General features: G+C 47.6%; 5 protein-coding genes and 1 long non-coding RNA gene across 8 annotated transcripts; 2 read left to right on the plus strand and 4 right to left on the minus strand.

Annotated features, from left to right (window-relative positions):
• Nucleotides 1-1,746: 1,746 nt before the first annotated feature.
• Nucleotides 1,747-4,801, minus strand: DNAJB1 (DnaJ heat shock protein family (Hsp40) member B1). The gene is made up of 3 exons (XM_036415848.2): nucleotides 4,516-4,801; nucleotides 2,451-3,031; nucleotides 1,747-2,140 (listed from the first exon to the last, which is right to left on the minus strand). Exons 1-3 carry the CDS (start codon nucleotides 4,724-4,726, stop codon nucleotides 1,910-1,912), a joined length of 1,023 nt encoding a protein of 340 aa, XP_036271741.1. The 5' UTR covers nucleotides 4,727-4,801; the 3' UTR covers nucleotides 1,747-1,909.
• A 5,914-nt stretch (nucleotides 4,802-10,715) lies between these two features.
• Nucleotides 10,716-31,509, minus strand: LOC118706498. The gene is made up of 3 exons (XR_006740139.1): nucleotides 31,463-31,509; nucleotides 25,870-25,997; nucleotides 10,716-11,684 (listed from the first exon to the last, which is right to left on the minus strand). It is a non-coding gene; the product is annotated as an uncharacterized LOC118706498 (long non-coding RNA).
• Nucleotides 13,010-36,557, plus strand: TECR (trans-2,3-enoyl-CoA reductase). Of its 2 annotated transcripts, XM_036415849.2 has the most exons (13): nucleotides 13,010-13,169; nucleotides 33,570-33,620; nucleotides 34,248-34,299; nucleotides 34,633-34,677; nucleotides 34,777-34,880; nucleotides 34,955-35,070; nucleotides 35,149-35,254; nucleotides 35,396-35,468; nucleotides 35,551-35,594; nucleotides 35,665-35,722; nucleotides 35,797-35,885; nucleotides 36,173-36,218; nucleotides 36,299-36,557. In XM_036415849.2, the coding sequence occupies exons 1-13, from the start codon at nucleotides 13,155-13,157 to the stop codon at nucleotides 36,424-36,426; spliced, it is 927 nt and encodes a 308-aa protein (XP_036271742.1). In that variant the 5' UTR covers nucleotides 13,010-13,154; the 3' UTR covers nucleotides 36,427-36,557. The 2 variants fall into 2 exon arrangements, with proteins under 2 accessions (XP_036271742.1, XP_045429512.1); XM_045573556.1 differs by lacking the exons at nucleotides 13,010-13,169; nucleotides 34,248-34,299 and adding an exon at nucleotides 13,318-13,345.
• A 60-nt stretch (nucleotides 36,558-36,617) lies between these two features.
• Nucleotides 36,618-41,748, minus strand: NDUFB7 (NADH:ubiquinone oxidoreductase subunit B7). Its single transcript, XM_036415852.2, has 3 exons — nucleotides 41,558-41,748; nucleotides 37,201-37,369; nucleotides 36,618-36,784 (listed from the first exon to the last, which is right to left on the minus strand). The coding sequence occupies exons 1-3, from the start codon at nucleotides 41,667-41,669 to the stop codon at nucleotides 36,676-36,678; spliced, it is 390 nt and encodes a 129-aa protein (XP_036271745.1). The 5' UTR covers nucleotides 41,670-41,748; the 3' UTR covers nucleotides 36,618-36,675.
• Nucleotides 41,749-54,978: 13,230 nt separating this feature from the next.
• On the plus strand, nucleotides 54,979-66,587 carry CLEC17A (C-type lectin domain containing 17A). The gene is made up of 12 exons (XM_036416044.2): nucleotides 54,979-55,088; nucleotides 55,231-55,317; nucleotides 57,221-57,253; nucleotides 57,336-57,386; nucleotides 57,469-57,507; nucleotides 57,677-57,718; nucleotides 58,357-58,497; nucleotides 58,584-58,646; nucleotides 60,601-60,696; nucleotides 60,792-60,943; nucleotides 63,379-63,488; nucleotides 65,289-66,587. Exons 1-12 carry the CDS (start codon nucleotides 55,046-55,048, stop codon nucleotides 65,419-65,421), a joined length of 990 nt encoding a protein of 329 aa, XP_036271937.1. The 5' UTR covers nucleotides 54,979-55,045; the 3' UTR covers nucleotides 65,422-66,587.
• A 7,196-nt stretch (nucleotides 66,588-73,783) lies between these two features.
• On the minus strand, nucleotides 73,784-113,255 carry ADGRE3 (adhesion G protein-coupled receptor E3). Of its 2 annotated transcripts, XM_036415896.2 has the most exons (16): nucleotides 113,114-113,253; nucleotides 109,931-109,981; nucleotides 107,496-107,618; nucleotides 106,018-106,173; nucleotides 105,205-105,242; nucleotides 99,016-99,199; nucleotides 95,812-95,931; nucleotides 89,452-89,636; nucleotides 87,304-87,471; nucleotides 82,115-82,312; nucleotides 81,617-81,852; nucleotides 81,069-81,139; nucleotides 80,764-80,851; nucleotides 78,981-79,149; nucleotides 75,272-75,367; nucleotides 73,784-74,564 (listed from the first exon to the last, which is right to left on the minus strand). In XM_036415896.2, the coding sequence occupies exons 1-16, from the start codon at nucleotides 113,136-113,138 to the stop codon at nucleotides 74,556-74,558; spliced, it is 1,917 nt and encodes a 638-aa protein (XP_036271789.1). In that variant the 5' UTR covers nucleotides 113,139-113,253; the 3' UTR covers nucleotides 73,784-74,555. The 2 variants fall into 2 exon arrangements, with proteins under 2 accessions (XP_036271789.1, XP_036271792.1); XM_036415899.2 differs by lacking the exon at nucleotides 109,931-109,981 and having other exon boundaries at nucleotides 113,114-113,255.
• Nucleotides 113,256-114,105: the final 850 nt, after the last annotated feature.

A 114,105-nucleotide genomic window follows, 5' to 3' on the forward strand; every position in this document is an offset into this window, starting at 1 on the left:
CTGCTATCGGGGTTCACTTCCCAACTAGGGTGGCTGAATGTGGCTGCTCTTCTAAGAGACCTCTCCTAGATTTGGGCGAAAAGCTCTCAATTCTAGTTCTGTGCTTTCCAATTGCCACTAACCACATGTGGCTGCGGAGGACTTAACATGTGGCTGGAGAGACTGAGAAATTGAATTTAATTTCCATTTAAACAGAGAACATTCCCTTCATTACCAAATTCTCTTGGACAGTGCTGCTCCCAGACTGTTCTCTGGTTAAATTGCTGTAGTGGAAAGGGAAAGCCACTCCTAGGTTGACTTTAATATGGTGTTACTTTCACTGACTTTTTGTAGCTAAGTGGCAATACATTGTTTCCAGCCTGTGTAATGACTTACCTTGTAGTAAAACCAGTCCCTTAAAAAAAGCTACAGAGTAAAAGCAGCCTCAGTGGTGTGTCCCCTCCGGGACAGGCAGCCAGCCCCGGCCTGGGGTCCTAGTCAGGCTTGGCCAGGACCTGCCAGCCTTTTCCAGCAGGAAAGGAGTGGAAGAGGATTAAGAGGACAGAACGTGCACTGCCACCCCAGGTCCCAAAAGACAGAAAGGGGGGAGATGCCTACCTTTGGCCCCAACCTTCACAAAAAACAAACTCTAAATCCAGTGGGGTCTTGGATACCTAGATGCGAAGTCCGGGTGGGTTGACACTAAGGAGGGAACAGTTCTCTCTCGCAGAGGACTCCGGCCTCTCCAGCTCCTCCCTCCTGCCCTGGCTGCAGGATACCCAGCTCCCGTCCCACTCAGCAGAGCCCTCAAACAGAGTCGCAGGACTGCTCTCCTGAGGTTTTGCATCAGACTTTAATGCCGTCTTTAACGTTGCACATTGACAAGTCACACACTTTGGTCTTGTATTGGCAGTGGCAACTTACAATGAGTCTAAAGGTCTGAGCACCAGACTGGCTTATAGGAACAGACACTCACCCCTCCCCATTCCTTCCCATGATGGGCCTGTACAGAGAGCAGCAGCTGCCGTGGACTGGTTTCATTTGAAAGTACACCAACTTTACATGGAATTATAAAAACATATTTACAGACATCCCACAGTGCTCCTAGAATCAGGAGCAAAGACCCTTTTATCAAAAGAGATTATAGCTAGGGCTGTGCAAAATTCAAAAGGATCAGATCCCTTTGAAAGAGTCCAGAGTCCGTTAAACAAAACATGTCCTGGGCCACTGGGAAGGCCCGGTGTGCAGAGATTGCCTTAAAGGAAGAGACTTGAGTGAGCACACTTGGCCTCGGAGCCTGAGGCTGACAGAGCTCCTGACCCTCAAGGGAGAGGTGGCTGTGCACGTCTCTGAGGCTGGCTCCCTTGGTCCTGCTGGAATGAAAGGTATTGCTTGTGGGTGCAGGCCAGGCCTTTCTGCAAAAATTATCTAGGTTCTCAATTTGAGATGCAAAACATGGGATTCCTCAGAGGAGGAGCAAGACATGGGAGACAAATAGGGAATGAGACAAATTGGTCACACAACAAATTGGAGAGCATACAGGGAAGGTGTGGTGACCGGGACGGCAGGTTGCCATCCCCTCATGGCCGCAAGCAAAGGGATGACGGAGGGCTCAAGTCCAGCTGCAGGGCTGCCTCTCGGCCCTGGGCAGGGCCTGAGGAGGGGTGGGCCCATCCCAGGAGGGCTGCAGAACCCAGTGCGGCAAACTGGAATGCCTTCTCCTGCTGTCACCGCCCTATCGGCTCAAAAAACCACCGAAGTCTAGTGCACGACTTTGAAAGATTGTAATATATTCTCTGGAAAACATTCAGCAGTATGAAAGCCCTCCCTGGGCCCTCCCGCCCTCTCACGGGTCCACAAACGGTGGAACGGTCCAGAAATCCTTGAGCTCTGGAAAGGTCCCTGGTCAGTCCTTGGGGAGTACAGGTAGCTATTTTGGAAGAACCTGCTCAAGTACGGTTCTTGACGTCTGGGGAATCCTTTCGGGGAAGATCACTTCAAACTCGATAATGAGGTCCCCGCGTTTCTCGGGAGTCTTGGGGAGAGGGAGGCCTTCTCCGGGGACTTTTCGCCGCATGCCAGGCCTGATGACGTCTTTGAACACGATGGGTATGGTCCTGCCGTCCAGAGTGGGGGCATTCACAGTGCAGCCACAGAGAGCCTTAGAGAAGCAAAGTGACAGCATTAGGTAAAGGGTGTAACTCAGGAAGTTCCACTCCAGCCAGAGGCTGTTTGGGGTAGGGTAAGAGCCATCAGGCCTCTGCAGCTAAGACTCTGCCCCACGGCTACCCAGATCAGCATCATGGAAGCTCCAGAGAAATGGAGTTTTGAGAAGCTGTGTACCTGCTTCTCCCCCAACCCTCATCTTCTCCAAACCTAGCAGGCACCGAGAGCTCAGAACTGTCAAACAAAGACATGTATCTGTCAAAAAGCAGCCCTCTCTCCAGACACCACTCTGCCTAGCGCCTTACCTCCCGAAGGGAGATCCTGGCTGGGTAGATGACATCTGAGCCATCTCTTTTAAAGATGTTGTGTGGCTTGTCCTTTAAAACAAAGACGATGTCAGCTGGAATGTTGTTCGAGGTCTGGTCTCCCTCCTTGGGGAAGGTGATTTTGGTCCCTTCTTTCCACCCCCGTTTCACTTCAATGGTCAAGATTTTGTCTTCGTTGCGAATGCTCTTCCCATCGGGGTTCAGCCTTTTGTGGGAGATCTTCATCTTCTTGGTACAGCCGCTGTAGATCTCTTCAAGGGAGACCCGAAGGTCGTGGGTGACAGGGGGATCTTGCTTCTTCCGGGTGGGCTCTTGGGCAGGGCGGGAGCGGACAAAGTTCATGTTGGTGAAGCCACCCATGCCCATGGGGAAGCCAGAGAACGGGTCGTCGATGTCCATGCCTTCCTCCCCGTTCCGCTGTCCAAAAAAGGTGTCAAAGGGGTTTCGGCCACCGAAGAACTCAGCAAACATAGCATGAGGGTCTCCATGGAATGTGTAGCTAAAGGAGGTCCCGTTAGCACCGCCGCTGCTTCCACCGCTGGGGCCGCCGCCCTTTAGGCCTGAAAGGCAGAACGAAAGAAGTCAGATGGTTGGCCAGGGGCTTTCCTTAAGGGAAAAAACCTTGGGAGCCACCAGAAGAGGAATTTTATATAGCCTGTCAGAGAAGAACAAGGAAGAACTTGAATTTGTTGTTGTTGTTAATTCTCACCCTAGAATATTTTTCCTATTGATTTTTTTTTTCTTTCTTAGAGAGAGTGTAAGGGAAAGGAGGGGAGAGAGGAAAAGACAGATCAATGTGACAGACACATGGATTGGTTGACTCTGGCACAAAGCCCGAACAACCAGGGAGGGGAATTGAAATGGCAACCCTTGAGTTCAGGGGCCTATAATCTAACCACTGAGCCACCAGCCAGGGCAAGAACCTGAGCTTTTACATCCCATCAGGGACCTTCAGTGTGGCATAACAGGGGCAAGGCAGCTCAAGGTCTGAAATGGTCCTCTCTAGGGGCTACCCAGTTCCTGTCATTTCTTCCCTAACCTATCCTCCCAAAATGATATAAGGACTTAAAAGAGTTCACTAAGAGATGAGATAAATGCCCTAAGGACTTGGCTCAGAGGCTGAGCCTGGGCCTATGAACCAGGAGGTCATGGTTCAACTTCTGGTCAGGGCACACATCCGGGATCCATGATTCTCTCGCATCATTGAGGTTTCTCTCTCTTCCCCTCTTCCTTCCTCTATAAAATCAATTAAAAAAGGAGAAAGAGATCAGATGAAAAAAACCTGACCCAGGATCAGCTTTCAGGAAGTGCTTACTCTCAAATGCTTTAGGGCTGGAACCATGTGTGTGGAGGATAAAAAAATGGGTAAAACAATACTCGGTAAGGTTTTCAAATTCTCACACCCTGGCACTAACTGCCACCATGCAAAAAGCCAGTTAATTTCCTAACACCAAATTCAGAAGCCAGGGTGAGTCAACGATTAGCAACTGGACAAACAAGAAAGCTGCTTTCTCCTTCCCTGAGGAGGGCTCCCAGGGAGGCTGGGCAGGGGCGGGCCGCCGCGGTGGCGCAAGCTGCCATCTCTGTGCCGGCTCCGGGCTGGCCAAGCACTTTCCGGAGATCGGCCCGCTCCGCCCTCCCCGGGCCCGGGGTGAGGGGTGAGAGCGGCGCTCCCCTTGGCGGGCTCACACGGCACTCAGGGGGTGCGCTCGGCCAGAGCCCTGCCCCGCTCCCCGGGCAGCACGGCCCCCTCCGCCCCCCTCTCCGCCCGCACCCGCACCCGCACCCGGGGCCGCGGGCGGAGGCGCCCGGGGAGGGGCAGCCCCAGATGTGTTAGAAGCTTCTGGGCGAGCGAGGCGGCCGGCGTTCCTCCTCCCTTCCGGCGGCTGCCAATCCGAGGGCGGAGGCCCGCGAGGCCCGAGGGCGGAGGCTGCTGGCCGCCGCCCCGGCAGCCGCCCCCCGCCCGGTGCCGCAGCCCCGCCGCGGTGCCTCGGTTTCCTGGGCTGTCAAACGGCGGGGCGCGCCCGGCCGCGCGCGCACGCACCTTCCTCCCCGTAGCGGTCGAAGATCTCGCGCTTGCGCGGGTCGCTGAGCACGTCGTAGGCCTCGGCAATCTCCTTGAACTTCTCCTCGGCGCCGGGCTCCTTGTTCTTGTCCGGGTGGTAGCGCAGCGCCTGGCGGCGGTAGGCCCGCTTGATCTCCTCGTCCGACGCGCCGCGGGCCAGGCCCAGCGTCTGGTAATAGTCTTTCCCCATGGCCCCGCCTGCGGCCCGCCGCCCAGCTGCCGGAGTCCCCCCGCTCCGCCGCCCCGTCCCGGACTCTATATACCCGTCCGGCGGAAGCTTCCAGATCCCGCCAGCCCCCTCCAGAACCTTCCGTCCCGCCCCCCGCGCCGCGCCGGCCAATCCCCGCCGCCCCGCCCGAGACGCGCGACATCCGGGGCGGGGCCGCGCCGCCAACGGCCGGCTGCGCGTGGCCACGCCCCTTCCCTCCGCCTTCGGCAACGCCTCTCCGAGCCGCGCGCTCCCGGCCGCGGGGGCCTCGCGCCCTTGTTTCCCTTTGCCGGGCGCCTGGGCCGTCCGCACGCCCGCACTGCCCGGTGCTAGGGTCCCACCGAGAGCGGTGGGGCGGGGCAGGGCGGGGCGGGCCTGGGGAAGGCCCCGCCCCTTCCAAGAAGAAGGTAAACGTGCCGGCCCGCCACTCCGGATCCGGTCCAGGCTGGAGGAGAGTGCAGCTCCGGGCAAGTTGCTAAAACTCTTTCTGTCTCATCCTTCCTCCTTTCCCTGCAGGCAGCGAGGAGAGTGCAGCTCGGAGCTCCAGGCCGGCCCCTGTCCTCTCAGACAAGGCCCTCTAAAGTGAGATGCGGACCAGGAGAGCTCACCTCCCAAGAGGTCTTCCCAGTCCCGCTGCGCCCAGGCCTCTCACTTTGCCGTTTCCCCAAGAACGCTGCCGATGAAATCTGAAATTACCTTGTTTGTTTTCACGACCAATGTCACCTGCGTCTCAGCCTGCCACCCCCACCAGGGCAGGCCCTGGGCCCTGTCAGTGTCGGGTCTCCGGTACCTTGAACAGTGCCTGGCACTCAGCCTCAGTGGATGCTTCATGAATAGTTTTGGCTCTTTTGAATGCACCTCCTCTTTCTCTCTCTCCACTACCTTTTGATTTGGGGAACACAGTGTGTCCGACACCTCTCGGGGCCCGTTTCCTTTTTTGCAGGTGACATGATTCCTTTGGCTCTGGGAGTCAGGGATGCCTGTGGTCCAGGACAGGGCTGATGGGAAAAGAAGGCTCAGAAAGGCATGTAGCCTGGGAAAGGCATAGGGAAGAGGGGGCAGGCAGTGGGGCCATCGAGGGGGCGGGTTCCCGGAAGTACTGCTTGGGAGGTCAGGGAGGTGAGACATTGGCTCTAAAGCCGGACAGCTGGGTTTCATTTCCGGTTCCAGCACTTCCTGGTTGCATGACCTTGGGCTACTCACCCAGCGAACTATTCTTGGCCTCAGTTTCCTAATCTGTACAGCGGGGATGGTGGTTGTCCCTGCCTCATAGAGCTCTGAAGTTGACATGGGTCAACGTTTGTCAGGTGCCTGGGACAGGCCTGGCAAACAGGCAGTGCTCCCAGAACGGTAACAAACCCTCTTGTTGAGTGAGGGGCTGCTGACTCACCAGCTGCCTGGTAACACAACAAAAAGTTCAACGATTGCTATCCTGTGCAACCTGGGACTCCTGAAACGATGACCATGGCCTTCCCTGTGGTCTAGTAGGGGGATTCCGACCCACCATGGCCACTCACAGACCCCGGGGGCTAGGACACACACTGTCAGCCTGGAGGCTGTGTATGGGTTGGTGTCCATTGGCATAGCATAGCAGGGCCATGAAACAATCATGGGAGAAAGAGAGTTTGATTTTTAAAAAGTTACATAAATAGCGGAAGAGTCATATTATGGGAAAAACCCAGAGTTTCGGGACTTGCTTATACTTACAAGCTAGTATTTATTTTATAGGATAAATTTAGTTTAGAGTTACAAATGTGACAGCTTCCAAAGTTCCTACCCAGTTGTTCAATTAAACACTAATCAAGTTGTTGCTATGAAGGGATTTTGTAGATGTGGTTAATATCACCAATCAGCTAACTTTAAGTGCAGGGGATGACTCTGGATTTGGGTAGGCCTCATTCAATCAGTTGCAAGGCTTTAAAAGCAAACACTGAAAGGCCTTAAAAACAAAGACTGATGCACCCCTATGGTCCATTGTGGCATTATTTACAATAGCCAAGCAGTGGAAGTAACCCAAGTGCCCATCAATAGATGAGTGGATATGTCCTAGCCAGTGTTCTCAGTGGTTAGAGTGTCAGTCTGCACACTGAAAGTCTCAGGTTCAATTTCTGGTCAAGGGCACCTACCTGGGTTGCAGGTTCAATCCCCAGCCCTGGTTAGGGCACGTTCAGGAGGCAACCAATCCTCCTTCCCTTTTTCCCTTCCACTCTTCTCTAAAAATCAATGGAAAAAATATCCTTGGGCCAAAACCAGTTTGGCTCAGTGGATAGAGCGTCAGCCTGTGGACTGAAGGGTCCCAGGTTCGATTCCAGTCAAGGGCATGTACCTTGGTTGCGGGTACATCCCCGGTGGGGGGTGTGCAAGAGGCAGCTGATCGATGATTCTCTCTCATTGATGTTTCTAACTCTATATATCTCTCTCTTCCTCTCTGTAAAAAATCAATAAAATATATTTAAAAAAAGAAAAAATATCCTTGGGTGAGGATTAACAAAACTAAATTAAAAATAGATGACTGGATTAAAAAACCTGTGCTACATATATACAATGGAATATTAGTTGTGAAGAAAGAATGAATCTTATTATTTGCAACAGTGTGGATGGACCTAAAGGGTATTGTGCTAAGTGAAATAAGTCAATTAAAGAAAGACAAATACCATATGACTCCACTTATATATGGAATCTAAAGAACAATATAAACAAAATAGGAAAGGACTCAGATACAGAGAACAGACTGATGGTTTTCAGAGGGGAAGGGTGTTTGGGGACTAGGTGAAAAAGGCAGAGGGATTGAGAAGTACAGCTTTGTAGTTCCTGAATAATTATGAGGGTGTAAAGTATGGCATAGGAAATATAGTCAACAATCCTAACTAATAAAGAGGGAATATGCTTATTGACCCTCACACCATTGCAAAGATGGTGGTGTCCACAGCCAATAAGGAGGGAATATGCTAATTGACTGTCCCACCATAAAAGATGGCGATGCTCACAGCCACAAGATGGCGGTGCCCAGTTCCCTCAGCCCCACTGGGGAGGCAGGCATGTGGCAAGGCTGGGTCTGCCCTCTGAGTTTCCAGTCCCTTCAGCCCCCCAGCTGCCCAGGGCCGCCCGAGGCTCAGGTAACCAAGGCCAGCTGAAGCTTGCACTGTCGGCAGTGCTAGCAGCAGAGATGTGATGGGGTATCGCCTTCTCCTGATCGCCTGGTCCCCTCCCACCCCTGAGTGCTCCCAGACTGTGACACGGGGCAGGCTGGGCTAGGGACCCCCCAATCCCTCTAGTATTGTAATAAGTATGGTGACAGTTTGGTGCTGGCAATATCAGGGGGAACATTTCTAAAGTATATGATTGTCTATCCACTATGCTGTACATCTCAAACTAATACAAAATAATATCAAATGTAAATTGTAATTGAAAATAATTAAAAAACAAAACAAAAATGAACTATAAATGAAAAGACCAAAGTTTCCCTGCAGAAGAAGTATCAACTTTTGGCCAAGAGTTTCCAGCCTTCTGGTCTTACCCTACAAATTTCAGACTTGCCTTGCCAGTCCCCATAATCATATAAGCCAAGGTCTTAAAATAAATCTCCTAATACACTCACACACTCACAAACACATATAGCCTTCTGGTTCTGGTTCTTTGGTAGACTCCTGACGGATACAGGAACTAAGCAGGAGAGTCCGGGGTTAGACAGCCTCAGCGGAAATCCCAGACCCACAATTTACTCATTTACTACCCGTGGGATCTTATACAACTTGCTTGATCTTTCAGAGTGTTAGGTGTGTCCTCTATAAAATGAGGATAAGAGTAGCTCTTCCCACACAGGGTAACTATGTGGAAGGAATTCAGAAGAGCCAGGAAATGATCATTATAATAACAGTTAACTATGTGCCAAGCCGTTTTCAAGTGCTCAGTGTGTATTAACTCATTGAATCCTCACAATAATCCCAGGAAGTTGGCCCAGTGTTAACCATCATTTTACAGTTGAGGCTGTCAGAGGTCATGTGACTTGCCTGAGGTCACCCAGAGAATAAGATGCTGAAATGTAGCGTGTTTAGCACACTGTGTGCCTTCTGATAAGCACTCAATTTGTGTAAGATATGATTCAGATGATGATAAAGCCTTAATTATAAAAAAAGAACATCACCACTCTTCAATTCTCTTCATCAAAAAGGCCTTTAAAAGGACAACTGCTGCCGAAACTGGTTTGGCTCAGTGGATAGAGCGTCGGCCTGTGGACTGAAAGGTCCCAGGTTCGATTCCGGTCAAGGGCATGTACCTTGGTTGCGGGCACATCCCCAGTAGGGGGTGTGCAAGAGGCAGCTGATTGATGTTTCTCTCTCATCGATGTTTCTAACTCTATACTATCCCTCTCTCTTTGTCTCTGTAAAAAATCAATAAAAACATTAAAAAAAAAAAAAAAAAAAGCACAACTGCTGCTGAAACCGGTTTGGCTCAGTAGATAGAGCATGGACCTGCTGACTGAAAGGTCCCGGGTTCGATTCCGGTCAAGGGCATGTACCTTGGTTGCGGGCACGTCCCCAGTGGGGAGTGTGCAGGAGATAGCTGATAGATGATCCTTTCTCATCCATGTTTCTAACTCTATATCCCTCTCTCTTCCTCTCTGTAAAAAATCAATAAAATATATTAAAAGAAAGAAAAAAAAGCACACCTGCCATATGAGCCAGCAATCCCACCCTTGGTAGAACACCAGTGTGAAATAAAAATCTATGTTCACATAAAAACCCATGAACCAGTAATTATCAAGGTTTTACTCATAATTACTGACAGCCATTAAAACCTAAATGTCCTTCAGTGGGTGAATGGATAAACAAACTGACCTAGCAACACGATGGAATATTATTCAGCCATTAAAAAGAAACAAGCTGCTGACACAGGAACTAAGGCAGATGCACTTGAAATACATGGTTAGTGAAAGAAGGCAGGCTCAACAGGCTTGTTTACTGTGTAATGCCACTTGATAGCACTTTCTGGAAAAGGCAAGTGTATCAGGACAGAAAGTGGTTGTTGGAGGTTGGGGTCGGCTGCAGAGAGGTACAGGAGAGATTTTTGGGATGCTGAAAATATTCTATAGCTTGACTGTGGTGGTGGTTATACCACTGTCTGTATTCAGAACTATAAACTGGAAAAGGTGAACTTTATGTATATTATACCTCGATAAAAAAAAAGAAAAAAGAAAAAAGAAAGAAAAGAAATGAAAAAGAAAAAGAAAAAATCCCATGGGCTTCACAATAAAAAATGCAAATCAGGGCAGGGCTTGGGAAACCTCACTCTGGGGCTCCTGACACAGCAGAAGTTGCTAACCAGCCCTAGCTTGTCTGTTCTCTGCTTTACCTTCCCTCACATTCTCTGAACCAGCTCTATCATGCACTATCAAACCAGCCAAGCCAGGTTCTGGACAATCAAGATCCTACCTAACTCACGTGTGGGATGCAAACAGAACCTGTGAGCTGGATACAACTGAACACACCAGATCTTTGGTGTCCAAATTATTATGGGTTCCCCCAGATCCCTGATCCCAGGAGGCCCCACTTATCTTTCATCGCTGCTAACTGCAACATCTGTCTGGAATTTCCTCTTTGGAAATTGCTCCCAGGGGCTTGTTACAGTCAGCTCAGCAAACACCAAATGTGTCTACTTGTCACTGTTATTAGCCACTGAGGCTAATAACACAAGCCTGGTTTAGCTGTCCCTAATGACGGGCACAGTCTGAGCCACAGTACAGTGCCATGAATGGCTGTACAAAGTGGCCAATGCGCCGAAACCAGTTTGGCTCAGTGGATAGAGCATCAGCCTGCGGAATGAAGGGTCTCGGGTTCGATTCTGGTCAAGGGCATGTACCTTGGTTGCGGGCACATCCCCAGTAGGGGGTGTGCAAGAGGCAGCTGATCGATGATTCTCTATCATCGATGTTTCTAACTCTATATCCTTCTCTCTTCCTCTCTGTAAAAAATCAATAAAATATATATTTTAAAAAAATGTGGCCAATGCTCATTCCAAGGGTGGATTTGATTTTTGCTGACAGCCTGTTTTCTGGAAGCCAGATGAAGCCAACAAGAGGTCCTTACTCCTGCAATACTTGTCAAAAATAGAGAGGAAGTCTCCCCTTGAGGCTTGTTCCTGCCTTTCTATGAACTGCTTGTGGGTGAGCAGGGTGGAAATTATTTGTATGTCTCCTATGGCACAGGGCATAGTAGGTTCACAAAATGAGTTGGTTACTGTTGAGTGAGTTCAGGCTCAGGAAAGCAATCTCCAAGGGGAACTCTACAATATTCCAACCCCCTAGGAATGTGTTACAGAATTCCCTCAAGAATGCCATCTATTTGGTCAGGACACCACAAGCCTTACCCAGTGATATGGAAGAGGCACCAACTCAGACTGCACTGGAGAAGCTAGAATTTGATGGAACTAGCGACGTAGCAAAACATGGCTAGATTTTAGGGTTTCAACTCATCCCCTTAGTACCTCACAATTAGACATCTCAAGTAATTCAACTTGGTAGGATTTTAAGCTGTGGTCTCAGAGAGAGTACTCCTATTGTTCCCCTCAACGAGGGCAGCAAATGAGGCCGGTTGGGACACAATGGTTTCAAGATACTTTGAGCCCCCCCAACTACCAACAGAATAAGTTGAAAGTGTAGATATAATACACCTTTGTATTTCATCTGTTTTGTCCAGATAGGCCAAGTGAAAAATATAGTTTCTGAAGACCACAGCTTTTGCTGTTACTTAAAAATCCCCCACAGTTGTAGCTTCAGAGTGTTTAGAACCAACCTGGATGGTTTAGGGCTCAGCAATGCCTCACCCTTGCCCCACCCTGTGACTCAGAGGTCTACCTTTGAGGACTTCTCACCATGTCCCTGATATCACATCTCTGGGTTTCCCATGATGTAAGTTGGTGGCGGCTCCGGGCAGGCCTGGAACTGGGAGAAAGAAGAGAAGGTGAGGCAGTGTGCCAGGTGCTGCCCACTCAGCCTGTCCAGAAATCTTGTGTGCATGATTCTGTATGTGTGTGGTGTGCACACACGTGTTAGCATTCAACCTCCCCAACTGGTTCATGACAAAAGATAGCATGACCTTAGACCAGATAGTGTGAGAGTCACAACTGCCAGCCATAAATGGGTGCTGTGTCTGTGATTTTTCAATGTTCCAATAGGTATGTTAGGGTAAAACGAGCCTGGCCAAACGTAAAAGGAGTGGCTCAGTGGCTGAGCATGTACCTATGAACCAGGATGTCATGGTTGGATTCTGGGTCAGGGCACATCCTGGGGTTGTCGGCTCTATCCCCAGTTGGGGGCGTGTAGGAAGCAGCCAATCAATGATTTTTTTCCTATCATTGATGTTTCTATTCCTCTCTCCCTCTACTTTCCTCTTGGAAATTAATACAAATATATCACACAAAAAGGTACTTTGTTAAAAAAAAAAAGTAAAATTAAACAGGGGAACTTAATTTTAGAAAGATATCTTAATCCAATATAGCCAAAATATTATCATTTTAAGGTGTAATAAACATAAAAGGTTATGATGAGATTAAAAACAATTTCCTTTTCATACTGTCATTGAAATTTGATGTGTCTGTCATTTATACAACACATCTCAAATTGGAACAGCCGTATTTCGAGGGCTCACCAGCTTCAAGTGGTGACAATACCGGACAGCGCAGGCGGAAACAAATGTGGGTCCCCTGCCATAGGGAGACGGGGGCTTGTGAAGACAACCCCTGGTTACAGATTGGGAGGGTCTCAGGGTGCTTTCCTCCACCCATTTCCCCTTTCCTTCCCTCCCGATCATGACAGAGAAGGGTCTCCTCGCCACAGGCCACTCCACACAAGCGCTTCAGCCCACGCCCCAACCCCTAGCCCTCTTCCGTTGCTCCCCAGTACCCCAGGGGCCGACCACCTCGGAATTCACCTAGCTTAGCCGCCCGCCTGGTGGATGCTGCCCTCCCTGTCACTCAACTTCTTGATCCCGCCCCCGCCTCGCAGTAACCGTCGCTTCCTTTCGTTTCCACAGCGACGCCATCCCGAGGCGGGGAAAGGGGCGCGCGGCCTCCAGACCCATTTTGATTGGTGGAGGGCCACGCCCCTTCTTTCTCGCCCACTTCGTGCCCGCGTTCCGCCCCCTCGATGGATTCCGCAAGCTGATTGGCCAGCTTTGTGGTGAGAGCGGCTAGCCTACGCTCAGACCAGCCCCGTGGGGAGGGGACGAAGGTGGGCGCCCTGCACGCTGATTGGCTGGGAGGGCACGCGCTGCGGGGAGGGGCGGGGCGGGCGCGGAGCCGTGGTTAGTCTCGCGCAGCAGTGGTGAGCGCGTGAGGGACCTGTGCTGCGTTGCTTGCTGGGAGGCAGCAGCAGCAGTAGCAGCAGGAGCGGTAGCCGCCGTGTGAGGAAACCATGAAGCATTACGAGGTAAGAAACGAGGATACGGGGACCGAGCGGCCACCGCAGACCCACTCTTCTTTTCCTGGGACCACGAGATCCCCCTTTCCTGTCCAGTGTCCGAAGGACTGCTAGACGGCGCAGGCGCAGTGGGCGCGGTTGTGCCCCGGGACGCTCGCAAATTTTAGTGCGCATGTGCAGAGGAGGTATTTATAATTCTGCAACACAGGCTGTTTTGGGGATGCCGTTTCTTGGGGGGTCCCTGTTGCACCTGAGGAGTTTGCAGTTCCCTGCAGCTCTCCCAGCGGGCAGAGTTGTAGGCTTTGGCAGGAGAGGAACGAGGCTGCGGGATCCTTGCTCCCAATGCGTAGGTGTCTTGCACAACCTTGCACCATGTCGCCACCTCGGGCTTAGGAAGGGGTTTTGCTATCAGCCCTCTCTGGCACAACCTTTGGACCCCTTCCCTCGCCCGGGACGTTCCCGAGAAGCTTAGGAGGTGAGGAAAATGCTGCCAGGGCTGGCTCCCGCCAAGCAACAAAGCTGAACTGGCTTCCTGGTAATCTACAAGATCATCTTTGTCACCCCTTGTGTGTTACAGAAGTCTCACGCCCACAGCCACTCCTGAAGCTCATCTTTTGACTTCCAAGCTGGGCTTCTTTTTTTCCCGTAAGACGAAGGTTTTAAAGGCTCTTAGAGATCTCTCTGGTACTATTAGTAATTTTATCATTTAATTATTGCTTACTTTTTAGTAACTCACTTTGGCAAGTGCTCACTCTTGTGCTAATAAAATTCAGTTACCTCTTCTCTTATCCTCATAGCCTATGAGGTAGGAGACTTTTGTTATTATTTCCATTTTTATAAACCAAAAAATAGCCTCAGAGATGTCATGTGACTTGTTCAAAAGTTCCCAGCTGGTAAATGCAGAACACAGAGAGAAACTCAGAGTTCCTAGTTATCAGCCATTATGTCACGCTGGTCCCCAAATGAAAATTAGCAGGTTGATAGAATTCTCTCCCTCTCCCCCAATTAAAGTTTCTTTTTGGTAAAATATGGATGAAATTTACCATCTTTATTCTTTTTAAGTGTATAGGTCAGTGGCATTAAGTATGTTCACATTGTTATGCAACCATCACCACTATCCATTTTCAGAACTCTTCTTTTCATCTTGCAAAACCGAAATTCTGTACTGATAAAATACCAACTTCCTATTCCCTTCCTCTGCTTAGCCCCTAGCAACTGCCATTCTACATCCGTCTCTGTGAGTTGGTACCTCATATAAATAGAAGGAAGGATTAATTGTTTTTATTCATAAGTTGAATACCACTCTCTCTGCTCGCCCCCTTTATTATTGTTATTGTTATTGGTAAATTCACCCAGAATCTTTTGAAACTTTTATCCCATAAATCCTCAGTCATTTCTGACATGGTTTTAAGAATAAGGAGGTAGGGTTCAGTAATCTCTCATGCCCCATTCAACTTTGTGATCACAAAATAAAGTCCTTCTAATATAATTTTCCCTTTCAAGCCCTCTGTGTAACTCTGGAGAAAAAGCCACATTCAGTTTGAAAGATGTGAATGGAAGGTCTGTGTGGCATTTTTAAAGTGAAGTTTTAATCCCCCCCCCCCCATTAAATTTATCAGGGGTGACATTGATTAATAAGATTACATAGGTTGCAAGTGTACAGTCCTATACTGCATCATCTGTATATTGCATTGTGTGTTTACCACTCAAAGTAAAATCTCTTAATTTTACTAGTCAGATCAAGTAGGCCTCTGAGAACCCACAGGGTGGGCACTTTTGTTCTGGGAAGCTGGGCCCAGACTGGAACCCATGGTTGGACTGGAGAAACATGCTTTACCTTACTCAAACCTTTTCCCTCCCAAAAGGAAGGGGGAGCGTCAAACCCACTGTTCAAAATGGAAAAATAAAGAAACAAAATGAAAAAAATAGTCATTTTGCTGTGTTCTCTGTTATCATTCTCTGCTAACCTTTGCCAAGTATTCTCTGCGGTGCCAGCTACAGAGTTTCTGTGTGGGAGGAGCAGTCACCTCCCTGCCGGGCTTGCACAGCAACAGACTAGTTTTACTCCAGGGGGGGGTGTTGTTACAGATCAGTACAAATGGCAAGGGTGCTTTCACTCACATTTAGCAAAGACTGAGAAAAGGATTCAATTACTGTCCACATGGAAGAATGTATTTCTGTTTGGGACAAGTGACCCCCTGTCTACAGAGAGATTGGCTTCCCTCAGAAGGCCTTTGTGGTCCCAGAGGTTTCCCCTAGTCCAGTGGTCGGCAAACTGTGGCTCATGAGCCACATGCGGCTCTTTGGCCCCTTGAGTGTGGCTCTTCCACAAAATACCACGTGCGGGTGCGCACGTACAGTGTGATTGAAACTTTGTGGCCCATCGCAGAAGTCGGTTTTTGGCTCTCAAAAGAAATTTCAGTCGTACTGTTGATATTTGGCTCTGTTGACTAATGAGTTTGCCCACCACTGCCCTCGATAAAGTGCAGTATACAAGTGATCGAAGTATTATTCAGAAAGGTGCAGGACTCATGCAGTGTCCTGTGGCATTAAGTAAGCTAACCAGGATTGACATCGGATGTGATGGCAGAATTTCAGCTGAAGGGGGAGGTTTGCTTTCACTGCCTATTTCCCTCTGTGATCTGAAATGAAAAGGAATCCCTTCAGTGGCCTGAGACAAGCCTGTAGAGCAGGTCTCCCCCTGGCTTTGGCTGCAGCTGGCTTTTGGAAGTTCAGAGCTGGCCTTGGGATTGTCTTGGGATCAGAGCTAGTTAAGATAAGAGACCTACTTATCTCAAGCTATAGGTTGTTTTTTTCTTAAATTGCAGTTTTTGCCTTTGCGGATCAGAGGTCAAAACAATGATCCCAGTAGCAACTGGAAAAACAGCTTATTGCATCTTGTAGATGAGGAGAATGTACCTTCTGCCTCCCTGAGCCCAAGTCCCTGCTCATTTCCTGCAGCTAGGTACCCCCAGGTGAGGAAGCGGAAGCTTCACCATCTTGGGGTCCCCACTGCCCTCATTTAGGATCTTCCATCACCTCACCTCAAAGGGCAGCTCTGCTGGTGCCCATTTTGCAGGTAATTCTAGGCCAATATTGTGCCTTGCCTCGGGCAAATTCTTGCTTCAGCTGCCTCTCCAGGTGTAAGTATGTGAAAGTTCTGTACCCAGAGTACAGGTCATGGGACAGTTTAGAGCCAGAGAAGTGAGTAGAAAGGTGAAAATTAAGGAGAAAGTACAAGTCACATTTAATGGTGTCATAGGGCTTTGACTAGGCCTGGGCTGATCCTGGCTCTGCCACTCTAAATAATGGGCAGCTTACTTCACCTTGTCTCTGGCTGCTCCTTGGAGTGAAGGAAAGTTTTAAAGTTTTAGAGAACATTATGAAGTTGCTGGAAATATATCAGCAAGGGGTATACATAAAAGGGGTAGTGCTACATGCAGATCTGGGTCATTCTTTTTAAATGTTTTGCGCAATTTAATTATATGAAAAGAAATCAGAAAAATCTCCAAATATCCTGCTGAGTGGAATAAAGCAAGTTGCAAAAGATTCTGTAAATTGAAAAAAAGAAGTACCAAGTGAGACTTACATGGATTGTTTATGGGTATATACTTAATCTAAGGATAAATTGTAACACAAGGTGAGAAATGTGTGGGAATTACACAGTAGTTAGAAGAACCATTGCTTTGGGAGCAAAAGATGGGGAAGGAAAGTTATGGGGAGGCTTTAGCTATGTCTGTTTTATTAAGAAAAGAAAAAGGGAATGTGATATATCTAGAGTAAAATGAAAATTTTACTTCAGAGGTGGATTCTAGGTGTTCCCTGTAATTTTTCCTTCTGAATATTTGTGTCCTTTTGAAATAGAAGACGAGGAATAAGTAGGTGTTTGGCTGTCAAGCACTGTTTTAACATGTGGCTCTCTGATCCTTGCAGGCTAAATTTGGTGCCTGTTTGCAGGAAGGTGATATGTTCTAAGATGGGGACTGCTTGATCTCTTTATTCTCGCACTTTTTTTTTTTTAAATGTTTTTTAAAAAAAATTTAATTTAATTTTAAATATATTTTATTGATTTTTTACAGAGAGGAAGGGAGAGGAATAGAGAGTTAGAAACATCAATGAGAGAGAATCATCGATCAGCTGCCTCTTGCACACCCCCTACTGGGGATGTGCCCGCAACCAAGGTTCATGCCCTTGACCGGAATCGAACTCAGGACCTTTCAGTCCGCAGGCCGACACTCTATCCATTGAGCCAAACCGGTTTTGGCTTTAATTTGATTTTAGAGAGAAGAAGGGAGAGGGTAGAGAAATATAAACATAGATGAGAGAGAGACATCGATCAGCCGCCTCCTGTACACCCCCTACTGGGGACCTAACTTGCAACCAGGGCATGTGCCCTGACCAGGAATCAAATTGGAGACCTCTTAGTTCATGCGTCGACACTGAAACCCTGAGCCGGGTTCTCACACCCTTCTACATTGCATTTCAGAAAATGCTTTTGTGGTTGATTTTGCATTTGCAGACAGGATGGACCCTAGCTGTGACCCCTCATCCTGAGCTATCTTTTTGTGGCTAGATCATGATAAAAGCAGGGACATTTGACATTTACGGTGTCCTTCCGAAAACCCTGAGAGGTGGGTACCTTTTGTCCCTTATTTTGTAGATTAGGACAGTCAGTCTCATCATTGATGGAGACAGGATCCAGACCCAGGTCTGTCTGATTCCTCATTGACAGAACAGTGTGAGGGTGGTGCTGTGGGTAGGCGCCATGGTTTATTGAGTCCTATGAGCATCTGATCAGGCGGGCCAGAGTGTTATTTCTACTTTATTTCTACTTTACAGGCTCAGAGAAGTAATCAAGTTGCTCAGGGTCATAGACCTAGGAAGCAGTGTGCCTGTCTCCTGTTTCCGTCCCTGAGGTTGATCCTCTGCTGATGCAGCTCCAGGCAGCTGATGGCTGTGCCTGTTTCTGAGGACACATCCATGGCTAGAGGATGGCAGAGGCGCTGTGGGCCAGTGTGGACTGCTGGCAGAGGGTCTACCGGGGCCTAAAATCGGGCAGACTGTGGAGTTCTCAGCCATGAAAGCGTGGGGAGCTTTAAGGCCTTTCTTGTGTTGGCGTGCCTCAGGCTAAGAGCCTGTGCCTGCGTCTTAGGCTTTTGACACCCTGCAGGTAGTGATTCACTGTCTCAGACTCTCCTGGTGCGTCCCCTCTTCTGGCCCACTCCCTTACTGCAGGCCCGAATCTGAGAACCCCGAGCCTGAATGAGCTCTAGGACTCTCTGGTTTGTCTTCTGTACTCTATAGGGAAGGGATCTGAGGCCCAGAGAGACGGGCCTTTCCCAGGGCCACACGGCCAGTCCCTCTGGGTATGGCAGTGTCCCTCCTGGGTAGACAGCAAAGCCTGAAGGCTTTGGATCAGAGTTGGATTCAGATCCTTAACTGCCCCCATGGACAGGTTCTGCAACCTCACAAGCCAGTTTTCTCGTTCATACAGTGGGAGTGAAGGGTGTGCCCTAACCTGCCCCTCCCCCCTCAGAGCTCCTTGTTGCACACTGACCATTACGCTGCTGGGCATAATGGTCCCTAACCTCACTGGGTTATGGCTTCAAGGGGTTATTGCTCTGGTGAACATTAGATGAGCAGATGCGTGGAAGGCACTCAGGTTAGGGCCAGGCGAAGCACAGCACAGCAGCTAACATTTAGCAAGTTCTGTCGATCTCCTTGCCTTCAGAGGCCTTGGTGCTGAGCTGGAGGAGGCAGGTAGGAGGTGGGTGGGGGTGGGCTCCAGGTGGGGCAACTGGCTGGGACTGGAGCGGTCCTGTGCTTAGCAGAGCCCCTTGAATAATTGGCCCCTGAGGACCGAGGAGTTGGAGGATTGACAACTGATGAGGAATGTGCTTGGCAAGGACTTGCACCTGTTTTGCAGGTGTTTGGTTGGGAATCTGCACGCTCACTGGCAGGCGTGGCTGGGTGAGAAGGGCCAGAGACCTCCCCCTGGAGGGTCAGGTCCGGGCGAGGTGTCAGTACCCTCTGCAGACATTGACAAGGACGGCTGAGAATGTCTGAATACAGAACAGCGGGAGAGCATCATCATCACCACCAGCAAGCTACTGCCAATGTAGTGCTCCCTCTAAGTGCTTTTTATCTAGTAACTTGTTTAACCCTTATAATTAGTCTATGAAGGAGATACTGTTCTTACCCCTGTTTGACAGATGGGGAGACTGAGGCACAGAAAAGCCAAGTGACGGGCACACGGTCACACAGTGCGTGGCAGAGCTCAGTTCTACGAGACCCAGAGTGGGCTGTGCCGGGTGTGGGCCCAGGTGGTCATGCCCTGGGGAAGGGAGGCGGGGAGGGGGGGCCATGGGGGCCCCTGGGTGGGTCTGCCTTGGGACATTACCCTCCCCAGGGGTCGCGGTGTTCTCGGTGAAGTCAGGATGAGGACACCTGTCTTAGAGGGCCCTGGCCTTCAGTCACTGTACACAGCAGTAGGTGGATCAGAACCGATCGCTGGCAGATAAAGGCGGATCTGCATTAGTCAGGCACCTGCAGTGCTGTCTGCCTGTGGTCTCTTGAACGCCTGGGGCTCCTGGAGGGGGCTTCCTGCTAACATCCCCGGAAGGGGAAGGAGCAGCCCAGAGTGACATGATGTCAGTTACATTTTGGGATGATCCCCTCTTTCCTGCTTTGGGGGAGGATCCTCAGTGAGGGCAAATGCGCGCAGAACCCGCTTTTTAACTTTGGTGACGAAGAGCCACCCCCGCCAGCGGTGCTGTCACAGCCGGCTCACCCAGAAGCAGGTCACTGGGAGGGTCTCAGCGCTCTGGCTGGCTCACACCCTCTGAGGCTCCCCGTCGTTCCCTTCCCCTGCTTTCCTCACCCAGCGCTGCACGCTGTCGTCTCTTCAGACCCCCACAGCCAGGCCCCTGCTCTGGAGCACAAGCTGGTCCCTCAGTCAGGAATGCGCTTCCCTCTCTTCTTCCCTGGGAGCTCAGCTTCGGCGTGTGCCGAGAGTCCTTTCTGGGCCATCCTGTCTGGAGCACGGCCCTCTCCCCCACTCCCCCGCCCCCTGTAGTCCCTTTCAGGCTGTTTCTGGCTGTGGTGCTCTCATTGGGTTACTTAATGATCTTTCTACCCTGGTCAGGCTGAGCTCTGTGAGGCAGGGACTCTGTCTTGTTCCTGCAGTCTCCTCAGCATTCGGGCAGTGCTGCTTTGTTGAATGAATGAGTGGATGAATGAATGCATCTTCTTCTTGCAGCCAGGCTCACAGGGAGCAGAAGGGTGAAAGGGGCATCTTGCAGGGACCTGGGTGAGCCTGGTTTCTCGCACGAGGGGCAGAGGGGCCTCGTTAGGGGTCCTGATGTGGGGCAGGCAGTTTCTTACGGCTTCTGACCACTTGCTCTGGGTTTACCCAACCCCAGCAGGACTGTTCCCCACCGCCCACCCCTCCCATGAGAGCTGCCACCGGCGCCTGCGCCGCCCCTCCCCACGCAGGTGCTGGCAGGATCTGCTGCTCTGGGTGTTCCGTGGGCTTCATTAGGTACCTGTTTCCAGTCTGTCACTCATTAGTCCGCTAGTCCAACATTTCTTTCTCTCTTTACCCTCACATGCCAGGAATACTGGAATGAATGAATCTCAGCCTCTTCCTCAAGATCGTGCACCTAAGTGAGGCCTGAAGGAGGGTGGGGGGACAGCCTGTGCTGAGGCCTGGAGGCCAGACTTCCTGGGGTGTCCCACGTCAAGAAAGTGGCCGGCCAGGCAGGGCTCCGTGGCCAGCCGGATGCCTGGGGACTCGAACCCGAGGGCGATGGAAGTCCCTCTTGCCTGTTGATTGTATCTGAAAGGTTAGCTTCCAGGGGGTGGTTAAGTCCTTGGGGGGCTCTCTTGTTATGGTGCTGGTTACATAAACGCTCAGGGTAGTTCCCTATTGACAGAAGGTTCGTTAGAGATGGGCCACAGCGTTCCCAGGCCCGGGAGGAATAAAGGGCCTCTCATTAGCTTGCAGTGAGTGACTGGCAGGCTGGCACAGCCCTGTCCCCGGCCCTCTTTGAACCAGGCTCTTATGTAAGGAGAGTCCCCAGGCCCTTCTGAGTTATTATTTTTCCCCGCTTAAAGGGAGCATACCAGTGGTGTGGTGGGCCCAGGGGAGCAGTGCCTGTCTTCAGGGTGGTGTGGGCTGGTCACGTGTGGGGGAGGGTGGTTTCACACTGGCACTGGGGCTCCAGGAAGCATTAGGACGCAGGTTGAAATGTGAGGGGGTCACGAATGGAGCCTCCAGCCTTATGGGGAGAAGCTGTCTCCCAGGCACCTTAGGAGTCTAACTCAGGGGTTGCTGCATCAAGGCTTCTCAAGAGCAGGGTTGGGAAAGCATATCTCCTGAGGGTGGGCGAGGGTGATATCAGAATTCTTGGGGAGATCTATAGTCTGAAGCAGTATATTACTGAATACGATTTGCTCCAGAGCAGTGGTGGGCAAACTCATTAGTCAACAGTGCCAAATATCAACAGTACTCTAAGTTAATAACAATGTACCTACCTATATAGTTTTAAAAATTTGGATGAATGAATTGAGATTGAGATTTCTTTTGAATTTTTAAAACTATATAGGTAGGTACATTGTTATTAACTTAGAGTACTCCTAAGCTGGCCTTTGCTAAAAATTCAAGGGATCAAAGAGCCGCATGTGGCTCGCGAGCCGCAGTTTGCCCACCACAGCTCCAGGGACTCAAGTCGAACAAAATCTCCAGGCTGGGGTGCGGGTCTGCAGAGGACAGGGCTGAGTTCAGATGGGTGACTCCCGCGCTGGGGCGTTTTGGGGAGAGGCTGCTTTCTCATCTGGTCTGGAAATGCTGTCATTCAGGTTTCAGCTCGAATGTCACCCCTCCGAGAGGCTCCCCCTGACCCAGCCAGGCCACCTGCCGCTCCGCCACCTCCCCTGCTTTAGTTCTTCCCTCAGACGTAGCGCCTCCTGGGAGCCTGCTAGCGTGATCCCTCCCCCTCCTCTTTCACCCCGGCTCCGGTGGGCCCGGGAGACACGTGGAGCCAGTGACCGTGTGTGTCTGCTAGAGACACTGTGCAGGGTAGGCCAGGCAGTCGGCCATGTCTCTTCCCCCCAGACCCCCCCGAAGGCACTGCCACTCCAGGGCCAGCTTGCAGGGTGCTTGTCTGTTTCCAGGCCTGGAGTCTCTGGCTGGCAGCGTGTGTGGCTTCCCTGTGTTAGCATTCTGTCGTGAATCTTTCTCTGCACATCTTTAGCTACTTTGGAGCTTGACGATTCTCTTTTCCCCTTTTGACCCAAAGATACCTGAACTCCTGAGTTGTCCTGTAAGGGTAAGGTAGGGATCCTGTGGGAGGTGCTAACGCCATGACCAGCCCTCAGAAATATTTCCTGAGACTTCAGGCCAGCTCAGGACCTGCACTGCCCACCACTCCAGCTTGCCTGGGCCTCAGCGGACAGACACCGTTCCGGTCTCCGGCTGTGGCTGGGGACATGCACCGTCCAGGGAGAAAGGATGTCCAAGGGAAGGATGTCCATGTCTGGGCTCTTAGATTCCTTTCCTCTTGCTTCGTTTTGCTTTTACCAGAGGGCCGAGCGGAGCCGGCAGGCACCTGTGAGCTTGCAGGTGGGGAGACAGGTGGACGTCTTCCTGAACCTCTCTCAGCAGGTGGGGCTGGCATTTCAGTTTACCTTCCCCTTGGCAGATGTGGCTGGGCCTGTTACACATTCCAGAAACCCAGCACCCATCTTTGAGCCCTATTGTACTTGTTACTCCTCTGTCTTCATCCCAAGATGTACATTTTTCCCTCAGCATTTTCAGAAGTTCCTTATGTTATGACTGATATATATACATACACATATATATGTATATGTACATATATGTATGTGTGTGTGTGTATCTTGACATAGGAGGTTTATTTTTTCTCTTAAAAGTCAGTGGCTTGCTGAAACTGATTTGGCTCAGTGGATAGAGCATCAGCCTGCGGACTCTGAAAGGTCCCAGGTTCGATTCCGATCAAGGGCATGTACCTTGGTTGGGAGCACACCCCAGTAGGGGGCGTGCAGGAGGCAGCTGATTAATGTTTCTCTCTCATTGATGTTTCTAACTATCTCTCTCCCTCTCTGTAATAAAATATATATATATATTAAAAAAAAAAAAAGTCAGCAGCTTGTTTTGAATCAGTGACAACTCAGAATCCAGGAACTAGGGTGTCTTTCACCACTTGCCGCCTCTATGCCCCAGTCTAAGCCACAGAGTCTCTGGCTCGGGTTGTGTCTGAGACTGTCACTGCTGTCTCTGCCTGCTTGCTGCTCTTCAGCTGCCACCGCCTCCCCCTTCATCCCCTCTCTCCCAGGAGGCAGAGGGATCCTTCTAAAAACCAGACCAGCTGTGGCACTCCAGCAACTTTCCAAAGTGCTTATCTTGACTGCTCCCCAGCCTCCTCCTTTGTTGTTTGCTCACAAGTCCACTCTGCTCCAGCCTTTTGATGTTCTTGAGCCCTGCAAAGCTCTGTGCTGCCCCAGGGCCTTTGCACCTCCCTCAGGGAAGCCTCAGGGTTTGGTTCAAATCACACTTCCTTAGAACGGCCTTCTCTGGCCACTCCTGTGGCACTCTGGTCTCCTTTGTTTTCTCTCTGGTGCCTGGTACAGCCTGACCTTGTGTCACATGATAGATGCTTTGCCTGTGTTCCCCTTGAGCATAAGGAGGTCCCGTGGGGGGCATGGCCTCCCTTGGCTGTGCTCACTGTTGTATCCCATCACCTGGAGCACTGCCCAGCACCCTGCTGTCACAAATAGGTCTTTCTGTTCATTCTGGAGCCCAGCACCTGGCACGGGTTGGCACAGGGATGGGCTCAGCAAGTGTTTGCTGAGGGAGTGAAGAACAGGACCTTCTCTGCCAGCAGAAAAGGCTTGTTAGCGGTTCCAGATGCCCTGTGCACGCTGTTGAGCCCTTTGCAGGTTCTGTGCAGCGAGCATATTCTTGCTCTGTGTGGGCGTGGGCCATGGCTTCCCTGGCCTGGGCCACTGCTCCTGAGGAGCACAGGGAACAGGATTGCTACATAGAAGGCAGCCACAAGCACCCAGCCTCCTCGGGCAGAGCCCGTGGCTCGCTCTTACAGACTGAGATTTCGTGGTCTAGGTTGGAGCTCCTCTGGGCCAGGTCGGTCCCAGGAGATGGGCAGCCAGTGGAGCTGGGGCCTGGATCTCCCACCCGAACCTGGTAACGCCTACCAAACCACTTGACTCTTGGGGACCTACATGTGGGGAGAAAGTGATGCCAGTCCCTGGGAACCAGGTCCTGTTGCCAGTCCTAGGACAGGGTCCCAGGTCTTTACTTTCAGAAAAATAGGGGAGGGTGCCTGTCTAATGGGTTAGTCGTAACAAAAGCAGCCCTACATGATACATCAACCAGTGAGCATGGCCAGTACAACTTGGTGGATACTGACATCTGGATTTCTTGAAATAGGTTTCTTTTGGTTTTTCCAACCATTCTTAGCTTGAACACCAAGAGGCAGATAGTGGACCGGAATTGGCTTGTGGGCTGTGGTTTGCTGACTCCTTGGTCTAAGCCAGTGGTTGGCAAACTCATTAGTCAACAGAGCCAAATATCAACAGTACAATGATTGAAATTTCTTTCGAGAGCCAAAGTTTTTAAACTTAAACTTCCTCTATTGCCTCTTCTCCAAAATAGACTCGCCCAGGCCGTGGTATTTTTGTGGAAGAGCCACACACGAGGGGCCAGGGAGCCGCATGTGGTTCCGAGCCGCAGTTTGCCGCCCACGGGTCTAAGCCATCTTCTTTGGTGACAGAGTTATTCCTGCAGCCTACTGCCCCCTTGTTTCTTCACCGTTCAGAGAGCTCCTTTAAGAACCCAAGCCGGGTGGTGTTTCTGCTCTGCCCAGAACTCTACGGCCCCACCTCACTCGGAGTAGGAGCCAAAGTCCTCACCCAGCCTGTGAGAGCCTGCACCATGGTCAGCACCCTGCGCTCACCTCTTCTAGTCCCACCCTTGCTCCCTCCCTCCAGCTGAGGGGTCTCTGCTCTGTTGCTTGAATGCACCAAGCATGCCACCCAGGCCATTCCTCTGCCTCCATGCAGATCTCTGACCTGCTCTTTCCTCAGGGAACCTTTCTTAACTATGTGTAGAACTGAACCCCCTTCACTGCCACTCCTGTCCCCTTTTCCTATGGCTCGTGTCATCATATATATATATATATATAGCCTAATATACAAAGGGTTCCTTTGGGATTTCGATCTACTGGGAGTTCGATCACTCGCTATGACCACCAGGGGTCAGCGCAGAACGAAGAAGGCCCCAGCTGGTAGCCAGCAGTGGCAAGGGTCTCTACTGTGTACGAATTTTGTTCACTGGGCCTCTAGTTCACTAATATGTTATGTGTAACTGTCTCTGTCCCCAGACTAAAATGTCAGCTCTGCATGGGCAAGGTTTTCTGTCTCCTTCCACCCCTGAATCCCTAGAGCCCTTAAGAGTGCCTGACTTGGAGTAGGTATTTATACAGGAAATGAATAATATTGTCTCCTCATCTGCCAAAGGGGATTAATAGTGAAGGAGGTAATTCACGTGGAGGACGTGTCTCCGTGTCTGGCACACTTAAGTGTGCAGGGAGCACCAGCTGCTGCCTGTGTAAGGCTGGCAGTGTGGACCCCAGACCGGCTGTTCTGCAAGCTGAGCTCCCCAGGGTGGACTAACCTGCTTGCTGCTCTGGGTGCACAGGTCGGGGGCTGGCCTGGATGAGATCCTCCTGCCTCTGGTCAGCCTGTGTCCACAGGAGTCAGCATCTCTGGTCTCTTCCAGCCTTCTGATCCAACAGCGCCTTCCTGCCCAGAGATACGGAGAGACAGGTCAGCAGGGGTCACAGGCCCGGTGAGGTTAGGTGAGTTATGCAGATGAAGGCCATAGCAGAATCCTAGGAACGAGGTCAGCATCTGATACATGTTACTCGTGGTGGCGTTTCCAAATGGAGCAGGTACAGCCCGTAATCACCCAGAGAGTGCATGGGTTGTGGGTGCTGGTGAGGTGCTGGTCAGATTCAGGCCTGAGACCCAGCGTCTCGGCTGTTAGTCCAGGGTCCCTTTCAGCTTGGGCCTTCTGTGGTCTCAGTGACCAAGCTGGGGGGCACTCGAGCACCTGAAAATCATCCTCTGAGCCTAGTTGCTACCAGATACACTGCCAGCTTCTCCTGGCCCTGGGTCCCATAGCCTAGGGACATTGGCATCCTGACTTGGTGACCCCTCATCTGGCCAGCGGGCGCAGGGTCTGGGAGCTGGCTGGCTGGGGGCCTGGGAGTGAGTCCTTCCCAGTCTGGGATGATGACATTCCGCCCCACCTCGGCTGCCCTGAGCTCCTTGGAGAAATGGGGTCACGAGGCGAGGCCACTGGGGAAGGAGGTATTTCTGGCTGAGCAGGTGTGGCCTGTGCTGGCATCCTGGCAGCTGAGCCCAAGGTCTTTTCAGCTGCCCTGGCAGGAGCAGTGTGACTTCGATATTTTGGAAAGTGTAAGGGAAAGCAAGCCTAGAGTGCTGAGCTGCTGAGTGTGGCAAGTGCGCTCAAGCCTCTGCGTTTGTGAAGTTGGTTAGCTAGCTGAGATGGGCCAGGCCTCTGTCCCGCTGTGCCCTGTGTGCCCTGTGGGGACTGGCTGAAGGACCTGCTGGGCCATTTTCATTTTTACCTGGAGTCCTAGGTTGCTCTGAGCAGGGTTTGCACCGCAGCAGGCCTCTTGTGCCCCAGCTTTGGGAGAAGATGTTGCCCACCAGAGCACACAGTCCTTTGCAGGCACTGGCTAGGTGCTGCTCCGCTGCCCGGCATGCCACAGCCCAGTTCAAGGGCCTTTTCCTGGCAGGCAGTCCCCTGTGGCATCCCAGAATCCCTGCTGGAGGCAGAGTGTGCTGCCCTGTGCCACCTCTGTGAGTGGGCCCCTGTAGAGCATGACTTTGGTGCACTCTGCACCCTTTGGAACTTGGCTTCCTCATGGCTCCTGCTCCCTTGGCCACTGTAGGGATGAGGGAGGATGAGGGGAGGGGGCTGGGAAACTTGCTTCCCGGCCGATTGTCCTCATCCATGGCCACCGGACAGGTCCCTTCTTAGGACACAGCAGTTCCTGGTATAAAAGTGGGAGGTGTTGCATCCATGCTGACTTTCTGGCCTCGTCCAAGGCCCTTGAGGCCACTGAGTCTGGTTTACTGGTGGGAGGAGCGGGAGAAGCACCAGGCTGGCTGTGTGTGTAAAGATGGCGAAACACAGGCTCCTGGCTCCGGTGGCCTGGGCCCTGGTGGCTTATGCAGAGTGGAGCAGCGGTTACAAACTCAGCTCTTCAACTTGGGCTCGAGTGCTACTTGCCCCTTCCCCCGGCCTCCTACTTGCTCTTCCTGCCTTATGGGGCTCAGATAGGAACCTCAGACTTCTCTCTCCTCATCTCCACATGCCAACAAACGGTCAAGCCTCCACCTTCATAGCCTGTCCCTCATCTTCACCTCCATCTGGTCTCCCAGTTCCCAGGTGGTACCTGTGAACACCTGAGTCAGGGTATGCTCCTCTTCTACTCACGAACCCTCCATGGTGCCTGCCTCTCAGAGTAAAAGCCAGCGTGCTCTCTGGCTCACAGGCTCTGTATGAGCTGCCCTTTTCACTCCGTCTTCATGTCCTCCCACTCTCCCCTCACTCTGCTCAGGCCACATAGCTTCTTCCTGCTCCACAAACACGCTCGGCACCGCTCAGCATCAGGGCCATTGCACTGCCGTCCCCTCTGCCTGGAGTACTTTCGCCCAGATGTGTGCACGGTTTGTCCCTCGCTTCCTCCTGGCCTTTGCTCAGATGCCCACCCTGAGGGCGGCCTTCCCTGACCATTCTGCCTAAAATGGCCACCCTCCCCCTCCTGATGCCCCACCCTTCCCATTCTCTGTTTTACTTCCCAGCCCTTGGTGACACAAATCATATCAATATTGTCTTGCCACCCCCAGCACACAGGACTGCAGTGCAGGTCCCTAGAGGCAGGGGCTTGGTTTTGTTCACGGCAGTGCCCGGTCATGGGAAGAGGGTGCAGGAATGAATGAATGAAGCCTCTGCTGGTAAGAGGCAGAGCTGGGGTTAGGGCTCACTCTCCTGGTCCCAATCTGGTCCCCTCCTGTACTGGAATTGGGACGTGGAGTTGGGACCGGGGACTGGAGCCAAGCTGCTGCGAGCACCCTTCCAGGATTTAGGAGTGTGGGGTGGAGCTGCTGCCACAAGGGGGCAGCAGAGATTGGCAGCCTCCATCGCTGTGAACTGTAGTAAAGCTACAGAAGGGCTGTGCAGAGGCCCCATCTCTCATGCCCACATGTGTCTTACTATTGTGAGGGTTCTGCTCACTGTCAGCAGCTGGATGAAGCTTCATGGCACCAATCCTTGATGTCCTGTGAATGGGCCCCTGGATGCCCATAGTCAGGATTTGGGACAAGAGGCCTGGCTCCCTGGGCACCTGGCAGTGCTATTTCACTAGCATTGGTCTGCATTGTGCTTATTCTTTATAAGACTTATTCTAGGCTGGATGCATTCATGTACTTTTTTTGGTTATTATCTCTGTAAATTTTTTTTTAACGAAAAGAGTTGACAATTTTATTTTCACGTTTCACTATACAAATGAAAATTGCTATTTTTTTTTTTTGTCCCACTCCTCCCCTGAAACACTGTTCTCTCTGAGATAGGAAGAGGGAGTGAGTCTTCCTTGTCTGCTGTTAGAAAACACCAGAGTCACAGCTCCTCGACCTCCTGCGAAGGAACAGGATAGAAAGGGGCTCCCCTTTCTCCCTATCTGTCTGGATGAGTCATTCCAGGCCGAGTGGGCACCGTCATGGGCTGGACCACAGGTCTCATCATTGTGGGCCCAGGCATCATTGGCATGTGCCCTCCCATAGGCGGCCTCATTCCGGGAGCAGGTCCCACTGGCATCATCCCAGGAGGAGGAGGACCCACCATTGGCATCATGGGAAGGAGGGCCCCTCCATGTGGGGTGCTGGCATCACACGGGGCGAGGTGGGCCCGGAAGACTTGGGGGAGGGGGATCATCGCCCCTGCAGGAGGTGGGGCTGAGAATGGAGTAGGAGGTAATCTTCCTTGCTGAAGTGCTGCAGAGTCATGGGTGAGGTGTGTATCGCGTAGTCACAATAAAACTTGGGCATGCTGTTCTGCAGGCCATTGGCACTCCGTTGGCCATTCCGCCGGAAATGACCTATCTCTGTAAATCTTACGGTAACCCTGTGAGATGGCAGTCTACTTTGTAGATGAGGAAACTGGTAAATTCAGGGCCTCACAGCCAGGAAGTAGGTGAGTCTCGGCCTAGGAGCCTTTCACAGGTGTTCACAGAGCACAGCTCTGTGCTGGGCTGTGTTCCGTGTGCTGGCAACAACTGACCACCAGGGGGAGGTAGAAGGTCGATGTATGGGTTGATGTTCTAAGTTGATGGTCGGGAAGGGCTCACTGCAAAGTCGTCTGAAGGCCTGAGGAGATGACGGAGGAGCCCCGTGGGATCTGACGGAGATGTTCCAAGCGGCTGGAACAGCATGTGCAAAGTCCCGAGTCTCCTACGGTTGCGTAACTATGTCTTGTTTGGTCATCGCAAGACAGGGCCCAGCCCGGGAGCCTGCCTCCCTGGCAGCTCTGGGCTCGGAGCAGGTGCTCAGAAACGGTCCCCTCTCTCTGTACCGCTGCCGTGATCGGCACCGTGAGGACAGTGCGGGCCAGGGCCCTGCTGCTCCACAGTGGCTGTGCGGGCTCCGCTCTGGGTCTGCTCGTCCCCTCCTGCGAGGTGGGCTGTGGCCTCGCCCCTTGTCCCTGCCGCCCCCACCCCTCTGCCACTCGTGCTGCCACAAGTTGCTGTTGGCGGGTCCCAGGATCTCAGGCCTCAGGAGTTCCTCCCAGGCTAGTGGAATGCCATGGCATGCAGCCCCGCCAGGGTGCCCGCCCTGCCCTTGTCCTCTGTCCATTGTGGGCCATCGGGCCACACCCCCTGCCTGCAGCCACTGGTGGGTCTGGACCAGGGACCTCTTCAGAGGCCTGCTTCACTCATCCATAGGAGGGGACATGCTGCAGGAAGGGCTGCCCTCTGCTCCTCCTTCCTGCCACTCGGTTGCCTTCTCCCCAGGGCTGGGGCCTGGGCCCGCTGTCTTTTCTGTGCTCAGGAGTTGCCTGTGCCCTCTGACCTCAGTACTGGGTCCTACCCTGGGCCCCTATCCCACTCTGGCGTCAGGGCTGGGCAGGCATGTGGTACATGTGTTTGTCTCACGCAAAGGGCACGGGAGGTACGCTTGGGCACAGAGCAGGGGGTAGGGGTGGCACTGGGGTGGGGAGGGTTGCGGATCGGGGGATGAGCCCAGGACTGAGGACTGGGAAGCACACGACAGGGCCTCCACGTTTAATTCCTCGTTGTGGATGGGCTGGGGTAGGAGCCTCTGCTGCTGCCTGCCCAGAGACCTTTTTTTTTTATTTAAAATTATTGTTTATGGTATCACATAATCGTCCTCATCCCCCCATTCCCATCCCAAACTCCTCCCCACGTGTGCCCTCAGCCCCCTGTTGTCCGTGGCCACGGGTTAGGCTTATTTGTATGCACACGAGTCCTTTGTTGATCTCTCCCCTTTCCCCCATCCTCCCTACCTTCTCTCTGAGGTTTGACAGCAGAAACCTTTGTTTTGATGGGTCAGTGGGACTTGGTTGTTAGCCTTCCCACCTAAAAACTTTATGGAGATGAAATTCAATACCCATAACACAATACCCATTAAAAGTGATGAAAAGTTCAGCGGTATTCAGTACACTCACAGTGTTGTACAACCACCGACTCGATCTGGTCCCACAACTTCCCATCACCTCGGAAGGAGACCAGCCCCCGTCCCCCCCACCCCCCCCACCCCGGCTCTGGGCAGCCACCATTCTGTGTTTTGTTTGTGGGCTTTCACTGCTCTGGACATTTCCTACACATAAGTGACCCCTTTGTGTCTGGCTTCTTTCACTTGGCAAAACTTCCTTCCCAACTAGCATAGCTTTATTTTGAAAAAATTAGAGAGACACCAGGATAGAGAGGTCCCCACCCCCCACCCCCACCCCCCACCCCCACCCCCACCCCCACCCCCACCCCCACCCCCCCCCCCACCCCCAGGGCCTCTCAGGCCTCTCTTGGGGGAAAGGCGGCCTCTGGGTCCCAGGATTTGGGGCCAGGAAATGGGAAATGAGACTGATCTATGGGGGTGGCTGCGCTGGGGCAGCCCCCAGCCCGGTGTTCGGGCCTCTGTGCTGCCCCTCGGGCCGCGCTTACCTCTGTGAGGGCAGTCTCTCCCGTCCCGTGGTCTGGGCTGGCCGGCGCGGGCACAGCCCCTCTCCGGGCCGCCCTCTCCCGCCGCCCAGCTTCCTCTCCCAGCAGCCCGCTGGGCCCCCGACGGCTGTCCTCTCCGCCCGGGCCCTGGGCTCATGCCCGGTGGGGGGAGGGTAGAACTAGCCCTTCCCCAGCAGCTGGCAGCGGGGAGAGGGCTGGTTGTATTTTAAGCTGTTGAGTGGTTCAGCAGGAACTCAGAGGCCTCGTTCCGCGGAGGCACGGTGTTGCCTTCCTGTGGACCACACCGGCTCGGAAGGCATGTGGGCACTGCCCGCCTGGGACCCAGCAACTATTAATATACCTGCAGCCACGGGGCAGGCCCTGTGCCGCCAGGGCCCTGCCGTTGTAGCCCTTTCCGCACATTCCTGGGTGCCCCGCCCGTCCCCCGTGAGTCCCCGTGGTGGGACTGATGCTCCAGGTGGTGAGACCAGCTTTCTGTTTTGGGGCCCTCTGTCTGGCCTTGTTACCCCTGAGGCTCAGAGGGGTTCGGTAACCTGTGCCCAAGGCCACACAGCCTGGCAGAGCTCTCTCTAGGCAGGTTGGCCAGGACTTCTTGGGTGCTGGGCCCTCTCCTACCCGCAGGTCCATGGGGGTGGGTGCTGCAGCCACCAGCTGGCCTCAGGGAGCTGGGTCTCACCCAGGCGTGTGCTGTCTCAGGCCCCCCCCCCCCCCCCCCCAAAGCCCTGCTCTCTGCTCCCCAGGCTGAGGCCCAGAAGGGCCAGATTCAGTCCCATGTCCTGTCCACCACATCTGCCCCTCTCACTGTCGTTGGGGTGTGTGTGAGGGGAACCCCTCTTTCAAGAGCCTTGGGTGGGCGGCGTGCCTTCGGAAAGCCTGTGTGGCCCTCGCCTCTTCCCCAGCTGCCACTGCCTGAGGGCCACAGGGTGGGAAGGTCCTCAGCACCTGCAGCCCAGCAGCCACACCTGCCACCGCCTGTCCGAGTGTGTGCACTCACTGCTGCTCTTATGTCCGCGCTGTCTGCTTGTCCTGCGTGGGTGCTGGGTCAGCTCTCCCCTCCCGCCTGGAGCCCCTTCCCTCCCAGCACCCCCCCCCCCGCTCTGCCGCTCGGGCTCGGGAGCGAGTGTGGAGTGGGCTGTGTGCTCTTGGCTTTGGGGACCTCAGGGCCTGGCAGGGCAGCTGTGTTGGGCTTACAGGATGGAAAGACGGCCCTGAAGGTGACCTTGAACGTGGTCTGGGTGATCTAGTGAAAACGTGTGGAGAGGGAGTTCAGGGAGGTCAGGGAGGGGGGCCAGGCCCCATCAGCCAAGCTGGGGTGCTTTCTGGAAACTTCCCGGTTTCTCTGCCCTTTCCACACAGAGGCTGTGCACCAACAGCTCTGGAATCTGTCACCTCCCTGGGAACACGAATGCACAAGGGAAATAATCCGGGCGACTCTCACAGCTCAGAAGGGGAAATGGATGATCTATCTCTCGGATTCTCAAAATAGCTGGGATTTCTCCAAGCCCAGTGCACTCTGCCGGCCTGAGCCGGTGCTGGGGTGTGGGCTGGCCGCTCACCCTCCTCCCCAGACTGGTCCCCTCGCTGCACTGGGTCTGGGGGCCATGCCTTCCTCCGGAGACCTCCCTACCCCCAGTGCTCCTTGGGGGCTATGTCCGCTCGAAAGCCTCACTTTCGGGGTGACCCAGCCCCTGGGGCTGCCCTGATCTGTGCCGTGGCTCCTCGGGGCTCAGTCTGGGAAGTTTTATATTTAGCTGGGCATGGCTGGAGGGCCACTCGGGTTACAGCTGCACAGAAGGTGGCAGTGCCAGGGCAGGCGTGGGCTCCTGCCCAGCGCCGCGGCAGAATTTGATCGCGTGGCCTGGCCAGAGCGCCGTGCGTGGGGAGGTCGGTGGTGGGGCCTGACGGCCGGCAGCTTGGGCCACTGGCCTCGTGGGCAGAGCGGGGTGGCATGGACCTGAGTGTGAGCTTGGTGGCTCGGGAGGCCAGCCAGGGCCACGGCCCCAGCCCTGGCTTCGGCCTCAATGGCCTGCCCCGGCCTGCACCCCCCAAAGCGGCCAAGAAGCCTAAAAAGGGCGTTCTCTTCTTCGAGGTGGAGATTCTGGATGCAAAGACTCGGGAGAAGCTGTGTTTCCTGGACAAGGTAGGACCGCGCTGCTGGCTGCCCGGGACTCTCCCTTCCGGGGGCTCCTGACCCCAGGGGATGGGAGTGCACCTCCAAACTGCTTGGGGTGCGTGGAGGGGTCCTGTGCCTGCCAGCTCGGGGTAGGTGGGCAGCCTGGCCGCTGGGTGTGGCCGGGACTTGGCCTCACAGAGCACCAGGAGGTGAAGCAGCCTCAGGGGAGCCTGCAGGGCTCAGGGCTACGAGGGGGTGGAGTTGTAACCTGCCCCTCCTGAGCCTGGGCTGGGGAAGGGGCTGTCCTTCCTCGGGGAGGTCCGGCCTGGGCTGTGGGCCTTCCCGGGGGTGTGTGTGTGTGTGTGTGTGTGGGCAGGGGTGGAGAGGAAGGGTCCAGCTTCTTCTGCTCACATTGTCTCCCGGCGTGGCTGGGGGGCGTCCTGGCTGCCTGGTAATCCTGGGCCCTCAGGCCCACTGCCGTCCCCACTCTGACAGGCCCTTCTGCTCCATGGGGTACGGGGCTTGGACCCCAACCTTCCCACTCCCATAGCAGCTGCCCAGGCCCCCACCCGTCCGCGCCTCAGCAGGAGGGATCCTGGACCAGGGGTCCTGACTCCCCCCGGCTGACTTCCCTCCGGCCCGCGCTTCCCTCAGGTGGAGCCCCATGCTACCATCGCAGAGATCAAGAACCTCTTCACCAAGAGCCGTAAGTCCAGGGCCCGGCCGCACTGCCTCCCGCAGCCCCGGGGCAGGGGCCTCTGGGTGGGACCCCTCCTGGCAGCCTCTCCCCCCTCCCGTGCCTGCAGAGATGCCCATGGTGGAGCCCAGGACTTTCTGGGCTTGCCTGTTGCAGCGCCCCCGTGTGGCCACTGGTAGGAATGCCCTTGCTTGGTTTTCGGAAGGACAACTTCCGGCTTCTGCCAGTGCTCTTCCGGGCTGTGTCCTGGAGCCACCCAGGCCAGAGCCCTGTTCTCAGTTGGAGGAGCTGTGGGTCCTCAGGCCCCTCCAGGCTGTGCTGTGACGCCCGCTCTCCCCGCAGATCCGCAGTGGTACCCTGCCCGCCAGTCCCTCCGCCTGGACCCCAGTGAGTACAGCTCTGCGCCCACCCCGGGCACCCCAGTGGCAGTGGGCGCCGTGGATGCGGGCCTGGGTAGCTCCTGAGCTGTGGTCTGCCTCTCTGCAGAGGGCAAGTCCCTGAAGGATGAGGACGTTCTGCAGAAGCTGCCGGTGGGCACCACGGCCACACTGTACTTCCGGGACCTGGGGGCGCAGATCAGCTGGGTGACGGTGAGTCCTGACCCCGCTGCCTACAGCCTCTCCCATCAGCCACTTTGGGGTGACTCGCCTGCCCGTCCTCCCAGGTCTTCCTGACGGAGTACACGGGACCCCTCTTCATCTACCTGCTCTTCTACTTCCGGGTGCCCTTCATCTACGGCCACAAATATGACTTCACGTCCAGCCGGCACACGGTGGTGCAGTGAGTGGCCCGGTCGGAGGGGGCGGGGGCGGGCGGGAAAGGCCTGCGGGCGGCCCCGCTGAGCCAGCTCTCCTCCAGCCTCGCCTGCATCTGCCACTCATTCCACTACGTCAAGCGCCTGCTGGAGACGCTCTTCGTGCACCGCTTCTCCCACGGCACCATGCCCTTGCGCAACATCTTCAAGGTAAGGCCCGGCAGCTCCCAGGCCCGCCCACAGCCCCGCCCTCGCAGGACCAGCTCTGCCCACACCCTCAGGGTGGCCCCCGCCCCCGCCCCCTCCGCCCTCCACTGGGCCAGGCCCCATCCCGGCCCTGCTCCCTTTCAGAACTGCACCTACTACTGGGGCTTCGCCGCGTGGATGGCCTATTACATCAACCACCCTCTCTACACGCCCCCCAGTAAGTGGCTTTGGGAGCCCGCCCCCCCATGAGCCCCGTCTCCCACCAGACCCCTCACAGGCCCCCTCTGGCTTTCTTTCAGCCTATGGCGCTCAGCAGGTGAAGCTGGCACTGGCCATCTTCGTGGTAAGCAGGAGGCTGTATGTGCAATGGGGGGGAGGGAGTGGGGCTCTGGCTGACCCTGCTCCTCTGACAGATCTGCCAGCTGGGCAACTTCTCCATCCACATGGCCCTGCGGGACCTGCGGCCGGCCGGTGAGTGGCTCCTCTGGGCGGGGGCGGGCGGGCTGGGCCGGGGGTCTCACTCACCCTTCCCATCCTGCCGTCAGGATCCAAGACCAGGAAGATCCCGTACCCCACCAAGAACCCCTTCACGTGGCTCTTCCTGCTGGTGTCCTGTCCCAACTACACCTATGAGGTGAGGGCCCGCCCTGCTCCCCTCCCCCTGGGGCTTCAGGCTCCATGTGGAGGGTCAGTCCCTGGAGTTAGAGGTCTCAACCCGGGGGATCCCCAACATTTCCAAGGCGGGGAGTGGGGCTCAGCAGTTGCTTTTGCAGTTTGAGCTCGAGAGCATCTGGTGACGCCAGCTGTGGCAGGGTGGGAGTTGTGTCAGGCTGGGCTTGTGGCTGCTGAGGGCTGAGGGGCATGTAAGCCCCTACCCCCACCCCCATAGCTGCCTGCCCTCACCTCCACCTGTGCCCACAGATGGGGTCCTGGATCGGCTTTGCCATCATGACACAGTGTCTCCCAGGTGAGGCCCCCCCCCCCCCCCCCGCCTGGCCCTGCCCACTCCGGGCACGCACCCCCTCTGACCCCTGCTCTGCTCTGCAGTGGCCCTCTTCTCCCTGGCGGGCTTCATCCAGATGACCATCTGGGCCAAGGGCAAGCACCGCAGCTACCTGAAGGAGTTCCGAGACTACCCGCCCCTGCGCATGCCCATCATCCCCTTCCTGCTCTGAGATGCCCACCCCCACCAGCTCCCAGTCAGGCTCCCGGGAGCCGGGCTATGTACCCCCGTGTCCCCCTGGGGGAGGAACGGGGTACACGCTGCCCAGCACCTGGAATAAAATCTGCCTGCCCAGCTGGATTCAGACTCGGCTGTGTGTTTCTTTGGGGGCAGGGACCAGCACACCACAGGCATAGGCAGGGCTTGGGCTGAGGCCGAAGCTTTTATTTCTCCCCTCGTCCAAGGGCGGTGGCCGGGCCCACTACGCAGCCACCTGGCTTCTGGCCAGATCCGCCTCCCTCTGCTCCCGCCGCTTCTTTCGCTGGAGCAGCCGCCGCTCCCGCTCGTACTCCTTCATTCGCTTCACGTAGCTGTGGGCGGAGCAGAAGGGCGTCAGCTCCCTGCCTGACCTGGCCTCCCTTGGCCCTGGGAGCCAACGCCGGGGCTGGGACTCCACCCCAGAGCACTCTGGGAGGCCTAGGCGACCCCGCCCGGTCTAAGTCTGGGGTCTGCCCCCTGGCCTCTCTGGTGGGCACCGTGAGCCCTCCCCCAGGGAACCCTGGCATGGCCACGCCTCCAGGTGGCCTCAGAGGCCTGCCCCACCTGCTCCACCCAGCACACCCGAGAGCCTTTTTCCAACTGAGGTGGGGCCTGGCTAGAAACGCGGGCTGGTTCACTGCCCTTTGCTTCCGATCCTTGGGCTGCGGGGTTGGTGGGGAGGGCTGAGGGATAAGCGGTGAGGGATAACGGGTGGGTGGGGGTAAGGGATAGGGGTGGGCCGGCTCACTCGAGGTGCTCGCAGTAGTCCCAGTCGTGCTGCTCGTGCTTGCAGCCCAGGAAGTTGGGGAAGCTGTCGCGCTTGCACTTGAGCAGCCGGATCAGGTAGTGAGCGCAGTAGTCTCGCTGCTGGAGCACCAGCTGTGCGTCATTCATCTGCTGCTGCGTGGCCACCATCTCTGCGGGGAACGGGAGGGCGGGCCTCAGCCAGGGCGGGCTTGTGGGGGCCTAACTGCTGGACTCGGGTCCAGGGAGACCCAGCCGGCCCACATGCAACCAGGAGCCATGGCTCAGGCCTGCCCCCCACAGGTGACTGCCATCCTCTGACAGATGGACTGTCCGTTTCTCATTTGTTCAAAGGCAATCCTGGACACAGGTCCAGACAAGGGAAGAGTCCTGTCCCCCCATCACCCCAGGCGCCTCTGATCCACACTGGATCCTCACTCCCCACTCCTCACTCTGGATCACTTTGCAAACGGCCCCTCCCTGCAGAACCCACTTTCCCCCCGTGCTCCCTCTGCTGGGCAAACCCAGAGTGGGGACTGGGCTGCTGGGGTAACGTGGCTCCAGGCTCTGCCCTCTCACCAGTGTGGCCTCTTGGGAATCCAGTTTCTTCCCCTGAGGAGTGGACTAACAGTCCCCGCTCAGTCAACTGAGCGAGCATGAGGGAACGAATGTAAGGCTCAGTGCCCACCGCAGTGAGAGCTAAGCTTACCACAGGGCTTGTGCCCCATCCACCTGGCAAACCTTCGAGAGGCTGGCTGGGGCCTTCGAAGTCTGGGGCACAGTCCATGCTGGCAACTTCCCAGCTCCCCTGCAACCTTCCCCACTGTCTTCTCTCCCCTGCTCTGAGCCCGTCTCCCCCAGGCCTGGGCCTCACCCCTCCCTGCACAGAACCTCTGGCTTCCACTGCCCACACAGGCTCTCACAGGGCCACCGAGACCCCCGGGCACCCTCTTCCTCAGCTTCTTTCTTGAACATTCTCTGCCCCTGGCTCTCCCCTCCCCAGGTTTCCTCCCATCGCTATGGCTTTGGCTTCCTGAGGTTCCTGCTGAGAGCCTCTGCTCCTTTTAATCCCCGGCCTCCATCACTACCCCATGGGCCAGCGGTTCTCAACCTGTGGGTTGCGACCCCTTTGGGGTGTGGGGTCACAATCCTTGGGGGGGGTGTCGAATGATCCTTTCACAGGGGTCACCTAAGACCATCGGAAAACAGATGTTTACATTACGATTCATTAACAGTAGCAAAATTACAGTTATGAAGTAGCAATGAAAATAATTTTATGGTTGGGGGTCACCACAACATGAGGAACTGTGTTAAAGGGTCGCGGCCTTAGGAAGGCTGAGAACCACTGCCATAGATTAAGCCCGACTCGGTACCCCCACCCTCACCTTGTCTGAGCGCCAGGCCCATAATCCACCTGTAGCCCCCCTGCTGGTTTCCATGGCAATGTGACGGCTACCTGCACCTGGCATAACCAGCCAGCAGTTAGGATTAATGGAGCACCTAGGAGTTAGGTGCTTGTACTGTGTGTCCCTCCCGGCTCTTGGAGGACACACAGTGCGAACAGGTGGAGCCTGTCGCAGAGTGCCCACGATGCTAAGTATCGGGAAGTAAAGCAAGGGAGGGGGGGCAGTGTAGGAGGTGGGTCACAACTTTAGGTGAAGGGGTGCGCCCTTTAGAAAGTGGCATCTGAACGGGAGGGACGGGACACGAGGAGCCCGGGGGAAGAGCATTCCCGACGGGGGAGCAACAGGTGCAGAGGCCCGAGGGCGAGGGCACAGGCCGTGGGACGCCCCAGGGATCCGGGCTGAGCGTGTGGCCTGAGTGGGCTTGCTGAGTGCGAGATGCCCGTCACCACTGTGGAGAGCCACGCAGGCAGCGGGGTCCGTGAGTCTGGGGTTCAGGGCCAAGGCCCCGCTGGAAGTAAAAGCTGGGAGCACTGGGACACAGAGGGCATCTGAAGCTAGGGAACTAGCAGAGGACCCCAGGGAGTGAGTGGAGACCCTGGGGCTCCCCAATATTTACGATTTGGGGGGTGGGGGGGAGAATCAGTGAAGGAGCCCACATTGAGGCGGGCAGGAGGGGGGGATTCTGGCAGCCAGGTGAGGAAGGGCTTCCAGGAAGAGGCTCAGTGGGGGTGGTGAGAACTGGGAATTACATGGGGTCTAGCAATAGTGTGCGCGACCAACTGGATCAGAGCTCTTGCAGTGAAGTGGCGAGAGCTGGAGGGGGCGGGGGCCCAGGAGGAGAGTAAAAGTAACTATTGTACTTGCATGTCATGGAAAAAACCATGTTCCAAGAGAAAGGGAGACTGTGAGGGGCGCCCTTGGGCAGGTGAGGACGGGACGGAGGTCACAGGTTTCCCGGAGCAGGGCCAGATCATTGAAGGAGCAGCAGAGGAGGAGTGCCACGGAGCCATGAGAGCTCTTTGGACAGTTTCTATTTTCCTTTTTTATTTCAAAAATATGTTTTTATCGATTTTTTCAAAGAGAGGAAGGGAGAGGTAGAAACATCAATGAGCATCATTGATCGGTGCCTCTTCCTCCATTGATCCGTGCCTACAACCTAGACATGTGCGCCAACCGGGAATCAAACCCTGACCTCCTGGTTCACAGGTGGATATTCAACCACTGAGCCACACTGCTGGGCTCCACTGATTTTGAGAGAGTGGAAGGGTCACAGCATTAGGAAGGTTGAGAACCACTAGGAAGGGAGAGAGAGAAAAACATGGATGTGAGAGACACATTGATTGATTGCCTCCTGTACGTGCCTGACTAGGACCAGGGATCGAACCTGCAAACTGACTGGAATCGAACCCGAGACCCTTCAGTGCGTGGGCCAATGCTCGAACCCGAGCCAAATAGGGAAACAGCTCCTATTTTCTGAATAAGAGAATTCAAAGTGACTAGCTGAAAGGAGGTACTAGAGTCAGAGAGAAGGCGTGGGACTCTCATCTAGGAGGGAGGAGGGGAGGGAAGGGCCAGGAAATGTATCAGGAAAGCCAGCAGCAGAAGGATCAACCAGGGGCTGACGGGGAGAACCGTTGTAGAGGCCGCGTGTTTTTCTCCCCGGATGGTCAGCTCAACAGGAACAGGCTTAACCAGCTCCAAGCAGGAGAGAGGAGCAGGAGGCTGTGGGTGTTTGCAAAACAGCAAAGCAGGGTGCGGGAAGCAGGGGGAAGGATTAACCTAAGAAGGTAGGGGATCACTGGACTGCAAATCCATGCAGGGCCATTGGAGGGCTCCACTTCCCAACATTCTCTCCAATCCAGACCGCTCTGCACATCTCTGTCTCCCAGCACAGCCTTTTGCCAAAGCAACTCGGATCCTATCTCCTCTGCTTACAAACGCTGGGTCTCCCCTCTCCTGGGTCTCCGTGTGGTCAACTCCTACCCATGACCCTGAGGTCTGGCTCCCAGCTATTGCCTCCTGGACGCCTGCCTCCCTACTACTCCAAGGTGTGGACCCCCCAGATCTGCCTGGTGCCGCTGTCTCACCCCCAGGGCTGCTAGCTGTATCCATGGTGCCCAACTTGGGACCCCGGCCCAGAATCGGCGTTTGATGTGCTTGTGATATCACTACATTTAAAAGCAACGGGTCAGCCCTGGCAAGTGCCGCTCAGTGGGTTGAGCGTCGTCCCCTGCACCTAGAGATCGCTGGGCTGGATTCCCGGTCAGGGCACATGCCCAGGCTGCGGGCTTCATCATGGGTGTGTGCAGGAGGCAGCCCATCTGTGTCTGTGTCTCTGTCTCAAATCAAAAACATCCTTTAAAAAAAAAAAAAAAAAAAAGGCAGCTGAAACCAGTTTGGCTCAGTGGATAGAGCATCGGCCTGCGGACTGAAAAGTCCCAGGTTCGATTCCCGGCAAGGGCATGTACCTTGGTTGCGGGCACATCCCCAGTAGGGGGTGTGCAAGAGGCAGCTGATCGATGTTTCTAACTCTCTATCCCTTTCCTCCTCAAAAAAAAGAAAAAGAAAAAAGAAAAATCAATAAAACATATTTTTAAAAAAAGCAACGAGCACGACAGTATGCATGGCGTGAGTCCGCTGCGCATACCTAGGAACAGGAGTGACACCCGGACGGTGCACAGGTCCCTTCGCGAGGAGCCCTCCCTGGGGCCCGCTGCCTCCAGGACAGAGCCCGGCTCCAGCGCCTGGTTAGCCCCTACCGCCCCTCTCCCCCCGCGGGCTTCTCCTCCAGCCGTGCCCTCCGCCCCGAAAGCCTCCACCCCCAGGCAGGGTCACCCCGCTCCCGGGCCCCCCGGCCAGGCCAGGCCAGCGCCGCGCCCAGCCCTGCGGACCCCGGACCCGGGGTACGGCGGCCGCCCCCGCGCTCGCTGGCCGCGCCTGCGCACTGGGCCTCACCGCGCTCCTTGCGCCCGGGGAAGCCGTAGTCGGGCGGGAAGGTGGGCATCCGCAGGGGGTCTGGCTCCACGGAGGAGTCGCCCAGGTAGCGCCTGGCCAGGTGCGCCCCCATGGCTGCGGTCGCCACAGATTCCTGTGGCGCTCAGGTCACCCCGTTCCTATCCGGAAGCACTGCCCCCTCGCTCGTGTCAGCTTCCGGGTTGCGCTGGCCGTCACCGGGGATCATAGAGACGAACGAGTCCGGAGGACTTTCGGTATCTCTGGCGTCACCTGGTGGCCATTTGGAGACATTACAGGCGCGGCGCGCCCCGTTCTCAGGATCCTGTGACTGTCGATGGATTCGGGGATGTGCAGGGTTTTTTTTGTTTTTTGTTTTTGCCTCCGGATAGAAATCCACCTGGGTGGGGAACTGAAGGGAGGACGACGTGCGTCCGGGGCCTTCCCCTACCCTCGCTGGGCGCCCCTGATCTCCCCAGGCTACAGCACAACTGGAAAACTTTTTTCATATTATAATCATATTTTTTAAAAACATGGTTTTTCTACAAAAAAACATTCGAATTTGTTTTAAAAAGCCTCGCACGGTATCAATGATATATTTAGTGAATACCAAAAGCTTAAATAAAATTATTTCAAAAAAATCTTTTAGTGAATTTAATTTAAATATGCAAATAAAGTTATGTAATATATGATGCGCACTGACCACCAGGGAGTAGACGCTCAATGTAGGAGCTGCGGAGCTGCACTTGGTCTCAGGAGTTCAGGTGATGGACCAGGGAACCAGAGTGGAGGGAGCCCGATTCCTCAGGGTGGCCATACGATTCCACCTTCGGCTGTGGGTTATATTGTTGCTGGGGCACTGTCGGCCAAGAAACTGGCTTACTGCCAAGCTGCAGTGACCACAGACACCCTTCCAGTCGCCCCAGGTGTGGCTGGCCAGAGAGGGACCAAGGGAGGTTGGCTGCAGGGTGCGTCCAGCCCGTCTTGCCCAGTCCCGCCCCACTGGCCACCTTCTAATTAAGTTCCTTTCAATGTGCACGAAGACCATGCACTGAGCCACTAGTTTATAACTAAAACTATCGAGAGCCAAAATATTAAATAGATCCTATTGAATACTTTGTGAAAATCAAACAAGCTGCAATTCTAGTATCCCTCTAGTGGCCACTGTAAAGAAGTGCTATTATAGCCCGATTATGTGACTCAGTGGTTGAGTGAGCATCGATCTATGAACCAGGAGGTCATGGTTTGATTCCCAGTCAGGACACATGCCCTGGTTGTGGGCTTGATACTCAGTGGGGGGTGGGGGAGGGAGGGAGAGCATGCAGGAGGTAACAGATCAATGATTCTCTCTCATCACTGATATTCTGTCTCTCTGTCCCTCTCCCTCTCTGAAATCAATAAAAGCACATATAAAGAAGAATTGATAATACATTTCACACTTATTATATTAGGGCTTACATATATGCAAATTTAAGAGTACATTATTTAATACTGCTAAATATTTCTGGGCCTCAATGTGCAACTGCAACTAATGTGCTAATTTGTTACTCCCTCTGGACTCTGTCACTGGGATACACAGAGCAGCCGCTCATTGGGAGCTTGGCCGTGCTGGGAAATGATACTTGGTTATGTAAGAATAGATTTCAGCTGAAACCGGTTTGGCTCAGTGGATAGAGCGTTGGCCTGCGGACTGAAAGGTCCCAGGTTCGATTCTGGTCAAGGGCATATACCTTGGTTGCAGGCACATCCCCAGTAGGGGGTGTGCAGGAGGCACCTGGTCGATGTTTCCCTCTCATCGATGTTTCTAGCTCTCTATCCCTCTCTCTTCCTCTCTGTAAAAAATTAATAAAATGTATATTTAAAAAAAAATAGTTTTCATTAGATCAGGTGTTGTGGGTTGAAGTGGGACTCCCTCACCACAAAAAAAAGGTTGAAGTGAAGCCCAGCTGGTGTGGCTCAGTGGTTGAGCATTGACCTATGCACCAGGAGGTCACCAGTTTGATTCCTGATCAGGGCACATGCTTGTGTTGCAGGCTCCACCCCCAGCAGGGGCTGGCCAGAGGCAGCCAATCAGTGTTGATGTGTCTCTCTCTCATCAATGTTTCCCTCTCCCTTTCTCTCCCTCCCTCTCTGAGAATCAATAAAACATATTTAAAAAGAACACACTCAGCTCCTAACCCCTGGGACCTGTGAATGTGGCCTTATTTATTTATTTATTTATTTTTTAAAATTTATTTTTAATTTAATTAATTAATTAATTTATTTATTTTAAATCAATCTTTATTCATATTATTACAAAGGTTCCTCATTTCTTCCCCCCTCCACCAGGTTCCCACCCCACCCTCCGCCCCCTCCCCATCCCCCATTGTCCTCATCTATAGGTGCACAGTTTATGTTCAGTCTCTTCCTCCCTCCCTTTCCCCGATAGTAAATCCCTTTTCAGATAGTAAATCAGTTACTTAGCATTTTCTCATATCAATAATACCTCCACATACCCAATGATACACTTCACACAAAAGACATTTCTAAATAGGTCAACCAGCCTTATCCAGGCCCCACCCAAGGCACTCACAGATCAACAACCCAGCCCTATACTAACTCAACACATCCAGATCTAAGCCTTCATCACTTGATTCAGCAGACCCTCAAGTTCCCGCAAAAGTTTCCAGCCATGTCTGAGAGGCAGCCATGGGGCAGGGGCAGGCGAGGAGCGAGCTGTTCTGGGCCTGGCTGTTCCGGGCCTGGCCTCTGTTGCTCTGGTTCATTCCACAACCAGCTGCTCCGGGTCTGGTCACTGCCGCTCCTGACCTAGTTGCTCTGGACTTGGCAGCTGCTGCTCCGGGCCTGGCCGCACCAGACCCGTGAATGTGGCCTTATTTAAAAATAGTCTTAGTAGGTGAAATTAAGTCAAGATGAGATCATACTGGCCATGTGCTCTTGAAGGGAATCGAACTCAGGGCCTTTCAGTCCTCAGGCCTAGGCTCTACCCACTGAGCCAAACCAACCAGGGCGAGGGGTTTGTGATTTTAAAAAAGCTCATATTGCCAATGAACACATGTTAAGCACATCCACATTGCATAGAATGTGGTAATTAACATGTAACCATGGTATGATCTCGCATGGTTATTTCTTACCTTTATTGGAGAAACCTTAGTTTTAATTATTTCCTCCAAAAATAAATTATCCATTTGCTTAAAAAACAAAACAAAACATTGGCTCAATGTTGGATAGAATGTCAGCCCTTGGACTGAAGGGTCCTGGGTTTGATGGCCGGTCAAGGGCATGTACCTCCGTCACAGGCTTGATCCCCAACTCTGGTTGGGGTGTGTGCAAGAGGCAACCAATTGATGTGTCTCTCTCACACTGATGTTTCTCTCTCTCTGTCTCTCCCCCTCCCATTCATTCTCTCTAAAAATCAGTAGAAAAATATCCTCGGGTGAGGATTAAAAAAATAAAAAGAATCTTGAGATGAGGTCATCTTGGATTAAGCAGGTGGGCTGCCAATCCAATGACGAGTGTCCTTATGCGAGAAAGACAGAAGGAGATTTGGCACGGACAGAAGAGGAGACACAGAAAGAGGAGCAGGCCCATGAGGATGGAGGCAGAGGCTGGAGTGGTGCAGCCACAGGCCCAGGAACCACTAGAGGCAGGAGGACCCAGGGACAGACTTTCCCCTTGGGCCTTTGGAGAGAGCACGCCTCTGCCGACACCTTGACTTGGGACTTCAGGCCTCCGAATTGTGAGAAAATAAATCCCAGGGGTGGCAAGTTGCCCTGTTTGTGGTCATTTGTTTCGGCAGCCCCAGGAAACCAACACGCTCCCTTTGGGTGGATAAATCCCAAATTTGTCTCCAGGTGTGTGCAACCACTGACTGGGCGCCTCCAGGTGGCCACCTCACCCTGGCAGGCTGTCCCTGTCCATTTGGGCTCCTGTGACGACGTCTACAGACTGGGTGGCTTATCAACAACAGAAAGTGACATCTCAGAGTTCTGGGGGCTGCAAGTCCAAGATCAGGGTGCTGGCATGGCCAGGTTGCAGATGGCCCACTTCTGGCTGTGTCCTCACATGGGGGGAGGGATGGGCGAGCTCCCTGGAGTCCCTTTTATAAGAGCAGGAATCCCTCATGACCCAGTCTCCTTCCAGAGGCCTCACATCCTAATACCATCACAATGGGGGTTAGGGTTTCAACATATGAGTTGTTTTTTTGGGGGGCGGGCCACACACATTCAGTCCATAACATACACTCAGACTGCACTCCTGATTTCCCTGTTCTCTTTCTCCTAAACCTGCCCCTCTCTCTCTCCTCTAGTTTTGGGCAATGGCTGCTCCATTTTTCCCCCCAGGGGCTCAGGCCCCAAACCTTGGGATCACACTTGATTCTTACCCTTCTCTCACTTCAGGCAGCCAAATCATTGGCCCATTCCTCTGCCTTCACCGCTGAAGTCTGTCAAGGCACCATCACCTCTCCCCAGTATGACCGCAGAGCCATCTCCTTGTCCTCATCTTTCCGGAGGGTGCACCTGTCAAAAGGGAAGCCAGAGGGAAGATGGGGGTGGGGAGGGTGGGTGGGAAAGGATCAATCAAAGAACTTATATGCATATATGCATCACCGATGAACACAGACAATAGCGTGGTGAAGGGCTGGGGTGGGGTGTGGGTGGGAGTGGGCTAGAAGAGGCCAATGGGGGGTGGGGAAAGGGAACATATTTAATACTCTCAATGATAAAACCAAACCAGAGATGGTCAGACCTGCATCACCACCATTTGTCCACCAATCAGATCTGAAATATCATGGCTGACATGTAAGGAACTGTTTGACATTGAAATTGGGATTCAAAAAGAACTGTTGGCCCAGAAAGGAAGTCACTACAGGCTGATTCATTTGCCTCTCAGCATAACCATTATGGCTTGTCTCAGTTTTGGTTCTTACAAGGGTATTTCTTGGATCACATGATCTCACACATCTAGAGGAAATAATGAACAACATAAACTGATGAACAAAAACAGTCCCAGAGAAAGAGAAGCAGCAGTCAGACTCTCAAAACTCAGAGGTAAAGTAGGGGAGGGTGGGAGTAAGGGGCAGAGATCAACCAAAAGACTTGTGTGCATGCATATGGGCCTAACCAGTGGCCATGGACAACAGGGGTGTGGGGGCATATGTGGGGAGGGGTTTGGGATGGGAATGGGGGATGAGGACAATTATGTGATACCATAATCAATAAAATTAAAAACAAATAAACAAAAAACCAAAACAATAAAGACTTAAAAGAAAGAAATCAGATCATGCCATTCCTCAACCCTCTTTTGGCTCCCCCTTTCCCCATTTCATGTGGAGTAAAAGCTGGACCCAGCCTGGAAGTGTCTGACAAGGGAAGTCTGGGTGCTGGGATTCTTGTCCCAGCCTTACAAAGTGTTCAGCAATCTGGAGAAAGGATCTGTGCATAGATTATTGAAGAATCTGGAGACGAAAGATAATTTTGAAAGGCATTGGGGGTCAGAGGAGCTTCAGCTAAAGGAACTGAAAGACTACCCCTTGTCTAAGGACTCTGTGCTATTTATTAACACAATTTGTCCTAAGGGAAGGTGGACACATACACTTCAAAGGGGAAGGTTTCAAAGGATAGGATACAGAAGCATTGTCAGTTTGGGGAATAGCCTACAGCTGTTGAGATGTTTGGCCAACAGGAGACAATAAAATGCCCTGAGCTGTCTGGCAGCAAGCAATCCTATTCAGGTTTGGGGGAAGTGCTGTTTAGCCGGTCCAACGAGTAAACTACATATGTGGCTCAGCCCTTGTTGAGCCACCCAAGCTTCACCAACCTTTTGATGAAACTCTTGTAATTATTATGTACTGGAATTGGTTCCTGGCATCCGGGGTGTAGGGCCTCAGGCTCTGTATTTATCACAAGTTCCCAGGTGATGGTGATGTTATTGGTTTGGGGAGCACCCTGGGAGGACTGCCGAGCTAGACTTCCATGTGCGGAAATGGGGGAGTGGCCCATTTCCACTAAGTGGAAAAGGCAGCTTTGGAGAATAGACCAGTGGTGATGGAGACTTCCCTTCCCCACGCCACGGCCTCCATTTGTACCCTTCCTGACTCGGGAGCAGCACTCACATGTGGTCTTTGAGAAGGGCACTCCTGGAGCTGTGCAGTGTACAACCTGCACAGCCCTGACCGGCTCTGGGCGTCTCTCCTCCCCCTCCCCTTTTCTGTGCTTCAGCTGCTCACCTAGAGCTGGGTCAGAGCTGGGGGGAGACTCAGGGAGGCAATTTAAGGTCCCAGACCCCCTGGACGACTGTGGTAAGTGACAGCCTCTTTCAGGGATACTCAGTTTTCTCATCAGTGATACCTCGTACCATCTGGCCAGAGATCCTATTTGACCTATTTACCTTGTTTGCCATCTCTTCTCTTCTCAAACGGCAGCTTGGTGGAGCAGGGAATGTTGTCTGCCTTGTTCATTGCTGTGTCCCCCGCGCGTAGAATGGAGCTGGCCCACCATGGGTGCTTAGTCACTACTTGTCAAGCCCACAAATGAATGGATGGAAGGGGTGGTTTGGAGGAGTCAGTTAGATGGTTGGGTGCATGAAAAGCGCTCACTGCCTGGCACCTAATTGGGCAGCCAACCAGAGGGCACTCCCTCCTGGGTCCAGTCATGTCCCTGGAGGCTGAAGGGGGCCGAGCCAGGGCAGACTCTTGGGTCGGGGGTGGGATGGGGCCCATTCTGTCCGGAGGTCCCTTGGACTTAGATGCTTCAGTCTGTCCTGTCCATGCTCAGAGTTGGGGAGCTGGGGGAGATGATGTTAGGGTGAGGGTGGTATTAGGCAGCCTGTGTGAGGGTGACGAGGGAGGGTCTGGGCCTTAGTCACCTGTGCCCACAACCTTCCTGTTTTTTCTCTACCAACCAGCTGACAAGGAGACCTTCCTGTGTCCCCCGCCCGTGCCCCCCCTCAGATGCCCTTGTTCACTGCCCACAGCTTGTCTGCGCGTCCTTCCTCCTTTCCTTGCTCTCCTGGCCTGCCCCAGGCAGGGCTGCTCTGGCATTTTGTGAGCCTCAGAGCCCCCAAGTGGACCTGGGGTGGAGAAGGAAACTTTGGGCAGTGTCTGTGCCTCGGCATGGTCTGCTGGCTGGGAGATCGGAACCTCTGGCTAGTTCAGTTCCTGGGGAGGAGGAAAAACAAGGTCAGTGAGGCCTGGCTAGAAAACCCTGGGGAGTTGGGGGCAGGCTCCTCCCTGCCCCGGGGGTAGGGGGTGGGAGGGCAAACAGGATGCTTGCCTCTACGCTGGTCTAGAGCTCTGCCTGCGTGGAGGTGGCTGGCTGGCTGGCACTGAGGACGCGTGAGCCGGAGAGAGGCCTGGCTGGGCAGTGGTCCTAGTCTGTGCTTGGTGGGTAGGATGTCACTCATTCATTCAACAAACATTCGTTGGACACCGACTGTGTGCCAGGCCGTGGAGCTGAGCTTCCAATGGTGGGGAAGACAGGCAGTGGCAAGAGAAAGGAGTGAGATACATGGAATGTCAGGAGGAGAAACATAATGGTGGATTGTACGAGAAGGGCTGGCTTGGGAATTTACATAGGGTCATTTTAGAAAGCCTCACAGAGCGGGGGCCATTGGATTCAAGGCTTCCTGTTTCCCAAATGCACCGGGAGCTTGTTGTCCTCAGGGCCTTGGCACAGCCCGAAATGCTCTTCCTCCAGATATCCAGGCCTTCCCCCACCTCCTTCGGTCTATTTCCATTGCCAGGCCTTTTCTTAACCACTTTCTCCTTCCTTTAAAATTGAGGTATAGTTGACCTACAACATTATATTAGCCTCAGGTGTACAGCATAATGATCCGATATTTGTATATCTTGCAAAATGATCACCACAATAAGTCCAGGTCACAACTGTCACCACGCATAGTCACAATTTTTTTCTTGTGATGAGAACTTCTAAGATCTACTTACTCTCGGGCCTGGCTGGCATGGCTCAGTAGTTGAGCATCAACTTATGAACCAGGAATTCCAGATTCCATTCCCGGTCAAGGGCACATGCCCATGTTGTAGGCTCGTTCCCCAGTGTGGGGTGTGCAGAAGGCAGCCAATCAATGATTCTCTCTCATCATTGATGTTCCTGTCTCTCTCCCCCTCTCTGAAATGAATAAAAACATATATAAAAAAAAGGACACATGTGAAAGTCATGTTTCTATGAGTGTTCTTTGTTTGTATAGCTATGAACAGTGTTCAGAGATACAGACAATTCTGTGACGCATGAAGAAAAGTCTAGCAGGACATGTGAAAAAGCTATTCCTAGCTCTGGTCTAGTAGCTCAGTGAGGAGCATCATTCTGATACACCAAAGTTGTGGGTTTGTTCCCTGGTCAGGACACATACAAAAATCAACCAATGAATGCACGATTAAATGGAACAATAAATCAATGTCTCTCTTTCTCAGATCAATCAATAAAAATATATTTCTAAGAGAATTATCTAAAAAAAAAAAGAAATAATTTATTCTCCTAGCATCTTTCTTTTTTTTTTTTTAAATATATTTTATTGATTTTGTACAGAGAGGAAGGGAAAGAGATAGAGAGTTAGAAACATTGATGAGAGAGAGAGTCATCGATCAGCTGCCCCTTGCACACCCCCCACTGGGGATGTGCCCGCAACCAAGGTACATGCCCTTGACCGAAATCGAACCCAGGACCCTTCAGTCCCCAAGCCGACGCTCTATCCATTGAGCCAAACAGGTCCCGGCCTAGCATCTTTCAAATATACCTGATCACCTTCTTAACCATAAGCATTTATTGTCCCAACTTTCCCTCTTAGCACTGTTTTACCTGCAGCCCACATGGTTTGATAGGGTCACTTTCGCTTTCATTCAGTTAAAAATACTTGTAATTTTTGACTTCCTCTTTGATGCTTGAATGTGACTTGATTTCTGAATATTTGCAGATTTTCCAGATACCGGTCTATGATTTATAGTTTAATTTGGTTCTGGTCTGAGAGCATGCTGTGTATGATTTCCATTTTGTGATCTTCCTTTTTATTGCAAGGGATTTTTTTTTTTTTCCACCAGTGGATCCCTAGAGTCTTAGCAAAGGGCTTATTGCCCACATAGTAGGTGGTCAATACATATCTGTTGAATGGATGAATGAATGACTGAAACCCTCATCCCCTTTTGGACGTTATCAAGAGATAGTTGCTCAGAGATGTTGTTTTCCCCCTGAGGTCACACAGCAAGAATGGGGCAGAGCCGGGGTCAGCCTGGGCTTATGTTATACCCGGTGGATGGGACTGGATTCCACTGCCAGAGCCTCCGTGCCTACTGTGAACCAGGTTTGGAGGGATGGCCTAGGGGCCATGTGGCCATCACTCCCACACAGCGAGTCCATCCACTGCACTTCTCTTGCTCCAGGGCCACTCCCCTCAAAAAACACCCTTGATAGGCAGAGATGCTATTGATCCTCTTGGCTGGCGTACCCCACTTCTATCTCTATCCTCTCTCTTCCATGACCCCCTCAAAACCACACATATGCTCCCCCTGTGTGCTTCACGGGCGAACAGCTCTTTCTTCCTTCCCTCTCAGACTTTCCCGACGTCAGAATGAGACCATCGTTATCATTCACTGTACAAACAGGGGACAGCCTGGCCCCAGGTTAGCTTTCTCTGGAAAGGAAGGCTAGTCTGCTGCCCCTACCCGCTCAGCCTGGGGCCACCCACCTCCCTCTGTATTGGGGACAGTTTCCCACTTGTCAAGACGGCTGATTGCCACTATTGAGCCTGTGAGCTGAGATGTAAATTCTGTTCTGTGGAAGCCACTCTTGTTCCAAATCACAGAACCTCAGCCTGCTGCTCTAATCTGAACGTGGGCTGGATGGGATTTCCTTGTTGTGGAAGCCAACCTGAGTTGTGCTTCCTTTTATTGGTAGTGGAAAGCCCCTACAAAGGGGAATTGGACTATTGTCCTTCCGGGTATGTAATAGTTTCCTATGGTTATTATAACAAATGATCACAAATTTAGTGACTCAAGACAACAGAATTTAGTTCTTTTATAGCTCTGGAGGTTAGAAGTTCAAATTATTTCATTTGGCTTGAACCAAGTTATCAGCAGGGCTACCTTCGCTCAGAGGGTCTTGTGGAAGAGTCTATTTTCTTGCCTTCCTGAGAGTCTCCCTTGCTAGGGAGAGCTGCCTTCCTGGTCTCATGGCCTCTGCCTGTGTCTTCAAGGCCACCAGTGTGGCTATAGCTTCGGAGAAAGGAGAGGGAGCCCTAACTGGTATGGATCAAGGATGCAGGGGTCCTCAAACTTTTTAAAGTGGGGGCCAGATCACGGTCCCTCAGAGAGCTGGAGGGCCCGACTATATGAACTACTAATTCCTACTGTAACACCTCGGCTGCGCTCACTGCCCAAAAAACCTGGCAGGCCGGATCAGACTCCTCTGCGGGCCGCATGTGGCCCGCAGGCCGTAGTTTGAAGACGCCTGGAAAGAGTCGGCCCACAAACCAGAGGGCTGGGGTGTGTGCAGGAGAAAACTAGTTGATGTGTCTCTCTCATGTCCATGTTTCTCTCTGTCTGTCTCTCTTTCTGTGTGTTCCTCCCCCGCCCCCCTAATTCCTTTCATTCTCTAAAAATGGATGGAAAGAATATCCTCAGGTGAGGATAAAAAAAACCCCAAAAAAACTGAGGGAGGGAGATTGAGAAACAGAGACACAAGGAGAGAAGGCCATGTTAAGACAGAGGCAGACAGCCGGCATGGCTCAATGGATAGAGTGTTGGCCTGCAGACTCAAGGGTCCCAGATTCAAGTACATTGCTTACATCACAGCTCTCCAGCACTTATTCCTTGTGTATACTTGAAGCTTTATAACCCTTGACAAACATCTCCCCATTTTCCTCTCGCTTTGGCCCCTGGCAGCACCTCTCTGCTTTTATTAGTTTGACTATCTTGAGGACAAAGGGGGAAGCAGGTCGACCAAGGTGGAGGTTATGACTGTAATTCAGGTGAAAGAGGATGGTGGCTCATACCAGGAGGTGAGAAAGGCCCAGATGCTGGATATACTGTGAAGGCAGAGCCAACTAGACTTACTACCGTGTTTCCCCGAAAATAAGACATCCAACCTACTTACAGGTTTCCTTCTGATTGAAATATAAGGCATCCCCCCCGAAAATAAGGCCCCCTCCCAGGCTCTGTCTCAGAATGCTATTGCTAAACATGAGAGATTTGGTCCGCTGATTCTGAAAGAAATGGAGTCACAAGAAATTCACCAGGAAATTCAGGAATTGGATTGTTATGATGATGTTCCAGAAGGTGATGACATGATTGTCATTGAATAAATGAGTAAATTCTTGATACTGTAGGATTCACATCTACCGTACTACCGTACCATATACAGGTAATAAATTTCCTTTATTTTCATTTAACAATAAATGTGTACCGTTTTCTTCTTCATGGAAAAATAAGACATCCCCTGAAAATAAGACCTAGCGCATCTTTGGGAGCAAAAATTAATATACGACACTGTCTTATTTTCGGGGAAACAGAGTAACATTTGACCAGAAGAGAGGAAGACTTATAGGGCTGAAGGTGACCGATGTCTTGGGGGGTAGAACCGTTGGCACCTGGGCTGAGCTGAGACTTTTGAATGGAACACCTCCCTGTGACCTCCAGGTGGCTTAGGCTTTCTCACGACATGGCCCTGGGACTACGTGTTCTGACACACCCAGGTGGGAGCTGCATGGCAGCTGTCACTTCCACAGCATTCTATTGGTTATAAGAGACTAAGGCCGGTCCACATTTAGTGGGAAGAGAATTAGACCCTATTCCTTAAGTACACCAAGGTCACATTTCATAAGACCATGGAGGATATGAGATATGCTTTTGAAAATTCCCTTTGCTATAGCCATGGGTTGAGAGAGAAGGGAGAAGCCACAGATAATTCTAAGGCTGTTGGGCCCAAAGGCGAATGGTAGTCTTTTTGAGAAATACAGGCTGGCTGCCCTCTTGAGCAGGTTTCTCCAAATAGCTTCAGGCTGGTTATTTCAGTTTGATCACAGGAAACTCCCATATCCTTGCTGTACCAGAAGAGGCAACCACTCCCACTGCAGCCCTTTTTTTTCTGACTATCTTTTCACTTCATGCTGTGTTGGGTGTGAGTCAAACAAAACCTCATCTTTTGGCTTTCCCATGGGGTAGGCAGACCTCTTTCTCTCTTCAACTTTTTCTTTTTAAATACCCATCAAGGTTAAACTAAGTGTGAAAACATCCTTTGCTATTATAATAGCCAGGTTTAAAGATGGCCCTAAGGATGCTTACATCTTGGTATTCACACCCTTGTGCAATCTCCTTCCACAATGACTCACAGGCGGTCCATTTGACAAACAGAGATAGTGGAGATCATAATTTGAGATTGTAGGTTTAAACCATAAAGAAACTGTGGTTTTCACCTTAGCCTCCACTATGTGCTGAGGACAACCAATCAGCCCTTTGGGGAGGCTCCCAGGGTGAGGAACAGTGAAGTCATGTGAAGGCTCCTTCTTGGAAGAGGCTCCTTTAGCCCCAGTTGAGCTTTCAGATGATGGCATCCCTGGCCAACAAATTGACTGCAAACAAGTGAGCAATCCCAAGCCAGAACTACCCAGCTAAGCTGCGCTTACATTCCTGAACCACAGGATGTATGAGAAAAGTGCTATTGTTGTTTTAAGTCATTAAGTTTTGAGGTAATTTTTTTAATGCAGTCATAGCTAACTGATCCAGTATCCTAGCACTTCACTTTGGAATGTGGAAGTACTTAGCACTTGTCATTTTAACATCCTTTTTTTAAAAAAATATATTTTATTGATTCTGTACAGAGAGGAAGGGAGAGAGATAAAGAGTTAGAAACATCGATGAGAGAGAGTCATCAATCAGCTGCCTCTTGCACACCCACTACTGGGGATATGCCCGCAACCAAGGTACATGCCCCTGACCGGAATTGAACCCGGGACCCTTCAGTCCCCAAGCTGACGCTCTATCCATTGAGCCAAACCAGTCTCGGCAGTTGGCGATTTTTTTTAACATCTTGTTGTAGATGTTTCAACCTCCATGAGGTCTTCCCTGATACCTCTTTACATTAGCCCCCATCCTATTCCATTACCATGTTTTATTAAAAAAAATTTAGTCACAATGGGAAATAAAATAAAAACTATAGCATTTATTTCTATATTTCTTTACTGTTTTTTTGTCTGTCCTGTTTTGATGGGAAGTTCCATGGAGGAAGGAGCTTGTCAATCTTTTCCACCCAGGGCTTGGCACTCTGAAGGAACTCACGTGAGAGGGCTGTTGTTTCTGACACTTCTATGCATGAACTGATACTGGGGAGAAAGGTGTGTGTGGTCTGGGGTAGTTCCCCTCAAGGTAAATTTGCATGTACTTCTCTTAAAAAAGGGAACTGAGAAACCTGAGAAGGAAGGACAGGGGGGCAAAGCTTGAAGGCTCTGGATGCACCTTCTCAGTCTCTTGTGTTAGTTACAGCCATGCACATCCTGTATACTGACTCTGGGCGCCGGGACCTTCCAGGTACAGCCCTGATCAGACTTGGGTTGGAAGCCAGGGGTGGTCAGGAACCAGGTTACAGCCTCTCCATCCTGGGGCTGAAAACTTGGGCCTGAGGGACAGAGGTGGAAATGAGCTGGGTGCTTATTTACCTTTCCTCTTGAAGGGACCAGAGGGGATGATGATGATGCTGATGATGCTGATGATTATGAGAACATGGCGCCATCCTATAAGGACCTTCCTCCCAAGCCAGGTAAGAGGACTCTTCAGAGGCTAGGTGAAGAGATGTGTGGGATGGAGGGGGAGCTAGGTATCCAGGGGACATTAGCTGGGCTTTGTAGACTCAGCCCATGCTGGGCACTCTGATGGCGGGAGTACTCATGCCTCTGGACTGCCCTTGATGCTATGTCAGGTTGGTGAGGAAATCAGTTCTGGGAAAAATCTCAGGTTAGCAGATCTGAACAGGGATAAATCAGTGATTGGGGAAGTCAGGAGAGAAATGGAGGGCTCGGCCTGCAATGGTAGGAAGATTGGGGGTCAGAAGAGAGGATGTTGGAGTAGGGCTTACGGATGAATAGGAGTTTATTATGAAGAGAAGCCCAGAAGAGAACTGGTGGATGCAAAGACTCTTAGATATGAAGGCCAGTGTTTGAGGAACTGAGAGTGTATTGTTGGCTCCCCAACCTCCTCACATTCACACCTAGGGTCAGATTTGCCTTCAGACTTGGGCGGTCCACACCTGGCTTGGGAATCAATAAGAGTCTGATAAGTGGGTATAAAAGTGGAGGTTTTGGAAGTTTCCCTGAGTCTGCTCCCACCAGGGCCCTTGAGGGATGACTGTGCTGCCTTGGTGTCCTTGGACAGGGGTCACTCCATGTGGGATAAGGCTCCATATTCTCCACTTCTGTGTCCAGACTGGGGACAACTTGAGAGGTCTCAGGGCTCTGTGGGGCTCAGGATGAGGTGGAAGGTAAACTGAACTCTGCTGTTTTTTGTTTTTAACATATTTGCCATTGATAGAATATTTTTTAAAAATATTTTTTATTAATTTGTAGAGAGAGCAGAAAGGAGAGGGAGCGAGGAACATCAGTGTGAGAGGGAAATATCAACTGGCTTCCTCCAGTATGCCCCCTACCAGGGATTGAGCCCACAACCTGGGCACATGGCCTGACCAGGAATCAAACCAGCAAACTTTTGGTGCACAGATCAATGTTCAACCAACTGAGTCACACCAGCCAGACTTGACTCTGCTGTTTGACTGCTTACCTCCAACTCCAACCTGGTCCTAACATGATTCTCAAACCCTGTCTTCAAACTCCTTCCCCCAATTTAGACCCCTCCCCATCTCCAAGTGCAGTTATATCTCCATCCCATCTCCATTTCTGAATACAGTGCCATCACCATACTCCAACACAGCTGCAAACCAACCTCAACTTCTTCCCTTTTTCCAAACCCAAGTTGATCCCAGTTCAACTTCTTCCCCATCCTCCAACACAACTAAGACCCCATTCTTCATCTCAACCATTTCCTAAATCACAGCCCTATTCCAATGCCCATCAGTATCCCTGACACATCTTCAACTCAATCCTCATCTCAATCCAAATCCTCATGCCAACCCTAACCTTAACTTCATCCCCACCCCTAAACTTAACTGTGTCTTTAACTTGGGTTGAACAACTGTCCCAGTTTGCTCAGGGATGAAAGATTTCCTGGGATGTGGGACTTTCAGTTTTTTTAAATTTATATTTTATTGATTTTTTTTTTAACAGAGAGAAAGGGAGAGGAATAGAGAGTTAAAAACATTGATGAGAGAGAAACATTGATCAGCTGCCTCCTGCACACTCCTACTGAGTATGTGCCCACCACAAAGGTACATGCTCTTTACTGGAATCGAACCTGAGATCCTTGAGTCTGCAGGCTGATGCTCTATCCACTGAGCCAAACCGGTTAGGGCGGACTTTTAGTTTTAAAACTTGGCAAATCCTGGGTAATCCAGGATGGTTGGTCACTGTATCTCAATCCTGTTCCTATCTCTAACCCCAATTTTATTCTCAAGCCCAATCCCATCCATTACAATCTCAACCTTGTTTTCACCACTGCCTGTGATCTCATTTTCAGCCACAGGTCAACTCTAACTCTGAGCTTCTCTTTTCCAGGTTCATTTGTTCCACCAAGGCCTCCAAAGGCAGGTGAGCTGGGGGTCTGGGTACAGGAGACCCAGTGCTAGCTTTACACTACTCTGGTCTTGAGCCACCTCTCCTTTCTCCTCAGGAATAAAAGCAGAAACCCACCCACTTTCCAGCAAGCCCCTGGAAATCACAGGTGAGAATCTAGGGCTGCGCCTTTGTGTTCACCTGGCTGATGATCTGCTCTACATGATTATTATCTTTCTGATCCCCTCCAGGCCTGGACCTCACCCCTGTCATCAGCACATCTCAACTGGGTGAGCCATGGGAAGGCCCTTCCAGAAGTCTGAGATGGGACATGTGGAAGTCCTTCCTCCAATCCCCCAAATTCAGACCAGAAAACAAATCAGAGAGGGTAAAAGCTTGTTGATCTTGGAAGACAGAGTCAGCAACTTCTGAATAAAACTCTCTTCCCCCTTTTCCCAGGAATTTCTCCCGAGCTTCCTCCATTCCAGCCATCCCAAGCCAGTAAGTCAGTTCTTCATATGCTCTCCTATTTTTCCTCTCACAGTGGCCAAAGTATTTGAGTCAGACCTATAGTTCTGGAGTGAGTCTATAGAGCACAGAAACGTTTCCTCTCAGAAGATACTTCTCCCGGAGTCTATACTAGATCTACAGGGGCCCAGGGTGTCTGCTGGGTACTCTTTGGGGTCCACCTTCTGCTTGCATATAAGGTACAGAAAACATTCTCTGCCCCAGATGCAAGTGTCCACAGGCTTCCCTGAATGGAGAGCAGATTGGGAAGGTGCTGCTAGAGAGCAGAAGACAATGCATCATAGGGGTTAAGGGCAGAGCGGGGTCCAAGTCATGCATGACCTCTCAGTCTACTCATGTGCAAAATGGGAATAATATATCTATGTCATACGAGGGAGGATCCCATAAAATAATAAGGCTGCAACAGGGTGCTTGGCACACAATAAATGTTCCATAAATGCTCTGGGTTTCTTCAGGGTTCACTCTCCCTAACACCCTCTTGCTGGCCCCATCTGGTGATATAGTCACAACCATAGATTTTGGTCCCCTTGCTTTTTGAGAAAGGTTCAGGATCCTTTCCTCACACTCTCAAGCACTACTATTGGTCTTTCTGTCCTTATTCTCACCCTCAGCAACTCCAGTGCCCTGGGTCGGTCAGAAATCTGGGGGTCCTGGGTGCTACCAGGAGGAGAGATGGCTGGTTTTTCTGTGTCTTCTGGTGGTGGTGTCACTGCTCCTGGGCTGCACTGGTCTGGCTGTAACCCTGATTAAGTGTGAGTAGGGTGAGGATGGGGCATGTGGAGAGATTGGGGATGGGGTACAGGGACAACTTGGGCTCAAGCTGGACTTCTTCTCATAGACCAGGCGGTGGTGGAAGAACTGAAGATGTTAACCTTCCAGCAGATGGCGTGGCAAGCAAATGGTGAGTGTTTTCAATCATCCCTTCATGCCATGCATATTGAACATCAACGTGATATTCAAACCCAGCTCCATGACCAATCCCAAGCCCCATCTTTGCCAGGGACTTCCCCAGGTACCAGGACAGGGGTTGTGTGGGTAGGATGGTGAACTCATTATACAGTCCCTGTCCCTGTGGAGAGTGTGTATGTGTGTTGTGTGTGTGTGTGTGTGTGTGTGTGTTCATACTTCTACTGCCCAATATCATGTTCACGAGTCTCTGTGGCTGCTGAGCACTTGAAAAGTGCTCATTCTGAACTGAGATGTGCTGTAAGTCTAAAATGCACATCAATTTCAAAGCCTTGCTACAAAAAAGTAGAGTATCTTAATAATAATAATAACCTTTAATATTGGTTACTCATTGAAGTGATAGATTGGGATAAATAAGAGTAGCATTCAGCCGGGACCAGTTTGGCTCAATGGATAGAGTGTCGGCTTGGGGACTGAAGGGTCCCGGGTTCGACTCTGGTCAAGGGCATGTACCTTGGTTGCGCGCATATCCCCAGTAGGGGTGGTGCAAGAGGCAGCTGATTGATGACTCTCTCTCATCAATGTTTCTAACTCTATCTCTCTCCCTTCCCCTTGTACAAAATCAATAAAATATATTAAAAAAAAGAGTAGCATTCAAAGTAATTTTATCTGTTTCTTTTGACTTTAAAAAATGTGGCTCCTAGGAAATTTAAAATTACCCATGTGGCTCACATTTTGTTTCTGTTGTATAGTACAGGCATAAACAGCCACATACCAAGTTATCACCTACATGAGTATAAAATTTCAAACTTTGATGAGTAGTCTAAAGGAAGAGGAAGTTGATTCTATGAAAAAGTCTAACAAGGGGTCTTGACCTTATCTTTGGGAGGATCATACATGATGTCCCTAGGAAATGGTATTGCTGCTGCGTGAAGGCAGAGAGGGAATTAACCAGGTGAGGGGTTGAGAGTCTTAGGCATGTGCAAAGGATCTGTGGTAGGAGGCAGCACTGTTTAGATACAAGGGAAGAGGATGGTGTATTTGAAAGGTGAGAGTTGATAATAGCTTGGATGAGGGTTGTGGCTGTGGAGATGGAGAGAACTGTGTGAAGTAGAAAGATTTTCAGAGACAAAATTCACCAGGTCTGGGGATGGATTGATTGGGAATGATAATGAGAGAGAGGGAAGGGTGTCAAGGATAACATGTGTCATGTACCTCCCTTCCTACCTCTATATCTTTATCTTCCTATATCTATATATCTTATATTTCTGGCTTGTCTAAGTGAAGGACCATCTACTGATGACCCCGGGGAGTGTCAGAAGAGGGCAAGTTTGCTTGGGAGCAGTGGAAATACACACACTAGCTGTAGAAGAATTTTCTGGGCTGGCCTGGTCTTCACCATGATTGCCGAAGTCTTTCAAATTGCTGCATCCCACACTCCCTCACCCCAGCCCTCAGAGTAAGCCACTTTTCCTCTCAAGAACCATCAATGGCTTCTTACTGCCCAGAATCCAATATGGAAACCCTTGACTGACATTCAACAGACAGGACATTGGCCCTCACCCTACTTTGAGCTCAAGCTCCTTTGAGGTTCCCTTGTGTTCTACTGTGCCTGCCTTCCCCGACACACTTGCCTCTCGGCCTTTGCTTCCAAGGTGCCTGCTGTGCCCACCCCCTCCCTTAATTAGTGTCTTCCTTCAAAACTCACCTCTCCCAGAAAACCCACCATCCCCATCTTCCCCAAGCTCCAGAGATTAACCCGTCCTCTGAGCCACTCGAGGACTCCTAGGCACTGAGCATGCTGGTTTTGAGTTGTACTACCACCGACAGAAATGTGGGTGCAGCGGGAGCACAGCTGGTGTGCTCTCCGCCATGTCTGCAGTCAGTGGTGGGTGAGTGGGTAGATGGGGGTTTGGATTTCTAACCTCCCAGTCCCTTCCTGCTGACAGTGACTGGCATGTCGGGGCTTGCTGGCCTGAAGAAGGACATGGACCGAGTAAGAGCTGACACCAACCGGTCGCTGATGGAACTTCGGGGCTTTTTGGGTGAGCGCGACTTGGGGAACTGTCTGGGATGGCAGAGCTGGTGTATCGCACAAATCCATGGGAAGGAGTCTCATGGCAGTCTGTCCTGTTTCCAGACTGTGCCAGGGTCACCTGCCCTGAGGGCTGGCTCCCTTTTGAGGGCAAGTGTTACTACTTCTCCCCAAACACCAAGCCGTGGGATGAAGCCCGAAAGTTCTGCCAAGAGAATTACTCCCACTTGGTCATCATCAGTAGCATTGAAGAGCAGGTGAGCTACCCCTCCAAGCCCCCAGGAATCAGCAGGGCCAGCCTGCTCCTCTCCCAGATATACACATCCTTCCCTGGCTTGGATGGGAAGAAATTGGAATGGCTTTTGAACCACTGAAACCTTTATTTATATATTAAAAAAAAATCCTTATTGTTGAAAGTATCACATATGTCCCCTTTTTGAAACTTTTCATAGCAAACTTTTACTGAAATGATATCATGCAGAGGTTAATAGGGTATGCTTGCCCTAGCTGGTTTGGCTCAGTGGACAGAGCGTCAGCCTGCAGACTGAAGGGTCCCGGGTTCAATTCTGGTCAAGGGCATGTACCTTGGTTTCGGGCACATCCTCAGTAAGGGTGTGCAGGGGGCAGCTGATCGATGTTTCTCTCTCGTCGATGTTTCTAACTCTCTATCTCTCTCCTTTCCTCTCTGTAAAAAAATCGATAAAATATATTAAAAAAAAGAGGGTATGCTCTGCTTGAGTTCAAATCCTGGTTGTGTTTACTTATTCTTGAAAGTTTCAGTTTCCTAACCTTAGGCAACCACACGTCCTATTCTCCAGACTGTATCCCAAACAAAATTGATGCCAAAATGGTGAAGGTCAACATTTTACTTTATTTTTAAAAAGATTTTTAAAATTGATTTTTAGAGAAAGAGGAAGAGAGAAGGAGAGAGAGAAACACTGATTGCTGCCTCCTGCCCGGCCCCTCATGGGAATCGAGCCCACAATCTGGGCTTGTGCTCTGACCAGCAATCAAACAAGTAACCTCTCCATGACTTGGGATGATGCTCAGCCAACTGAGCCAGACTGGCCAGGGTGGCACTGTTCTACTTTGATAGGATAGTCTTTTGTCTTTCAAGCAGCACTTTTGTCTTTCTGGTTTCCTGACACCTCTCTGGGGCTTTACCCAGGGACAAGGGCCCAGATGCCCTCCCCTTTTTAGAGTCTCCAAACCCAAGTTTTGGCCGTCCCTGCAGACTCACTGGGGATGAATGTAGAGCTGCTCTCGCTGGCACCCGTCATATCTACATATTTACAACTGTTTTCCCTTTGTAGTCTCTCCTCTCCAACTTTTAGGGAACCTTAGTACTGTAATGAGGTTGGGTGAATGAGTATGGTTTGCCTATAGTAAAACACACAGATCCTAAATGTACTTTCTGTTTTGACATATGTGCATATCCATGTACCTGTCCACCCAACCAGGACTTAGAGAGCAATTTTACCGCCTCAGTGAGTTTCCTCATGGTCCTTTTCCACTCATCTCCCCACTCCTACCAGGCAACTACTGGTCTGGTGATCTGGTTCCTCTTACTATAGATCAGTTTGCCATGAGAAGAGGTTTTTTTGTTTTTTAATCATCACCTGAGGATATTTTCCCATTAATTTTTAGAGAGAGAGGAAGGGACGGTGTGTGTGTGTGTGTGGGGAGAGAAAGAGAGAGAAAGAGAGAGAGAGAGAGAGAGAGAGAGAGAGAGAGAGAGAGAGAGAGAGAGAGAGAGAGAAACACCTATGTGAACAATGATTGGTTGCCTCAAGCATGTACCCCAATTGAGCCTGCAATCAAGGTACATGCCCTTAGACTGGAATAGAACCGAGGACCCTTCAGTCTGTGGGCCAACAGAGCCAAACTGGCGAGGGTGAGAGGAGTTGTTTTTTATCATGATATTTTCTTCCTAATCTTTTGTCTTTGGCCCAAGTCCTTTCTCTTCTCCAAAGGCTTGGGCTTTTGAAACACAAGAAGGCAGGAAGCCTCATTCCTCTCCTTTCCCCCTTCGCATTTTTTTTCTGAAGCAATGAATTCCTTTTCTGCCTGAGTGCAGGTCAGGACTGCAGGGTGGGGTGTAAGTGCCAGGGAAGCCAAGACATCGGTTATTATTAAAGTGTCCCTTATCTACAATAATAAAAGCATAGTATGCTAATTGACATTCTTCCGGACCACCTTCTGGATGAAAGCCGGGACTTCAAGAGAAGCCTGGGTCCCAGGTGCCTGCTGGTGGCTGGAGGGACGTCTGGGTCCTGGGTGACAGGGGGAAGCTGGTGCCGGCAGCCGGAGGAAGGAAGGCCTATACTTGCACGAATTTTGTGCATTGAGCCTCTAGTATGTTATAATACTACATGTGAAGATGTCACAGTATGGACTGTGTGTCAGACACGGTTTTGAGCACTTTGTGCTATTAACCCATTTAATTCCCACAACCCTCGGAGGCAGTAGCTACTATTGTTCCATTTTACAGAAGAGGAAACAGACTCAGAGCAGTTCACTGGTCGTGTGAGAAAGTAGCATGCTCAAGTAGGAGGCAGGTGTTGGTCTTGCTCGGGATGCCACAGGGTGTGGGAGGGACTCTGGGGTGGCATTTAAAAGCCCTAAAGGATGGAGGAAAGAACCTGAGGGTTGGGTAGAAGAACTGATGGCTGAATGGAGTTTGTACTCGCAGAACTTTGTGACCAAGGCTCACCGCTCTCCACGGGTGCACTGGCTGGGGCTGAGTGACAGGGAACACGAAGGGAACTGGAAGTGGCTGGACGGGTCGCCTGTCACTCTGAGGCAAGTATCTAGAGTTCTTGGGCTCCCTGCTCATTGCGGGCCCTTGTGCAGTCCAAGCCAGCAGATTCTCTAGAATCTCAGGCTGGACTGGACAGGCAGGTACAGGGTGCTTTTATTGTGATAGGGGTTCTGGTCCTGTACCTCTTTAATTTCCCTCCATTGCAATAATCTCCACCTTTTAACACAACTGCTCAAATATATCCAGTCCCTAGGCTGATGGTTGGGGGCGGGGGTGGGAGTGGGGGGAAGAAAGATGGAGTGGCTATAGGACAAGAGGAAGAGGATTTAGCAGGATCTCATTCTTTTTACACTCTACAGATACTAACCCATTTATTTAATCTTTGTAAAGAAAGTCATATTATCATCTTCATTTTAGAGACGAGGAAACTGAGGCACAGGAAGGCTAAGCAACCTGCCCAAGATTAGACAGAGGGCAGGTGGCAGTGTCAACCAACCTGGCTCCAAAGCCTATACTCTTAGCCACTAGACTTTACTTTCTAAAGGAGTGTATGTATTTGCATTTTATTATTATTATTATTTTTTAATTTTTTAATATATTTTATTGATTTTTTTACAGAAAGGAAGAGAGAGGGATAGAGAGTTAGAAACATTGATGAAGGAGAATCATCAATCAGCAGCCTCTTGCACACTCTCTACCGGGGATGTGCCCACAACCAAGGTACATGCCCTTGACCGGAATCGAAGCTGGGACCCTTCAGTCCGCAGGCTGACGCTCTATCCACTGAGCCAAACCAGTTTTGGCTGTATTTGCATTTTAAATAAATATTAACAAATTGTTCCCTGTACTGATTATACCAATTGATTCAAGAGGGAAGAGATTAGCCTGGTGAAGAGGGAGGTGGGGCTGAGTTAGGACAGGCAAGTTGGGGTTAAGCGGATGATGCAGCATCTTCAGGTAATTCTGAGAGGCTGAAGAAGTGATTCAGCTAGAATAAAGAGCCTTGTACCATGAAGGCCTTTCTCCCCAATATATTTTAAAAAACCAATAGATTTAATTATTTTTTCTTTTAAAGCCCTAACTGGTTTGGCTCAGTGGATAGAGCATTGGCCTACAGACTGAAGGGTCCTAGGTTTGATTCCTCTCGAGGGCATGTCCCTTGGTTGCCGGCACATTCCCAGTAGGAGGTGTGCAAGAGGCAGCTTATCTATGTTTCTCTCTCATCAATGTTTCTAACTCTTTATCCCTCTCTCTTCTGCTCTGTAAAACATCAATAAAATATATATTAAAAAATGCTCACTAAGGATATTTTTTTCCATTTATTTCTAGAGAGAGAGTGGGAAGGAGGGAGGAGGGGGGAGAGAGAGAGAGAGAAACATTGAAGTGAGAGAGACACATCAATTGATTGTCTCTCACACTTGCCCCTACTGGGGCTGGAGAAGCTTCATCAGAGGTATGTGCCCTTGCCTGTTAATTGAACCCGGGACCCTTTGGTCCGAACTGGCCAGGGCTTAATTATTTTTGAATTTACAGAAAAATTGAGCTGAAGGTACAGAAATTTGCTATATATAAATATATATATATATATTCTCCACGCACAGCTTTTACTATTATTAACATCTTGCATTAGTATTGTACATTTGTCGAAATTGATGAACAAATATGGACACATTATTATTAACTAAAATCCATACTTTACATTTGGGTTCACTTCAAGTGTTGTATGGGTTTTGACAAATGCATAATTTCAATATCATGTAGACTAGTAGTGCCACTGTCCTGAAAAATACCCTGTGCCCCACCTAATCACCCCTTCCAAACCCACTTTTTATTCTCTCCAGCTTCTGGGAACCAGAGGAACCTAACAACATGAATGATGAGGACTGTGTCAGCATGAACAAATATGGCAGCTGGAATGACCTCTCTTGCTCCAAAGCTACGTATTGGATTTGTGAGCGGAAATGCTCTTGTTGAACCCCAGGGATTAGACTGGGTGGGGATCCATATCCAAGCACCCCTTGACTCTTGGAGATGAGAAGTTCCTGCCCTTCCTGCCTCTCTAGGAACTGATTTAGATGCATCCAAGGTGAACCAGCAGCTTGGATGTAGCAAGTTCCCTGGGGTGTAAGTCAGACAATTTCTAGGGTGAGAACTCAGGGCTTAATCAATTGGATGGAGTCTGAGTGTGTTTAGGCTACTATAACAGAATACCATAGACTGGATGGCTTATAAACAACAGAAATTTATTTTTCAAAATGCTGGAAGCTTGGAAGCCCAAGATTAAGGTGCAGGGAGAGTCAGTGTTTGGTGTAGGAAGGCCTGTTTCCTGGTTCATAGATGCCACCTTCTTGCTGTAGAATGGACAAGAGAATTGTCTGGAGTTTCTTTTATAAGAGCATTAAAGACATTCAGGAAGACTCTACCCTCATGACCTAATCATTATCCAAAGGCCCAACTCTGAATGCCATCAAATTGGGGATTGAGTTTCAACATATGATTTTTTTGGGTCACACACATTCAGTTCACAGCTGATGATGAGTTGGAGTGATGGCCTCCCAGTTCTGGGATCTGGAGGAAACTCACCAAGTCCTAGATCACGGAACTTAGGAAGTGATGCTTGCTCTGGGGGCTCTGGAACTGACATTGATTGATTATAGAGCTGAAAATACCTTCGGTCCTCTGAATCATGATGTACTGGGTCTGGACTCCCTTACTGCCTACCAGATGTGGATAAGCTTCTGGCAAGCAGATGGGGCAAGATTCTTCTTGACAAGCAACTTTCTCAATATCCCAGGTGATGTTTGACCAAGCTAGGTGATGGACTCAGACTTCTGCTAAGATTTGGCCGATGGAACTGCTGACTAGCTGAAAGGCAAGACTCCCCACTCAATGTGGCCAACCCAGGCCATGACTTGGTCAGATCCTCAGGACAGCAATGGAGATACCTACCCACACGTGCCTTTGAACTATTTTCAGTTTGTAAAGGTCTTTGATGAAATATTTCACTTTACTGCCAGGTGGACATTCTGGGGCTATTAGCTCTTGCAATGTTAGAGCTTCTCAAAATGCCAGTTCAACGTGTGGTCCTTGTCTACTGGGTTAACTTTCTGGGGCTGACACAATAAAGTACCATAGATTTAAACAACAAAAATATATTGTCTCATAGTTCTGGAGAATGGAAGTGCAAAATCAAGGTGTTGGTGTGGTTGGTTTTTGGTAAGACTTGTTTCCTTGACTTACAGATGGCTGTCTTCTCTCTGTGTGTTCACATAGTCTTCCCTTTGTGTATGTCTGTGTTCTAATCTTTCTAATAAGGATACCAGTCATATTGGATTAGGGCCCACCCTAATGACTTTATTTTTCCTTACGCACCTCTTTAAAGACCATATCTCTAAACACAGAGACATTCTGAGGTACTGGGGGTTAGGATTTCAATATATGATTTTTTTTTGGGGTGCAGAATTAAGCCCTTAACACTAAATTCCAGAGGTACCTCCCCCAGTCATTGTGACAATCAAAAACATCCCCTAGAAAGCTGGTACTATCCCCAACTGAGCACAGCTCAACATGGCAATTCATTTGGACAATCCCTGAATTGTATCCAGAGGTGAATAGGTATTTTCCAAGTCAATTAATTTATTGATTAACAAATGCCTATGATTAATAGAATTTTTATTTTATTTTATTTTGACTGAGATCAGGTGATTTCGGAAAGGAGGCTCTGAGCAGGGTGGGTGGGCAGTGGGGGAGGTTGGCATTCACTTCATTTTCTGTTCTTTCTATACTCTCTCCCTTTCCCACTTTTACACTTGTCCCAACCTCATCAGTACTGAACCCTGACACCATATAGCCCATAGATTGCAGAGTGGAACATCTTGTTCCCAGCTCTTCATTGAGGGGACCATTGGTCCAATGAACTGTTCATCTGGGGTCAGAGGAAATACTTGCATCTCAGAAGAGGAAACTTCAGTTTCCCCCAATATGTGGGTTGAGAAATGGAGAAGCAGGGCTCTGTGGTCATGTTTTCAAGTCATCCCTAGGAGGTCAAGATGGAGTTGGCCCAACTCTATTTCACTTCCCCATCTCTCACGATTGTTTAATTTCAGATACAGAGATGAATCTGAAAGAAGTTCCCTTTACTACATGGGTTATCAAGCATGTATTGTTTGTTAGATAGATGCAGAGTTTTTATTTAATCTTTATGATGACTGTTGAGGCTGCAATAATGACCAACCCCATTTTATAGCTGGAAATACTGAGCACAGGGGGGTGTCATGGCTTGCCCATTGATGTTTGGTGGGTAAGTGGCAGAACTGGTATTTGGACTCAGTCTGTGCCTCCAGTGGTTGATCTCTTTCCGTAGCACCTCTGCTGCTTCCTGTGGGACTGTCTGTAAACTTGAGTTGTTTCCGAGGACCCTGACCTTGTAGCTCTTGTTTCAGCTGGCAATTATGGGAAAAGAACAGCATGGTTTGGAAGAATAGACATCCTGGGCTAAGATTAGAGACCAAGAGTTGACTTTCAGGTCTGATGACAATGATCTGGGGCTCTCCTGGCACTATTATCATAATGCAGGTGATAGATGATGGGGACCAAAGAGCTAATTTCGAAGGTAGGAAGGATTCTGGTCCTATCTTAAAGCCACAGCTAATTTGTTTGATGGATTGAACATGGGGTGTGAGAAAAATAAAAGAGTAAAGGATGACCCTCAGCTTTTCAGCTTATGCAATAGAAAAGATGGAGTTATCATTACTTAGAGATGGAGAAGGAGAAAAAGCTTCAGAACACACCACATTAAAATTTAGATGATTCATGAACTCTTGCTGAAATTCTTAGAGGTTCTCTTTGGTCAAGAAAGAAATCTTGCTCGATGGGTGTGGCTCAGTGGTTGAGCATTGACCCATGAACCAGGAAGTCATGGTTTGATTCTCTGTCAGGGCATAGGCCAGGGTTGCAGGCTTGATCCCCAGTAGGGGGTGTGCAGGAAGCAGCCGATCAATGATTCTCTCTTATCATTAATGTTTCTATCCCTCTCTCTCTCTTCCTTTCTGAAGTTAATAAAATACATTTTTTAAAAAGAAAAAAAAGGAATGAAATCTTGTGTGAAGCAGATGCTGTCATACCCTATTTATAGCCTTGATTCTTACACTTTCAGTGACTTCTAATGCCAGCAGCTGCCATCAGAGTCTACCCGGTTTGGCACATGGCAGGTGAGAAGTGCCAGGTGGAAAATACTTACCAGAACAGACCCTACCAAAGCCTGGACTTAGTGGGCATATACCCCAGCTCCCTCACCCCTCAGGTGAGTTGTCTCTGAGATAAGCATCCCACGGACAGCCCAGTGGCCCCTGCTGGTATTAACCTCCCATTTCCTACAGCAATAGCTTGCTCAATAACACATCCTTGGATGCATCTTGTACTGGCTGCCTTTTCCTTCCTGACTCACTTCTTCACACCCCTGCTGGTGTTTTCTGGGATCACCTCTGAAATAACCTACTTGCACTGAAATCCTTGTCTCAAGTTTGCTCTTTGGGGAACCCAAATTGAGCTGTCACAGGACAGGGGAAGACGAGCTTGTGACATGGTTTTGGTTTTCGTGGGATGGAGGGGTTCCTGGAGTGTGGGACTCTCGTGTCAAAGCTGGGTAAGTCCTGGAAAAACTAGGATGAGCTGCCACTCCTAGAGGAAAAAAAGTGTGGTATCAGGGAAGTAAAAAAAAAAAAAAAAAAAAAAAAAAAAGTGAAAGTCTTAAGGAGAAAAGTAGACGTAGATAAATCATCATGTTGTACATTTTAAATAGACACAATTTTTAGTTGTTAATTATCTTTTTTTTAATTAATTTTTTTTACATATTTTAATGATTTTTTTTGCCCCCCTTCCTCCCTCCCCCATGTTAATTATTTTATATAATGAAGACTAGTATGCAAATTGACCATCATTCTAACATACAAGATGGCTGCCCCCATGTGGAGACAAGATGGCCACTACAAGATGGCCAACACGGGAGGGCAGTTGTGAGTGATCAGGTAAGCAGGGGAGGGCAGTTGGGAAGGACCAGGCATGCAAGGGAGGGAAGTTAGGGGCAATTGGGCCGGCAGGGAGCAATTAGGTGTCGATCAGGCTGACAGGGGAGTGGTTAGAGGATGATCAGGCTGGTAGGCAGAAGCATTTAGGGGAAATCAGGAAGGCAGGCAGGCGAGCAGTTGGGAGCCAGGAGTCATGGATTGTGAGAGGGATGTTCAAAGGCCTGTTTAGGCCCACTAGGATCGGGCCTTAATGGGCATTTGGACATCCCTTGAGGGGTCCCAGATTGGAAAGGGTGCAGGCTGGGCTGAGGAATACCTCCTCCCCCGTGCACAAATTTTGTGCACTGGGCCTCTAGTACTTCAATAAGGCTAGATAAAACCAACAACACTAGATAAAGAAAAAAAAAAAAAGAAGAAGAAGAAAATGGGACTGACGACATCAAGTTTGGTCAAGTTAGAGGAGACTGAGTGCGCTTAGCACCGAGGAAGCATTTGGGACATTGACTGACTCTTGGGCATGTTGGGGCAGAAGTCAGACTGTAGCAAATTAAGCAGTGACAAGATGGGAGGGAGTTGGGACAGCAGAATGCAAACTTTTCTAGAATTTTGGCTGGGAAGAGAAAGAGAAGGATAGTGAATTGCAACAGGGAGAATTTTGGGGGTTAGAAGAAATCTGAGCATGCTTTTTTTACTTTTATAAACCCCCCTGTTATTCCACATTAGATATCTTGGGTCTTCCAGACTGATTTTTTACCTTCATGTTTTTCATCTTTTGGCATTTTTCAGGATGTCTGGTTATGTGGTGTTCCTTCTCCTCTGTCGCAGAGGCTGAGCTTGTCTTAGGTGCTTGTATTTTTCCAGCTGTGATCTGAGATGACTGGCACTGGTTTCCAGTTTCCGCCGACCACTTCGGCACTCTCTTGCCTTTCCGTGCTTCCTCCTCTCTCCTGTCACTTTGTTCTAACTCATCTTTTGGCATTTTGCTCTGTGCTCTGAGATATTTCTTCCACATGGCCTTCCAAGTCATTGATTTTGCCTTTGACAGTGATCATCCTCTTCTTTAATTTATCCAGAAAAAACTCCTCTTTTTATTTATACCCATTTTATTTAGATCTTTTTGGTGCTGTACTTTAATCTTTTTACATTCGTATTTTTTTAAAAATATATATTTTATTGATTTCTTACAGAGAGGAAGGGGAGAGATAGAGAGCTAGAAACATCGATGAGAGAGAAACATCGACCAGCTGCCTCCTGCACACCCCCCACCGGGGATGTGCCCGCAACCAACGCACTTGCCCCTGACCGGAATCGAACCTGGGACCTTTCAGTCTGCAGACCGACTCTCTACCACTGAGCCAAACCGGCTTTGGCTACATTCGTATGTTTATTATGCTTGTTTGAAGTGATCTGTCTATTCCAGAAACTTTATTTTGCTGGGTGTCCATTATGTTAGACTATCCTCTTTTCAGGACCTCTGGGGCCCCTCGTGGTTCTCATTTGCTTTTGGTGCTCAGATCTGGGGGTTCAGAATGTTAAGCAGTGGCAGCTTTCCAAATGATGGAAGGAGACTGATTCTCTACTCCAGAGGGGCCACGTGTGCACCAGGCAGTGCCTTTCTGTTTCCCGCTCTCCTTGCTTCCTACTTGGAGTTCTTGGGATCACACACACACACACACACACACTCTCTCATAGGAGTGATGCTGACCTTATCCCAGGAGGCCTATGACCCCCTGGCTCAGACTCTTCCTAGGATGAGCTGTGTCCGATCTTTACCGTAGAGCACGCTTCAGCTTCTTTTGGGACTCTGCATCTGGTGTATGGAGAGACCTTTCAACCCTAGATTTTTCTTTGGGGATGTCAACCCATCTGCCAGGGCCCCAGCAGACTTTGGTTCAAAGGAGCAGATACATTAGGGAATAGATTGGAGGGGATTGAAATATATACAGGTGGCCATTTTTCTAGAGTCTTCTATTTCTCTCTCTTTAGCACAGGAACAGCAAACTATAGCTTGGTGGTGGTGGTGGTGGAGTGGGATGGCAAATTCTGCCTGCAGTCTTTTTTTGTATGACTAGTGAGTTTTTGTATTTCTAAAGGGATATACACGTATATCCCTTTACACATATACCACATACAGGATGTTCCAAAAAAATGTATACATACTTTGACAGCTGATAGCTCAATTTTGAAAATGAAATATATTTTAATGAACACTGCCTTGATCATTTTAAAGTGTGTGTATATATTTTTGAAACACCCTATATATTTTGTGTGTATCTATTGATTTATATCCATCTATATCTATCATCTATTTGTCTATCGTCATCGTCTTTATCACTATCTATGGCCCCAAAAGTCTAAAATATTTATTATCTGGTTTTTTATGAGGAAAGTTTGCTGTGTAAGCTTTAGCATATTGAAATGCCATCAGAGAAGAACTAAGAAAAAGAATGTAAGGAGATGGAGGACTCAGGGAAGAGAGGGGATAATGGAGAAAGGTCTGCTCAAGAGATGGGAGGGTGGAACTCCCATTTGACCCAGTAATCCCACTCCTAGGAATATATCCTAAGAAACTAGAAATATCAATCAGAAAGGATATTTGCACCCCTATGTTCATACCAACACAATTTACAATAGCTAAGATTTGGAAACAGCCTATGTGCCTGTCAGCAGATGACTGGATCAGAAAACTATGGTTCATCTACACAATGGAATACTATGCTGCCATAAAAAGAAGGAATTCTTATCATTTGCAGCAGCCTGGATGGAATTGGAGAACATTATGCTGAGTAAAATAAGCCAGTCAATGAAAGCAAAACACCACATGATCTAATTTATTTATGGATAATAAAGAACATTATAAACTGATGAACAAAAAGATAGATACAGAGACAGTAAAGCAACAAACAGATTGTCAATTTACAGTGTAAAGGTTAGGGAGATATGGGGGAGATAATAGATCAACTGAAGGAATTGTATGCATGTAAATAAGCGTTACCAATCCATGCAAAACTCTGGGGGGTGAGGGCATATACGGGAGTGGGAGGGCAATGGTAAGATATATATACTATATATATATATATACCACCTTAATAAAAAAATGAAAGAAAAAAGAGATGGGCGGGACTGAGCTCTAAATCTCAGAGGGAAGGGTTAGCTTTAAATCAGATGAGGGATCCCTTTGGAGCGGGAAACAATGGGCCTTGATGAGGCATGGACGGGTATGGATGTGGGTATATTTGTAAGAGATGCCAGAACATTGAGGAACTTTCCCATCCAAGTACTAACCAGGCCCGACCCCGCTTAGCTTCCGAGATCAGACGAGATCGGGCGCGTTCAGGGTGGTATGGCCGTAGATGGAACTTTCCATCAGCTGATGTTTATTATCTCTGTTAAGTAGAAGACAAGGCTTTATACCTTATGGAAAAGGGAAAAAGTGATGTGAATTGAGAAAGGAAGTGAAAACAGAAACTCCCTGTGTGGTAAAGATAAGTAGGGATAGAAAAAGCAAGTGTCAGATAGTATGAAGGGTCTTGTTTAGATCAGAAAGCGCACCTTAGTAATGGTTCCAAGCTGAGTGTTCCTGGGATCTCACTGCCTTGTTGAAGAGTGGAGAAGACACGTGGTTGGTTCATAAAGAAGACTGATTGTGCTGCAAGTCACAGATCCTCTGGCCCCAAGTGGCTTAACAAAAGCATTTTGTCTTATATAGGAAAAAGGGTTGGCTCAGCAACTCAACAGTGTCAGAGCCCAGATTATTCCCATATTTCCACTGTTTCCTGCAAGCATCATATTATTAAAGTGGCCAAAAATAGGAGGTCATGGTCAGGCTCTCCTTAAATTTGTCTTATTTTATCAAGGAGTAAAAGTATTTTCCAGTAGGTGTTTTTTTGTTGTTTGTTTTTAGTTTTTCTTTTTTTCTTTTTTTCTTTTTAAAGTACTTTTATTGATTTCAGAGAGTAAGGGAGAGGGAGAAAGAAATAGAAACATCAATGATGAGAAAGAATTATTGATTGGCTGCCTCCTGCACACCCCCTACTGGGGATGGAGACTGCAGCTCAGACAAGTGTCCTTGACTGGAATCAACCCAAGACCCTCCAGTTCACAGGCCAATGCTCTATCCACTGAGCCAAACCAGATACGGCTCCAGGGGATTTTTATTTTTATTTTTATATCTCATTGGTCACAATCGGTATAAATGCACATACTGAACCAATCTTTAGCAAATGGGAACACCATCACTATGGTTAGCTAAGACCAGGGCTCCTCCACCTCAGCCCTACTGACATTTGGAGGGGAATCATTCTTTGCTTTGTGTGTGTGGTCTGTCTGTACGGTGTTTAGCAGTACTTCTGGCCTTCACCACTTTGCCCCAGTAGTGAAAACAAAAAATGTTTTTCAGACATTGACAAATGTCCATTAAGGGAGGGAAGTAATCTCCCCTTAGCTGAGTATCATTCAGCTCACACCAATCCCAACTGAACCCCTGTGTTCAGGCACATTGCTGTCTCAAATCTTAAAACAGTCAAGTTTCTGTTAATAAGGAACATATGACGTGGTGATGGCCACTGAATAGACAATGCACAGTGCCTGCCATCTTTGGGTCACTCCTGGATTGAGGTCTTCACTCCTGGTAGGTGTGGAATGAGAAGGCAAAGGTGCTGAAAGTATGAGAGAGAATCATTTGATCTGATTGATCATGAGATCTAGCCTAGATAAGAAAGAAGGCAAAGATGATGGAGTGGAAGAGTTTAAAGAACAAGTTTAGGATGAGTGAGAGAAAGAACTTGAGACAAGGCCATGAAAGGGACCTTCTCATTTATGCAAAGTATTTGCAACAGTCATGATTTGGGTAACCAGGGACAAGCATTGGTTGAATAACAGAAAACCAATTCAACACTCATTTATTGAGAGCCCATTATGCAGAACAAATGCTTCGGGAAGTTCAGGTTAAATATTTCTTCTCCAGGGATGTTGTGTATAATGATTCCTTTTGTCCTCAGCTTCATTCTTCATGATGCCAACCAGATCCATGGATACGACTTTCCATGTGAAATTGAAAGTTCTAGTTTTAATATTTTCTCTTCACTTGTCCTGAAAAAATATTCCCCCCCCACAAAAGATGTTTAGATTAAAGGTAGATGTAAGGATAAAACAAACAAAACAGACAAACAAACAACAAGAAAGCAGAAAGGAAGAGCAGGAGTGGATTAAAGCCAGAGAGTTCCATCCAGTAGGCAAGGATAGTATGATCTCCTAGTATTTTGGAATCTTTTAGACAGGTGCAGCCTTAGTTTATAGTTGGAGGACTTCTAAAAAAAAAATAAAAAAAATCTAAGATGAGCCCAGCCAGTGTGGCTCAGTGGTTGGAGCACAGACCTATGAACCAGGAGGCCACTGGTTCGATTCCAGATCAGTGCACATGCTCAGGTTTCAGGCACCATCTCTAATGTGGTGTGAGCAGGAGGCAGCCAATCTAGGATTCTCTCTCCTCATTGATATTGCACTCTCTCTCTCTCTCTCTCTCTCTCTCTCTCTCTCTCTCTCTCTCTCTCTCTCTCTCTCTCTCTCATTTTCTCTCTGAAATCAATTTAAAAAATATAAAAATATATACCAAAGCCAGCTAAGCACTGTTAGTGAGCAGGGTCACTAGAAACAATATAATGAGAATGAAGAATGCTAATCAGATCATCAGAAAATATACTTCTTCCCCATACCTTCCAGGAAGGGGAGCTCATATTAAAACAAGGAGAGGAAGTTTGGAGTGTCAAGGGGTGAAACATTAGAATAAGTCTTCTTACCACATTGTGTTTTGAGTCAGGGCCAAGCCTGCTGGAAATTGTATAAATCTCAGACTCAGATTTAGGTTTCATGATGTTTCCAAACCACTTTTGAACCTGGAACAAGATGGCTTTTGTTAATATTGGAGAAGAGAAAAGGCAGAGTTGGGAAGAGAAAAGAGGCATTATGAAAAAAAAGTTTTTCCTACAAAATCTGGTTTATATACATAACAAAATGTTACACAACCTTAAAAACGAAAAAAATTTGGACACATGCTACAATGTGGATGAACCCTGAAGACACTATGCTGAGTAAAATAAGCCAATCACAAAAGGACCAATACAATATGATTTCACATATATGAGATCCTTATAATAGTCAAATCAATTGAGACAAAGTAGAATGGTGGTTGCCAGGGGCTTGGCAGGGGAGAATGAAGTGTTATTGTTAATGATTATGGGGTTTCATTTTGGGATGATAAAAAAGTTCTAGAGAGGAATGAGTGGTGATGGTTGCACACAATGTGAATGTACTTAATGTCACTGACCTGTACACTTAAACATGGTTAAAATAATAAATTTTATGTTATATATATTTTACCATAATAATATCTTTCATTACAGGATACATCTTTGTTGTGGAGACTTACAAAATATGCTACGCAGAGGAAAAGAATAGACGTCACACATAATTCCTAAATCTAGTAAAAGACAACTGATGTTTTGGTGATATACTTCCATGTGTCTTGGTTTGGGGTCCCTTGAAGGAGACCCTAAGGCAGGGTTCAAGTGTAAAGAATTCATTTGAGGGGTGTTCTTAGGAAAACACTAGTAAATCAGTGAGGAAGTGCGATAGGGCCGGGAAGGCAGTCAGTAAAATGTACCCAATCCTGCCATAGTGGTTTTGGCTCAATGGATAGAGTGTCTGCCTGGGGACCGAAGGATTCCAGGTTTGATTCTGGTCAAGGGCACTTGTCTGGGTTGCGGACTTGGTCCAATGTGCAGGAGGCAGCCAGTCAATGATTCCTTATCATCATTTATGTTTCTATCTCTCCCTTTTTCTCTGAAATAAAACAAAATATATTAAAAAAGAAAGTACCCAATGCTTTCCACTTCAGAGTCATCCCACCTCAGGGACAAGGGATCTGGGTCATTTATCCACCAGCCTGTCCTGTGTACAGGCCAGGCACGTCCTGTGGGCAGTAAGAAGCTCATAGGCACAGAGTCACAGATTTTTTTTTTACACTGATTTTTAGTTTATTGAGAGACTACTTTATGCTAGACACTCTGCTGGGCCATTTATACATGCATTATCTCATTTAATGTTCTCATTAACATTTTGTTGTTAATTCTCTCCCCAGGATATTTTTTCCATTGATTTTCAGAGAGAGTGGAAGGGAGGGGGAGACAGGATAACATCGATATGAGAGACACATCGATCGGTTGCTCCCACACACACTCCAACCGGAGCTGGGGATCAAGCCTGCAACCGAGGTATGTGCCCCCGACCAGAACCGAACCCACAACCCTTCAGTCCAAGTGCCAATGCTGTACCCACTGAGCAAGCGGCCTTAACTTTCAAGTAGTACCATTATTATTATTATCTATAACATAAAACAGAAACTTACAAATGACAAAATGTTTCTCCAAAATTAGAAGGCTAAGAAAATAAAAGAGCAAGGATTAGAACCAAGATCTATTTGATGGGGGCATGAGTTCCTAATTCTGGATAGAGTCATAGATTATTTTTAAAATAAATATATTTTATTGATTTTTTACAGAGAGGAGGAGAGAGGGATAGAAAGTTAGAAACATCGATGAGAGAGAATCATCGATTAGCTGCCTCTTGCACACCCCCTACTGGGGATGTGCCTGCAACCACGGTACATGCCCTTGACTGGAATCGAACCTGGGACCTTTCAGTCGGCAGACCTATGCTTTATCCACTGAGCCAAACTGGTTTCGGCCACAGATGTTTTTAATAAGCAATATGAGGCACACGGAGATGAATGGCAAAGGGATATGAGGGGGCCATGAACAGTATCTGCTACACCAAGGCTCCAGCCTTGGCACTATTGACATCTTGGATTAGAGTCATCCTATGCACTGTAGGATGTTTAGCAACATATTTGGCCTCTACCCAATAGATGCCAGTAGCACCTGCCCCCTGCCCCCCCGGGTGTGACAATCTAAGATGTCCCTAGATATTGCTAAATATCCCCCTTGGGTGTTGTTTGAGAACAATTGTACTTTGCCTTGCACACTCTTACCCACACATAAACAAATGCATAACAACATAAACAGTAAGTGCATATATACATTATACAAACAAAATGCAACATTTCTGGAGCAATGTTTTGAAATTTGCTTTTTCTCTCTCTCTCTCTCTAATATATTTTGAATATCCTTCTGGTCCTAAAATATTTTTGTGCCGGGACAAAAATGTACTGTTTCAAGACTATGCTGGTCCTTTGCTCTCCAGGAAGTGTTGGCTTGGTCAGCTCAGTTTCTTCCTCTCCTTCATCTACTGAGGAGATGTTCTTCTTTTCCTAGTTTGGTTTTTTGGGCACCTGAATACAGGCTGAGGAAAGGTGGAAGAGAGAGAGGTAGGGAAGGAGGGAGGGAAAGAAAGATGGATGGAGAGAAGGGGAGGAAGAGGGAGAAGGAGAGAGAGAGAAGAAGAAGAACAAGGAAGAGAAGCAGGAGAAGGAGGAGGAGGAAGAGGAGAAGGAAGAGGGGGAAGAAGAAGGAAGAAAAGGAGGAGGATAGAACTAGTAACAGGAGGGAAATTGTGTCAGTCAGGATATATTTTGCTGCAGTAACAAACAATCTCAAAATCTGTGGGATATTTGGACTATGTTTCTTCTTTAAGGTATTTGAGAAGTACAAATAAAGATCTTGAGTGATTCTGTATTTCTTCTGGTTGCTGGACTATGTTTATTAGGCCATTGTACTTCCTGACCTGAACTATGTGGAGCCCAGCTTCATTGGGGTTTCAGTCTTCTACATTATATTCAATACTTCATGGTTGTGTAGTATCCTGTTCTATAGATGTAGTATAATTTAGCTAAATCTAGGTAGAAGTATCTCAGTTCGATAGTGCATATTAGGGTTTCATCATGTCTAGGGTTCAATTTTAGAGACAACACGCAGTCCAAATTATCCCCGAGTGCCTCTTAGTTAGGTAACATCTTAAAAGCTTATCTCAACAAGCCCAAAGCAGCCAGTATTTCCCGTGTGTTGGATAGACACCCCTGTTTCTTTTGCTCAGCTGCACATACAAGGATTGGCTTGTATTGAGTAGTCATACTGAATATAAAATATATATCTGAATTTTATAGCTAAGCCAAGCTAAGCCCAGCCAAGATCATCTGAACTCTCACCAACCTGTGGACTGAGAATGAGAATATTACATATTTACGTGTAAGCCACAGATTTTTGAGGTTGTTTGTTAACACAGAAGTAGATGACGATTACAAATGGGAAAGCTGAAAACAAACATGGTATTTCCTCGATATAGCAATTATTTACTTTGTAAAGCCATTACTAAATGGACACATCTCACAATCAATAGCATCTCAAAATAGAGAAAATATAGGTAGCATTTACATACTGCTCACAAATTCACATGAAAATCTAGGGAATGTGTATCTAAATGTCCACTAAGCTCCAGACCTGCAAATTTTTTTTCTTACCTTTAAAACAATTAAAGAAAGGGGTAACTGTTTACCTGCTGGCTGAGGAGGCAGTAGACCAGGAAAATGAAGGCACCCTGAAGGCTATTGAGGATGGTGAAGAGGTAGCCCATGACCCGTCCAGCTGGGCCCACCTGCACGATGCCCAGACACCACGTGCAGCCAAGGATGAGGACCAGCGCTGCTGCCTTCAGGGTCAGCATCCTGAGGGGAGTGAAAACGAACATGTGCACAAGCTGGTAATGGACATGGACACCCTTACAGAGTGGTTGGTCATGGTGAGGACTCTGGAGCTAGACTGCTTTGGCTGAAATCCAAAGGCAGCACTGTGTGACATTGGGCAAACTGCTCTACCTTTCTATAACGTGGGTTCCCCCACCTTTATAATAGTCCTGTTTCACAGGGCTGCCGTAAGGATTAAATGAGGCTGTAACATATGTATGTAGGATAATATATGGAGCAAAATAAGAACCACATATGCATAAAGCATTCTAAAACTAGGGGCTTTTTATTTCTTTCTCTTTTATAAGATGGAGGGCCATATAATTTGTTAATCAAACAGGGAGATTTTTGAGATTAAAAAAGGTACTATTAATAATTACAATGGCATAAACTAGGACTGTCCCAGGCAAACTGAGATGTAAGGTCACTGTATACCTTCATATATACATATTTATCCCTAATTTAAACCATAATGTTTTATGTGAGAGAAGCTGGTTGAGGAAAGATTTGTGTAGTGTGTTGGCTCTTGTATGTGTGCCTGTCTGTTTTATAGAAATTCACAGAAAAAGGTCTGGGGAAAATAGCACACATATTATATCACATCTATCATAAAATTTGTTAATTCCAGCTTTCTTGGGAAGTGGAAGTAGTAGAAAAAGAGGGAGTTAACATTTTCACTTTACATATTTTGAGAAAAAAAATAGATATCATGTTATTTTTGTGATTAAAGTGAAAATAAATTATGTGTCCCCAGTAAAATGCATGATGCAAATTAAAAAAGCTCCGAGTCTCAATTTTTTGAAATAGTATTATACAAAAATATTATAATCTAAATTCTTCCTAAACCCATTACACAAAACCCTTTAGATATTTATTTAAGTTTGTTATAATTAGCTAAATTGGTCTCTATCAATGGGGTGAACCCAGTTTTGCTGGGGCATCCTACAGAAGCACAACTTTTAGAGTTTCTATAGAACCCAAGCCTTCAGTAACTGATGGATTCACAAACTTAAGTTGGTTGTTTTGATAAAAAGAGTATTCCTGTGTGCATCTTGTGTTGTGTGGCAGAAACTGCTATTTTTGTCCGTTCTCCTCCTCTTCCTTTTCGGGTTAGATCCCTCCCCTCTTAGAGTTTTTCCAAAACACATGGCTACCAGGTTAGAGACCATATATTTCCAGACTCCCTTAAAGCTAGTTGTCACCATGTGACTAAGGTCTGGCCAATAAAATCTGAGCAGATGTGGGCCATGCAACTTCTAATGGATGGGAAACTGACAAAGGAATGGTGGAGAAACAAAATAGGAAGGACCCGAGTCTCGGCATCACTCTGTGGAGCAGAGCGTCCCCACCAGCCCTGGACTGCTCACCTCTGGACTATGACATGAGAGTAACATAAACTTCTATTTCACTCTTTTTGACGGGGAGGGTCTTTTGGTCTCAATAGCTTAGCCTGGACTCTATCTAATATGGATATTGGGAGATGACAGAAGCCTTGTTAGTCCCTGGAGCCTGGTTGTGGGGTGTATGTGTGTGCAGATATGAAGGAGGGGCAAGGAGAGGAAGAGAGTATCAGAAGTACCACGTGCTCCATCTTACCTTATATTCTGGATGGTTGACACTTGACTGTTGAGGGAGGAGAATTTCTTTTTCAAATTCCAGAGGACCAAGAGAAAAAATGCTAAATTTGCCTGCAGGAACGACACAGACCAGGAATGCAAGTGAAAATAATGCACTGCGTCCTTAATAAATTGCACATCACTGCTCCTCTCCTTGCACACAGGACGGAATTGGTAGCAGGTGGAAAAGTAAAACCATACAACAGAGGAAATGCATTCCCCATGTGCTGTCTTGCACTCAGCATTTCTGATGCTGCCCCAGTCCTGACCCCTGGTGCCACATACTCACGCAGATAATGACACAGACGGGGCCAAGGAAACCCCAGATGAATCCTTGTTCCAGGTGGAGCCAGCAGCTGGGAATCAAGGGGAAAGGGACCCAGAGAGATCAGAGATGAACATGAAGTGACGCTTTTCCTAACAGAGAACATGTCCATTGTCTTCTGACCATGTCAGCTGACAGCAATGAAGGTTTTGATTGCTACCGACTGTGTGCCAATGCTACATTACGCATTTTATAAGCACAGTTCTGTCGAATGTTCATACCAAGGCCATGATGGTGCGAAAATGGAGATAATGCTAACGAGGAATCGGAGACCTGAAAGCTCCAAATGATGGGAGGGATAAAGCTGGTACTGAACCACAAAACTCCCTCCTTTCACAACCTTCCAAGCTCCTACTGCTCCATCTTTCCCTGCTTCCCTGGAGAAAGGCCAGCAGTCTTACATGCTAGGGAAAAGATATCCATTTGCTATGGACATCTCAATCACCATCATTGATGCTGCCTCCCCCCACCCAAACTGTCCATGGCACAGGGTGTGAGCCCAGCTCACCGTTCAGGGGTTCCATAAAGGTGAGGCCTGGACGCTGCGGAAATGCCCACGATCACAGCAGGGACTCCATAGCCGACCGGGAACATGAGCCACTTCATGAACTTGCTCACGCCGGAGTAGTTGACCACCGTCAGGTTGCGAGCGGTGAGGAAGAGGTGCAGGCCCTCCAGCAGCATCCAGGTGAAGGAGGCCAGGTAGAGATAGTGTAAGGCACCCGCGATGACTGCACACAGCACCTGGGGGAGGAGTGAGAGTCACCAGAGGGGGTTCTTAGGGGTGGTGTGCGAACTGAGGGCCCCTCCTTGATCTTTGTGTTATCTCAGAGCACCTGGCATTAGACCAAGGCCATCAACAGTAAAGGTGCTAGGTCATCAGTGTCAGTGCTGCCCACCTTGGCACCACCCCTCCACCCTCTTCCAGAAATCAAAGCGATTTTATTAAGGTGCCCAAGCAGCAACCCATGGGGAGGACAAGGGTCCTTTGGGACAGTGTCAGTACCTTGTTCTCAGTTCTGTCTATGGCCGTGAGGAAGAGCAGGTGGGCCAGGAAGAGGCAGAGCGAGAGCTGCAGGTGGAGTGAGGTGCTGGTGTTCTGGATGGCTTTGCACAGCAGGAAGGTGAGGGCCGCCAGGAGGAGGCACAGCAGAGAGAGGCTCAGCCCCACGTAGGTGATCACAGCCAGGGCGGGATCCTCCTCCTGGGACCCAGCAAAGAGGAGACATCAGCCACACTTTCCTGCTCTGGGATTGTGGCTTCCCTGCTTGGAACAGGGCAGTCTAAACACAGGCACATGATGAGTTTCCTCAAAACCCCCCCCCCCCCACACACAAAAAAAACACACCCACAATGGAATACTATGCTGCTGTAAAAAGAAGAAACTCTTACCATTTGCAAAAGCATGGATGGAGAACATTATGCTTAGTGAAATAAGCCAGTCAGAGGAAGATAAATATCACATGATCTCATTCACTAGTGGAATATAATGAATAACATAAACTGATGAACAAAAGCAGATCCAGAGACAGAGAAGCATTGATAAGACCATCAAACCTCAGAGGGAAGGTAGGGGAGGGTGGGGCTAAGGAGGAGAGATCAACCAAAGGACTTGTATGCATGTATATAAGCATAACCAATGGACACAGACACCAGGGGGGTGAGGGCATGAATGGGAGTGGATGAGGAGGCAATTGAGGGATAAGGACACATATGTAATACCTTAATCAATAAAGAAAAAAATTATAAAATAAAATAAACAAAGCTAATGACAGATTGTGTGAGAGGTGTCTCTGAGACTGTCACCCCTTGCCCCAGCTTTATTGAAGTATATCTAATATACAAAATAGTGCATATATTGAGTACACATACCTTTTGATGAATTTGAACATAGGCATATATCATGCTATCATCCCCATGGTTAAGGTAATAAATATATCCGTCACCTTCAAAAGCTTTCTTGTGCCCCCTTGCTTTTTAAATTTTTTTATTTTTATTTTTAAAAAATATATTTTATTGATTTTTTTACAGAGAGGTAGGGAGAGAGATAGAGTTAGAAACATGGATGAGAGAGAAAGATCAATCAGCTGCCTCCTGCACAACCCCCATCGGGGATGTGCCCACAACCAAGGTACATGACCCTGACTGGAATGGAACCCGGGACCCTTCAGTCTGCAGGCAGATGCTCTATCCACTGAGCCAAACCTGTTTTGGCCCCCCCCCTTACTTTTTTAAATTTGTGGTAAGAACACAAGAGATCTATCCTCTTACCAAACGATCAAGTGCACAGCCCTCTCCTATTAACTATAGGCTCCATGATGATCAGCAGAATTCACACTGTTAGTGAATGGCTCTGCCAGACACAGTCTGCACCCAAAGAGACACAGAGAGTCCTGTGTAGCAGAGGCTACTAACCTCTTCATACTCGTCTGTACCTGCCCTTTGCCCGCTTTCTGTGAGCCCCCGTGACTCTGCCTGATGGCATGTCCCCTTGCTTGGACACACCAGAGCAAGTTACAACTTTATGCCTCTGGAAGCTGCCCTCAAATAACAGCAGTTGGGGAACTGGTAGATAAATACTCCGGCTTGTTCCACCTCTTGTGGGAAGGTTCTGAGGTGCATTTCCTACGACATCTCCCAGAAGTACCCAACAGGACTGGGCCTCACTAGTCCGTGGGGGTAACTTTTGTTGGATGCATCCTTTCCTGGCGGCCTTCTCTTCTCTGTCTCACTTCCCTACACACCTACTGAGGTTTCACCTCCCAGAGAAACTACTTTCCCTTAAATTCTTTTCTCAGGACCTGCTAGTGGGAGGCCTCAAATGAAGATACCCTATCTATCAATAACTACGCTCTTGGGGACTCATCTCACTCATTGAAGACAGGGGCCAGGGATCTGATGAGCCATTTAGACTCACTTCTGGGAAATGATAGTCATCATCCCTTATGATTATACGGGTATTTTTGCTTTTTTCAATGCCACTTTATAGAACGTTTCAATCCCCCCGCCACCACCTTTTTTTTTTTTAAAGTCAATGGAGTAAAAAGGGGGCATCTATAATACTTTCAATAATAAAGATACGTTTTTAAAAAAGCAAAAAGCACAAAAAGCCAATCTATTATATGATAAATAATTATTAAGTAAATACTGATCATGAACTAGCCTGTTGTCATTATCCCAGAAGCTCTTCCTAATTGCAAACCACCTTCTCCCCTAGAGGTAGCCATGATCCTTTTACGGTAAATTTTACCACCTTAAGTATCCAACTCCTGAGAATATAATTTAGTTATGTCTGTTTTCCAACTTTATATAGATGGGACAACACTCTGCTCCACAGAGTCACTCAGAAACTCATGATAACAGAGGCTCCATCATCTGGAGTGTGTTGCACCCTCATCACCCTGGAGGGTCCCACATGGAACTGCATGTGCTTCATCCTAGAAAGGTAGCACTGCTTTTAATAGCTCCTGACAGGAAGCAACCTCGATACTCATTAACTGTAGAATGAGTAAGTACATTGTAGTATAGTCCTGCAATGAAAATGAATAAACTAAGGCTATGCTCAACCCATAGATAAACTTCATAAATGTAACAATGAATGAAAGAAGTATTTTCATGTGTATAAACATACGAGAGGCCCTGTGCATGGGAACAGGGTGGGGGTGTGTGTGGCTCCTCAGTCCAGCCTGCACCTTTTCCTCAGGTGATGTCTGGCTAATGCAGTGGTCTGCAAACTCGTTAGTCAACAGAGCCAAATATCAACAGGACAACAATTGAAATTTCTTTTGAGAACCAAATTTTTTAAACGGAAACTTCTTGTAATGCCACTTCTTCAAAATAGACTCGCCCAGGCCGTGGTATTTTGTGCAAGAGCCACACTCAAGGGTCCAAAAAGCCGGATGTGGCTCGTGAGCAGCAGTTTGCTGACCACGGGACTAATGGATGTTGGACATCCTTAGTGCTGTGGTGGAGGCAGACCACTATGCTCCCCAGCCATCAGCCTGGCTTGTGGCTGAGCAGTGCTCCCTCTGTGGGAGTGCACTGACCACCAGGGGGAAGCTCCTGCATTGAGCATCTGCCCTCTGGTGGTTAGTGCGCATTATACGGACCCTTTTATTATATAGGACTAAAGGCCTGGTGCATGAAATTCGTGCATGGTGTGTGTGTGTCTGTGTGTGTGTGTCCCATAGTGCAGCCTGCATCCTCTCCAATCTGGGACCCCTCAAGGGATGTACAACTGCCTGTTTAGGCCTGATCCCACTGGGCCTGGTCCCCTCCAACTGCCCTCCCCTGCAGGCCTGGTTACCCTTAACTGCCAGGATTGGGCCTAAACGGGCAGTTGAACATCCCTCTCTCAATCCAGGACAGCTGGCTCCCCACAGCTGCCTGCCTGCTTGCCTGATTGCCTCTAACCACTTCTGCCTGCCAGCCTGATCAGTCTATAACTTCTCCCCTGCCAGGCTGATAGATGCCTAACTACTCCCCTGCCAACCCGATTGTCCCTACCTGCCCTCCTCTGCTGGCATGATCACCCCTAACTGCCCTCCCATGCAGGCCTAGTTGCCCTCGACTACTCTTCCTTGCCAGCCTGGTCATCCCTAACTGCTCTCCAGTGCAAGCCTGGTTCCCCCCTAACTGCCCTCCCCTGCAGGGCTGGTCCCCCCCAACTGCTCTCCCCTGCAAGCCTGGTCCCCCTTCAATTGCCCTCCCCTTCAGGCCTGGTCACCCCTAACTGCCCTCCCCTGCTTGCCTGGTCACCCATAACTGCCCTCCCCTTGCTGGCCTGGTTGCCCCCAATTTCCCTCCCCTGCAGGCCTGGTCACCCCTAATGCCCTCCCCTGCAGGTCTAGTTCCCCCCAACTGCCCTCCTTTTCAGGCCTGGTCCCCCCTATTGCCCTCCCAGCAGGATTCGTTGCCCTCAACTACTCTCCCCTGCAAGCCTGGTCCCTGTCTCTAACTGCCCTTGCCTGCAGGCCTGATCTCCCCCAACTGTGCTCCCCTGCTGGCCTGATCGCCCACAACTGCTCTCCCCTGCTGGCCATCTTGTAGCAGCCATCTTTGACCACATGGGGTGGCCATCTTGTGAGTTGGAGTGATGGTCAATTTGCATATTACCTCTTTATTATATAGGATAAGATGCTAGCTCCCCAATGCCCTGTGTAATTGGGGAGGTCAGAGATTTCCACTAAGTGTTGTTTTGGGGTATCACCTCCAACCTGAGAAGAAGAGAGGGATGCAGGACTTCCTGTATGCTGTCACCTATCCTATGTCATTAGTAAGTTCTCCAACCCCACCTCTAGGCCCTGGACCAGTGTCCAATCTGACCTTCTCCCACCACCTCTACCACCTGAACCCCAGCCACCATCATCTCTTTTCAAGTCTATTCTTGCTACTGCTCATTCTTGACATGGATCTTCTAATGACATAAATATATAACATCCATGATGGAAAACCTCCATTGCCTTCTCATTGAAATCTGGAAGAAAACTAAATCTGGCATTCAAGATCTGGTATTTTTCTCCTGGTTCCATCTCTCCAACTTTGCCCCTTTCCAACTCCTTTCATTCACTCTACTCCAGCCACACTTCTCTCTGGGACACACCAAATTTATTCTCTCTTCAGAGTCTTGGCCATACTTGTATCTCTTCTTTAGATGCTCTTTCTGAGACCCTTTCCTACTGGCTTTTTAAAAATTGAGGTAAAATCCAAATAATATAAAAATCACCATTTTACAGGGTACAGTTCAGTAGCATTTGGCACGTTCAGTGTTGTGCAACCACTACTTCTATGTAGTTCCAAAATATTTTCATCACCTCCCAAATAAAACCCCATGCCCATAAATAGTTACTCTCATTCTTGCCTCCCCACAGCTCCTGGCAACTACAAATCTGTCACCATAGATTTGCCTATTCTGGACATTTCATATATGTGGAATCCTACAGTAAGTGGTCCTTTGTGCCTGGCTTCTCTCACTCAGCATCGTGTTTTCAAGGTTTATCCACATCACAGTACTACTGATGCTTAATAACCAGATTTCAGCTCTCATATTTAATCCTCTGACCATTCTATCTTAAGTGGCACCCCACTCCAGTCACTCCTGTCCCTCACTAGTTTTCATTTTCTTTATAGCACTCATGGACACCTCACAGAGGCTCAACAAGGATTAGGTGGAGGAATTAAACGCGTACATCATACCTGGTTAGTGAAGGCCATGAGGACAGCGAAACTGGACAAGTGAGTGCATCTGCAGGTGGTATGACTCGTGTTCACCTGTACCAGGAAGCAGCCAGCCCTGGACCAGTGGCCGTCCTCCCCTGTGCTCTCCCAGAAGACACAGAAGACCTTCTTGCTCAGGGGCTTCATCTGAAAATAGAATGGGATCGCTGTGTTCTTGCTCAGGAGGAGCAACTCTTAGAGTGTTGGTCTGCGCTGAGGTGCAGAATGAGAACATGGCTGAGAGCGACTCAGGTAATTTCTGTTTTAAGTGAAGAGAATGGCCACCAGGACAACAGCCCCCATAGCTCCACCTCTATCAGGATTTCACAAAACATAAAACAAGGTCATCTCTCTCTGTGGCAGCCTGCATTTTACACGATGTCATGACTTTGTACCCCCACAGATAAAATGAGAGTGTAAGGCTCACCCATAGGTTTTCTCCCAAGTGCTCTCCAAGCCAAATTTCCCTGGTTTTCCTCAACCCCTCCAACTTTCGAAAACAGTAACAAAAACATTTCTCTGGTCCCTTGACATCAGTTTCTTTCCTGACAACACAATGCTTACTTGTGCAATGAGAGTAGTGGCATAGGAAAAGAACATCGCCAGGAGATACAGGATAAAATTAGCCTTCTCTTTGTCTCAAGGGCTTCTAGGGAAACAGTTCATGGGGCCTGTATCTCCTTTGATAACCCACTGGCCCATTCCCAGATTTCTTGCTCCACTCCCTCTGCCCCATGCCATTCATCAAAAATTTCATGCCTAGATTTTTGCATCAGACAGAGAAAACCTACATTTCCCCGCCTTTCTCCGTCAACCCTTACTTTCTTAAATTTTTATTTTAAAATTAGATTAATTTTCCAGCTTTATGGAGAGACAATGGACATATAACCTTGTATAAGTTTAAGGTGTAAAATGTAATGATTACCACAACAAGTTTAGTTAACACCCATCACTTCTCATCATTACAACTTTTATTTTGTGGTGAGAACTTTAAAACCCTACTCTCTCAGCAACTTTCAAACATACAATACTAGAGGCCTGATACATGAAGAGTCATGTAAGAACGGGCTTTCCTTCCCCTGGCTGTTGGCACTGCCTTCAACTTCCTGGTTCATAGGTCGATGCTCAACCACTGGGCTTCCTTTGGTTAAAAAAAAAATCTTCTAAAGTCTCTATTATTTCCCTAAAATTCCTCTTAATTTTCCACTCTATCTTAATCTCTACTACGCTCTCTCAACTCTACTTCTCCATCGCCCGCCCACCATTTATCTTTTTCTACAGAGCAAGTTTTCTTGCTCTTGGCACCTCTATGTGTATATTGATCAGGAATTAGCAACCTATGGTACCTTATGACCACGTGGCAGTCACTATCCCTCACTTATCCTTCTTCCTTATCCCATCCTTTCTCCTTACTTTTTGTTTTTGTATTCAATCATCATGATCCATGTCTTTTATCTTCCTTTCATAGGATAATCTGTACCACTTGAGACTAGAGGTATCATCGAGCTGACTGTTGACAAGCAGTAGTGGCAAATGAAAGTGAAAGAAAGTGCCTGAATTCTCACCATTCCTTCCCCTTTCACCTGCTACTCCTTTATCACTCTTTCCTTCATCTAGAGTAGGGGTGTCAAACTCAATCAGAGAAGGGGCCAAAATCTAAAATCCAGCCTAAATCGAGGGCCGAATGGTTTACTGAACAGTCATAAACTTTCATTGTGATGGAAACGCAGCGGAGTGCAGTGATGACAGCGTGGTGCGGACCACATTGCAAGGCCTGGCGGGACGGATTTGGCCCGCGGGCCTTGTGTTTGACACATGTGATCTAGAGTCTGATAAATAGAGGCAGTTTCTGCTATAAACTAATTATTCATTAGTGTGGTGTGGTGAGAGATTGGGGAACCAAGGTTTAGGATAGTCTAGATGATAAATTCCAACAATAAAATTCCTGTCTTCAAGGATCACCCAATATAGTGAATCCCACCATATTTTAAATGCTTAACAACTACAGGTAGCTCCTGGCTACGATCTGGGGCAGCCCAGGTCCAGAATCACTGACTGGGAGGCGATGCATTTGTTCCATCTACTTCTGTGAAACCCAAGCAAGCCCAAATAGCAGGTCTGACCCACCTTCACGTGCTGAAAACTTAGAATCACAGGCCTGGAGAGAGATGTGTTCCTTTTGGGTCCAATAGCAGCGCTGACTACCTGGGAGTTCAGGTAAACGCGTTCTTCCTCATTTATCTGGCTAAAAAAAGTCGCATTTATGATATTTCCAAGAGAAGAGTATGCAATAAAGATAACTGCACTGGGACCTGAGGAAAGAGAAAAATGAAGTGCCACCATCATTCCATCTGCCCCCTTTCCTGCTCCACACATATCATGCTCCCAATGAGGGTCACACCTGTGCTTGGGTGTGCCTGGTAAGTTCACTCTTCCTCCCACGCTTCTCCTCCCCAAATGCAAGTCATCATGAAGGGCCAGCTCAATCCCAGCCTCTGGTTTAAGAAGCGTCATGATGCTTTTTCGAACTTTTATTTCAGATGCAGTCCCTGTCATGCCAATGAGAATTCAGTTGTCCACTAATTATTTCATTTGGAATGAGCTCTTTTTCCCAACAGACGCTGCATCTCTTGAGTGGCTTCATTTGGAAAGCACAGGGCTCCCAGCACAGGGCCAAACATCTTTATTTCATAAAAAAAGTTAAACTTATATTTCAAACATTCAGAAACTATGAGACATCTACTCCCAGATTTAACATGTATTATTATTTTTCCATATTGGCTCCAGAAGTGTTTTTAAGGAGATAAAATGTTTTAAAAATGGCTAATGCTCCCACTGTTTCTTTTCCTTCTTCAGAGATAACTATGGACTGGAAGTGAACGTGTAGTCTTTCCATAAATACTTTTGTCATTTTACTACATATATATGTTTCCATAACAATACAAAATCTTGTTTCCTGAGTTTAAGAACTCACATAAATGGTGATATCCTTCGGATATCCTTTTGCAACTTGCTTTTTGTCACACCAGTTAATATTTTAAAGATTTAGTCATATCAATACATGCATAGTTTATTTCAGTTACTGTATAGTGTCATGTTATTTATAGACTACAATTTATTTGTTGTTAGAATAAATGATAAAACTTTGATGAAAAAAGAAAAAAAAAGAGAAATAATCCCCATAAAATATTCCATCACTTTGAGATAATCACTGTTGGAGTTCTGGATTTTTTTCTAGGCATATATATGTGTATCTAAATATATGTGCATGTCCAAGATAGCCAGTAGAGAGCTGAGTATTGGGAATTATCTGGTTCTATGGGAGTGCTGCACCTTTATATTGATTTTCTATTGCCAAGCAATTTCACAGCTCTATGGGCATAGAAGATAACATGTAGAAAAATTGTTAGTAGCACAAGTAGTTTTTTCCATAGACACAAGTGCATGCTGTCTGGTAGATATGCAGCTACTTTCTACCCTATGGAAAATATAACCTCACCCTGGCCAGTATGACTCCATTGGTTGGGCATGTGTACCGAATGATGGCCAGTTTAATTCTGGGTCAGGGCACATGCCTGGGTTTTGGGTTCAAACACCAGTAGGGGACATGCAAGAGGACTTTTTGGGAAGCTGACTAAATCTGTGTGATGTCATTCCACTTTCTCTGCAGCCTCTTGAAGAGACTTCAGCAAAGATGGACTTATTTTTCAAGCCTTTTAGATTTGGATAAAATATAATGTTGACAGTGGACTCAAGGAAATCCATTTATAGTTGGGTGACATGTATCTCTATCTATGTGCACATATGTATCAGTGATTTCCTTTCTACATATTATATATATGTAAACCAGAGCTAGAAATAAATAACATATATGGAAATTATAATTATCTATCTATCTATCTATTTATCTATCTATCTATCATCTATTTAGCCACCTATTTATTCAACTTTTTTTTTTTTAATTCTCACTCAAGGATATTTTTCCATTGATTTTTAGAGAGAGTAGAAAGACAGGGAAGAATATTAATGTGAGAGAAACACATGGATTAGTTGCCTCCTGCACACACACTGACCAGAGGTCAGGGGAGGAGCCTACAACTGAGGTTTTGTCAGTTACTAGCTGTGCAGTTTCTCTAACCAGATTTCTCTGGCCTCACTCCAGGGATCAGAAGTAGGAGAGCCACTTGTTTCTCTAAGTTAAAGTCACTTTCTGTTAGAATGAAACACTGGTAGGTGGTTGGAAAACATAGGCAGGCGATATACTCGCCTGTTTTTATGCTTAGAAATTGCTTATTTTTCAGCTGAAATATTCTGGCATAAGAGCAAATCACAAGCAGGAAAGAGAAGAGTAGCTGTAGAGGTTTCCAAGGCCGGTCTCCATGGCCTTGTGGGTTTATTCAGTGATATGTTTTACGGGAGAAAGGGTGAGTTACATCTACAGTTACTGACAAAGTTCCAGTTCCCACCTGGTGTCCTGGTGTAATTGAACAGTACCCTTTTCCAATTTTAAAATTGTCTCTGTTTGAAGATAAATCACAAGATTACTGTAGACAAGCAGTTCTCAGCTGAGGGTGATTCTGCCCCCCTCAGGGAACACAGGGCAATGTCTGGAGGCATGTTTGGTTGTCACAATTGGGAGGTTGCTCTTGGCATCTAGTGGGCCAAGGCCAAGGATATAGGACTGAGAACACTATAGGGCCCCAGAGAATAACCTGGCCCTTTAAGTCAATATAGCTGAGATTGCGAATCCAGATGGAACCTAAGGACTGAGCAATGTCCCTCTATTAGTTTGTCACACATCCATCAATGGGTTCTTTTCTCTCATTAGTAATGTTAAGGCTTCAGGTTTAATTTGATGAGCTTTTTGTTGTTTTCCAGATACAGCACCTATAGAGAAAAAACTAATGGTTCCAGCCTTGAAAGAGATCCAAGTTCAATGAAGGAGACAAGGCTGTGTCAATCAACAGAAACAACACAACATGGTAGATGCCAGGATAAGGTAGGTTCATGCTGGGGAGGGGAGAGGAGAGGCGGGGACTCACAGAGGAGGGATGGCCTCTTTCTGGTGCTGTGATGGGAGTGGGCAGTCCTGGGAGGTGAAAGTTGAGTTGTATTAAAAGAAGAGTCAAAGTTCACCCAAAGTGATGGTTGGCATTCCGGGCAGAGAAACAGCCAATGCAAATACTTAGAGATGAGACCACAGGGTCCACTAAGGGGTGACAAATAGTCTACTGCTGGGCATGTCCATGCCAGGTGCTCCTCAAAGCTCACGGCATCCCACTGTGATGTGTATAATTTATTTAAGCAGTTCAGCATAGACGGCTGTTCTGGGCTGAGCTGTGTCCTCATGAATCTATATATTGAAATCCTAAGCCCCAGGGCGTGACCAAGGAGGAGCAAACTGGGCTGAAGATGTGATTTTGTAGCCTGTACTGTGTGAACTCTTGCACTCTCTACAAATTGTGAGGAATTGCAGAGGAATCCCATGACAATGCATGTGTGAAATTATGTGATTGGAGGTTAGCTCCCCTCCTCTGCCTGGTCCATTCACAAATGGAGGCAGATTCAAGTACTTATCTTCTCGAGGGAGGAAAGTGATAGGAACTGACTGTCTCATGAGATTGTCTCAGATCAGAATGCGGTCTATGTTTTACTTTGGGAGTTTTGATGGACAGTACAGACAACTGTATCCACATTTACACGATTGGATTTCAAGACCCCATTTATCATGCTATAGCAGTTTTAGCTATGTGGCAGTTATAGTACATGTATTCTTGCAAAATTGAAAAATTAAAGGTTTTCATGCAAACAACTCAGTTTTTGGTTTCTCTTAGAAAAAAAAAAAAATCAGCCGAAACCGGTTTGGCTCAGTGGATAGAGTGTCGGCCTGGGGACTGAAGGGTCCCGGGTTCGATTCCGGTCAAGGGCATGTACCTTGGTTGCGGGCACATCCCCAGTGGGGGGTGTGCAAGAGGCAGCTGATCAATGATTCTCTCTCATCGATGTTTCTAACTCTCTGTTCCTCTTTGTGAAAAATCAATAAAAAATATATTAAAAGAAAAAGAAAAAAAAAATCAGAGTTTTTGCAGTTACAAAATAGTCACAGGATGTAAACTCCAGCATAGGGAATGTAGTCAATAGTATTATAATAACTAGGTATGGTCAGGCAAATACTAGATTTATCAGGGGAATCACTTTGTAAGTTATATAAATGTCTAACCACTATGCTATATACCTGAAACTAATATAATCCTGAATGTTAACTGTAATTGAAAAAAAAAGTAAAGAAATGACTAGATAATGTGAAACAAAGCTGAATTCATTTCTATCTGCCCCCCCACCCCCCAAAAGAAAAGTCAGAATGTGGTAGCACTGGGACAATTAATAATAGCAATCTGTAGTAGATGCTACAGGCACTCTGGCTTTATTCCCTTGGCACTGTTGGTTTCTTTGTATGCTGATGGATTTTACCCAACAGCTGAGACTCTGCCCAGGAGCTTTCCTTGAGAGAATGTGTTTGGTCTGCACTCAGGGCAGAGTGGAAGGGTCTGGAAATGAACTCCCCAGGTGGGTCTTCAACTGGTGGTGAATCAGCACAGGTGGATAAATGGCTCAGTTCCTTCTCCTTTAGCGGGATAACTCAGTGGGATTGAGCCCCAGTCACCACCAGCAGTAACCTGTTCACTAGCATAACAATCCCTGTATTGGCTGCCTTTTCTCCCCTCACTTCCTCTCTCCACAACTTGGGTAGTTTATTTTATGTTAACATAGCAAGTACATGGTACACAGATATTTGGTTAAACACCAGTCTGGATGTTGCTGTGAAGGTATTTTTTAGATGAGATTAATATCTATCTATTATATCTAGCATCTATCTATCTATGTGTTTCCCCGAAAATAAGACATCCTCCAAAAATAAGATCTACTTACAGGTTTCCTTCTGAGTGAAATATAAGGCATCCCCTGAAAATAAGCCCCCCCCCCCCCAGGCTAAACATAAGAGATTTGGTCCACTGATTCTGAAAGAAATGGAGTCACAAGAAATTCACCAGGAAATTCAGGAATTGGATTGTTATGATGATGTTCCAGAAAATGATGACATAATTGTCATTGAATAAATGAGTAAATTCTTGATACTGTAGGCTTCAGTTTGTCTGGTTTGTGTTGACAACTACCATACTACCTTACCGTATACAGGTAATACATTTCCTTTATTTTCATTTAACAATAAATGTGTACCGTATTCTTCTTCATGGAAAAATAAGACATCCCCTGAAAATAAGACCTAGTGCATCTTTGGGAGCAAACATTAATATAAGATACTTCTTATTTTCAGGGAAACAGGGTATCTATCTATCTATCTATCTATCTACCTACCTATCTATCTATCCATCCATCCATCTATCATCTGTTTATCTATATCCTTTAAAATTTTTTATTTTTGTTTGAATTCTTACAGTAATAGTTATTTATTTTATTTTAAAAATTATATTTATTGAGGTGACATTGGTTAATAATTCTACAATACATGATCTGTATGGTATATTGCATTGTGTGTCCACCACACAAAGTCAAATCACCTTCTATCACCAATCACCATATATTTGGCTCCCCTTACCTTTTACTGTCGCTTCACTCCCTTTCCCACAATCTTAGGGTAACCATGGTACTGTTGTCTGTGTCTATGAGTTTCAGTTTTATATCCCACATATGAGTGAAATCATATGGCTCTTACCTTTTTCTGACTGACTTGTTTTGCTTAGCATAATATACTTAAGGTCCATGTGGTACATGTGTACAATGGAATACTACTCAGCCATAAGAAGAATTGAAGTACTGCTATTTGTGACAGCATGGATGAATCTTGAGATTAATGCTTAGTTAGGCTTGGGTAAAGCAGATTATCCTCCATCATATGGGTGGGCCTCATCCAATCAGTTGAAGGTCTAAAGGAAAAGACTGGCCTCCCCTGAGGAAGAGGGAATTCTGTCTCCAGACTGTCTGTGGACTTGGGCTACAACATCAGCTCTTCCCTGGCTATAGTTTAGACTTGCCAGCCTTCACAATAACATGAGCCAATTCCTTGAAATTTGTCTCTGTCTCTCTTCACATACATTCCATTGGTTTCTCTGGAAACTCTGACTAATACACTTATTGCTGCTTCTTTGGACCACCTCCTAAATAAGCTACACTGAAACCCCTTACAATTCTTCTAGAGACTGCTTCTGGGTGAACCCCAACTGAGATGTGGATGGAGCAGCCCCCAAATAACAAAGAAGTCTCTTCCATGCTGAAGAACAAAAAGCTTCCACTTTGAGGAGATTTTTTTTTTTTTTTAAATTTTTTTTTTAAGGATAAAACTCAACTGACACAATCTTAGGGTAACAAACCCAACCAATAGGAACCTATTGGGGGATGCTTCCTTATGACTCACAGTGATTTTGCTGTGTGTGTCTTAGAGTTTCTGAATGCAGCCGCCACATGTACCTTGTAGGTTTTCCTGGATGACGTCATTGCAGTGGATGTCCAGTGAGTTCATCTGGACCTTCAAGTTGAAGATATTTCTTTCCTTGGAGCAATTGTCTGTAACAACTCGAGTTTCAACAGCTGGTAAGAAAAGTGCCAAGCAAGATTACTGTTATTATAAGTTTTAAAAAACCTGTACAGCAACAAAAACAGGCCACATTTACTGAATGTGTTGGGAGGGATGCCAGGCACTGAGCTAAGAGCCTTATACATTGTCATCTTATGACAGCCTCATATAACCCCACAAAGGGCCATTATTTAGATGAGGAAACTTAGATTCAGAAATTAGGGGTCCTCTCCAAGGCTTAAGATCATGATGGGGGTGTAGGTAAATGTGGTATTCGAATCCTCCCACCATCACATCAAAAGTACTACTAAACTACTAGCAATCATCATTCAGAACCACCTGAAATGTAGCCAAACAGAACTCCTTCAACTAAGGATTTAAGGAATAAGCCACATTGAGACTGGTGGGAGGGGAGATATGTGGAATGGGTTGGTCCTACATCCATGTGTGGTAGATAAAAATCAGGAGGGTATTTGCAGAGGTTACCCCCGAGGCCCCCAAAACAGGCTCCTCATTTCAGGGATTCAGTGCTGTGAAGAGAAGTTTACATAACTTCTGGTTGTAAAAACCAGCAGGGATTGTGGCTGAGACAGAGGGCTTCTGGAGTCCCAGGCAGTTCCTCTTAAAAGACCTGTGCATGGACTTACTCAGGCTCACTCATTCTCAGATCCAGAACTGGGGCAGCAGCTTGAAAGGCACCAGGGACATACAGAGAGGAACTGAAGTGTCTGGTATCCAGGTGAGAGCTGGAGGGGCAGCTTTCTCCCAGACAGAAGTATTGGCAGAGGCCACGGTTCCTTTTCTGAGCCCTTTCCTTACAGAGCCAGCAGGCAGGCACCATATCTGAGTCTTCATAAACCTGGCTATCACTGTTCACCCTGTTCTGGTGATTCCCTGAGACCCTGCCTCACCACTCGTGGGCACATCCAAGCTGTTTCCAGTGGCTTTTCCATACAAATAGCCTGTCTTGGTTCATGCTTTAGAGTTTCCTGAAATTTCTCAAATAAGCAGCATCTGGTCTCAGCATTATATGCACTATTTAAAAATATATATGTATTTTATTGATTTTTTAAAGAGAGGAAGGGAGAGAGATAGTTAGAAACATTAATGAGAGAGAGTCATCGATCAGCTGCCTCTTGCATGCCCCCCACTGGGAATGTGCCCACAACCAAGGTCCATGCCTTTGCCCGGAATCGAACCTGGGATCCTTCAGTCCACAGGCTGACGCTCTATCCACTGAGCCAAACTGGTTTCGGCTATCTACACTATTATAATCCCATTTTATAGATGAAGAAACTGAAGCTTACTGAGGTAAGGGCACTGGTTACCTGATTAAACAATTATAACCTGGAAAGATGAGAATTATTTGTAATTCAGGAAATGGTTCAATTTATAATGAAAGTGTCCAGATTCCAGTTCCCCAAGATGGTTAGGTACTAGATTTTCTTTTACCCTTTACATTTATTTTCATTATCATTATTTTTAAAGAGCATAAAGTATTTTATCAGCTAAGTTGGTAAAACAAAAATGGTTCATTAGGCATATACCAATCCTCTGATATCCCTGAGCTGAATAAAACACAACAAATATTTTTGGAGGCCCATATAGTGACGTATATCAAAAGTCTAAAAAATTTTTCCCCTTGACCTAACAACTCCTCCTTTATGAATTCTTCTAAGAAAATATCAAACAAATACAAACAGATAAAAAATTTTAGTGGTCTTTATCACAGGATTGTTTGGCAAAAACCCACATTTCCCAGAATAGGAAAATAAATTATGACACACTCATACAATGCAACTCTGTAAGTCATTGAAGACAATAATGTAGGTAATGATGCTGTCTTCAGTTTTCATGGAAATATTAGTGAGACAATGACTGAAAAAAAAACAGGCTTTGTGGAACTGTAAGTAAAATATAACATACACAACAAATATGTGTCCTCCTCATCACACAACTACCTAACTAGGAATAGGATTGGAAGACTGGGATATGGTCAGATTTAGTTGGTCTAAATTAGTTTTGTTTATGTATTTTCCTAATTAAAAAATTAATACTTGGTTTTGCTGTGGTATTTTATTTTTAAAAAGAAAAAAATATATATTTAGGTTTATAATATGATGATTTTACACATATATCCCTAGTGAAATGACAACCATAAAGCTAATTAACATGACATGTCACATGGGTGTGTAATATGTATGACAAGTGCAATAAAAGAATTTTCATTTAAAAATATCTCATAAGATGTTCCTTCTACATGTGTTATTAGGTTATGTAGACACAAGATTAAAAAAAAATACTTTTTAAGCCCAAATCCCAGACCCAGGATGGGAAATCCCTGAGAATCTTTTTTTTTTTTTAAGCAGTTCTATGGAGGTGTAATTGGTTGTAAACTAGAGTGTACAATTTGATTAGTTGTATTGGTATATACATCTGTAAAACCACCATCATAATCAAGGTAGTGAGCATTTCCATGACCCCCAATTTCCCCAATTTTTCTCATGCCTCCTTTCCATTCCTCTACTCTCCACTCCCTGTCACTGAAGCATCCATTTTATATAAAAACTGTTGTTTGAAATTTTAACCCTGCCATTTGGCTTCTGTAAATGCTTGCTTGCTTAAATAATAAGGAAAATAAGACTGCTCCCACTTCAGAGAGGCCATTAAACCTTCCCCGGACGAAATTATCAGTGCTGGCACTGGGCCAGGCCTTTGGTTGCGATCTCAAGGCCCCAGCACATAGGGGCTCTTTAAGAACTTGCAAAGGGGGCCTGAAACACCCCATATTTGGGAGACAAAGAAGATAAAAACATACAAATAGAGAAAATTCTTCCATGTTTGGGCTCAGAATTTGAGAGACATCTTCCTCTGGACCCATGTGTAATAAATGTAACTCCATTTCTCTAAGTGTTGCTTGGTTCTTCTCCAGTTTTCTGTAACATCACTATAGATTGGTTTGCAAATCTCCAGCATTTTATATAAATTGACTTATGCAATGTATTTATTTATTTTCTAACTGCTTAATACAGACCCCAGCTGGTAGCCAGACACCCCCCACCCCACTCCATGAGCATCAGGTCTTATTGTCTCCTTACCCACAGTATTATTTTGAAGTTTCTGGATTTCTTGGTCTGGGGCGTTCAAGGCAGTTTCTAGAACATTGGATTCCATAGTCTGGAGAATAGATGTGGCCTTGGATGCAACTTTTCTCTGCTCTCCTGATCCCCACAGAGTCTCATTGGCGAGAAGTGACTCAAAATTCTCAACAACCCGTTGTAGCTTTAAATATATAAATAAGAACAACAATAATAACAATTCACTCTGATAGGTCCCCACAACCCCAAGGCACAGTAGAAAGCACGAGAAAGCAAGTTTTGGAGCCAGAGGACCCAGTTCAAATCCTGACTCCACCATTCACTGGCTTTGTGAGCTTGGGAAAGACACTCGATTGCTCTGTGCCTCAGTTTCCCCACTTTAGGATGAGACAGTAATAGGACTCTATGGAGTTTTTTGAAAAAATTAAATGAGTTAGAAGATGCTACATGTCTGTGACTGGTAAATACAGAACAGGGTTAATTATTACCAACAGGGAAGTGGTATGTTTGCTCAAAGTAGACCAGGTTCTCAACCTGGGCAATTTTGACTCCCTGGGGCAAGCATGTCAAACTTGGGACCCACAGCGAATATTTTTTGTGGCCCAGCCAATATAATGGTTTATAAAAAATGGTTTAATAAAAATTTCATAACTTACTTTTTACAATATCCTATTATATATAATTATTAAAAACAAACTACAACTTTAATGACCAATTACTATAATCCTGTTGCATTCATTTCCCTTATGCGCCTACACACAGGTGCACCCTTTCTTTCCACTAATACTAGCAGTGAATATATTAGCATCCGATTGTCACGTCATTAGTCTTATACTGACTTGTTTGATGTGCACAACAGGAAATATTTCACTTTTGGAGAACAAGAAAAATAGGTTTATTTGCATTATGCTTATTAACTTCTGCAGTTATTCAGTGTCTGGTAAGTTAATGTTCAAGAAGAAATATTAATTTTTATCAAAATGTTCTATTATTTTATGTAGGCAATGACTCATTTATTTCAACCCTTTGTATTCAGCATGTCTCTATAGAAAGAAACCTATGTTTCTATGAAAATTGAAGCTTTTGTTTTTTTTTGCAGCCCACATAAACTTAAACCTTGTTCATTTGGCGCATGTTAGCCTTTGAGTTTGACATGCTTGCCTTGAGGACATTTGATCAAGTCTGTAGATATTTATGAATGTCACCACTGAGGCATGCTCTTAATATCCAGCGGGTGGAGGCCAGAGATATTGCTCCACATCCTCTAACTCACTGGCAGTGTTTCCCAAACTTTTGACATATGTGTACCCCTTCTATAATTTTCGTAACGCTGAGTACCCCTCATACTCATGAGAACGTAGAATTAGGCACAGCTAAGCACGGTGCAGTGCATAACCTCACCAAACTCCGGTGCAACACGTGCCCCCACCAAACTTTTCCCGTACCCCTGGGGGTACGCGTACCACACTTTGGGAAACACTGCATGCATAGCACAACCCCCACAACAAAGAATGACCCAGTCTCGAATATTATAACATTATAGTGTTATACATAGAGAAACTCCAAGGTAGACATAGCTCAGAAGGCACTATAATTGGCCTTTTAATTTTTATTTTTTAAAATTAAGTTTATTGGGGGATGACATTGATTAATAATTATGTGTTCCAAGTGTACAATTCTATGATGCATCATCTGTATATTGCATTGTGTGCCCACCACCCAAAGTCAAGTCTCCTTCTGTCATGATATACTTGACCCCTTCTACCTTTAACTACCTCCTTCATCCCCCTAATTTATCTTTTAAAATCAAGACATTTGTCTATGAAGGATAGCAAAGAGATGGGCCAATGGATGGAGAAGAATGGGGCTAAGGTGAAAGTTTAAAAATGTTTAAAAGTTTAAACATTCTAATCCTATGTATTTGCCTATTCTGGACATTTTATATAGACAGAATCAGCTCTGGCTGGTGTGGCTCAGTTGGTTGGGCGTTGTCCTGTGGACCAGAGGGTTGCAGTTCAATTTCTGGTCAGGGCTAGAAGGCATGCAGGAGGCAACCAATCAAAGCTACACTCTCACATCAGTGTTCCTCTTTCTCCCTCTCCCTTCCTCTCTAAAAGGAATCAATAAAAATATTTTCTAAAAAATGGAATCATAGATTGTATAATCTTTTGTGTTTGGTTTCTTTCACTCAGCATGTTTTCAAAGCTTATCCACATTGTAATATGTATTAGAACTTCATTCCTTTTTATGGCTGAATAACATTCCACTCTATGGGTGGATGAATTTTGCTTATCCATTCATTTGTTGATGAACGTTTGGATTGTTTCCACCTTTTGGCCATTGTGAATAGTGCTGCTGTGAGTCATCAGCAAGAAAGCTTTAAGGTAGGGTTGCAAATAGGTGTCATCTTTAATGCCAACACCAATCAATTAGTAGTGGCTACCTGCAACACTGTTGAGAAAGATTCTCAGGCTGTATTCAGATTCAGCAGAAAAGAATGCTTTGCTCAATCATTGCTATAGATCATGAATATATGACAGGAGAAATAGCAAAAACACACACCAAAAAACAGCGCTGCTGTGAACATTGGATATGCAAATACCTATTTGAATTCCTGCTTTAAATTCTGCTGGGTATATCATAGAAATGGAACTGCTGGGGCATGTGGTTTTTCGGTTTAACTTTTTGAGAAACCTGGCAATAAATTTTATAATGAAATGCTCCTTTTAATTATATGCTTATTTATTACTTCAATGAACATTTGTTAAACTCTCAATGAGGGCTTGGTGGTATTCCTGTCCTCAAGAAGCTCATGGTCTATGCGGTGACAGCATATCATGTAAATGACAGTCAGCTGGAGGTCACATGGATAACATGGATGGAACATGTACTCTGGATGACTCACTGTGCTAAATATTTGACATATATAATTTAATCTAAACTTCCCATCTATCTAAGGAGGTGGGTGCCATTATTACCCTCATTTTATAGATGCGTAAATCAATTCTCAGAGAGCGTGATGGTTAGTTTTATTTGTCCATTTGATGAGGCCATGGGTAACACACATATTTGGTCAAGCATCATTCTAGGTGTTTCTGGATGAAGTTAATATTTGAATGGGGAGACAGAGCAAAGTGGATTACCCTCCCTCATGTGGGTGGGCCTCATCCAGTCAGTTGGGGGCCTGAATACAAAAAATATTCTAGGTAATGGGGAATTTCCTTCTGTCTGACTACCCAGGGGCCTTGAGCTAGGAAATTAGTTTTCATCTTCAGACTTGAACTGAAACATCAGCTCTTTCTATGTTTCAAGCCTTCAGGCTCTGCTCTCCTGGTTCTCAGGTCCCTGGAACTCTCCCATCAGCTCCTCTGGGTCTCCAGTTTGCCAACTGCGGATCTTGGGACCTGTCACATATAAGAACCTGTCACATTCCATAATCACATGAGCCAACTCCTTGTAATAAATCTCTTGGTCTATATCTATGCTTCCTATTGCTTCTTTGTCCCTGGAGAACTCTAACACAGAGAAGTTGTGTCTTTTGCCCATGCCACTTGCCACTGTGGTGCTAGGATTTGAACCCCTGTCTACAACTGCTAGCTCCAGAGCCTCCCACCATAAACACACGGGGAAGGGGATATTAACTCAGATGGAGGTTGTTTAAGGAGGCCCTCCAGATGTAAGTGATACCCGAATGGAGTCTCTGGCAGAGAAGAGTGACAGGAAGCCAGCCAGGTTATGGACTGGGAAAAGGAAGTTCAGGGAGAGAGGATAGCATGTACCTGGAGGCCTGGAGATTGGGAGGGCAAGGCATGAACACTCCCTCTGCAGTAGGGCAGGGTGAGGGCAGAAGAAGGAATGAGCCCATTCTACTCAACTAGACCTTATCAGAGATATGAATCATTTAACCAAAATATTAACATTTAGAGTTGATTACTAATAGGTACTTTTTTGGTTTCTCTTTTAGCTATCTTAGAATATCCATTTCCCTTCTTCCTTTTGGTAACTGAATGAATCCCTCAGATTTCACGTAGGTCATGCTGCCTGACTTCGGGCCGTATTGTTCCAACTTCCCTTGCAGTTAGGCTTGGGCACATGTGCAATTTCTGGGTTGTCACTTAAGACATGTCTCTAAGCCTTGGCTGATGTGACTCGGTTGGAGTGTCGTCTCGAACACCGAAAGGTGGTGGGTTTGTTTCCCGGTCAGGGCATATGCATAAATTGTGGGTTTGGTTCTTGATCAGGATGCATATGGGAGGCAGCCAATGGATGTTTCTCTTGCACATCTCTCTCTCTCTCTCTCTCTCTCTCTCTCTCTCTCTCTCTCTCTCTCTCTCTCTCTCTTTCCCTAAAATCAATGAAGAAGAAGAAAAAAGACATGTCTGTAAAAAAAGGGAACCCTAATGTACTGTTGGTAGCATTGTAAATTGGTGCAGCCACTATGGACTACAGTATGAAGATTTATCAAAAAATTAAAAGTAGAACTACCATATGACCCAGCAATTCCACTTCTGGGTATTTATCTGATAAAATCCAAAATACTAATTTGAAAAGACATATGTACCCTTATGTTCATTACAGCATTATTTTCAATAGCCAAGATGTGAAAGCAACACAAATGCCCATCAATAGATGATTAGATAAAGGAGATATAGTACATATCTACAATGGAATATAACTCAGTCATATAAAGAATGGAATCTTCCCATTTGCGACATAATGGATGAACCTACAAGGTATTATTATAAGTGAAATAAGCTAGGCAGAGAAAGACAAGCACCATATGATTTCATTTATTGTGAAATCTAAGAAACAAAATAGCTCTGGCCAGTTAGCTCAGTTGGTTAGAGCATTGTCCCAGTAAGTTAAGGTTGCAGGTTTGATTCCTGGTCAGGGCACATACAAGATAGAGTGTTGGCCTGCAGACTGAAAGGTTCTGGGTTCTATTCCGGTCAAGGGCATGTTCCTTGGTTGCGGGTACATCCCCAGTGGGGGTGTGTGCAGGAAGCAGCTTATTGATGTATCTCTCTCATCTATATTTCTAACTCTCTCTCTCTCCCTTCCTCTCTGTAAAAAATCAATAAAACATATTAAAAAAAAGAATCAACCAATGAATGCATAAATAAGTGGAACAACAAATCTCTCTCTTAAATCATTTAAAAGTTTAATAAAAATAAAATAAATAAACAAACAAAACAGAAATAAACTCATAGATATAGAAAACATTTTGGTTGACAGATGGAGGGAGGTTGGGGAATGGGCGAAAAAGGGGAAGGGATTAAGATGTGCAAATTGCCAGTTATAGAAATAGTCACAAGGATGTATGCACAGCAGAGGGAATATGGTCAATAAGATTGTGATAACTATGTATGATGTCAGATTGGTTCTAGACTTATCAGGATGATTACTTCATAAGTCACATAAATGTCTAATCACTATGTAGTATACATGAAACTAATATAATGTTGTATGTCAACAGTTATTGAAAAATTAGAGAAAGACACGCTCTAAAATATGATCACACCTTTATTAGCATATCATAGAGTGATCTCATTGATGCATCCCTCCCTCCACTCTCTCCCTTTACTCTGCCTTCCAGACAATGTGCCCTAGACTCCCCCGCTCTCCCTATGAATGCAACAAGCAGCAACCCATCTTTGACCATGCAGTTGAGGACAAGATGCCAAGGGATGGAAAGAATGTGGGCACCCTTATTGGCCTCACAGAGCAGAATCCCTTCACCAGCCTAGACTGAATTTATCTCTGTATTGTTAACTTAGAAAGTAATAAAAATCTACCTTTTAAAAATCATTGAATAACTGAGCCTATGTTGCTACAGCTCAGAATACCCTAATACAGTCTTACTTAGTCTGTTTTTCTTGGTCTGGGATAGATCCTATCTTTAGGGGGCAGTACACACACACACATACACACACAATCTATCTATAGCTATAGTGATATATATAGTGACATACGTAGAGTGATAAACATGGTGGTATATAGTTGACCCTCAAACAACATGGTTTCAACTGAATGGGTCTATTATATATTATATATTGCATATGATGCATCAATATATGATCTATAATATATAGTACACACATAATATCTAGTACCCATCGCCATTTGCTAATATTTGCCTTTGTAGATATTTGTTACCAGGCTAGGTTCCAGGACTCAGCTTCCACTCACATCTTTATTGCCTTTGGTTGTGTTTGAGGAGGTGATCTCTGCAAAAGACATCATGGGCAAGTTACCATGGGAACTGAGAGTGAGAGGATGGAGAGGTGGGCAGGTAAGGTGAGCAACTTGAATGTAGAATGTCTGAAGGCAAACTAATGATGCTCATTGACAAGCTTCTTTGCTGTTTGGGGGATCAGAGTCCAAGTTCCTTGTTACAGTGTAGAACAGAGTTTTCCCACTGGGGTGATTTTGCCCTGAGGGGACACTGACAATGGCCGGAGACATTTTTGGTGGGTACAGGTTGGAACAGGGGATGCTACTAGAATGTGATGATTGGGAGGCCTGAGATGCTGTTCAACACTCTACAATGCACAGGACAGCTACTGACCACAAAAAAGTATTTGTGTGGTTAATTGTGCATTGGGAGGACACCTGTATCTGCTTTAGGAAGACGAGGAAAGGCTAGCAGATGTTTACATACCTGTTACCATCAAACCAAGGTTAAACCTATACCTAGTCCATATCTTGGTTTTCAGCTGAGTCTATTTGCTAAAAAGGGCAGAGAGCTTTCTTGTAACATTGAAGGTTTTGACTTAGGAGTGCAAGACCTTGGAATATCACTCAGTCATATAAAAGAATAAAATTTTGCCATTTGCAATAAGATGGATGGGCCTAGAAGATATTATGCTGATGAAATAAGTCAGACAATTTCTTCCAGGAAATAGAAACATGCCCTGTCCTCGCCACAAAAAAAATACCTTTTCTGGTGTTAGACTCAATGAAAAATGTGAAAGGAGGACAAGAAGATAAAAGTTTTCTTACTCTGACAAGTGTTCTCATTGGAATTCTTGAACTGTGTATTCCCAGAAAGGAGTTTATATCCAGGGTCACAGCGACAGTAGAAACTTCCTGGAACATTCTGGCATTCTGCATTTAGTCCACAATATATACTAATTGGTGGCTTACATTCATCAGTATCTGGAACACAAAGGAGAAATTTGGTCATTCATTCCGCAAAGATTTATTGTGCATCTAACATGCTCTCTCCACCACAGTCTATCCTGATTTTCCAAGACAATCAGTTAAGGTAACGGCTGTCCTTGCTCTTGCCTTTCCTCATTGACTTTGGTTGAGTTCTCCAAGAAGCAGACATTGAGACACAGACCCAAGTGCCAGTACTTTATTTGGGAGGTGATTCCAGAAAACACGGGAGGGGAAGTGGTGAAATGAGACAGGGATGGCAGAAAATAAAAAGAATATCAAGCAAGTTTCCACTGTGGATAACAGGGCCCCAATTCCTCTAGGTACCCCTGGGAGGAAGTGTAGAGCACACACTGAGTGATCCAGGCAAAGAGTGAGGGCGATAAGCTATTTATCCACCAAATCTCATCATTTAACCATGGAGGAATGCTCCCAGGGAGTGTTAAGTCCCCTTTCCACCTGTCCCAAACATGGGCTGAGTAGTCTTCAGTAGCTAGAGAAAGTCTCAGACTTGGTGTGCAAAGGAATGGCAAATGCCCAGGGCATCTAAGCAGGACATTTACCATGTCTGCTGTCATGAACTGAGTGTTTGTATGCCCTCTGTTCATATGTTGAAGCTCTAATCCCCAGTGTGGTTGTAAATGGGGCTTCCAAGGAGGTAACTGAAATTAAATGTGGTCATAAAAATGGGGGTCCCGATTTTACTCATATGTGCAATTTAATGAACAAATAACTATGAAGCAAAATAAAGACAGACTCAGATAAAGAGCAGGCAAGACACCTGGAGTCAGGGTGGGAAGGTGAAGGGATTGAACATTAACAACAAAAAAAGAGAGAACTCATGGACAGGGACAGCAGTGTGGTGATGGCAGGGGTGAAAGGGGATGGGCCTTTTAATTATTGAGCCAAGACTGCATTTTGCATCTTAGGGACCATAGGAACTTATATCAGCAAAATTTCTGCCCAAGTTTTTATTCTCTCTTTGCTATGACTTCCATGCATATTCTCTTTTTTGAACTTAAAAAACACACCATTTATAGGATGTTTTATAATCCATGAAGTACTGTCAGATTCATTACCTTATTCAATCCCCTACCATCCTCATAAGGTCAGCATTATCACTCCCATGTTGTAGAGGACAATACTGAGGCCTAGCTAGGTTCTGGAAGAGCTCCCCCTTTGCGGACTCCATGGAAGTGTGTCTTGGTGAAGGTTGAGTGGTAGTTTTCAGCATTGTATGTTACTGTTACCTCCCCACAACCCTTATGCTGCCTACCTTCCAGTTCCAACACTGGCTAATTTGAAAATTACCCCTTTACCTTGACATATCTCCAAGGGATATGTGAAGAATTTATCCCCAGATTGGGAGGTGTATCCAGGGTTGCAGGTACAGTCTGTGTTGTTGACACAAATAGCATTTTGGGGGCACTGAGGACAGGCGCCTGCAGGGAGAAGAGAGGTAGGTCAGATTCACCTGGGTCAAAAACTCTTGAGTTATTATCTGATTTTGCCTCTGAATAGGGCCTCTCAAGACTGAGGGAACTTGTATATGTTCCTTTTTGTTTCATCTCAGTACAATAAAAAAAAAAAAGTAGAGATACTATTTATATACCTTACAATGTGATCACTCTGATAAGCCTAGTACCCACCTGACACCATACATAGCTCCTAAAATATTGACTATATTCCCTATGCTCTACTTTACATCCCTGAGACTGCTTCATCCAGCCTGCTTTTAATTCTTTCCAGTGTATTTTTTGATGTCAGATATAGTATTCTTCATTTCAGACTGGTTCTTATTCATGGTTTCCATGCCCTTTTCATGCAGATGTAGTTTCCACTAAGTTCCTTGTAGTTCCCATTAAGTTCTTTGTAGTTCCTTGGAGCATCCTGATAAGCATTAATCTGAACTCTGTGTCTGATAATTTGCTTACCTCCATTTCACTTATGTCTTGCTCTGAAGACTTATCCCCTTTTTTCATTTGGGTTTATTTCTTTGTTCCCCCATTTTAGTTGTCTCATTGTGTTTGTTTCTATGTAATAGATGGAACTGCTATGACTCTCAGTTTTCATGGGGCAACCTTTTGTTGTAAATGTCCTGTGGGACCCAGTGGTGTGGTCACCTTGAACTCCTGAGCTGGACGTTCTAGGAGTGTCCCTTTTGTGGGTTATTTGGGCTCTCCTGATTGCTGTTGTTCTGTTCATGGATGGGATTTTTCTCTCAGGCTGGCTGACTGTGAGGCTCAACCCTGAACATGTCATGTGAGCTGTTGTACAGTGTGACTGTCAGATGAAGAGACAGAGAGCAGCATCCTGAACAAAGGAGTGTTTGTCTTCATGGAGTTTGGGGCCTGTTCCTGTATACAGAGCAGAAGATCTATAAGTTTGTGGCCAAATCCAAGAGAAATGCCCTTGGCCAGTCACATCATTAGGTGGGGCTGCCATCGGTACCGATCTTTGCCTTTGGAGCCATGGCTGAGGTTGAGGCCTTCACGTCTCCATGTTTCCAGTATGAGCAGAGGCAGTGGAATATCAAGTAGCCACCCTGGCTCCAGAGTCACACTCGCTTGACTTTTTATAACTGGTAATTTGTACTTCTTAACCTCTTTTCCCTTTTTACCTATTCCTTCTCACTCCCCAGCCCGCTTCTCTGAGGCAACCATCAGTTTGTTCTCTGTCTTTAAGAACTTGTTTCTGTTTTGTTTGTTCATTTATTTTGTCTTATGATTCCACATATAAGTGAGATCACATGACATTTGCCTTTATCCATCTGGATTACTTCACTTAGCATAATACCCTCTAGATCTATCTAGGTTATCACAAATGGCAAGATTTCATAAATGTCTAATCATTAAATTGTACACTTGGAACTAATATCTTGTATGTCAACTATATCTAAAAAATAAATTTTAAAAAATCTAAAAAATATTAAAATCACTGAACCCAAGTTGTAGAGACTGTGCATGATGTAGAATTGGGGTTGGCATTAAACAAATTAATGTTAACAAAAAAGAATTTCTACTAATGATAACTGTGTCATTCTCAAAATCATTGCAGGATTTATAAAAGGAGAATGAGTTAATTAAGACTTGGGACCCTGGGTTCAATTCTGGTTTTACTACTTAATACCTGTGTGTTTTTGCACAAGTATCTTAAACTCTCTGGCCTCAATTTCCTTATCTGTAAAATGGGTTATTGTGAGGAGTGAATTAATGCATTGTGCTGGGGACACGATGGGATCCCATTACGTAGAGCTTGGCTACTCAGAATGCATCACTTGGATAAAAATCTCAGAATCTCAGCAAAAATGCATATCATCACTCTATACCTTCTGAACCATAATCTAGTGAGATCTCCAAAGATTTAAAGCTAATCTGAAATGATCGTGTTCATTTTGTGTTGATGTGCTTATAATCAGAATGAAATGGTGACATCATGCTGTTTCTCCTCACTTGAGTGTTTACTTCAAGAGGCTTTTGTTTTATTCATTGTTCTATCTCCACATGGGATACATTGTGGGTACTAAAAGCAAACAAATCCACGAATAAAAGTAACATAAAAAGATAAATTAAAATATATACAAATTTGATACAATGATCAATTAAGAAAGAAACAGCACAGGAGCAAGCCTGCTCAAGCTCTGTCCCCCAATCACGCCTCTTTTTTGTTGGAGTACGTGGGCGTCCCCAGGTTCACCCTTAGTCTACCCCTCCCTGGTCTCTGACGATGGAAGAGGCAGGCTTTTTGCACTCACAGTTGGCCTTCTGAATCATGACTCCTGACAAACTCAGCAGAACGCAGAGTCCTGGAACAGGGAAAAGAGAGACATGAAGCTATTGAGAAAAGGTTTCAGGAAGTTCTCTAGGCGCTGTGTATCAGCTACCTATCACTGTAAAACAAACCGTCACAAAATGGAGCCGCTTAAAACCAACAACCTTCATTTTATTATGATTCCAGTGGGCCAGAGATTTGGGAAGAGCCTAACTGGGTGATTTTGACTAAGGGTCTTTCTTTCTTTCTTTCTTTCTTTCTTTCTTTCTTTCTTTCTTTCTTTCTTTCTTTCTTTCTTTCTTTCTTTCTCTCTTTCTTCCTTTTTTAAATGTATTTTATTGAATTTTTTACAGAGAGGAAGGGAGAGGGATAGAGAGTTAGAAACATCGATCAGCTGCCTCCTGCACGCTCCCCACTGGGTATGTGCCCACAACCAAGGTACATGCCTTTGATCAGAATTGATCTTGGGACCCTTGAGTTCGCAGGCCAACGTTCTAATCACTGAGCCAAACCGGTTAGGGCAGGGTTTCTTATTTTGTTGTAGTTGTGCAGTGGCTGGGGCTGGAGCGGCTGGGAACTATTTGGGCATTACTGTCCCTTCATGTGGTCTCAGGCCCTGAGGTAGTTTAGGCCTCTGTCTATATCTTTTTATTCATCAGGTTATAATGTTCTTTATTATCCAAAAATAAGTATTTTTTTCTTTCACTGACTGGCTTATTTCACTTAGCACAATGCTCTCCAGGTCCATCCATGCTGCTGCAAAATGGTAAGAATTCCTTCTTTTTGATAGCTTCTGATCACAGCCACTATCCCACTCAAGACGGTGTGGTCTCTGTGGCAGAGCTGGTCACTACGGGAGAGATTTCAGCAGCAGTGGAGGCTGCCCGATCAGTGGAGCCTGGTCCGGCAGTCCCTGACAGTCCCTTGAAATATAGTTCTCCCTCACTCACAAGTAGACACTCCCTGTATATCCACCCACTCTCCTTTTGTTCTCTCACTCACACACTGTCTTGCAGCCTGCCTTCCCTTCAGCAGCCATCTTCCTAAGTTTTCTTTATCTCCTCATCAGCAGGGCCCGATTCCTTAGGGGATAATCAGGGTGCAAGCAAGGTTACTACTGTGTTTCCCCGAAAATAAGACATCCTCCAAAAATAAGGCCTAGCGCATGGAAAGATAAGACATCCCCTGAAAATAAGACCTAGCGCAACTTTGGGAGAAAAACTTAATATAAGACACTGTCTTATTTTTGGGGAGACAGGGTACTCACCAGAGCTAAATGTATGCTACTGCACATTAAAGAGCTACGCTGGTGGTTCATATTGAAACATTTCTGCCTTGTTTGTCAGTATTCATGGCCAGAGCCAACTATAATAGTAAAACATATGGCTGCCAAGTGTTTCTCAGTTTCCTAAAACTCAGGCAGTCTGGGCCCTGTCACATTTCCTCAAGGTTAGTCTTTAGGGTTTTCTTTCTGACCCACCAGCACCACCACTCTTAATAATATGTGCATGCATCTAAAATTAGAGTTTCTGGAAAGTCATCAGTATGCCAGGATCTCGGAGCTCTAAGAGACTTTCGAAATCATCCACTGACTCTTTGGTCCTCAGTTGCTGTTTGCTCAGACACCAGTCAGTTGTGCAAATTTGGGTGTTGCCATTCCTGGAATTGTGACGTAACATAAATGAGGAAATACACAAAGTCTGGCAGAAATCTTCCATAAATGCCAGCTGCCTTAAGAAAAAAAAAAGGGGGGGGGGCAGAATGCTGGCTGCCTCTGTTATAAATTTATCATTTTATTTGCAAGAGAATCCTTTTCTAATTCTTGACCGGATGCTCATTTTATTTCACTACCTGTTACATCCAGTGATGAGGGCAGTGAGTTCATAGTTAATCAAAAGTCACAAATAATCCATCTCAGAATTGTCTAGGGCTCTGCCTCCAGTTGCCCCCAAAGCAGGAAATATCTTGCTCGGCATTCTTGCATTTAAATTGCATAGTCTCTCACTTAAATTAAATTCCACAGATATATAATGGACATCTCTTCTATGTGAGACTAGAAGTCCAATGCACGAAATTTGTGCAAAAGAAAAAAAAATATATATATACTGGGCCTTCCTTCCCCTGGATGCCAGAACCAACTTCCCTCTGGCACCCAGGACCCTGGCTTCCCTCACAGCCCCAGCTTTCAAATAGTCTATATTATTTTGATAGAATTTATGAGGTGTCTCTCCCTCTGCAAATAAATAACCGGGAGGCTTTAAGTCTATAACCTTTCCATAACGCCACTTCACATCTGTAATGTGAAGATGCTGTGTCATAATGAGTGGAAAACAATTTTAGCTTGATGCCAGGCTAACGCAAGTGCTTGATAAATGTAAACTATGATTGATTTTGTGGCTGTTGGCAGTTCTTTGACCTGGAGCCAGAAGGAGGGACTGAAATTCAGAGTTGGGGAAACTATCTACAAAGAAGTTGTGGTTGAAGCCACAAGGTTATGGGATTCCTTCAGGGAGAGGGAATAGACAAAGAGATGAAAACCGCAAGCAGAATCCCGTGGAAAGACTATTATAGCAAAGATTTGGAGCCAGGTGGCTTGGGTAGAATCCTGGCTCTGACATTTATAAAGTGTGTGACTTTTGACAAAGCAACATAACCTCTTTTTACCCATTTTCTCATCTGTATGGTGGAGATAATAATAGTATCTGCCCCACTTCTCAATTTTTGGGCCTATTGAGAGGATTATATGGGTTCATACATATAAGGTGCAGGTTAGTGTTCAAAAATATTGGTTGTTATTAATAACATTCTTGGTACAGGAAAAGGAAAAGAATTGGGGGAGAAAGAATAGCAAGAGAGGCAAAGAACGAGTTAGGGCAGTGCTAGGCCAAAGAAGTTGTCAGGAAGGAGAGAATATCAGTTAAAAACCAAAACCTGTATAGAAGAAGATGAACAACTCACTGGATTAGACCATTAGAAAAAATTTAGGGATATTTGGGAGCATTGTTTAAAAAAGGCGGTGAAGGAGGAAACCATAATTTAAGAGGAAAGGGGAGTGGTCAAAGAAAAACAGAGAAAAGAGAAGAAGGAAAAGACAGTTAATTGTTAAACCGAGTAGCTTCTGAAAGGGGATAGGTTAAGATACAGTAATGGTCAACGTTACACATACCTTGAAGAAGTGATGGCCCTCTCATTCCTGCATGCGGGTAATCCTTGACAGCCAGCTCTGAAAGCTCTGTACTGTGTGCTGTAAGCCAACCACTTTCCCTGTGTCAAGGTCAAATGACTAGGGAAATTGTTATCAGAAAAATGAACTTCTCATTTTTCACCATCAGACCTTGGTTCTGTTTTTTATTTGTTTATTTTCTATGCACAGACTTAGGAAATTGTTCTCAGAAAAGTGGAACTTCTCTTTTTTCACCATCACACTCACAGAATCCCCTTGCCAGCTTGGTCACCCCCAATCCCCCCCCCCCCTCCCCCCAGCTTGGTTGCCTCTTACTGCCCCCTGCCAGCCTGGTTGTCCCCAATGGCTCCCTCTGCTGGCCTGGTTACCCCTAAATCCCCTCTCCTGCCCCTGCTGGCCTGGTCACCCCACACAGCCTGCTTGTTCAGTTGTTTGGTCATCCCTTGGGCCAGCCCTGGGTGACTGGGCAGCTGCCATTCGAGGCTTGCCTGTGCCTCAGGCTGGCTCTGGGCTGCTGGGGGGCTGAGGGGCTGGGGGATTCTAGAGGCAGGCATGTGGAGTAGCTGGACCTGTCTGGGGTGGATGCCACGTGCCTGCTGCCCCAGGGGGGCTGAGAGGACTGGGCACCACTATCTTGTAGCTGCGGGTGCCGCCTTATTTGAGGGAGTGACAGTCAATTAGCATATTCCTTCTTTATTAGATAGGATTCCCACCCAAGGATATGTTTTTGTTGATCCTAGAGAGAGACCAAGGGGGAGGGAGAAAAGGAGAAACATTGATGTGAGAAACATCCATTGGTTGCTTCCCATATGCACCCTGACCAGGGATCAAACACACAACCTCGGTATGTATGTGCTCGGTATGGGAATCTCACTCGTAGCCTTTTGATATATGTGACAATACTCCAACCAACTGAGCCACCCAGCCAGGGCACAGGGCTCTGCTTTTTATTTGTTTACTTTCTATGTCTTTCT

This window comes from Pipistrellus kuhlii, unplaced genomic scaffold, assembly GCF_014108245.1.
Source record: "Pipistrellus kuhlii isolate mPipKuh1 unplaced genomic scaffold, mPipKuh1.p scaffold_m20_p_52, whole genome shotgun sequence".
In the NCBI taxonomy this organism is placed as follows: Eukaryota; Metazoa; Chordata; class Mammalia; order Chiroptera; family Vespertilionidae; genus Pipistrellus; species Pipistrellus kuhlii.

Coding starts and splice junctions, on each gene's coding strand:
- DNAJB1 (XM_036415848.2), bottom strand. CDS start 4,726: ATGGGGAAAGACTATTACCAGACGCTGGGCCTGGCCCGCGGCGCGTCG. Junction 3,032..4,515: donor CGACCGCTACGGGGAGGAAG/GTGCGTGCGCGC, acceptor TCTGCCTTTCAG/GCCTAAAGGGCGGCGGCCCC. Junction 2,141..2,450: donor CCAGGATCTCCCTTCGGGAG/GTAAGGCGCTAG, acceptor TGCTTCTCTAAG/GCTCTCTGTGGCTGCACTGT.
- TECR (XM_036415849.2), top strand. Junction 33,621..34,247: donor AGCTGTGTTTCCTGGACAAG/GTAGGACCGCGC, acceptor CGCTTCCCTCAG/GTGGAGCCCCATGCTACCAT. Junction 35,595..35,664: donor TGGCACTGGCCATCTTCGTG/GTAAGCAGGAGG, acceptor CTCCTCTGACAG/ATCTGCCAGCTGGGCAACTT.
- NDUFB7 (XM_036415852.2), bottom strand. CDS start 41,669: ATGGGGGCGCACCTGGCCAGGCGCTACCTGGGCGACTCCTCCGTGGAG. Junction 37,370..41,557: donor CCCCGGGCGCAAGGAGCGCG/GTGAGGCCCAGT, acceptor CGTTCCCCGCAG/AGATGGTGGCCACGCAGCAG. Junction 36,785..37,200: donor GACTACTGCGAGCACCTCGA/GTGAGCCGGCCC, acceptor CTCCGCCCACAG/CTACGTGAAGCGAATGAAGG.
- CLEC17A (XM_036416044.2), top strand. CDS start 55,046: ATGCACATCCTGTATACTGACTCTGGGCGCCGGGACCTTCCAG. Junction 57,719..58,356: donor ATTCCAGCCATCCCAAGCCA/GTAAGTCAGTTC, acceptor TCTCACCCTCAG/CAACTCCAGTGCCCTGGGTC. Junction 60,697..60,791: donor GGAACTTCGGGGCTTTTTGG/GTGAGCGCGACT, acceptor TCCTGTTTCCAG/ACTGTGCCAGGGTCACCTGC.
- ADGRE3 (XM_036415896.2), bottom strand. CDS start 113,138: ATGAGAGGGCCATCACTTCTTCAAG. Junction 82,313..87,303: donor TCATGGCCTTCACTAACCAG/GTATGATGTACG, acceptor GCTGGGTCCCAG/GAGGAGGATCCCGCCCTGGC. Junction 75,368..78,980: donor ACTGCCTCCTCAGCCAGCAG/GTAAACAGTTAC, acceptor ATCTTGTTCCAG/GTTCAAAAGTGGTTTGGAAA.